The 144,179-nt window shown below is 38.5% G+C and overlaps 1 protein-coding gene and 1 non-coding gene across 2 annotated transcripts; both read left to right on the top strand.

Moving 5' to 3' along the window:
- Nucleotides 1–33,893: 33,893 nt before the first annotated feature.
- On the top strand, nucleotides 33,894–111,906 carry BCHE (butyrylcholinesterase). Its single transcript, XM_007523643.3, is given in 5 exon segments — nucleotides 33,894–34,024; nucleotides 38,255–39,558; nucleotides 39,560–39,774; nucleotides 95,382–95,548; nucleotides 111,517–111,906. Coding segments are annotated over 4 exon segments (1,803 nt in total). The 5' UTR covers nucleotides 33,894–34,024; nucleotides 38,255–38,262; the 3' UTR covers nucleotides 111,642–111,906.
- Nucleotides 79,755–79,910, top strand: LOC132532936 (5.8S ribosomal RNA). Its single transcript, XR_009544848.1, has one exon. It is a non-coding gene; the product is annotated as a 5.8S ribosomal RNA (ribosomal RNA).
- Nucleotides 111,907–144,179: the final 32,273 nt, after the last annotated feature.

The raw sequence follows: 144,179 nt of genomic DNA, 5'->3' as shown, positions 1-144,179 counted from the left end.
TTCTACTGAAGCACACAGGCCAAGTCATACATGTATTTCAGTACAAAAAAATTTATTACTATGTGGTATCAATCCTTACCCAGGGATTTTCATTAAGATAAATCATAGCATTTAATATTAAAACTGATGTTTACAGATATCACAATATTTGTATTCTTATGTTGTATACAAATCATTATTTTCTGAGAAATAGAAATGTAATCTCATTTTGATCAATACAAAGAAACTATGATGGTAATCTTCTCATCCTTAAGTGTAGGCTTCAAGTTATATATAGTTGTCTAAAGAACATTCTATAAGTGTAAAAGAAAACATGAAAATATCAGTTAAGTAGATGTGAAATAAATGAAAAAAATCCCTTTTGGTTTTCTTAATATTTTTTATCAATTCCCTTTTGAGTCATATTTAATTCTCCTGTGTTGTGGTATTATGTCTAGTTGTTATAAGATAACTATAAGAAATAACCACACTAAATTTTCAAAGCAATCTCTAGGGAGCTCTGGTTTTCTGTAAGTTCCTTTCTCTGAACTAAAACCTATCTTCATTACACTGAGACCTCATTTCCCTTATCTTCCTCCTGAACATGTACGTGTAAGTACAGTTTTCAGTAGACTACATGAGGTGGTATCACAACAGGTGGATGCTCAAACATACATAAAACTCCAACTCTTTTCAGTAAGGTATATATTGAAACAGACAGTCAGAGACTGAGAAGATGGGTTATCAATAGATACTTGCTAAGTAGATCTTTGGTTTGCTGTTCAATACTGCAAATTTCGGAGCAGTACTTTGACCTCTTTGTCTCTTTTTTTTTTTCTGTTTTTTTTTAATGATGTAAAAAATTAGTTACCCTTCTGACTAACTTGTTTTTTCTTTGAAAAATTGTGTTGTTTGGCTTAACATGTATTTAAATGGACATGCAGTTTGTTATTACCATTTAAAATGAATCATAAATGAATATTTTGAAATCATTTTTGCTTCATGTTCCAACACATTAAATATTAATACACATGACTCACCATAAATAAAAGTTACTTGAAAGCTTACTGATGTTTAAGTGTAAAAATAGGCCAATGTCCTAGAATTTTAAGGACTTCTGCCAAAAATAAATCCCGAATATCTGAGACTATTGTCATTTTTTATATGAATGTAAGATCTTTAGTAAACCAGAAACCTCCACATATATGGCATTCATTTCTTTTAATCTAGTAAATTAAGTTATATTAATACTTTTTAATGTTCAAATGTCTGTGCTAAATACAGTGGTTAGAATGTGCTTAAGGAAGCAGTGTCCAGGATTATCAAACCGGTGAAATGGTAGCACTCTCTTATATGCAACTTCACTGAATATGGCCTTTTGCATTTTACTATAAATTATTAGGGTTTAGTGAGTTTCAGCAACAAATCAAGATGAATACCGATCTCAGCTAAAATCATGGTCCATAATACTGCACAGCAGGGGAGAGAGAGAGAAAGAAAAGAAGAAGAAGAAGAAGAAGAAGAAGAAGAAGAAGAAGAAGAAGAAGAAGAAGAAGTAGTAGAAGAAGAAGAGGAAGAAGAAGAAGAAGAAGAAGAAGAAGAAGAAGAAGAAGAAGAAGAAGAAGAAGAAGAAGAAGAAGAGGAAAGAAGAAGAAGAAGAGAGAGGAAACTCCCCTTTTTGTATAGTATTTGAGAGATTTTTCTTTTCCAGTGAAAGTTTTTAAGTTATAAAAGTTAGAGTTTAACTTAGTAAACCTTAGACAATAGCCTACATTAGACAATAGCCTATTCTTGAAAAATGGATTAGCAAGATAGTCCACCTCAGGAAAGTCCTGCTTTGTCACTCAGGTAACCCAAGGTCCAAACCCTGTCCTCACCACATACAGGGAAGTTATGGTTCTAAGATATGTCTTCTTTATCTCCCTCTGCCTCCCTGTCCCTGTCTTACTCTATGTAAAAAAGTCAGCTTAGAGTGGTGAAACCTCTGCAACACACATACACACACACACACACACACACAGAGAGACACTGAAAAACAAAAGTGGTATACACTTAATGTAGCAGAATTAAAGCTTAATTAACAACACAACTGGATATCAGTTAGGGGGTTTTATATTTAGCCCCTGGGAGCTATAATTCATCTGGTCAAGAATGAACTTTAAGTTTAAAATTTCTTTTATTTGATTATCTATTTATTATGAGGAATAAATATGAACTAAGCATTGCTCAGTTCTGGCATAGTTGGTGCCAGGGATTGAGGAATGAATTCAGAAAGAAGTCTCTGATTTAAGAGCTGAAACTCATGTAGACCCAGTATGTCCCATACCAGGCTAGCAGATGTGTGCCACCATCATGATATGCGAGAAACCTGTCCGTGCTTGGAATGCTCACAGACTTCCACATGAGCACACATCTCACATTCACAGCACTGAGCAGCCACATGAGTTCTATTCATTATTGCCTGGCAAGGACCTTCAGCCATTTACTGTGGATTTCCCATGAGTCCCTCCACTGGAGATCATTCTCACTTCTGCAGCAATGTTAGTCCAAACTCCATTTCAAGATGCTCACTGCAGGTTCTCTAGTACTTAACTTCTGGTCCTCCTAGAAGCCTATTGATTCATACTAGAAAGTTCATTAAGATAAAATTATATTCAAGGGAAAGAGATTAGCAGGGCTGAAGGGACAGGTCACCAGGTAGAGCACATGACTTGCTATGTCCCAGATCCAAGTGGAGCCTTCATACCAGATAGAAGGCTCCATAACATTGGGAGAAGCTCTAGTGTGGTGATCTCTTCCTCTCTCTGTGATACTCTGTATCTTTCTCTTTCTCGGACTCTCTATCTGAATGAAAACGTTGCCCTGACAAGAGACTGGCTCACTTAATGATAGCTTTTTTGATCAATACCAGACCACACTATCATTTATGGTCCTTGGATTCCCACACAGATATGATTGGCCTAGACTTCTAATAGATCCCTCTATCCACCATCACTGGTGACTTCCATCAGGAATGTCATCATAAACCCTCTTGTGGGCTTCTTTAGGAAGTTATCCACTCCATAAAGTAGCAATGGTAAGAACTGCCACAATCCAAAAGGAGGTTGGGGTATCCTACTCTGTTTCTTGAAGAAGACTGGTCCTGAAACGAATGCAGCCTGCAATGTTTCCAGCTGTGGCCATGAATTGTGAGCTCTGACTAACAGGGATGCAGAAGTTACATAGGCTCCTATGCTAAATATGAATATATATGAGCCCTGGGCCAAGTTGATGGGGTAAATAGTTAATTTTATTCATAGATTTTCTTCAAGTTTGGGAGGAACTTTCTGCACTAATCCAGCTTTCTATTTCTATTCACAATTCTGACACCATCTTCCTAGAAAATACTTTTAGTCCATCTCCATGTTAGCTATCAAATTCAATCAAAGATTACTAGTCATGGGCCCATAGAAACACACAAAAGATAGACTTTCTACATTATTTCCATCATAAGATCCCTATTCTCATCTGCTCTATATCTACTTTTTAGTTTCTGCTCATTAGTCATTTTGTTCTGCTTTATATCCTACCACCTTTCAGTCACCAGGTTGAAGACTGTATCATGATTCCATCCTGACTTCCTTGGGTAGACAACTTCACCAATGTGTCCAGGATCCTCATCTCTCCAGAGCTCTACCGCACTAGGGAAAGATAGAAACAGGTTGTGAGTATGGATCTACTTGCCAAACTCATGTCCAACAGAAAAACAATTTTAGGAGCCAGAACTCATACCTTCTGCCACACATAAAAAAAAATGTGGTCCATACCCTCAGTGGGGTAGAAATATTAGGGAAAGATGATTAGAGGGCTCTGAACTCCATTTCCATCAGGTCCAGGAGAGAGGAGAGAAAAAAAGGACATTTGAAAGTAACAATAAGTGCAGATGTGACTTAGAAAGGAAGAGAAGGCAGAAGACTTTCTAACAAAGTCCCATAACCTAGATATACACCAGTTTCTGTGAGGGAGAGCTTATGTGCACACGTATCCATAAACTACTGCAAAATATATACCTGAAAGCAGGAATACACTAGAGTTTGCAGTGAGTATCTCCCTAACACTTCCTCTCCACTATTCCAAGCTTGGGATCCATGATTGCTCAACAAATTGTTTGGCTTCATATGTTAACTCTGTTTTCAATCACCAGGTTCCAGATGCCACCAGGATGCTGGCTAGGCTTCCCTGGATTGAAGACCCCACCAATGTGTCCTGGAGCTCAGCTTCCCCAGAGTCACACCCTACTAGGGAAAGAGAGAGGCAGACTGGGGGTATGGACCGACCAGTCAACGCCCATGTTCAGTGGGGAAGCAATTACAGAAGCCAGACCTTCTACCTTCTGCATCCCTCAACGACCCTGGGTCCATGCTCCCAGAGGGATAGAGAATGGGAAAGCTATCAGGGGAGGGGGTGGGTTATGGGGATTGGGTGTTGGGAATTGTGTGGAGTTGTACCCCTCCTACCTTATGCTTTTGTTCACTAATCCTTTCTTAAATAAAAAATTAAAAAAAAAAAAAAAAAAAAGAACAGGAAAGCTATCAGGGGAAGGGATACGAAGCTATGGTGGTGGTAATTGTACCCCTCTTATCCTATTGTCTTGTCAGTGTTTCCATTTTATAAATATAAATAAATAAATTTTAAAAAATAAAATAAACTATATATATATCAAGAAAAAAAAATTAAACCTGTAGAGCAATATCCCTGATGAGCATAGATGTTAAAATACTAAACAAAATCCTAGCAACCTGGCTACATAAGTGAATTAGATACATTTAATTTATTTTTTATATGATAAGAGAGCAATTTTGAGAGGGTGGTAGAAGGCAGAACTATATAGGAAAAGAAAGACTCCTGAAGATATTCTTCACCACTCCTGAAGCTTACCCCTACAAATTGGGATGGGGGCTTGGTAATAGGTGCACTCAACAGGGTATGTCGCTGCCTGGTCTCAATAAAATATATATTTTTAAAGCTTCTTTTTGAAACTATGAGTTTTTAAATTATGTACTTTTTCTTCTAGTAGAGAAGGCATAATTCTAGAATTCAAAATCTCTCTGTGCTAGGCCTACAGAACAGTTGGGGCATATAGAATTAGTGAGAAAACTTTGGCATCTATGTCCAGTTCAGAAAGAAATTACCCATTATTGATGTGACACTCTGCCTTTTGGATATTTGTTGGGGAGACAGATCTTGTTGGGATGGTGAGGTTATCCATCTCCCACTTAGATCAGATGGAAGTTGTGACTCATTGGTGGCTAATAATGTGCAGATGCTCAGAGAAAGATCTGGTCCCTTTGCAGACCACTATAACTGAGAAATCTGGGAGCAGTGTTGAGAAACCTGCATTAACAGGTCCTTCGGGCAGCAGAGAGGCACAATTAGTGTCAGAGTCACTATTATCAATGAATGTGGTATTCTCTACTCTTCAGATGGCAACAGAATTTGGCAAAAGGTAGAGAAATCAAGTGTGACAATAGTCAGCTTTCAACATTCAGGGAGAAATTACATTATAACATAGGTGAAAAAAAAACTTGGTGCCTTTATAGAGAAACAATATTTTAGAAGCCAGGAAGTGGTGCACCTGGTTAAGTGCAGATACTACAGTGTGCAAGGACCCAGATTCAAGCTCCTGGTCTCCATATGTAGGGTGAAAACTTCACAAATGTTGAAGCAGGGCCACAGGTGTCTTTCTGTCACTGTCCCTATCTCTAGTTCCCTCCCCTCTCAATTTCTCTCTGTCTCTATCCAATAAAAAATAAATAAACATTGATGGGGTTGTCTTTCCAGGGGAGTATGAATTGACCTGCCAATGTCCATGTTCAGCGGGGAAGCCAGACCTTCCACCTTCTGTATCCCACAATGACCTTGGGTCCATACTCCCAGAGGGTTAAAGAATAGGAAAGCTATACAGGGAGGGAAGGGGATACAGAGTTCTAGTGGTGGGAACTGTGTGGAGTTATACCCCTCTTATCCTATAGTTTTTTCAGTGTTCCCTTTTTATAAATAAAATAAAATACAACAAAAATAAAAAATAACAAATATAATAGTTAAAAAAGAGAGATGAAATGCTTAACTGGGGAAAAAAACTGAGATAATATTCTTGTTTGAATAAATCAATATGATTTGATGCCCTTTAAATTCAGATTCAAGTAATGGAATATAAATAGACACACTGACCCATGGAATAGAATTGAGAGCCCAGAAGTAAGGGCTCTCCATGGACATCTAATCTTTGACAAAGGTGTCCAGATGATTAAATGGGGGAAGTGAGTCTCTTCAGCAAATGGTGTTGGAAAAAATGGGTTGAAACATGCAGAAGAATGAAAACTGAACCACTATATTTCACTAAACACAAAAGTAAATTCCAAGTGGATCAAGGACTTGGATGTTAGACCACAAACTATCAGATACTTAGAGGAAAGTATTGGCAGAACTTTTTTCCATCTAAATTTTAACGGTATGTTCAATGATACCAATCCAATTACAAAGAAGACGAAAACAAAACAAACAAACAGACAAACCACAATGGAACTACATCAAACTAAAAAGCTTCTGCATAGCAAAAGAAATCACTATCCAATAAAAGGGAACTCCCAAAGAGCAGGAGACAAGACCTAGTAAGCAAAAATATAAGGAGCTTGCCAAACTCAACAAGAAAACATATGACCTTTTCCAAAAATGGGGAGAGGATAAGAACAGAATATTCACCATAGAAGAGATCCAAAAGGACAAAAAAACATATGAAAAAAAAAAATGCTCCAAGTCTGATTGTCAGAGAAATGCAAATTAAGATGACAATGAGCTAGACCTTCACTTCTGTGAGAATGTCATACATCAAAAAAGGTAGCTGGTGGGAATGTAAATTGGTCCAAGCCCTGTGGAGAGAAGTCTGGAGAACTCTCAGAGGGCTAGAAGTAGACCTATCCTATGACCCTGCAATTCCTCTCCTGGGGATATATCTTAAGGAGCCAAAGGTACCCATTCAAAAAGATTTGTGTATATCTATGTTCCTAGCAGCACAATTTGTAATAGCCAAAACCTGAAAGCAACTGAGATGTCCAGCAACAGATTAGTGGCTGAACAAGTTATGGTCTATATACACAATGGAATACTATTCAGCTATTAAAAATGGTGAATTCACTTTCTTTACTCCATATTGGATGGAGCTGGAAGAAATAATGCTAAGTGAGAAACATAAGGATGAATATGGGATGGTCACACTCATAGGCAGAATTTGAAAAGATCAGAGGGAAATCACTAAGCAGAACTTGGACTGGAGTTGATGTATTGTACCAAAGTGAAAGACTTTGGGGTGGGGGTGGGGGGGTATCAAGTCCTAGGACTTGATGGCAGAGGACCGAATGGGGGTTGTATTGTTATGTGGAAGTTCTATGCATGTACAAACTATTGTATTTACAGTCAGCTGTACACAATTAATCCCCCAATAAATAAATTTAAAAAATTCATTTTCACCACTTTTCATGTCCACTGAGATAATGGTGTGCATTATATCAACATTGCCTAAGTAAAACATGTATTAATCAAGTTTTCAAATTAGAAATTTTTAGGCTACCAAAGATAATTTGTTGTTATGATTCTCTTCAGTTTGGAAAGATCTTTTCAAATATCAAAATACATTGTAGAGGTTTAAATGTATCAAATATAGTAAAGTTAGAGTATATAAATGATTTAAGTTTTAGCCATTCAGGAGGTAGTAGGTAGATAAAGTGCATGTTCCAGTGTGAGGTTTTGTTCTCTTTCTCCATTTTCCTAGGTTTCTCAGTGATAAATAAAATCTTTTAAAAAAATGGTATCAGTTTCATTGTGACTTGACAGCTGGAACACCTCAACATATTATATTTAACAAACAATGCAAAGTATAGTACTCTGTATTTGTAGAAGAAGACATGATTGCTACAAGAGCTGAATAAGTAAATTTTAGATAACAGGTTATCTTTTCAAAGTCAAATTCTTTACTCCAATTCAGAGAATCCGAATTCAGGCATCTATTATTTTTTTAATTTATTTAAATCTTCCAGGTGTTCCCTAACAATAATTGAGATACTTTGGTGGAAACTCAGACAATCAAATTAATTTGTGTGCAAAGCTATACTGCATTTACAGTTAACTAAATTTGTATTCTTTATAAAGAATATGTTTGCAGGTAGTATGTACCATGTATAAAAATCACAATAAACTGTCTATCTTGGGAAATGGAAATTTTGTCAATCTATGCAAATCTCTTAAAATAAATTTTCAAAGAAGCTAGGGCAATTAAGACACTTCCCAGGAACAGTTTTGAAAAAATCAATATGACTTATTTAGTGAGCCAAAGATGAATAACCTGGCACTGGGTGTTTTTCAAATATTGTCATCAAGGCTAAGGACATCAAATATAGCTTATAGCCAAGATTGGAGTGCAAACAATTAAAGACATGCTACAGAAAGTGATGCCAACTGCATTAATAAATGTCTTCTATAAAACAAGACTTATTCGTAAAAGACATTCTTGTAGACAGATAACATGATGACAGCTTTGGAATTCTAGAATTATTTCAGGAAGCTATTCCACTGACCAGCCTTGGATCCTGCTTTATGTTAACTGAATATCCCTCTGGGGAAAAAAAAAAGAAAACAGTGATAAAGGCCCATTTCAAAAAAAAAAAAAAGATTGTGAATAATTTAAAATTTATAGTGGCAGGTAATAAAGAGTTCTACTGTGTATAGATGTTAGGCAAGTAGAGGGCTAGACATTAATAAAAATCCTAGTGAAGTATGCACGGACTTCTAATTAAGAGAGTAGCTTTATTCTTCAAATACATTTCTAAATACTTTGTCCAAATTCAGCTATACATCTATTTAAAGGATTTCTTCATTCAGGTCTGCAACCATAGCATTGTATTTGGCAATTTCTCTGTAGTCTATTCCTGTAGATGACACTGGTCCTGAGTCCTAACCAATTGATTTCTTTATGCCACCTGACATTTTATTGCTAAGCACAGCTGCAACATTGGATGGTGAAGGATAAGTGGCAAGAAGCAGGGTTCTTGTTCAGCATAATGTCACAACCCAGACTATGCAGTCAATATATTATTTACACGCTGAGCTGATTCCACCATAGCCATACATGCCTCTGCAATGTGTTAAAGAAAGTATGATGACAGCTAATTATGCTGTGGGATTTTGAAGAGCTTGTTTGGTTTATAGAGTAACCTAATAAGAAAAGTTTCTCTTTTTCAGATTGTATAAATACAAGTCACTTATAGTTTCATTATTAGATAAAAGATGTTGTGAATTATGAGTTTAAGGGGGTCGGGTTTTGGCACAATTCAAAGTTGTATGTTATCATATCAATAATATATTATTCATATATATATTATTCATATATATATCCACCTCTCTGGAGATGGTCTATGTAATTGTCTTTAAATTTCTAGAAGTAATAGGTAACAATATTAATAACTATGCATAGAAAAAGTAAATGCCAGACACATTCTAGACAAGTATACACGTCTGCTGTTTTAGAAAATGAAATACTGTAAAATTCAGTGCGACATTTAACCTTTCATTGAAATATTCTCAAAATATTAGTAGTACTTTGATTTCAAAACACAAAAACAGCTTACTTATTAATGAATTTTTGTTTGGTAAATTTGAACACAAATTTCTAAGAAAAATGTTCAGGTGATGGATTTGGCTATTAGTGCATAACATGGTATACTTACATATATTATGAAGTTTCTATTAATACTATTTGATAACTATACAAATCAACCTGTCAACACTCATGTTCAATGAAGAAACAATTACAGGAGCCAGAATTCCCACCTTCTGGACCCCAAAAATAATTTTAGTCCATACCCTTCAGGGGGAGAGGAGAAATGTTAGGAAAGATGACCAGAAGGCTCTGATTTCCAACTCCATCAGAACCTGGAGAGAGAAGAGAAACAAAGGAAAGACATTCAGAAGCAGTAACAGGTGGAGGCCCAGTGGCGCAATTGGTCAACGCAGAACTTATACAGAAGTAATAATAGGTGTACATGTTACTTAAAATGAAGAGAGACAGGACCATAGGAAAATTATATATCTGTGTGTGTGTGTGTGTGTGTGTGTGTGTAGAGAGAGAGAGAGAGAAAAAGAGAGAGAGATGATAGGTATTACACTGAATCGAGATATTGCTTTATGAAAATAGCAAATTTGACAACATCTATTTTTTCAATCTAAGAACTCTGGTTATCCATCCTTCTCTTTGTGTCTCATTTTTCCTTTTTCAGTGACCTGTCACTTTCGTTATAATGGTCATTCAACTTTATTTTTAAAATTGATTCCAAAACATTATATCATTTTTGTTGCAACTATAAATTTTCCTCTCCTATGACTCAACCTTTGTGCATAGAAATCCAGATTCATGTATACTGATTTTGTGTTTTGCTGCATTACTGGATTTATTGATTTTTAATCTCAAAGTATTTTGGTGGAGTCTCTAGGGTTTTCTACATATATTGCCAAATGCCTTTGTAAATGGTAATGGCTATCTTCCTTTCTAATTGGGGTTTATGCATATCTTCTTCTTATATATATTTTTTCCTTGTCTGTCTTGGTAAGGGCTTACAGGAAAGTCTTACACTGTAGTGAGTAGGGTATATAATCTTAGTTCCAGATGACAGAAATAAATTTTTCGATTTTTTACTACTGACTACTGTTAATTGTAGGTTTTTCATATATGACCATCACTTATTATGCTGAGAAGCTTTCTTACCTTCTACTACTTATTTATTAAGTTAGTTTTGTTTGTTTGCTTTTTGTTTTTGTCATTAGTGGAAAGTAAATTTTGTTTTCAGCATTTACTGATAAAATAATGAGTTGAAACATTTTATCATGTCTAAAATGAATCTCACTTGATCTTGATTGATTGGTCCATAATAAATTATTTATTTGATTTATTAAACTTTTGCTAAGGATTTTCTGCATCAACATTCATAGGTCTACATTTTTTTTTCTTCGTTGTAATGACATTTCTTGCTTGAGATTAGAGTGGCATTGGTGTTGTCTAATAGGTCTGGGAGTAATCCGCTGACCTGACTTCTTTTGAGTAGTTTTTCAATGTGATGGACATTAACTCCTTTTCAAAAATGTTATAGAATTCATTAATTAGGTCATCTGGACCTTAACTTTTGTTCTTAAAGAGAATATGAATACAGATTTATTTCTGTGCTGGAAATTGACCTGTTTAGTTTGTCTACTTCTCCCCGGGGCTATTAGGAAGTCTGTATGATGTGTCCAATACATCTATATTTTCATTTTATTTGCAGAGTAGTACTCAAAAAATTCTTCTGAGCCCCCTTGCATTTCTACACTGTCAGCTATAATTCTGTCTTTCTTCTCTTTCTTCCCTTCTTCCTTTCTTGTTTTCTTTCTATCTTTCTTTTCCTCTTACTTTCTATCTTTCTTACTTCCTCAACTCCATGAGGCTCATTGCCAGCACTATGAATCCACTATTCGTGGAGGAAATTTTTTCCATGTTACTGGGCAGGACAGAGAGAAATTGAAAGAGGAGGGGAAATAGGGAAAATGAAAGAGAGTGACACCTGCAGACCTGCATCAATGCTTGTAAAATGTCTCCCCTGCAGATGGGGAGCTGCAGATGGAGTCCTTGCACTCAGTGCTTAATATGTGTGCTTGACCAGGGGTGCACTTTATTTTAACTCAAGCACTGCTCAGCTATGGTTTATGATGGTGTGGGGAATTAAACCTGGGACCTGAGAACCTGAGACATAACTCAGGTATTAGAATCAGTTTCCTATGGTGACTTGGAAACCACAGCTGGTGTGAGCTCCAAAAAGCAGTTTATAATCTGGGATCCTCTGAATAGGGTAGGATACTGGGCCCTTAGTAGGAGAGTGAACAAGGGGTGGTAAGGATGACATCAAAGAGGAGTCCTATAATCCACTCTTGGGCTGGCAAATGGAGGCCAAAGGGACAAAGAAAGAAAAATCTTTGGTTTATTTCTGAACTCACCCTGACCCCCACCACCCCAGGACAAACAGGCCTTCTGCTGAGCTATTATCTTTTTTTTTAATTTATTTTTTTATTTAAGAAAGGATTAATTAACAAAACCATAGGGTAGGAGGGGTACAACTCCACACAATTCCCACCACCCAATCTCCATATCCAATCCCCTTCCCTAATAGCTTTCCCAATCTCTATCCCTCTGGGAACATGGACCCAGGGTCGTTGTGGGTTGCAGAGGGTGGAAGGTCTGACTTCTGTAATTGCTTCCCCGCTGAACATGGGCGTTGACTGGTCGGTCCATACTCCCAGTCTGCCTCTCTCTTTCCCTAGTAGGGTTAGTCTCTGGTGGAAGCTGAGCTCCAGGACACATTGGTGGGGTCTTCAATCCAGAGAAGCCTGGCCAGCATCCTGATGGCATCTGGAACCTGGTGGCTGAAAAGGGAGTCAACATACAAAGCCAAACAAATTGTTGAGCAATCATGGACCCAAAGATTGGAATAGTGGAGAGGAAGTGTTGGGGTTTACTTACTGCAAATTCTAGTGTACTTCTGCTTTCAAGTATATATTTTCCACTAGTTTATGGATATGTGTGAACATATGCTCTCTCTCACAGAACATGGTCTATATCTAGGTTTTGGGACTTTGTTAGAAAGTGAACCACCTGGAATGGAATTAGAGAATACTATGAAAGGAAAGGTCTCACCCAAGTAATGAAGCTGAAAGGTTGTCATTCCACATGTGAAGTCTCTGGACACAGTCTGAGCGGAAGCATGTTGAGGTGGCAATCGTCGTGTTGATTAGGTTGCTATCGGCAGATGCAATATTATTTGATATCGATTGGGAGAGGCATGCGGGAAAGTGGGCCCTATCATAAGGTTCCAGGACTGGGGCTCTATAGTGGAGATGTGAGGTTCCTGCTGTCTTGGGGTTCAAAAAGACAATCGATAGTTAATGTTATCATCACATTATTTGGTAATTGGGTTAACTTTGAAAAGTCCTTTTGTTAGAGTTTGCTGTATAGTACCCAGTATCTTGTATGTAGCTGTGCCATTGGTTGCTTCTGATCTACTTGGTCAAGGCTTTTGAGAGAGTCTGCATATCAAATACAGAGCCTATATATTAAAAAGACTCAGTCTGTGTTTTAAAAACTTGGAGACATACAATTAATTTTCCCCCTGTCATATTAATTAACTAGTGATTTATATGACTACACTTTACTAGGAGTGTACAAAAACACCATTCCCATCGCCAAAAGACTGTGTCCCATCCCACCCACCCACCCCCACCCCACACTGGCCCAGGAAGCTGCATATCTACCCCTTACTACAGGGTTTTTACTTTGGTGCCCTACTTTCAATTTAGTCAGATCCTGCTTTTAGTTTCCCTTTCAGATCTTCTTTCTCAACTTCTGTTGATGAGTGGGATCATCCCATACTCATCTTTATATTTCTGACTTAGCTCACTTAACATAATTCCTTCTAATTCATTGTTATTGATTGCTGTATAGTATTCCATTGTGTATATATAGCACAGCTTCTCAGCCACTCATCTGTTGTTGGGCACCTGGATTATTTCCAGGATTTAGCTATTATGAATTGTGCTGCTATGAACATAGGAGTACACACCTCTTTTTGGTTGGGTGTTATGGAGTCCTTAGAATATAACCCCAGGAGAGGAATTACTGGATCATATGGAAAGTCCACGTCTAGCCTTTTGAGAATTTTCCAGACTGCTCTCCACAGAGGCTGGACCAATTTACAATCCCACCAGCAATGCAAAAGGGTTTCTCTGTCCCCACATCCTCTCCAGCATTTGTTGCTGCTGTCCTTTTTGATGTATGCCATTCTTACAGGAGTGAGGTGATATCTAAATGTTGTCTAAATTTGCATTTCTCTGACAATCAGGGACCTAGAGCAGTTTTTCATATGTTTGTTAGCCTTTTGGATCTCCTCTGAGGTAAATGTTTTGTTCATATCCTCTGCCCATTTTTGAATTTGGTCATTTGCTTTTTTGGTGCTAAGTTTGCTGAGCTCTTTTAAATATTTTGGTGATTAATTTCTTGTCTGATGTATGGCATGTGAAGATATTCTCCCATTCTGTGAGGGGTCTCTCTGTTTGTTTAATAGTTTCTTTGGATGTGCAGAAGCTTTTCAATTTGATGTAGTCCCATTGGTTTGTTTCTTCTTTAGTCTTCCTTGCAATTGGGTTTGATTCATCAAAGATGTCCTTGAGGTGTAGGTGGGAAACTGTTTTACCAATGTTTTCCTCTAAGTATTTGATTGTTTCTGATCTAACATCCAGATCTTTGATCCATTTGGAGTTGATTTTTGTTTCTGGTGAGATAAAGTGGTTCAATTTCATTCTTCTGCATGTTACAGCCCAGTTTTTACAGCACCATTTATTGAAGAGAGCCTCCTTCTTCCTTTTAATGCTGTGGGCGCCCTTATCCAAGATTAGATGTCCATAGTTGTGGGGATTTATTTCTGGGCTTTCAATTCTGTTCCACTGGTCTGTGTGCCTATTTTTGTTCCAGTACCATGCTGTTTTGATGATGGTGGCTTTATAATATAGTTTGAGATCTGGAAGTATGATGCCTCCGTTTCTGTTTCTTTTCCTCAAGATGGTTTTGGCAATTCTATGTGTTTTCGGGTTCCAGATAAGTGATTGTAGTGTTTGTTCTATTCTCTTAAAGAAGCTTGGTGGAACTTTGATGGGTATTGCATTAAATTTGTATATGGCTCTGGGGAGAATATTCATTTTAATGATATTTATTCTTCCAATCTATGATCATGAGATATTTTTTCCATTTCTTGGTATCATTTTCTATTTCCTTGAGTAGCGACTCATAGTTTTCAGTATACAAATCTTTCACTTCTTTGGTCAACTTTATTCCTAGGTATTTTATTTATTTTCCTACAACAGTGAATGGGAGTGATTTCTGGATGTCTTCTTCAGATTTAGTGTTTGCATAAAGAAATGCCACTGATTTTTGTACATTGATTTTGTAGCCTGACACCTTGCTATATTGCCTAATAACTTCCAGTAGTTTTCTGCTGGATTCTTTAGGTTTTTCTATGTATACTATCATGTCATCTGCAAATAGTAAGAGCTTGAACTTCTTCCCTTCCAATCTGTATTCCTTTGATTTCTTTCTTTTTTTTTTTTTTTTTTTTTTTTGCCTGATTCCTGCTGCAAGAACTTTCAGTATTATGTTGAAGAGTAATGGTGACAGTGGACAGCCCTGTCCAGTCCCCGATCTGAGGGAGAATGCTTTCAACTTCTGTCTATTCAGTATGATGTTGGCTGTAGGTTTGATATATATAGATTCCACTATCTTGAGGAATTTCCCATCTATTCCCATTTTTTGTAGGGTTTTGAATATGAATGGATGTTGGATTTTGTCAAAGGCTTTCTCTGCATCTGTTGAGATAATCATGTGGTTTTTGGCTTTGCTTTTCTTGATGTGGTGAATGACATTGATTGACTTACCGATGTTGAACCAGCCTTGCATTCCTGGGATGAATCCCACTTGGTCGTAATGAACAATCTTCTTTATGTGCTGCTGTATCCGGTTGGCCAAGAACTTTTTTAATATTTTGGCATCTATGTTCATCAGAGATATTGGTACGGAAGAAGGGCAAATGCTAGAAGAAGAAGAAGAAGAGATATTGGTTTGTAGTTTTCCTTTTTTGTTGTGTCCCTATCAGCTTTTGGTATCAGGGTGATGTTGGCTTCATAGAAGGTGCAAGGGAGTATTCCTGTTTCTTCAATCTTATGGAAAAGCTTAAGAAGTATGGGTACTAACTGTTTCCTGGAAGTTTTGTAGAATTTGTTTGTGAAGCCACCTGGTCCAGGACTTCTGTTGTTGGGGAGATTCTTAATAATGGTTTCAATTTTTTTGTCTGTGATTGGTACATTTAGGTTTTGTAGTTCTTCTTGGTTCAGTTTTGGAAGGGCATATGTTTCTAGGAATTGTTTCATTTCTTCTAGATTCTCTAGCTTGGTGGCGTATAGTTCTTCATAGAAGTTTTGCAGGATTCTCTGGATTTCTGTTGTGTCAGTTGTGATATCTCCTCCATCATTTACAATTCTATTAATTTGAATCTTCTCTCTTTTTTGTTTGGTGAGTCTGGCTAGGGGTTTGTCAATTTTGTTTAATCTTTCAAAGAACCAACATTTTTCTTCATTGTTCTTTTGTATGATTCTCTTATTTTCAATGTTGTTTATTTCTGCTCTAATTTTAGTGATTTCTGTTCTTCTGGCTGCTTTAGGGTTCCTTTGTTCCTCTTCCTCTAAGTCCTTGAGGTGTGCAATAAGGTCATTCATTTGAGCTTTTTCTTGGTGTTTAATATGTGATTGTATGGCTATAAGTTTACCTCTCAATACTGCTTTAGCTGTATCCCAAATATTTTAATAGGTTATGTCTTCATTTTCATTTGTTTCCAGGAACATTTGAATTTCCTGCTTGAGTGAGTTATTTTCTTTACTTTTGGCTCACCAAGGCATTTTCTTTTTTCTTTTTCCTTCTCTCTCTCTCTTTTTAGGTGGCTGGAGCTCTATTTGAGTGAAAAAATATCTGACCAATCAGAGCCTCAGCCCTACCCTGGGAAGTCTACCTTGAGGTTTTTTTTTTTCTTTTGGATATTTCTTATAATTGGCTGTTTTTGCTCATGCTGCCTGCAGCCAATCTGGATTTGTCCAAGCAGCAGACTCTTAGGGTTTTTTCTCTATTTTATTACTGTTATTATATACAAGTGTCCCTTTTCTATCCTCTTTCTTCAGGTTAACCAAATTTAACTGTTTTTTTTTTTTCCATCGATAGGGGACTGAGTGTCCTATCCATTATAAGAGGAACTTGTTTATCTGTCCCTCTTCCCTCCCTTCACTCTCCTTTTTCTCTCCTCCTAGCTAATTAAAAAAAAAAAAAAAGCAAAAAAAAAAAAACCTTTCCTTTCACTGCTCTTTTTCTGTTTGTGTTTTTTTTCTTTTCTTTTCTTCCTTGTTTTTGCTTTCTGAATTCACAGATACTAGTTTGTGAATTATTTTAGGAAAGAAATCTGATTCGGAGTGGACTTTCTTTGTGTGTGTGTCTCTCTCTTGTCTAATTAGCCTCTTGCTATCCCTAGAATTTATAGTGGAGAGTTGATTTGTATAATTGTCTATCTTACTTTCCATTTTTCCTTTATCTTTCTTTTTCTTTTGGTTTTGGTTGCTATTTTATTTTTCCTGGGCTGCAGGTGTTGCTTGGCTAACTGGTATTAGTTGAACTGTATCAATTCTTTCTTCATTTGCTATTGTAATTTCTGAGGTTTGTGAATGCATTTGTGAAAGGTCTTTAGTATAGAGTGGCTTATACTTAAAACATGACAACTAAATAACTACAGAACAGATAAATAAAAACCATATCAATTTAAAAAAAGGTTAAATCGAGAGAAAATAAAACTGCTACTACAATGAATCAGGACAGGATTTCAGAAGAAACTCCAAATCAGTCGGAAGTAACCACAGATAAGAAAAGTATGCAAGCAATAATAAAGCTAATACGCACATAAATGAAGACAACTCTGGAGGAAAGGACTATCAGAATTAGGGAAACAACAGTGAGACTCTCAAGGAAAATACTAGCTGACTCAAGGTAATTAGAGACATGAAATATGAGATAGCTGAGCTAAAAGGCAAACTAGCAGAACAAGCTAATACTATAACTGAACTGAAGAAAGAAGCTGAGGAAAGGCAAAGCAGATTAACAGAAGCAGAAAACAGAATTGACCAGGAAGATTAGCTGTGCCAGATGAGTGACTGAAAAGCCTGTGGTATATATACACAATAGGATACTATGTAGCTAGTAAGAACAATGAACACAAATTCTCTGACCCATCTTGGATAGAGCTAGAAGGACTTATTTTAAGTGAGCTAAGTCAAAAAAATAAAGATGAGTATGGAATGATCCCACTCATAAACAGAAGTTGATAAAGAAGAACAGAAAGAGAAACTCTAAGCAGGATTAGACTGAATTTGAAGTAGGGAACCAAAGTAAAAAGCCTGGGTTATGGATGAGAGTGGATCTTCAGCTTCATGTCAGCATGCTTCACTTCAGTGTCCAGAGATATCAGGCATGGAATATCAACCCTTCACCCTCATTATGTGGGTGAGACCTTTCCTTTCATAGTATTCTCAAATTCCATTCCAGGAGATTCACTTCTTAACAAAGTCCCAAAACCTAGATATAGACCAGGTCCTGTAAGTTAGAGCATATATTCACATGTATCCATAAATTAAGGATATATGTATACCTGAAAGCAAAAATACACAATAGTCTGTAGTGAGTCTTTCAAAATTAAAGAGTGTCTACATAGACTTAGATACCCTCCTCATCTACTTTCTATTACACTCCAAAGCTAACCTCATCAATGCAATGACTTCAAAAGCTGAATAAGGGCAAGAGACTGGTATACTTTAATGATAACTCTTTAGTCACTATCAGGCCACCCCATCAGCTGGGGCCCTATTCAGGGAGTTCTGAGATTCCCAAACAGACATGATGAGCCTCGACCTCGACTAAATCCCCCTCTCCATCATTACCATTCATTCATAGCAGGAACAACACAATAGATTATCAGGAAATTGTGAGGATGTGGTTGAGCTCCTTGAGCTTGGCAGGGTTCACAAAGCACCCTGAATTCCTAATACTATGGCCTATCTACATAATTATTGTTTTGCCTGAAAGATCCCCACAGATTCCATTCTTTTGATCTAACTTCTTTGCCTGCAGGGTAGTATTAATCCTACCAGTTAAAACCTTTGCAACATTTGCTAAGGAAGTTCCTACCTTCCGAACCCCTTTTGCCTTTCTCTGCCCCTTTCCTAGCCATTTCCATTTCTTACTTGCCACTTCCTGGTCTTCCCTTTAAAAACATTGGCTCTCTGATCAATAAAGAATTGCATTGCTTCCCCGCCCCGAGCTTGGTTCATGATTCATCTCCCTCATGTCACTGAGTGAGTAGCAGCCCAGAATGGCTCCAGTCTCTTTCTCTCCAACCCAGAGAGTACACGACCGGGAAAAGGCACCCCCATGCTAGCCCAGCAATAGACCCCTTTTTAGGCCCCCATAGGACCTTGCCCTCAACTTGGATCAACAATGATAGAGAATGATCCATCCTCTGAAAAGAGGCTGATCAACATACTCTATGAAACACCTGAGGAAGATGGGTCCTGATACTGGGGCAGCCTGGAATGTTCTTACTTATGACCACAGAATGTGAGCTCAGATTTACAGGGATTCAGAGGTCACATAGGCTCCTAAGCTGAATATGGGCCCCAGATCACATCAAATCAGTGGTGTTTATAGTCAACAATATTTATACACCTTTCCCATATTTGGGTGCTACTCTTTTCCCTGATACAGCTTTTTGGTCCTTTTCCCATCCATGACATCATCTCCCCAGACAATAATTAGGATCCACCTGCATATCAGATTTCAGGCTCAGGGGAGAAAAAAATTAAAGTAAAAACGTAGTACAGCTATAAGCCTTTTGGAATATAACTAAAATATGCCTACTAGCTAACTACACAACAAAGACCACCCCAACTCTTCATCTGCACTACTCATCTTTTAGATTCATGATTAGTAAACAATGTGTTTTACTTTATGTGTTAACTTCCTTTTCAGCCACCAGGTTCCAGATGCTAGCATAATGCCAACCAGACTTCCCAAACCCACCAATGTGTCTCAGAGCTCCAAGTCCCCAGAACTCCACCCCACTAGGGAAAGAAAGAGGAAGACTGGGAGTATGGATTGACCTTTCTATGCCCATGTTCAGCAGGGGAGCAATTACAGAAGACAGACCTTCTACCTTCTGCATCCCACAATGACCTTGGGTCCATACTACCAGAGGGTTAAAAAATAAGAAAGCTCTCATGGGAGGGGATGGGATACAGATTTCTGATGGTGGGAATTATGTGGAGTTGTACCCTTCCTATTCTATGGTTCTGTCAGTGTTTCCTTTTTATAAATAGAATAAAAAAATAAAAATAAGACTCAGTTTACATAAATATTATGCTATCTTCTCCATCACTTCTAATTCTCTTTATTATTACTTCCTGCATTCATTTCCTGATGAGTCTATTGAAGGGTTTACTTATTTTTCATTAATGTTTTCATTAAATCAAATCTTGGTTTAGTTGATATATATATTTTTTCTATTATTTCACTTGTGCTCACTCTGTTTTTTATTATTTTTTTCAAACCAAGTGACAAGAGTAGGAAGTCATCAAAATCTAAGTGCTAAGATTAGGAAATCATCTTTTACATTAAATTTATATTATGCTTATGTTAACAATTACAATTAAATAACAAAATATCTTGATCATTTATATTCATAAAGTATTTGTCTTTATCTCATACGATAGTTTCAGAATTATAAGTAAGTTTATAAGATATATGCATATTTTCTATTGTTGACCATGTATTTTCTATGTTTCATGGTATTACAATATTAAATGCAGCCATTGTATTAATATTTTCTGTGTGGTGTGTACAGAAAAAATTGTGAAATCTACAAAAAAAGTCACCCACTTGATGTCAGTGTCCATGGAATTTTTACCATAAATTTTCATGTCATGTGATGTGGGACACTTAAAGGGAGTTAGAAACTGACATCAGAGGAAAGACAGTATAAAAAAAGACTAAATATCAACTGATATGCTAAAGAGAGAAATCAAAGATAGAGTCATTACTTGGTTGCAGTTATTTATCTACTTACAGTAACATATTTTCTCATGAACTGTAAAATAATATTCTATAAATTTTGAATACATGCTAACTAAATTTCTTTCATATGCTAAAATTATGCAGCAACTAAAAGTTATCAATTTGTAAAACAATATTGTGATGCAAGTTGTACTAGGTTTGATCCCAGCATCCTTCCCCAAAAGACAATACACAATTGCATTCTTGGCATGAATAATTATCAATTGACTAATTATATTTACTAACTACAGTAATGTTCTCAAATTTTAGTACCTAGTCAACCTTAGATTACTTCATATTTTTTGCAGTTCACTGACTTACAGAAGGTGAATCTCAGCAACACACAACTGTGCCTCATGGATTCTGACTTGTTGGATTTCCTATCATAAAATGTTATATGATGTAAAGTGGTTGCACATCCAGTAGAGGGTACACATTACCATACACAGGGATACAGGTTCAAGTCCCAATCTACAGGGGGAGAAATCTCATGAAGAGAGAAGCAGTAATGCAGGTGTCTCTTCCTCTCTGTATTTCTCTCCCTCCATTCTCTGTCTCTTACTGACTATAATGGACAGAAAGAATGTTAAGAAATGATCAATAATAGTGATGGAATGATGCTGGAATATAGCTCCAGAGATAACCCTGGTTGGAAAAAGGGAGAAAAATGAAGCAATAAAGGAAAGAAAGAAGAAAGAAAAAAGAAAGGAAGGAAGGAAAGAAGGAAGAGTAAAGAAATAAATCATTGAGCATGAGATGCAGGGGAAAATTTTTACTGGTAGTTTATTAAATTTGAATTCATACTCTGGAATGTACAAACAATAATTATAGGATCTATATATTTTGGCAGAGGAGATAGTGTAAAATTTAGGCAGAAAGATTTTCATGCCTGAGTATCTGAGATCCCAGGTTCAATCCGCAGCATCTCCATAAGCCAGAAATGAATAATGTTCTAGTAACTCTCTCAGTATTGCTCTCACATTAAAAAAAATAATGAAATATTTTAAAATATCTGTCTATTTGTATAGAGACAAATGGGAGTTGTATTAAAGTGAACAATTAAACAGTTTAATTAATACCACACCAATAAAAAAAAAATAAAGTTCAGACAATGAAAGTTAAGCTGAATATAAATGTTTAATACTACTAAATAAATGGAAGTATTCTTGTTTAATCTTTTTAAAATTTCTTTATTGGGGAATTAATCTTTTACATTCAACAGTAAATACAATAGTTTATACATGCATAACATTCATCAATTTTCCAAATAACAATACAGCCCTCACTCGGTCCTCTGTAATCCTTCTTGGACCTGTATTCTTCCTCCCACCCCCAACCACACCAGAGACTTTTACTTTGGTGCAATACAACAATTCAAGTTCAGGTTCTACTTGTTTTTTCTCTTCTGATCTTGTTTTTCAACTTCTGCCTGAGAGTGAGATCATCTCATATTGATCCTTCTGTTTCTGACTTATTTATTTCACTTAACATGAATTTTTCAAGGTCCATCCAAGATCGGCTGAAAAAGGTGAAATCACCATTTTTTATAGCTGAGTAGTATTCCATTGTGTATATATACCATAACTTTCTCAGCCATTCATCTGTTGTTGGACACCTGGGTTGCTTCCAGATTTTGAATATTACAAATTGTGCTGCTAAGGGCATATTTGTACACAGATCTTTTTGGATGGGTGAATTGGATTACTTAGGATATATCCCCAGGAGAGGAATTGCAAGATCAGAGGGTATAGGTCCATTTATAACCTTCTGTTAGTTCTCCAGACTGTTCTCCACAGAGGTTATACCACTTGGCATTCTCATCAGCAGTGCAGGAGGGTTCCTTTGACCCCACAACCTCTCCAGAATTTTCTGCTGTTACCTTTTCTGATGTATGACATTCTCATAGGAGTGAAGTGGTATCTCATTGTTGTCTTTATTTGCATTTCTCTGACAATCAAAGACTTGGAGCATTTTTTCATGTGTTTCTCGGCCTTTTGGATCTCTTCTGTGGTCAATATAATATCCATATCCTCTCCCCATTTTAAGATGGGGTTGTTTCTTGTTGTTGAGTTTGGAAAGCTCATACATATATTGGCTACTAGTCTCTTGTCTGATGTATGGCATGTAAAGATCTCCCATTCTGTGATGGGTCTCTTGGTGTAGGTAGTGGTTTCTTTTGCTGTGCAGAAGCTTTTAAATTTGATGTAGTCCCATAGGTTTATGCTTGCCTTAGTCTTCTTTGTAAATGGATTTGTTTCATTGAAAATGTCTTTAAAATTTATATGGAAAAGAGTTCTGCCAATATTTTCCTCTAAGTATTTGATAGGTTGTGGTCTAACATCCAAGTCCTTGATCCACTTGGAATTTACTTTTGTATTTGGTGAAATATAGTGGTTCAATTAGATTTTTCAGCATGTTTCAACCCATTTTTTCCGACATCATTTGTTGAAGAGACTCTGCTTTCTCCATTTAATAGTCTTGGCACCTTTGTCAAAGAATAGATGTTCATAGGTGTGGGGGCTTACTTCTGGGCTCTCAACACTCCACTGGTCAGTGTGTCTATTCATGTTCTAGTACCAAGAAGTTTTGATGACAACAGCCCTTTAATACAATTTGAGATATGGGAGTGTGATGCCTCCAGTTCTGTTCTTTCTTCTCAAGATTGTTTTGGCAATTCTAGGTCTTTTCTGGTCCCAGATTTGTAGCATTTGTCTGTTCACCTAAAAAATGTGGTTGGGATCTTCATGGAGATAGCATTAAATTTATATATGGTCCTGGGTAGTATATTCATTTTGATGATGTTAATTCTTGCAACCTATGAACATGGAATATTTTGCCACTTTCCACTTCTTTGTGTCTTTGTCAGTTTCCTTGAGTAGTGACTTGTATAATTTTCAGTATACAAGTTTTTCACTTTTTTAGTTAGTTTTATTCCTAGATATCTTATTGTTTTTGTTGCTATAGTAAAAGGAATTTATTTCTAGATTTCAACTTCTTCTAACTTAGTGTTTGCATAGAGGAATGCCACTGGCTTTGAATGTTAATTTTGTTGCCTGACACCTTACTGTATTGCCTGATGATTTCCAAAAGCTTCTTGCTGGATTCCCTAGGTTTTTCTATGTATACTATCATGTCATCTGCAAATAGAGTTTGACTTCTTCTCTTCCAATCTGTATCCCTTTAATTCCTTGCTCCTGCCTGATTGCTATGGCAAGAACTTCCAACACTATGATGAATAGTAATGGTGATAGTGGACAGCCCTGTCTGGTATCTGATCTGAGGGGAAATGCTTCCAGTTTTTCACCATTGAGTATTATGTTGACTGTAGGTTTGTTACAAATAGACTCCACTATCTTCAGGAATTTCCCATCTATTCCCATTTTTTATAGTGTTTTGATCATAAAGGGATGTTGTATTTTGTCAAAGGCTTTCTCAGCATCTATTGATGTGACCATGTGGTTTTTGGTCTTGCTTTTTTTGATGTAGTGGATCACGTTGATTGATTTTCTTATATTAAAACAACCTCACATACCTGGCATAACCCCCACTTGGTCATGATGAACAATATTTTTAATATACTAATGTATCTGGTTGGCTAGAATTTTGTTCAATATTTTAGCATCTATGTTCATCAGAGATAATTGGTCTCTAGTTTTCTCATTTGGTTGTGTCCCTGTCTGCTTTTGGTATCAAAGTGATGTTGGCTTCAGAGAAGCTAGAAGGGAGTATTCCAATGTCTTCAATCTTCTGGAAGACTTTTAAAATTAGAGGTATTTGTTCTTCTTTGAAGGTTTTGTAGAATACATTTGTAAAATCATCTGGCCCAGGACTTTTATTCTTGGGAAGTTTGTTGATAACTGTTTTAATTTGGTTAGCTGTGATGGGCCTGTTCATGTTATCTAGTTCCTCTTTACTTAATTTTGGAAGTTCATAGGTATCTAGGAAATTGTCCATTTATTCCAGGTTCTCTAGCTTGGTGCCATAGAGTTGTTCATAGAATCCTTGCATGATATGTTGAATTTCTGCAGTGTCTGTTGTGATATCTCCTCTTTATTTTTTTTAAAATTTATTTATTTTCCTTTTTGTTGCCCTTGTTGTTGTTGTCATTATTGGATAGGACAGAGAGAAATGGAGAGAGGAGGGAAGACAGAGAGGGGAAGAGAAAGACAGACACCTGCAGAACTGCCTCACCATTTGTGAAGTGACCCCCTGCAGGTGGGGAGCTGGGGGCTTGAACAGGGATTTTTATGCCAGTCCTTGTGCTTTGTGATGACTGCACTTAACTCACTGTGCTACTGCCCTGGTCCCGATATCTCCTTTTTCACTTATGATTAGATTTATTTGGGTCTTCTCCCTTTTTTGTTTTGTGAATCTGGCTAAAGGTTTGTTAATTTTGTTCACTCTTTCGAAGAACCAACATTTACTTTCGTTGATCTTTTGTATGGCTTTATTATTCTCAATGTTATTGATTTCTACCCTAACTTTAGTAATTTCTGTCCTTCTGGTTGCTTTAGGGTTCTTTTGTTCTTCTTCTTCTAGGACTTTAAGATGTGCAATCAGGCTGTTTATTTGTGCTTTTTCTTGTTTCCTAATATGTGCTTGTATGGCTATGAACTTCCATCTCAGTACTGCCTTATCTGTGTCCCAAATATTTTGATAGCTTGTGTCTTTATTTTCACTGAACTCTCGCAATATTTTGATTTCTGCCTTCATTTCCTCTTTGACCCAGTGGTTGGTAAGTAGTGTACTGCTGAGCTTCCACATTTTTGGACTATTACTAATCTGTTGTTGATTGTTATGTTTTAGTTTAATTCCACTGTGGTATGAGAAGATACTAGAGATGATTTCAATGCTCTTGAATTTGTTGATGCTGACTTTGTGGCCTAACATATGGTCTATCGATCCTTGAGAATGACCCATGTGGACCTGAGTAGAATGTGTATTCCAGTTTCTTGGAATGAATGACTCTGAAAATGTGCAATAGTTCTAGTTTATCTATGTCATCATTTAGCTCCCTCATGTCTTTATTGATTTTCTGCCTGGATGATCTGTCAAGTTGAGAGAGTAGGGTGTTGAAGTCCCCTACTATGACTGTGTTGCTGTTAATATATTTCTGTAGTTCTTTCAGTAGATGTTTGATGTATTTCGATGGCTTCTCATTGGGTGCATAGATGTTAATAATTGTTAAGTCCTCCTGATTGACTGATCTACTCAGCACTAAGTAGTGTCCATCCTTATCTTTTTAATTTTATTAATTTTGAAGTCTATCATGTCAGATATGAGAATAGCTATTCCTGCCCTTATATGATAATTTTCCATCCTTTCACTTTGAGTTTGTGTAGTCTTATTGAGTTAGGTGGGTTTCTTATGGACAGCATATTGTTAGGTGGTGTTTTCTGATCCGTCTTCCTACTCTGTACCTTTTAATAGGTGAATTTAGGCCTTTGACATTTATTGATATCAAAGATTGAAGATATTTTAACATCATTCTTGTAGAGATTTAGAGTGTTTAGATTTAGAGCATTCTGTCCTATTTATGGTGGTCTGCCTGTTTATAGGAGAACTTTCAGAACTAGTTTCAGGGTAGGCTTGGTGATAGTTGATTCTTTCAACTGTTGCTTGTCTGAGAAGGTTTTTATGCCTCTATCTAGTCTTAATGACAGTCTAGCAGGATACAATAGTTGTAAGACTTTCTCATTGAATACTCGATAGATACCTTGCCATTCTCTTCTGGCCTGTAGTGTATGTGTGGAGAAGTCTGCTGCTAATCTTAAGGGTTTTCCTCTGTAGGTGACTCTTTGTTTTTCTCTTGCAGCCTTCAGGATCCTTTATCCTTATTCCTTTCCATTCTAAATATGATGTGTATTGGTGTCTTTAAGTCTGGGTTAATTCTGTTTGGGACCCTCTGGGCTTCTTGAATCTTTATGTCTTTGATGTTGTCTAGACTAGAGAAGTTTTCAGCTATTATGGCCTGAAGAATGCTTTCTTCCTCTCCCTCTTTTTCTTCCTCTGGTAAGCCAATAATGCATATATTGTTTCTTTTGAAGTCATCCCATAGGTCTCTGTTGTTGTTTTCAGCATCTCTTAATCTCTTTTTGAGATCTCTTATTTCTGTTTTAGTTGTCTCTAATGCGTACTTGATCTTGCCATTTCTGTCTTCAGCCTCATTTATTCTATTTTCTCTCCCCTCTACTATTTTCTGGAGTTCATCTATTTTTCTTTACCCTATTGTGATACTGTTCTAGCTAATTCAGCTAGTTATGTTCTTAGCTCAGTTATTCCAGCTTTAAGATCTCTAATAACCCTTGAGATAATTAGTGTTTTCTGCCTGAGTCTAAGTTGTTGTTTCTGCATTTCTTATGACAATTCTTTCAAACTCTTTACTCACTCCTGTGATTATTTCCTTAGCTAGTGTTTGGATGTTGACCTCATTATTTTTTGCTTCATCCTTTGTGGGGCTTTTAGCTGGACTCTCGTCCTGGTTCATTTCTACAATATTTCTTCTTGTTGATTTAACCATTCTATATAGTATGTTATGAGGTCCCTCTCTCAGTTTTTTTCAAGTTACTGATCACTCTTGCCTGGATTGACTTGTGTTTAAGTAAGGTAATTAAAGGACTTTTAACCTATAAGTAGGCTTCTTAGCTGAAACATTGACCCCTGACCAAGAGATACAGCAGGGTGGGACAGAGATAATCCAGTGGTTTTGCAAAGAGACTTTCACAGCCCCACTGCTAGGCCACCGAGGTATACATCTTCTCCTGAGTTTCCTGTTTACCTCTCTGTCCCCTGGTGTCAGCACAGGCCCTCACTACTGCTGCTCCAGATTCTGAGGGCTGTAGCAATGGAGACTCACAGTTGCATTTGGTGAGTCTTAGGGGAGTCCTCTCCTCCCTTCAGCCATCATTTTGTTGGTAAAACAGACTGGAGGTATTGTCTCAACTGGTAACTTCCGGACTCTTACCAGCCACTTAATCTCTCCCTAGGCTCCTCGCTGTCCCTGAGGCACATGTGTTCGCAGTTACCGGTGATTTAGTAGGTTCCCGAAGTTGTTCTAGTCGTATCTTGTTTGTGGTCACAGGTGTTCTCCTTTAATGAAAGTATTCTAGAGTTAATAAAATAGGTCCCAGTATAGTGTGCCTTACTTTCCATGTGCACAATTCCAGGTTAGAGGTCTGTTCCCCAGCCCTCACTGGAGCAAAGTTAATTGTTGTGATGTCTTCTCTCTGTCTGTCTCAGTCTTTTCCTCTCAGTCTCTAAAAGTAGGCCCCAACCAGTGAAATAAACCTTTGTGATGGAATAAAAGGGGAAAAAATTGACTACAATAAAACATGGAATTAAAAAATGGACAGAAATAACTAGTAATCTGATATCTGCCTATAGTACAATAAATTCACCTCTAAAGTTTCCTGTCATTCTTCACCATATAGTTGACCCTTTTCTCCTGATTTACAATAGTTACTGGGTACATGAGCTGATTCTCAATATCATTAAGAGTCAGGAAATTGCAACTTGGACCCATAGCAAAATAACCTCATATTTGTTAAAATGGCTATGAACAAAAAGACAAGAGATAATAAGTATTGGCAAGAATGTGGAGGAACAGAAACTTCTATGTAATACTGGTAAAATGTAAATCAGGGGAGCTGGGTGGTGGTGCAGCCAGTTAAGTGCACACATCACCAAGTAAAAGGACCATGGTTCCAGCCTCTGATTTCCTCCTGCAGGGGGGACACTTCAAGAGCAGTGAAGCAGGTCTGTGGTTGTCTCTTTTTCTTTCCCTCCCCTCTCAATTTTTCTCTTTCTCGTGTCAAATAAAATAGAATTAAAAATTATGGTGATGTGGGGGACCAGGTGTTTTTGCACCTCGTTAAGCACTCACATTTGTGTGCACAAGGACCCAGGTTCAAGCCCCTGCTTGCCACATGCAGGGGGGAAGCTTCATAAGTGCTGACACAGTGTTATAGATCCCTCTCTCCCTCTCTCTCTCTCTCTCTCTCTATATATATATATATATATATATATCCCCCAACCCTCTCAATTTATCTCTGTCTCTATCCTATAATAAATAAAATCAATATTTAAAAGCTGGTGAAGTCACTGAACCCCAGCAACAACCTTGTTGATAAAAAATGTTAATTGGAAATCCATACAACCAGTATCAAAGCAATTTGGGAGTTGTTCAAAGAATATAGTAAGATAAAATTGGTACAACCATATGGTCCAGTCAGGCAAACAAGGGTTAACTCTTCAAGCTGAATACAGAGGCAACCTTACCCTGCCCCTCAGCATAGAAGGGACTTTCTGCAAAAAGTGATAGAGAATTTCAAAAATTTAGCCTCAGAAAATGTGCTTACAAAATGATTGTGATGTGTTTGCCTCAATACAGAACATAATAACTGAGAATAAAGAGTTAAGAATGTGAGAAAGACTGAGTATGTATCAAGATCTGAGGTAGCAGCAGGTGGTTAGTACAGTAGCAAGATGTCCTTCACTGGGTGTACAAGTGAAAGCAAAGTAGAGACAATGATGATCAGACATAACTTTACTAAGAAGGCACCAAATTAGAGCTAAGTGCCAAGAATGTAAGATGTTTGATAAAGAAAAGGCAAACGTATCAACCTGTATCTATAGTAACCAAGGTTACTGGCATATATTATCTTTAATTGCTTATTAAGTCAGCTTCCGTAATCCTGGCTAGCTTCTGCCCTCCTAAAAGGTACTCCCTTCCCCAGTGGAGTCTCTTATGCTGAGGTTAAATTTTCCCAGACACAACTATGCAGAGAAGATAACAGTAACCAAAACAGTAATAAGGTAACCAAATCCTGAGCAATGGGTACAATTCCCACTTCCTTATTCGCACAGCCTCTGCTTCTCCACTAACTTTTCCTGCTCTTAGCATGTACCTCCTATATAAGCCTGTACACTCCTTTGTTCATTGCCAGAGTTATCAGAATGATCTGAGCTCCTGGCCTGCACATAAATAAATTTATTTTCCCTTCACTCGCCTCAGCTTCAGTCATCTTGATTATTAATTAGATTCCCTTAACAAAAGTAATCAACTTGAACTGAACCTCCCTCCAGGGTTATCCTTGTGGCTTGGTACTGGCACTACAAATTCACTGTTCCTAGCAGCCATTTTTTCCATTTTTATTAGATAGGACAGACAGACATTGAAATCAAGAGAGGGGGGGTGATAGAGAGGGAGAGAGAAAGATAGACACCTGAAGTTCTGCTTCATTGCTAGTGAAGCATCCCCCTCTTGTAGGTGGGGAGCTGGAGCTCTAACCCAGATCCTTGTGTGGGTGGTTGTGCTTAGTACTAGATAAACTTAACCAGGTGTGCCACCATTGCCCCCTCTTTCTCTTTCTCTCTCTGTCTTTCCTTCTATCAAAAATAAAAAAATTCCACTCAGTAGTTTTGGAATATCACAGTCACTGACTGAGTCCTGTTTAGGAGTCCTGGAATAGAATAATCACTAAGTCCCAGCAGTAGCCTTGAAGGCAACAACAGTACCAGAACAAAACAGTGAAATAAAATACAAAATAGTATATTTGATACATTTCCTTCCTAATTCAAGTGAAAAGTATATTGTAAAGAAGTAAAAATGAAGAAAAGGTAGTCCTCACACAAGGTAAAATAACAACTTCCTAAGAAGCCGGGTACTAGAACTCTGCTTCTTAGTTCTCTTAACTTTACAAATCAACCCTATCTATGAGTTTAATATGAAAGAGCCCTAATCTAAAATCAAAACCCAAGTATATGACACAGGGATCTGGGTCGATAAGGAACACTGCATTGACCTTGCTACTTTCCTTTTCTTTTTTTTTTTTTTCTACAAATAATTATGCTTTCCTCCAAGACCAGTCAAAGGCATGCCAAGAAAGGCTCTAACAACTTCCATAAATTAGATTATAAGGCAAAGAAAGCTTTTTCCTTCCCTGCCTCTTTCACATTGTTTAAAAAAAAAAAAAAGCTGTACTTCTTTGCTCAAGTCCTATATAATCTAGTTCTGAAGTTCTTTTCCTAGGATCTTTGGAAGCATACATGTTATCATGAGTTGAGGACTGGAGTTCATGTCTCCTGTCCCTACCTGTGGAGGTTGAAGGGAAGATTCACTAGCAGCAGAGAAATACTACAGGTGTCTCTCTTTCTCTCCTTCTCTTCCTTTCTACCTATCTTACCCTCTAGCAAAAAAAAAATAAAGGAAATTTTTGCCAGGAAGGGTAAAAGGGTGAATTCCTTGTACCTAACCCCAGTGATATCCCTGAAGACAAATAAAAATGAAATGAAATAAAGTTCAACTACTTGTTTTGATATTCTTGCCTTTCCAACTGCCATCAATCCTGCATGATACCACATTCTTTCACTTGTTCAACACTGTGATTATTTCTAGATTTTAGTGATCATCATGAAGTTTAGTCACATTTTTGGTGTCTATAATGCTTTTCAGATCCTCTTTCCACAGACCACTTCATTTCCACTTAAATAGGAGCACAGGATTAACTGCAATCCCACATTGTTTACTTTCCTCGATCTATAACCTACTGATGCCACTTCAGAAGGGTACTCTATCTTTCTTTTTTTTCCATTGTCCATTATCTGAGCACAGTTAATGCCATGTCAAGTGTCTTGTGGTATTTTATCTGTGTCATAAGGCATACTTAGCATTTAACAGCACAATCATTAATCATCAAGGTTGTCAGGTTACAGAACAGCACAGAATGTGTGCTTTCTTCATATGGGTCATCACAAAGATTGATTGATTAATTGACTGAGTGACTGATAGCTCAGCTGTAGTTTATGGTGGTGCCAGGGATCGAATCTGGGACTTCTGGTGCCTCAAATTTGGGAGTCTGTTATAAGAACTGTTAGCATAGTTAGCCAGCCCCAGAATTAATACATTTTAAATAGAAACTTTACTTTATAAACCACTGTACAGTTATCAGCACTGTCTTTTAAAAGACCACTTCTTAGGATTGGAGGAGATAGATTACTAGGTCAAGTGTCATGTGTGCCCTCAGGGTTTGAGGCTAAACCTCAGGGTTTGAGGCATAACATAGGATTTCCAGACCACTGGGTATATCTCTGGTGTGGTCTGTCTCTGTCCCTGTCAATCAGATGGGAAGTGAATGGTGAAATCACACTTATTCTAGGCCCATTGCTGAAATAAACAAATAATCATTTCCTCTTTGAAAGTCAATGGAGTGCATTGTTTTATTTTCTTCTAAGTCACTTTATTTTCATTTGTGATTGACTGCAGTTTATGAGATTAAAATATTAAAAGGTACAATTTCACACTGCACCCAAAACAGACATGGTATCTCCCCATATCATTGATAACCACCATAGTTCTCAGGAAGTCTTAAGAGACAGTTTTTTCACTTTATTTTTTTTAATTGTATTTGTTCTGTTTGGTTTTGGTTTTGGCAGTTTCGTGTGTTTCAACTCTAGATTTCACATATGAGTGAAACTATAGAGTTGCTGTCTTTCAACTCTTAAACTTAATTTGCTAAATATATACACCTCCAGTCCCATCCATCCATTAGGTGGTTTAACCAGAACACTATTCAGTGCCTATGTGCAGTGTACCTAGGAGCCTCACACACTAAACTCTGGCCTAACAATTATTCTAGCTCCCTACCCAGATCCTAGAATTTTCTTGACTGTTGTGTAAGGAGGCTGTCCTTACACAAATTATATTCTGAATACCTTACTGATCATTGTAGTCCTAAACTCTGGTCTATTATTCTCATATGAACACCACATAAATTAAGTTTTTCTTATAAAAATATGATGTTAAAACACTGAACTTGACTGTTCTGAAAAAAAAAAAGAAATAATATCAAATAAACCTAGTTTAAAATTCTGCTTCCAACAGTTATATATAGTAAAATATGTGACAAATTTTTGGTATTTGTAAATTTTATATATTTGAAAAATATAGATATGTGTATATTTTCAACTAGAGAGAAAGTGAAACATCTGCAGCACTGCTCCACGGTTAGGAAGCTTACTGCCCTACCCTCTCATTCCCCTCCGCCCCCTGCCCACATATGGAAACTAGACTGGAACCCAGGTCCTTTCATAGTATTGTATACTATATAAGGTGAGCCACTAACTTGCCCCATGATTAATAATATTTAACTCACTTTATTTAATTATTTACTTTAACAAAGGTTGGGGGGAGATAGCAGAGCACTGCTAAGCTCTGGTTTATGGTGGTTCTAGGGATAGAACCTAGGGTGTCAGAGCCTCTGGTATGAAGACATCTCTTTTTCCATAACCATTAAGCTAACTCCTAAGGCCGATCTATGAAAATTTAAGGGAGTCAGGTGGTAGCACAGCAGGTTAAGCTCAGGTGGCGCAAAGCACAAGGACCAGTGTAAGGATCCAGGTTTGAGCCCCTGGCTCTCCACCTGGAGGAGAGTTGCTTCACAGGTGGTGAAGCAGTTCTGCAGGTGTCTATCTTTCTTCCTCTCCCCCGTCTGTCTTCCCCTCCTCTCTCCATTTCTCTCTGTCCTATGCAACAACAATGACATCAATAACAACAACAATAATAACTACAACAGTAAAAAAAGAGAAAAATTAACACATGATTAAAAGATAAGTATGGGAAACACTGGTATTTAAATATAAATTTTAAATTTAAGTGTTTCCCTGTGAAAATTTGTTTTGCATACACATCACAGGAGACTGAACTGTAAATTATTTGTGCATTTTTTTTCCTGTATTATCCTTCACATACCTTTATGTCCACATGTTTGGTATAGACTGAAGTTACTAAGAATTGCAATGAACTATCTTTAGAACAATGCTTATATTCTTCATAACTCAAAATGATCATAAGGGAATGTGTTCCAGCTAGAAACAAAGCAAAATAATTCTTCAAAGTTTTGAGAGTACTTTTAAGGTATTTTCTGTTCACTCAATAGGTTTCAATGTTTGTGTGTTTTTCTGAATTTGTGAGCACCTGCAGCTGTAAAGCATAAAACTGGGAGTCCTTTTGCAAGTAATTCACTCTTGCATTGCTGCCACTACCCTCAGAACAGATGTCAGAAAGTAAAAATTGGCTGCTTCTAGATCAAGTTGCTTCTGCCAACTCTCGCGAGCTTTGTCAGTAACAGTTGATTGTAATGTCAATGCAGTCCAATACACAGGCAGGAGCAGCAGCTGCACACTGCATTTCCCTGGAGTATTACACGCTTCCCATTTCTTGCAAACTTTAACATCTGTGCCACAGTGTGTCCGGTGAGTTGCTCTGAAATGCATGCCTTCTTGTAGAGGTATCACTCTCTATGGAGCTCCTTCTGTGACATTGTGATGCTTTCACGTGTTTGCTATGAAGCTCCCTTTTGGGTTCTGTGAGGGGAGGACGATCACTGCAGAAAGGACAGAGGCAGCCAGCGAGCAAGCACATGAGTCAGATTTTCTCATTATTCAGGAGACACAGACTAAGTCCTTTTAGCTGCTGGGGAAATAAGGGGTTTATGTTCAACTTTTCATAAAGGACCATAACACTTGTGGAATCCCAGAGATATCTTCAGGGCACTATCTGAGGGGAAAAAGAAAGGCATTTTATACAGTGCTTTAGCCATAAATGCACCACTTAGTGACTCTTCTTGAGAGCAAAAGAAGTGATCTTTGACCTAAATTTTTTGTCATTTGTGTCATAAAAATGAATGGTTTTGTGAGTGTCTAATTTGAGAGAAGATTTTTTTTTTCTTAATAGACATTTGTCTTCCAGAACTTTAAGAGTGCCCGCTGGCCAAGGAAGTTTAAATTCTTTATAGAACAAGAAACATGCTAGTTAATGTTTGCAATTTAATTTGCTATCATAGAAACCATAAGTAAACATAGACTTGGCTTATCTTACCTTTATTTTTTTCAGAACCAGTTTAATCAGGGGATTGTTCAATATGAATTGTATGAATGGAAAATAAACTGAAAAATGAAGCAAACTATTTCATTATTTATGATTTCTATTTATAACTTTTATTTCTGAATATGCTTTATGGAAATAAAGTGTAGTAGGAATTATTATATCATTAATTTATGAAATTCTCTTACATCATGTCATTATTTCACTTATGAGAAATACAGTCCTACTGTACCTATAGGGCTACTTTGAAAGAACATGATGGAAAATTTAACACACCCTTTGAATTTGGCCCAGCCTGGCCTTTGCCAGCTAAAGCTATTAGTTAGTTGAATTTGAATATTTCTGTTTTAGTGTCCTGAATTGAATGTTGTTAACCCCCTTCTTTAACTATAAGAAAATGGAATTTATTTCACATTTCAATTTCTGAATACAATCTAATAATATAATAATACAATCTAATAATAAGCAAGTCACTTAGTTCTAGATTTAATCCCTGCTTTCATACATTTATTGGTAGCGATTTAATAATTCATATATATGCATATATTGTCATCAGTGCTAACGCTTTCTTGCCAAAATAAGCTCATTCTTATTCAAATGAAGTACCCCAGATGTTAAGAATATGTGCACAGATTCAACTTGGAAAAACCCTATAGTTGGAACCTCAAATTATTCACACAATGAAGTTTCCTGATTCTCTTCCTGCCTGAAGATAAATGCAGATAGATCTGGGTGTTTTTCATACCTCACGGAGTGTGCACAACTTTTCAGTGCTTAATGGGTCTTAGAAGCAGTGCTAGAACACTGGTGGAATCTATTTATAAACAGACTTCCTTGATTCCCCACTTCATAGGATCTGAAAAAAAGCTTAGTTGATTAAAGTTGACCAGACACATTTTTGTATTATTTGATTATTCTTTTTTATTACTTAATACTTATACTAAATACTATCTACATGGCACCCCTTACCAATTTAAGGGACTTTGTTTTATACAGAAATATATTTGTATGCATATATGATTTTGTATTCATCAAGACATTATACTCAGAGAAAACTATTATAAGTAGTTACTGGACCATCCTTTAAGAAGTCTTTTGTTAGTAAACTACTCTGAAATTTAGTTGTTACTCAGTTCTTAGAGATATCACTCTGTAAATCAATAATTTTATTATTACCACCATATATATTTTCCGGTGTGTGTGTGTGTGTGTGTGTGTGTGTGTATGTATGTGCCCCAATCTCCCCACCTGCAGGGGAGTTGCTTTACAGGCAGTGAAGCAGGTCTGCAGGTGTCTTTCTTTCCTTCTCTCTGTCTTCCCCTCCTCTCTCCACTTCTCTCTGTCCTAACAATTACAACATCAGTAGCAACAACAATAATAACTACAACAACAATAAAAAACAAGAATGGCAACAAAAGGGAAAATAAATAAATGTATATAAAAAGAAACAAAAATAAATTGAGCTAGAGCCAATGCCAAAGAGAGACCAACCGGAGCACTGCTCCCCTCTCGCTAAAGGAGGTTAAAAGTTCGAACTTAGAACTGAAGACCTTCAGGAGTGAAGTTTTTTTTTTTTCATAACTATTTTACTTTCAAACTTGAATTAAATGTGTGTGAAGGATTTTCACTTTTTTTTTCAGAAAACTATACTTTTCAAGTTTCAATAGTTTCTAAAAAGTTTCAATAAATTTCTTCTTTTGCTTCTTATGTGTTTTATTCTGTGGATTTCATTAAACTGCTGATAGTCTTTACTAAATTTATTATATCACAGCTTCCTGACTGCAACCCACTGTTTGAAAATCACTCATTTATTTTTAAGATGCCAGAAAGATCTGTGTATACCTATGTTCATAGCAATATAATATTTAATACCCCAAACATAGAAGTAATCTGTGTAGAAAGTTGTCATATATACACAGTGGAATACTACTTAGCTATTAAAAATGGCGAGCTCCGCTTCCCCAAAGCCCTTCCCCACTAGGGAAAGAGAAAGGCTGGGAGTATGGATCGATCTTTCAACACCTATGTTCAGTAAGGAAGCAATTACAGAAGCCAGACCTTCCACCTTCTGAATCCCACAATGTCCTTGGATCCAGACTCCCAGAGGGTTAAAGAATAGGAAAGCTATCAGGGGAGGGGATGGGATACAGAGTTCTGGTGGTGGGAATTTTGTGAAATTATACCCCTCTTATCCTATGGTTTAGTCAATGTTTCCTTTTTATGATAAAAAAATAATTAAAAAATGATGAAGTCATTTTCTACATTACCTTTGATGGAGCTTGAAGGAATCATGTGAAGTGAGAGAATCCAGAAAGAGAAGGATGAATATGGGATTATCCCACTTATGGATAGATTTTAAGAAAAAAGAACAGAAAGAGGAAACACAAAGCAGAACTTGGACTGAATTTGATGTATTTCTTGAAAACAAAGGACTCTGGTGAGGGAGACAGGTGGAGAACTTTGGAGTCCTGGTGCTAGATGGTGAAAAAAAAAACCTAGGGATGAGCGCTTTTTAGTCAAATACCATGTCAAGATAAAAAAATTTCCCATGTGCCAACACCTGTACTATAAATAATTAATCCCCTAATATAATATATATATCCCTAATATAATCTTAACTGCTTAGTAACTGTCATATACGCTCATGCTTTTACCATTAATGTAAGTAATTTCATTTTCTTTCTGAAAAAATAAAATACCCACCAATCATTAAAAATATCCTTTAAGTTTATTAAGCTGCTTCAAAGCCCCATAAAGAAAGTAGCCAGTCATGATTAGAACTGTACATATTTCAGGAAATACTTAAGCTTCTAATCCCTTCTGTAATTAATGTAGAAAAATAAGTCTACTCTTATGTAACTTTCCTAAATGCCGCTCTGTGTGCAGATACACTGCCATAATGTATATATCTCAATCACTCTCACACATATGCTCCATTTTATTTAATTTATTTATTTTCCCTTTTGTTGCCCTTGTTTTTATTTATTGTTGTTGTAGTTATTATTGTTGTTGTTATTGATGTTGTCCTTGTTAGGACAGAGAGAAATGGAGAGAGGAAGGGAAAACAGAGAGGGGGAGAGAAAGACAGACACCTGCAGACCTGCTTCACTGCCTGTGAAGGGACTCCCCTGAAGGTGGGAAGCTGGGGGCTCGAACCCAGATCCTTACGCTGGTCTTTGCACTTTGCGCCACGTGCACTTAACCCTCTGCATTACCGCCCAACTCCCATATGCTTCATTTTAAAATACTTAATATTGGGTCACCAAGATAGGTCTCATGAACTATTTTACCTATTCCTAACTATTTTACCCTATTCCTTTCACTTTCTCTGTCTCTCTCTAACTGAAAAAAGCTAGTTAGGTGTGATGAAGATCCAGCAACAATACTAAATAAAAATAAAATAATCACAATAATTTGAATTTGACACTAAATCTTTTCAAAATGAAATGATTCCTGTTTTCCCATCACATGTATTTTTTAATATAATATTATAACATATCTAACCTTTTTGTGTGTCAGGATGATGCTTTTATTTGCTTTCTTCTCCCCCTCTTTCTCTCTGAAATAAATATTTTAATAAACAAATACCTCTCTTTCAGAAATCAATATGCTGAACAAAGGTGCTGTTGCAGGCATCCATTTTCTCTGGTTTCTCCTGCTTTGGATATTTTTTGAAAAGGCAAGCAGTGAAGAATCCATCATCTCAACCAAGAGTGGAAAAGTCAGAGGGGTAAACTTGCCGGTTCTTGGTGGCACGGTTACAGCCTTTCTGGGCATTCCCTATGCACACCCTCCTCTTGGCAGACTTCGATTTCAAAAACCACATCCTCTGACCAAGTGGATGGGTATCTGGAATGCCACCAAATATGCCAATTCTTGCTATCAGAATATAGATGAGAGTTTCCCAGGCTTTCCGGGTTCAGAGATGTGGAACCCCAACACTGAACTGAGTGAAGACTGTTTGTATCTGAATGTGTGGGTCCCAACACCTAAGCCCAAAAATGCTACTGTCATGGTGTGGGTTTATGGCGGTGGTTTCCAGACAGGGACATCATCACTGAGTGTGTATGATGGCAAATTTCTGGCTCGGGTTGAGAGAGTTGTGGTGGTCTCAATGAACTACAGAGTTGGTGCCTTGGGGTTCTTAGCTTTCTCAGGCAACACTGAGGCACCAGGGAACATGGGATTGTTTGACCAACAGTTGGCACTTGAGTGGGTCCAAAATAATATAGCCGCTTTTGGTGGAAACCCTAAAAGTGTAACTCTCTTTGGAGAGAGTGCAGGGGCAGCTTCAGTCAGTCTTCATTTACTATCTCCCAGAAGTCAGCCATTGTTTACTAGAGCCATTCTGCAAAGTGGGTCCTGCAATGCCCCTTGGGCAGTCATATCTTCTAATGAAGCAAAGAACAGAACCCTGGCCCTGGCTAAGTCTATCGGCTGCTCAAGTGAAAATGAGAATGAAACCATTAGATGTCTTAGAAACAAGGAGCCACAGAAAATAATCTTGAATGAACCATTTGCTGTCCCCTATGCTACTCTCTTATCAGTCAACTTTGGCCCAACTGTGGATGGAGATTTCCTCACAGAACTGCCAGACACACTCCTCCAACTGGGACAGTTTAAAAAAACCCAGATTTTGGTGGGTGTTAATAAAGATGAAGGTACCTCATTTTTAATATATGGTGCTCCTGGTTTCAGCAAAGACAATGACAGTATCATCACCAGAGAAGAATTTCAAGAAGGTTTGACTTTGGTTTTTCCAGGGCTGAGTGAATTTGGAAAAGAATCCATCCTTTTCCACTATGTAGATTGGGTAGATGACCAGAGATCTGAGAAGTACCGTGAGGCCTTGGATGATGTGGTGGGGGATTACAACATCATATGCCCTGCTCTGGATTTCACCACCAAAGTTCTCAGGACTAGGGAATGAGGCCTTTTTCTACTATTTTGAGCATCGATCCTCCAAACTACCTTGGCCAGAGTGGATGGGGGTGATGCATGGTTATGAAATTGAGTTTGTCTTCGGTTTACCTCTGGAAAGGAGAGTCAACTATACCAAAGCAGAGGAAATTTTAAGTCGATCCATAATGAGACACTGGGCAAACTTTGCAAAATATGGGTAAGTCCTGAATGAGCTTCTTTTAACTGTTCCTTTTGGTTTTATTTGTTGTTTAGCTTTGCTAGGTCTCTGGGATAGACTTCATAAAGAGAGGCAGAAAACTTTTAATTAATTACACTTGGTTTCTTGAACTGGTTTTACTTTTTTATTATGAAATATATTAAATTCTATACATCAGAGAGCTTAGAGAAAATTATTAAGGGATATTCATGAAAATATTTCTGGATTTATTTCCAATATAGTCTCACTTGGATATTTGGAACATATAGGATATATGTTCCAATCCATATAGGATATATGTTCCAATACAGGATATTTTCCCCACTGCATATATAACCCCCAAACAAATTTTAAACATTAGAATCATTTGGATAAATAAGAATGATACAGATAAAAATTTAGAGATCTATTTTTCAAGTTAATAGTTACAAAACTCACAAATTAGTCTATTAATCTAATCTCTTATATTGTCTCTATAGTTGAAAAGTTAACAAGGATATCATTATTTTCTCCTTTATTTCCACCTTTCTTTTCAAATGTGTATCTTTATACAAAGATATATGATATAATCTTTACAAAAAATTGATTCTTATTCACTGTGCATAAAGCTAAACTTCTCCCATCTGAAACTAGTCTTCCCCCAAAAAACTAACTTTTTAGTGTAGTCATTTCATAAATGCCAGAAATTACATACTTACCTGCCCTTGGCAGCTGTGTTGCTCTTTTATGCCATGTTTGGAACATCTGCCTACCCATCTCCTTTAAGGACATAGTCCTGCTGTTTTTAAGTTCCTAAGTGACTTTGAGTTATATTTAGCATTTCTTTACTATTAGAGCTACAATTACTCTCAATTCTGTTTTCAGTTACAGGACTTGCTTGCATAAGCTAATTGTCTTTCATTGTCTGCTAAGCTTCTTGGACTGGAGCTAATTTGTTTCTTTAAAAGCAAAGCTATGAGTAAACTGAGATAGCTTACCTAAAATGATACTTCAGTGTGGTACTCAAGTTCGAGTGCAGGGCACACCACACATAAGGGTCCTCAATCTCTCTCTTCCTCTCCTTCTCCCTCTCCCTCTCCCACTCTCTCCTTCTCCCTTTTCCTCTCTCTCTCTCTCTCTCTGTGTCTCTCTGTCTCTCCCTCTCCTCCCTTTCCCCCTTTCCTTTCTCCCGTCCCTCCCTCCATTTTTTCAGCCCATTTCTTATCTGTGGGGAAAAAATTGGCCCAGAGTGGTGGTAATCCCAGAGAGAGAGAGAGAGAGAACTCTTTATATTGAAGCAACATGTGGGTATATATCATAATTAGCAAATACCTGATTACTTATTGAATGAGATCACATAAAAGATGACACATTTAAAACATGATTTTATTTCACCTAGTTGAGGGCACACAAACCTGGGCTCAAGGACCCAGGTTCAAGCCTCCTGTCCCCACCTACAGAGGAGTTTTACCAGCAGTGAAGTATCTCTTTGTCCATTCCTCTCTATCTCCCCTTCCCTTTTGATTTCTCTCTCTCTCTCTCTCTCTCTCTCTCTCTCTCTCTCTCTGTCTCTATACAATACGCGAAAAAATAAGGGTGCCTGCTACCTGCTGCCTGCCTATAGTGGTGAATTCATCTTATAGGCACTAAACCTCAGTGATAATAAAACACAAATAGTATTTTTATTCATTTATTTATTCATTAGATAAAGATAGAGAGAAATTGAGAAGAGAGGAGGAGATAGGGAGAGAGATAGAGAGGCACTTACAGCACCTACTTCACTACTCATGAGCTATCTTACTGCAGATACAGACTAGGGGCTTAAACACAGGTCCTCGCACAGGCTAAGGGGTCCCCATAACAAGGTGCACCACCACCTAGCCCCCATGAATAGTACTTTAAAATGCAATAAGATGGTGTGTTTCCAAGCTATGTGGACTATTACATTACCTGAGCTATGTAATATCTATGCCTTCATAATATCACCCTAAAGTTCTGCTGAAAAACAGTCATTACATTTCAATAACTTCATTGTGATTGCCTGTATATCATTCATCTCCCTTCCTAATGCTAATATTGGCATTCAACCACTTGAGTATGTTTTAGAGATTGCAAATAACTGAAAGAAAGTATCTCTTTAAAATGTCTGATGTTAGGTGCTGGGTAGTAGTGCAGCTGGTTAAGCACACATGGCACAAAGCACAAGTACTGGCATAAGGATCCTGTCTGGAACCCCAGGTTCCCCACCTGCAAGGGGAGTCAATTTACTGGTGGTGAAGCAGGTGTGCAGGTGTCTTTCCCTCCCTCTCTCTGTCTTCACCTCCTCTCTTGATTTTTCTCTGTTCTATCCAACAACAATAGCAAGGGCAACAAAATGGGAAAAATGGTGGCCAGGAGGAGTGGATTCATAGTGCAGGCACTAAGCCTCAGCAATAATCCTGGACGCAAAAGGGAAAACAAAGTCTGATGTTTATATTTTTAATATTTATTTATTTTGAATAAAGACAGAGACAAATTGAGAGGGAAGAAGGAGGTAGGGAGAAAGAGACACCTGAAGCCCTGCTTCAATCCTCATGAAGCTTCCTCTCTGCAGATGGGACTAGGGGCATAAACCTGGGACCTTGTGCACTGTAATGTGTACACTGTAATGTGTGCACTTAACCAAGTACACCACTGCCTGGCTCCATGTTGATAGTTTTTAAAGATCTTCACTATTTCATGTTGAAATTAAGGGGTTTATTTTTCCCACATCACAAAGGGAGAACAGTGGCCACCAGCTGTGGTGAAGACCCTGTTTGGTACAGCCATAGCAATAGGTTATATGGGAGAAGGGTGTCCACTCTTAATAGCATAGAAGTTTAATTCTAGACTTCTTCAAAAAAAAAGACACTTTTTTATTATTTTGTTAAATTCATACATGTGAGATTATAGAGATTAAAGTAAATGTTTTAAAGACTTTTAGCCAAAACCAGAAGTCATTTTACTTAGTGAATTTATTTATGTACAGTTAAACATAAAAAAAATAAAAGTGTCTGTAAGATTACTGAGAATCTCTGTGAGTTGAGAGTGAACTTGATGGTAAACCTGGTGGTGAGAGAAAGAGAGATTAAAATATTTGTTGGTTCTGTATCTATTTTCCCTTTTTTGCATGTTTAGCATTTTTCAAATATTTACTACATTTTGTGGAATTCTCAGTAAGGAAGAAGAATGTCTGAAAATTAGAGAAGCTTTCTATTTTGTTAAAATCAGTTTTAATATTTTTTGTACACCCTCTGGCTTAACGACACTTAAACTCAAAATGATGCATCCAAGGAGCTACTGTTGCTATGAGTCTGCCACGAGGCCAAGCAAAGTAAGTAGCTCACTTGGAGAGATTGCTGCTTTGCCATGTGTTTGATCCAGATTTGAGCCTGACCCCCACTACACTGGAGGCAGCTGTGGTCTCTTTCATTCTCTTTCTCTCTCTCAAAAAAAAAAAAAAAGTCTGCTAATAAAAGACAGATTAGGTTTCACTGTACTCTTGGCTCCTAAGATGTCACTTTCAATTCAGTCAGGACCCTGAGTATTAATGAAATATAAACAAGTTGTTGACAAGAATACAATAGCTACTCACTCTCCAAATATCCCCATTTCTGTTCTCAGCCTTATGGCATTTTCCTTCTAGCCTGTTTCTTTTGCTTTTACCTCAGGTATATATACTCTAAGCCACCCTCAGTGATTTACAGAGAAACTTCACAGAAGATTCGATTATCAGGGGAGGGTCTTATTATTTTTTTTCCCCACAGATTCTAGCTTCTTCAGTATCCCACAACTCTTATTCTGTCTGCTTGTCTAAGCAGAATGCTTCTCCTCTGCTGAAAAGCCATCAAGTCCTTGCACCTTGGGCAAGAAAAGATTATCTTTAAATTAGTAAGCACAATAAAGATGGGATTACTTGGAGTTTCCCTTCTCAAAATTCATAAACTTAGGTTGCTTATTGGCTGGTTCCTGATCCTCTTTGCTATTTGTTTCTCTTGTCTGCTATTAATGTTGGGTTTTGGTGGCAAAGATACTTCAACTTTAAAAAAAACCTTTGTGAATGAAGATAAATGACTACTCATTCTCCCATCTGTAGTTCAGTGAATTTAATCCCTTACACTTATCATTTAGTCATATAAAACTTATTTTTCAAATTACTTTAAAATTATAAATTTCTGTGATATATAAATCCTTTACCAATATGATTTCTTTTGGGGAAAAAGTAAATGTTATTATACAATCATGCTAAAGCTTATTTGTAATTTTATCTCTATTGCAATATTTGAGATTCCTTATTATAAAATATGTCAATTGAATAATTTACTATTGTACCATAAGATACACCCAGGATCAAGCCCAGTCTCCTCTGCATTAAAGAATGTTTCAGGTGTGTGGTCTCTTTCACTCTTTTTCTGTCTATCTCTATTTTCAGAAAAAGACAAGAAAAGAAAATTTAAAAAGAAAGGAACACCTGTGTGTATTTAACTCGCTTGTAATTTTCCCTCAAACCTATCTCTAAAATGGAAATTAATGTTTTGGCTATCATAGTACACCTGTTCAAAATCCCATACTAATCTTACTAAGATACCAGTGTATCACATGAATTTATTAAACATTTTGCCAGTAGTAACTTGATAAGCAACAAATTACATTAACTGCCGCTTAATGTCCTTGTCAGCACTACACTCATATTACAGAAAATTAATGAAACTTGATTTATCTGAGAAAGCAGAACAAGAAATGAAGGCAACTAAAATTAGCATCCTACAGTAGGAGAGAGGAAGGCCAGGACCTCCCAGTTGTCTCTTACTGTTGCAGAACATCTTTGTAATACACTGCCTGGGTGCTATGTGAGGACTTCCCCAAGGAGAAACTCTCAGTTCCAGTCTTCATGGATGTGCTAAGGTTAAACCTGAGACTTTGGAATCTTAGTCAAGAAAGTAATTTGACTAGGATATTTTACCTCACTCCCTAAAACCCTCAGATTAAGCTTTTTGTATATCCTTTGCATATATAACCTCAGGAAAGTTACTAAAAATTCTCTATGGTATGAATAAAATATTTATCAGGGCTAGACAGTGACACACCTGGTTAAGTGTGCATAGTACTAAGCACAAGGACCAGCACAAGGATCTAGGTTTGAGCACCTGGCTCCTCATCTGTAGTGGGGAAGCTTCACAAGTGGTGAAGCCTGTTTGTGGGTATCTATCTCCTCCCTCTTTACCTCTCCCTCCTCACTCAACTTCTCTCTGTCCTATCTAATAAAATTGGAAAAAAAAAAAAAAAAGGCTTCTAGGAGCAGTGGATTCATAGTGTCAGCACCAGACCCCAGCAATAACCTTGAAGGAAAATAATAATAATAGTAACAGAATGATTTTTTCCTACAAGTCCTCACCAGCATTCACAATCTTCTATTTTACTTTATTTATTTATTTAGAGTTCTGTTAGACTGTTGATGGGAATGCAAACTTCTGCGGCTCTTATGGGAAACAGTATTGAGAATCCTTAAACAAATTAAAAAATAGGAATATTTTATGATACAGTAATAAATAAAACACTCCTAAGCATTTTTCAAAGGACATAGAAACAATCTGAAAGATTATATACATCCCCCCAAATAATAAAATATTCATCAATACAAAGGAAATGTATATTTTTCCTGTATTGACATATTGAAATATACTTTATATTGAGAGGGAAAGTGTTATCTCTTCCTTTTTTTTCTCTAATAGATATAAGCTACTCACATTTATTCTTTTAAACAGTATTTTATTTATTTCTACTGAGAGAAAGAGAGAGAGAGAGAGAAGTAAAGACAAAGAAAGAAACCAGAGTACTGCTCAGCTCTGACTTACGGTGGTACTGGGGACTGAACCTGTAACCTCAGAGCTTCAAGCATGAAAGTCATTTACATAACCATTATGCTGTCTCCCCAGACTAAATTGTTTATTCCAATGTTAAATTTAAGGTGGTATTTTCCCCAAAAAAATATGCACAATCATTTAGCTTCCTGACCCCAACTTAGCTACTTCACTTTTTTTTTTTTTCAAACAGGTAAAGTTGAAATGTAAAATGGAGTCAATTTACTGACTTCTATCTTGGCAAATGCTGTGATGGGTATAGAACATGAGACCAAAAGCATAGACGCCCTGTACTGTAGTACTAACCTATTTTCCCAGCCCTCCTATCATGAATATATGTATACATTCATTTATGTATTTATGTATTTTTTATCCCCTTACCTTCAAAGAAAGTATATCACAGAAACATAATTGAATGGGAGAAAAATACATAAAAATTTTAGTATAAATTATATACTTACACACTATTTAACATTTTTATTATTATAATTGATGTTTTAATAATAAAAATTCCAAGATTCAGAGGAATATACTATACTCAGGCCAAAAGTCATCTTATCTTTGGGCTATTACAAATGATGGTAAAGAACCTACTTTGGGGGAAATAATATCCTAAAGGCATTTATTAAGGAAAGATAAGAATTTATACCCATCCATGTGCCAACAATTGTATTTTAAACAATTAACCCCCATAAAGTGAGAAAATTTGTTCCAAGATTCACTGATCTATGTAAATAAATACCAGTTGTTTTTGACTTGTGTACTGATAAGTAGGGAAAGTGAATAGGAGTTCATAGTTCTTGAAACTTTACATCAGGCTCAACCTGACGCTGTTGACTGGCTACGGAAGAAGGGCAAATGCTAGAAGAAGAAGAAGAACAAAGATTCTTCAAGACTATTAACTTTCATTTCCTTGAACTACCCAAGCCTATCCCTCATGGATTATTGAAAGCAATCTTCAGATATGCTTAAGAGATGTACTTGATAACAAATTTATAACAGGTTAACTTGTTGATACTTGCCAAGTTAAGGTTGGGGAAGAGACTTCTTCTAGCGTTTGCCAGGGAAGAGACTAGTTTAAAATTAGACATCATGAGACATATAGACAAGTCTAAATTTGTGAATAATTGCCATGTGGTCATCTAATCCAATTATTATCATGCTTGTAATTAGATCTTCTGACAGACAGTAGTTCATATGGTTTCTAGAGTGAGGAAAAACCCTTACCCTCTAATTCTATAATTAGGTGAAGTGCATTATAGTAATTAGCCTAACTTAAGCATTTTGATGACTTTGCAAAAGGGTCAAGGTTCAGATCTCCTGGGATTTACTTTATTGCTATCATTACAACATCAGCTTTCTATTACTTTAACTTGTCTTTTTTCCTTCCTCCAAATTAGGTAATGAATGAATTACTTAGTTAGAAATGGAACAAAAAAGTGATGAGCATTCTTGTAAAGTACCATACTTTGAACAGAGTATAAATGAAGGTGGGAAAAACATATCCTTATAACTTCCTTTGAAAAGGAGGAACCACACCACAGGGCAATTGAAAGTCTAAGTAGGGACATTTTAAATGCATGTCAAAAGGCAGAAATATTTTTACTACCTGTGAAAGTAGAACAGGAATGAAATGGAAAAATTCTCCAAGGGGCTATATCTATGCTGATAGCTACAAAATTAAAATATTTTTGACTAAATGGCTTGGGATGGATGCTCTCTCATGGTGAAGTAGGGGAAGACTAGTGCTTCTGTACTATTGAGAGGAAATCATTAAAACAGAAGAAATCACTATGCTTAGATCAGTTTACTTGAAAATAGTAACTTCATTTGATTGATATTTAGGTCTTGCCTAAATATCAATATTATGGCCTGAATTTTGAAAAATGATAACATTCAGTTCACTAATAAACCTCAAGGTCAGTCAGAAATTAAAATTAACCAATTATTTTTAATAAGTCAGTCACTTTAGAAACATGCATATAAAATCAGTAATTTGTCAGAAATAAACAAACAAACAAAAGCTTCAAATTTCAAAAGTAAAACAAAATACTAACTGAAATGTGCATGTAAATTGTTTTGCTGTGCAAAACACTCTTTTCTGACAACTCCACACTTAGCTGTAACTATAATGTATTTCAACAGACTGGAGCGTTTCTAGAAATTATTTTGGATCCAATTTTCCATCCCACTTAATAACACTCAATAGCATAGTACTTACTCCAGGGTTGGCAAGATGGCTTTTCTGGACAGTGTACCTGCTTTGCCGTGTACAAGTCCCAGGTTCCAGCCTTGCCACTACTGCACATATAAAGCTTCAGTTTTGTGGTGCCTTTTCTCTGGGCTTCTGCATTTTGATGTGATAGCTACTAACCTTATGAAATGATACATCGATTTCATATAAATCAATGATGAATGTTAACTTGTTCATAGACCTCAGTTAAACAAAAGCTTGTGATTTTTTTAACTTTTAATTTTTATTAGGGTAATTAATGATTTACAGTAAATAGAGTTGTTGATACATGTGTAAAATGTCTCAGTTTTCTGCAAAATACTCTCACCCCCAGCCAAGGTGCCTCTCCACCCACCATCATGCACCAGTGCCTGAAGTCCCCCTATTCCTACCCCATGCCACTGAAGCCTTGACTTTGGTGCAATATACCAAATCCAGTCCAAGTTCTACCTTGTGATCCCCCTTTCTGTTCTTATTTCTCAGCTTCTGTCCACAAATGAGATCGTTTCATACTCATCCTTCTCTTTCTGGCTTATTTCATTTAATACTATTCCTTTAAGCTTTCTATCAAATACAAATCCAAGTGAATTATGCTTGGTATATTTATCTCAAATGATTGCAATCAAAGTAGTCTTTGTTGAATTATTAGTACTGGAAAAATGTAAAATTATATATTTGACATAGTATATTATTATGAGCCAAAATAACAACCTAATGGGTGCACAAATATTGGAATTCCAGGTTTTGTTTACAAGTCATGTCAATGATGATATGATGGTGATGGTGATGGTAATGATGGTTTTGTGGAGATGGGACCTTATGCATGTGTGATTTCACTGCTGACTTTGCTGGAAGGGCATAGACAAAGCAAAGTAAAGAGGGTGATGTTAGTGAAGTACAGAGATTAAAGAGAAACCATATTTAAAGTTTACATTCTTTTTTTGGAAGTGAGTCATTGAACATTCAAGGAAGTTATGTGGCACCACTTAAATCAAACTTGAAGTCTAATATATTCACCTAAGCCATGAAAATAACAAAGGTATCATTTTCTGATGGAGTGACCACTGTGTGAAAAGATATTTAGGATAACTGGAAGAACATACTGACAGTCAAATGACAGCTGTATGAAACCACGTTGCATATAAAGGCCTCTGGATTCAGAGTTTGGAAACAGTTGGTGGCAATGCTGTGATACTGTAACTAAAGCCTTAAAGAGTATTCAAGAGAGACTTGAAAGAGATGAATTAGATTACTACTTAAGTAAATTATTTAAAATACATTTACTTTGATGTAGAGCAGACAAGTCCTAGCAGGGGACTTTTAGAGGACAAAGGAGCTGGGTGATTATGTGCATATAGTACCAAGCACAAGGACTAGCTCAAGGATTCTGACTGCTCACCTCCATTCACAAGTGATAAAGCAGGGAAGCAGGTCTTCAGGTGTCTCTCTTTCTCTCTCCCTGTTTATCTCTCCCTCCTCTCTTAATTTCTCTTTCCTATCAAAAAATGTTAAAAAATTAGAAAGGAAAAAATGGTCACTAGGAGCAGTGGATTCATAGTGCTGGCACAGAACCCTAGCAACTGAAAACAAAACAAAACAAACAAAAAAAGAAACAGAAGACAGTTCTTTTTATTTTTTTAATAGTTTTTAAAAATATTTTATTGGTGACAGGATTAAATAACATAATGATTATGCAAAGAGATAGTCATACCTGAGACTCGGAAGTCCCAGGTTCAAAACCGCACACTACAATAATCTAAAACTAAACAATGCTCTGGTTTAAATATATATTGGACTGGGAAGACAGCATGGTTGTTATGTAAATGCTTTTTCATACCTGAGGCTCTGAGATCCCAAGTTCAGTCCCTAGAACCAGCATAAACCAGAGATGCACAGTGCTCTGGTTTCATCTGCCTCTGCCATTAAGCTAAAGTAAACTATTACAACATATATTTTATTTAATAAGATAAATAAATAGAGGAGAGAGAAAGTGAGAGAACCCCAGAGACAGAGCACTGCTCAGATCTGGCTTATGGTAGTGCCGGGGATTGAACCTAGGACCTGGAAACCTGAGGCAATAGTCTTTTGCAGAACCATTACACTACCTCTGCAGTCATGGTTTTACTTTTTATGGGAGATATTACAGTGTGCTTGTGTGCTGATTGATGGGAGTAGTTAATGTGACTCATTTAGTTTTGTGACAGCATCATAATCATCTACCTAGTTTTATGCGTTCATTTCTTTTTTTTTTTTAGAAAACAAGTAACTTGTATTAGAAGAAAACATGTTTCTTGTAACCTCAATTTTGTAGAGAACAAACTATAGTAACCAAAAGATGTGAAGCAAAAGGAAAATAGACAAAAAAAAAATCACCATATATGTATTATGAACATCAAAAATAAGTATCAGGAAATAGTCCATTGATAATCATTTCACAAAAAAAATGGCATTTCATAAATTAAAACACATTAATTTGCAGTCTGATCTATTTTTTTAAAGGGAGAGTTTTGCTGTGTTTTTTGTTCTCCTCAAATCATCTTATTGGAGGAAATAATGGCTTCCAAGACTGTTACTGAAACACATGTACAGTTTTTATCCATGTTAGGTGTCTGCACATCATTCCAGCTGCCAACACAAGTCTCTCTTTACAGCTCCATCCTATTTGCCTAGTGCCCTCTCCTCCCCACCCCTTCTCATGCCTACTCCCCCAGCTCCCCATAGAAAAAGGCTTCTGCTTTGCTGCAATACACCTCAGGCAGTCCAACTTTTAGCCTGTGGTTGCTTTTTCTTGTAATTTTGTTTTGCTATATGCCTTTTTTTTCTATTTGTGGCTACTTATGGTTTGTAACTTTTTTCACTATTAGTAATTTAATAATAATAATTAACAAGATTCTAAGGTAACAGGGGTACAGTTTCATAAAGTTCCACCACCAAAGTTTCATGTTGCATTCCTCCACCAGAAAAGCTGCTGCTGCTGTTTCTTCTTTTCCTTCTCCTCTTCCTTTTTCTTCCTTCTTCCCCCTCTTCCTCTTCTTCCTCTTGCTCTTATTATTTTCTCCCCTTCTCCTCCTCCTCCTTCTTATCTTTTTTAATTTGACCAGAGCATTTATCTTTTTTAAAAATTATATGTATTTATTTATTGCATAGAGACAACCAGAGATGGGGGGATAGTAGAGAAGGGGAGAGACAGAAAGACACTTGCAGCACTGCTTCACCACTTGCAAAGCTTTCCCCCTGCAGGTGGGGAGCAGGGGCTCAAAGCCAGGCTCTTGTGCTTTATAAGATATGCGCTCAACTAAGTGTGCCACCATCCAGCCCCTGGAAAAGATTATTTATCCCTCTGGGAGAATGGGCCAACAATCTTTATGGGGTGCAGAAGGTGGGAAGTTTGGCTTCTGTAACCGCTTATCCACTGGACATGGGTGTTGGCATTTCAATTCATACCCCATCCTGTTTCTATATTATTTTAAGACTAAATAAAGGACATAGACTCCCACAGGGCAACTACCACCAAACGTCTCTGCCCCCACTCTCCTAATAATAACCACTATATTTCTCTTCAAGGGACTTCTGTCTTACTGATTTTTTTTCTTTCTTATTCCCTCCTTCCTTCCTTTCTTTTATTTCCATTTATTTTGTTTTTGCAAGTTCATATGTTTCAAGTCTCTAGATTCTCCATATGAATGAAATCACCTGGAAATAGTCATTGACCTCTCTACATCGTATACTAAGCATGATTACCACCTTCAGTCCCATCCATTTTATCCCAAAGGACACACTATCACCTTTTGTTGATTCTAGAGTAGCATGTTGTGGTATATCTAGCTCCTCATTTAATTTTAGGAACATGTACATTCTATCAGATGTACCTAGCCCACCAATTTTATTTTATTTTATTTTATTTTAATTTTTTATTTAAGAAAGGATTAGTGAACAAAAGCGTAAGGTAGGAGGAGTACAACTCCACACAATTCCCAACACCCAATCCCCATAACCCACCCCCTCCCCTGATAGCTTTCCCATTCTCTATCCCTCTGGGAGCATGGACCCAGGGTCGTTGAGGGTTGCAGAAGGTAGAAGGTCTGGCTTCTGTAATTGCTTCCTCGCTGAACATGGGCGTTGACTGGTCGGTCCATACCCCCAGTCTGCCTCTCTCTTTCCCTAGTAGGGTGTGACTCTGAGGAAGCTGAGCTCCAGGACATATTGGTGGGGTCTTCAATCCAGGGAAGCCTAGCCAGCATCCTGGTGGCATCTGGAACCTGGTGATTGAAAAGAGAGTTAACATATGAAGCCAAACAATTTGTTGAGCAATCATGGATCCCAAGCTTGGAATAGTGGAGAGGAAATGTTAGGGAGGTACTCACTGCAAACTCTAGTGTAGTCCTGCTTTCAGGTATATATTTTGCAGTAGTTTATGGATACGTGTGCACATAAGCTCTCTCTCACAGAAACTGGTGTATATCTAGGTTATGGGACTTTGTTAGAAAGTGAACTACCTGAGATGAAATTAGAGTGTACTATTAAAGGAAAGGTCTCACCCGAGTAATGAAGCTGAAGGGTTGTCATTCCACACGTGAAGTCTCTGGATACATTCTGAGGTGAAGCGTGTTGAGGTAGCAATCGTTGCTTTGGTTAGATTGTGATCGGCAGATGCAATGTTATTTGGTTTGGATTGGGAGATGCATACGGGAAAGTGGGCCCTATCCAAGGGTTCCAGGTCTGGGGGAAGTAGGGGCTCTATAGTGAAGATGTGAGGTTCCTGCTGTCTTAGGGTTCAAAAAGACACTCAATAGTTAATATTATCATCACATTATTTGTTAATTGGGTTAACTTTGAAAAGTCCCTTTGTTATGGTTTGCTGGACGGTACCCAGTATCTTGTATATAGCTGTGCTATTGGAAGCTTCTAATCTACTTGGTCTAGGCTTTTGAGAGAGTCCGCATAACAAATATATAGCCTATATATTAAAAAGATTCAGTTTGTCTTTTGAGAAACTTTGAGACATACAATTGATTTCCCCCTCTCATATTAATTAGCTACTGATTTATATGTCTACATTTTGCTAGGAGTGTACATAAACACCATTCCCACCACCAAAGGACTGTGACCCATCCCTCCCACCCACTCCCACCCCCCACTGGCCCAGGAAGCTACATGCCTACCCCTCACCACTGGGTTTTTACTTTGGTGCCTTACTTACAATTTGATCAGGTCCTACTTTTAGTTTCCCTTTCAGATCTTCTTAGTCAGCTTCTGTTGATGAGTGGGATCATCCCATACTCATCTTTATCTTTCTGACTTAGTTCACTTAACATAATTCCTTCTAGCTCTGTCCAAGATGGGTCAGAGAAGGTGGGTTCATTGTTCTTGATAGTTGCATAGTATTCCATTGTGTATATATACCACAGCTTTCTCAGCCAGTCATCTGTTGTTGGGCACCTGGGTTGCTTCCAGGTTTTAGCTATTATGAATTGTGCTGCTATGAACATAGGAGTACACATCTCTTTTTGGTTGGGTGTTATGGAGTCCTTGGGGTATAACCCCAGGAGAGGAATTATTGGGTCATATGGAAGGTCCATGTCTAGCCTTCTGAGAGTTTTCCAGACTGCTCTCCACAGAGGCTGTACCAATTTACATTCCCACCAGCAATGTAAAAGGGTTCCTCTGTCCCCACATCCTCTCCAGCATTTGTTGCTGCTGTCCTTTTTGATGTATGCCATTCTTACAGGAGTGAGGTGGTATCTTAGTGTTGTCTTGATTTGCAAATCTCTGATAATCAGTGACCTAGAGCAGTTTTTCATATGTTTGTTAGCCTTTTGGATCTCCTCTATGGTGAATGTTTTGTTCATTTCCTCTGCCCATTTTTGGATGGGGTCATTTGCTTTTTTGCGGCTAAGTTTGCCGAGCTCTTTATATATTTTGGTGATTAGTTTCTTGTCTGATGTCTGGCATGTGAAGATCTTCTCCCATTCTGTGAGGGGTCTCTCTGTTTGTTTAATAGTTTCTTTGGATGTGCAGAAGCTTTTCAATTTGATGTTGTCCCATTGGTTTGTTTCTGCTTTGGTCTTCCTTGCAATTGGGTTTGATTCATCAAAGATGTCCTTGAGGTGTATGTGGGAAAGTGTTTTACCAATGTTTTCCTCTAAGTATTTGATTGTTTCTGGTCTGACATCTAGGTCTTTGATCCATTTGGAGTTGATTTTTGTTTCCGGTGAGATAAAGTGGTTCAATTTCATTCTTCTGCATGTTTCAACCCAGTTTTCCCAGCACCATTTATTGAAGAGAGCCTCCTTTTTCCATTTAATACTTTGGGCCCCCTTATCAAAGATTAGATGCCCATAGGTGTTGGGATTTACTTCTGGGCTTTCAATTCTGTTCCACTGGTCTGTATGCCTATTTTTGTTCCAGTACCATGCTGTTTTGATGATGATGGCTTTATAATATAGTTTAAGGTCTGGGAGTGTGATGCCTCCATTTCTGTTTCTTTTCCTCAATATGGTTTTGGCAATTCTAGGTGTTTTCAGGTTCCAGATAAATGATTGTAGTGTTTGTTCTATTCTCTTAAAGAAGCCTGGTGGAACTTTGATGGGTATTGCATTAAATTTGTATATGGCTCTGGGGAGAATATTCATTTTGATGCTATTTATTCTTCCAATCCATGAGCATGGGATATCTTTCCATTTCTTGGTATCAGTTTCTATCTCCTTGAGTAGCGACTCATAGTTTTCAGTATACAAGTCTTTCACTTCTTTGGTCAACTTTATTCCTAGGTATTTGATTGATTTTGCTGAAACAGTAAATGGGAGTGATTTCTGGATGTCTTCTTCTTCAGATTTAGTGTTTGCATAAAGAAATGCCCCTGATTTGTGTACATTGATTTTGTAGCCTGATACCTTGCTATATTGCCTAACAACTTCCAGTAATTTTCTACTGGATTCTTTAGGTCTTTCTATGTATACTATCATATCATCTGCAAATAGTGAGAGCTTGACTTCTTCCCTTCCAATCTGTATCCCTTTGATTTCTTTCTCTTGCCTGATTGCTATGGCAAGAACTTCCAATACTATGTTGAAGAGTAACGGTGACAGTGGACAGCCCTGTCTAGTCCCCGATCTGAGGGGGAATGCTTTCAGCTTCTCTCCATTGAGTATGATGTTGGCTGTAGGTTTGCTATATATAGATTCCACTATCTTGAGGAATTTCCCATCTATTCCCATTTTCTGTAGAGTTTTGAGCATGAATGGGTGTTGGATTTTGTCAAAGGCTTTCTCTGCATCTATTGAGATAATCATGTGGTTTTTGGCTTTGCTTTTATTGATGTGATGAATGACATTGATTGATTTACGGATGTTGAACCAGCCTTGCATTCCTGGGATGAATCCCACTTGGTCATAATGAACAATCTTTTTGATGTGTTGCTGTATCCGGTTGGCCAAGATCTTGTTTAATATTTTGGCATCTATGTTCATCAGAGATATTGGTCTGTAGTTTTCCTTTTTTGTTCTGTCCCTATCAGCTTTTGGTATCAGGGTGATGTTGGCTTCATAAAAGGTGGAAGGGAGTATTCCTGTTTCTTCAATCTTATGGAAAAGCTTAAGAAGTATGGGTATTAACTGTTTCCTGAAAGTTTTGTAGAATTCATTTGTGAAGCCATCTGGTCCAGGACTTTTGTTGTTGGGGAGATTCTTAATAACGGTTTCAATTTCTTTGTCTGTGATTGGTGCATTTAGATTTTGTAGTTCTTCTTGGTTCAGTTTTGGAAGTGCATAGGTTTCTAGGAATTGTTCCATTTCTTCCAGATTCTCTAGCTTGGTGGCATATAGTTCTTTATAGAAGTTTCGCAGAATTCTCTGGATTTCTGTGGTGTCAGTTGTGATATCTCCTGCATCGTTTACAATTCTATTAATTTGAGTCTTCTCTCTTTTTTGTTTGGTGAGTCTGGCTAGGGGTTTGTCAATTTTGTTTAATCTTTCAAAGAACCAACATTTGGCTTCATTGATCTTTTGTATGGTTCTTTTATTTTCGATGTTGTTTATTTCTGCTCTAACTTTAGTGATTTCTGTCCTTCTGGTTGCTTTAGGGTTCCTTTGTTCCTCTTCCTCTAAGTCCTTGAGGTGTGTAGTAAGGTCGTTCATTTGGGCTTCTTCTTGGTGTTTAATATGTGATTGTATGGCTATAAGTTTCCCTCTCAGTACTGCTTTCGCTGTGTCCCAAATATTTTGATAGGTTGTGTCTTCATTTTCATTAGTTTCCAGGAACATTTGAATTTCCTGTTTGAGTGAGTCTCTGACCCAGTGGTTCTTAAGGAGCATGTTGTTTAGTTTCCAAATTCTATGTCTTTTAATAATTTTCCGTTTGTTGTTAAAAGTTAGTTTTACTCCACTGTGGTCTGAGAAGATACTTGGGATGATTTCAATGCTCTTGAATTTATTGATGCTGTCTTTGTGGCCTAACATGTGGTCTATCCTTGAGTATGTGTTATGTGGATTTGAAAAGAAGGTGTATTCCAGTTTTTTGGGGTGGAGGAGTCTGAAAATGTCCAAGAGGTCTAGTCTGTCAATCTCTTCATTCAATTCTCTTGTATCTTTATTGGTTCTCTGCTTTGTTGATCTTTCTAAGTGTGAGAGTGGGGTATTGAAGTCTCCCACTATTATTGTATTACTATTGATGTATTTTTGAAATTCTTTCAGTAGGTGTTTAATGTATTTAGATGGTCCCTCGTTGGGTGCATAGATGTTAATAATTGTTAAGTCTTCTTGGCTGATTGATCCTCTAATCATTATGTAATGTCCTTGCCTATCTTTTATTACTTTATTTAATTTAAAATCTATCGTGTCTGAGATGAGAATGGCTGTTCCTGCCCTTTTTTGTGGACCGTTAGCCTGTATGATAGTTTTCCATCCTTTCACTTTAAGTCTGTGTTTATCTTGTTGTGACAGATGGGATTCTTGCAAGCAGCATATGGTTGGGTTATGTTTTCTGATCCATCCCCCCACCCTGTGCCTTTTGATGGGTGAGTTTAAGCCATTGACATTTATTGATATTATGGATTTAATGTATTGTAGTGCCATTGTTCTAAAAAACGATTTGTTTACTCTAATATATTACAAGTATTATAGTGATGTTCTTGTTTATAAGAGGTCTTTTAGTACCTCTTTCAGGGCCGGCTTGGTGATAGTTGCCTCCTTTAACTGTTGTTTGTCTAAGAAGGTTTTGATCCCTCCATCTAGCTTGAATGAAAGTCTAGCAGGATATATTATCCTTGGTTGAAACCCTTTTTCATTCAGGGCTCAATAGATATCTTGCCACTCCCTTCTGGCTTTTAGAGTTTGAGTGGAGAAATCTGCAGAAAGTCTTATGGGTTTTCCCCTGTATGTGACTTTTTGTTTCTCTCTTGCAGCCTTTAGGATCCTTTCTTTATCCTTACTTCTTCTCATTGTGACTATGATGTGTCTTGGTGTTTTCAGGTCTGGGTTGATTCTGTTTGGTACTCTCTGGGCCTCTTGCACCTTGATATCCTTTCTGTTATTCAGGTCTGGGAAATTTTCTTGTATTATTACCTCTAGAATGTTTGCTTCCCCTTCCTCTCTTTCTTCCTCTGGCAGGCCAATTATACGAATGTTACTTCTTTTGAGATCATCCCATATGTCTCTGTTGTTGTTTTCAGTGTCTCTCAATCTCTTTTTAGCTCTTTTACCTCTTTCTTAGTTTTCTCTAACTCATCCTCTGTCTGACTAATTCTGTTTTCTGCTTCTGTTAGTCTGCTTTCCCTTGCCTCAGCTTCTTTCTTCATTACAGCTATTTCAGCTTTCAGTTCTCTAATTGTCTCAAGATAATCAGTATTTTCCTTGGGGGTCTCAACTGTTGTTTCCCTAATACTGCCATTCCTTTCCTCCAATGTTGTTTTCATTTCTGTGATTAATAAGTTTACTATTGCTTGCATACTTTTCTTATCTATGGTTTCTTCTGATTGATTTATGGTTTCTTCTGGGCTCTTGTCTTCATTCATTGGGGTAGCAGTTTTATTTGTTTTTAATCTACCCATTTTTTTTTATTTATGTGTTTCTCTCTCTTTTTTTTTTTTTAATGCTCTGTTGTTCCTCAGTTGTTGTGTTTTGAGCACAAGTAGCACTGTACTAAATACCTTTATGACAATTGCACTCACCAACCTTCGGAATTACAGTAGCAACTGAAGTAAGTATTGAAGGAGTTTAATCGTTACCAGTTAGCCAAAAAATTTCTCCAGTCCGTGAAAACATAGTAACCAAACCCCAGTGAAGAAAGAGAAAAGAAAGAGAGGATAGCAAGAATAGACAGTTATGCAAATATACTATCCAGTGTATATTCTAGGGGTAACAAGAGTGTAAAGGGAACTAGAGCAGAGATACACACATAGAAAGTCCACTCTGGGTCAGATTTCTTCCCCAAAGTAATTCACAAATTCAGAAAGGCAAAGAAGAAAGAAGTGTATGACAAGATAAAAAACAAAATAATAATAAAAAATAAAAAAAAGAGATAGAGAGAGATAAGAGAGAGAAAAGGGAGAATATAAGAAGAAGGGTTGTAATTAAAGAGCAGTGCGAGGAACTTCCCAAATGTGTATCAGTGAGTTTAAAAAAAAAACAAAACAAAACAAAAAAAAAAACAACCCTGTTTGGTGGTATGGGGTATCCTGCTAGTAGCTGGTCCCAGGCACTGCTTATGGTGGGGGGGGGGGCGGCGGGAAGGATGTATGCTTGAAAATTAAAAGGAAGAAAAAAGAATTTTTTTCCCCTACTCTAATTCTTAACCCAAATTAAGTTATAGACACCTCCTTGGTATGACCGCTGTGGCCCCTTATTGGCTGGCCTGCTAAAGGCAGAAAATCCTATTGTTTACACGAGATGTGTCCGGAGCTCAAAGGCTAGCCGCTTCTCCGTAGTCCGCCATCTTCCGGGAAACCCCCCCCCTCCAGACTTTTTTAAAGGATTTCTCAAAAATGAAAACTAGCTCCAAATCCTTTGATCCAATGAGAGCTATACTCAAGAAGTCTTTGGATCTGCTCTCAGGGCCGCGGTGAACCCTGGATTCTCCCAAGAGGAAGCCCCTGAGCTAAAGTGCTCACTCTGGGTCCTCTGCCCGCCGCGCTCTGCAACAGGTGGAGGAGCCGCCTTCCTGGGCGGGCGGAGGACAATGCCGGGCGCACTCTCCTTGCCCGGCGCCCTGGGGAATTCTGGAGCCCCGCTAGTCCGTGTCACCTTTACTCTAATTCTTAACCCAAATTAAATTGTACCCACTTTTTGGTGTCACCCCTTATTAACTGGCCTGCTAAAGGCAGAAAATCCTACCGTTGCCGACGATGCGGTCAGAGCGCTCGCTGTCAGCAACTTCTCAGGACCGCCATCTTCGCCCACCAATTTTAAAAGAACCATTCCTTCATTGTTAAGGATGAAACATAATTTAAAAGAATCAATTTCTAGGAGCTAAGTGAGGGGACAAACAGCTTCAGAACAGCAGTGAGATTGCCAGCAAGACAGTAAGGGGACAGGGTGCAAGAATGACCTGGGAGCCAGGTTCAGTTATTCAGTTGTTCTTTCTGTGTGTCCTTTCATAGCAAGGATGGTATGTGCTCATTTAGAATATTAATCTGCTAAAACAAAATCAATCCTACCATAATAACTATAATAGAACCCTGAATTAATATACTATAAATGATAATGATTTTTCCTATCATGTGATTAACATATTCTTAGGGACCAAAATATAGCTCACTCAGTAGCTGAACAGGTTTAGTCACATGTGCTGTCCAGGCTTGCACCCCATGAAAATTCCACATTACCAGGGGAAGCTTTGGTTCTGCAGTGTCTTGTCTTTTCTTTGCCTTTCTTGCTGAATGAAGAAGCAGCCCAGAAGTTCCTGAAAAGAAAGAAAGAAAGGGAGAAAAGGAAGGAAGAAAGGAAGGAAGGAAGGAAGGAAGGAAGGAAGGAAGGAAGAAGGGAGGAAGGAAAGACCGAAGGAAGGAAAGAATGTAGGAAGGAGAAAAGGAAACCGCCTGGGACCGAAACAAGACAGGACTAGAAAGATTTCAGGAACCCACCAAATTACCGGTGAGTACAGACACGTGTGGCTGGTGAACAGAGAGGAGCCTAGGGAGAAATTAAGTGGCTGGTAACAGTCTGGCAGTTTATCGGAGACACCACCTCCAGGTTTTTACACCAACAAGGGGACGGCTGAAGGGAGGAGAGGACTCCCCGGAGACTAGCCAAGTGCAACTCTTAGTCTCCATTGCTACTGCCCTCAGAATCTGGAGCAGTGGCAGGGACACCAAGGGACAGAGATCTAACCAGAAAACTCAGGAGAAGACCTATACCTCTGTGGCATAGCGTGGGGCTATGAAAATCTCTTTGCTAACCACTGGATTATCTCTGCCACATTCTGCTTTATCTCTTAGTCAGGAGTCAGTGATTAAGCTAAGAAGCCTACTTATAGTTTATAAGAATGTAGGAAGGAGGAAGGAGCATGAAGGATGCTAAATGACATAGTGGGGGTTGTACTCTTAAATGGGAAACTGGGGAATGTTATGCATGTACAAACTATTGTATTTACTGTTGAATGTAAAACATTAATTCCCCAATAAAGAAATAATTTAAAAAAAAAAAGAATGTAGGAAGGAAGGAAGGAAGGAAGGAAGGAAAGGGGGAGGGGGAAGCAAAGGAAGGGCACTGGTTAAGCTTACATAGTACTAATCACAAAGACCTACACAGGATCCATATTCAAGCCCCAGATCCCCACCTGCAGGGGGGTGGGGGGAGCACTTCACAGTGGTGAAGCAGGTCTGCAGGCATCTATTTTTCTCTCACCCTTGCTTATCTTCCCCACCTCTCTCATTTTCTGTCTTATCCAATAAAATGAAAAAAAAAAAAAAAAGGCTGCTAGGAGCAAGGACTTCATAGTGCTAGTTCTGAGCCCCAGTGATAGCCAGGCAGGCAAAAAAAAGGGAAAAAAAAAAGAAAAGAAAACACAAAAAAAGAAAGCAAGAAAGAGGGAGGGATGGAGAAATGAAGGAAGAAAGGAAGGAATGAAGGAAGGAAGGAAGGAAAGAAGGAAAAGAAGGATATTTCAGAATGTACTTACTGGCCAAAAGTTATAATATGATAACTTTATAATCAAAATGTAGAGCCTAGTATGAATTGTTATTGTAATAAGAATGATATAGTTGAAACCTATTAATTGCTGACATGTGTTAACTCTCTGCTCAGGGCTTCACTTTGCTTCTGACAGGTCTCCAAGGCAGGTTGATCATGACCAGCAGGTGGTAAGCAGGATACCCAAGTGCCTAAGCTTGTCTGAATTCCACAGGACTTAGTGAAAACCAGAGCTCTGATTTCAAGTCCACATGTAGCCCAGTGGTGCTACTCAACACAGCTTCCCTGTTTTTCCTTCCCATTCTACTAGAATTTTAGTGCCCCCAATGGGATAGAGAAAGCAAAGATTTGTTTCCCTTTTGACCTCTATTCCTTTGTATCTTTATTTTTAAAAGTGTAAACAGGGAGAAAGAGAGGGGAAGTGAGAGGTGGAGAGGGAGAAGGGGGGTAATAAGAGGAGATTTAGGAGAGAGAGAGCAAAACACCTAATTTTCCTTCAGTGTGGTAGGGGCTGAGCTTGAATGTGGGTTGTACACAACAAAGCAGCCCACTATCCAAGTGAACTATTTCACTGGTCTGGTCCTTTGTTTCTTTAGCTTTAATATAGAATTGCTAATAGCCAGAGCTTAAGTTGCAGGTATTAAAACAAAACAAACAACAAAAACAACAATGAAACCTCTATGTAAAAATACCTGAGTTATTTCCAGAAATAGAGTTGCCATAGAAAATGCAGACACTTTAGTAAAATCAGAATGTCAACTAAACAACAGACAAAAAAAATTATTTTAAATATGACCCACAGGTCTGCAAGGGGCATACTTAACACTAAAAATAAAATAAACACTACTTGTTTAACGGACATTGACATTGAATTGTGTGTTCTATTTTGGTATGTTTTTTGCTAATCATGGCAATCCTAACTGAATAGCAGAGCACTGGAGACCCTCAAAGAATACTCTGATTTTTGTTGCTATTGTGAATATGTTTTTTGTTTGTTTCTTTGTTTTTTAGCAAGGCCATCACTGAGGCTTGTTGGTGCATGATCTACCATGCCTACTGGCCAGTGTTTTCCATTTTATTTGATGAGACAAAGAGACATTAAGAAGGGAATTGGAGACAGTGAAAGAGAGAGAGAGAGAGTGAGAGAAGAAGAAGAAGAAGAAGAAGAAGAAGAAGAAGAAGAAGAAGAAGAAGAAGAAGAAGAAGAAGAAGAAGAAGAAGAAGAAGAAGAATGGGAGGAGGAGGAGGAGGAAGATGAGGAGAGAGAGAGAGAGAGAGAGAGAGAGGGAAGGGAAGAGAGAGAACTACATCCCTGCATCACACACCCCCACCTACCAGCAGGTGGCGACCAGAGGCTTGAGCCCAGGTGCTTGTGCATTGGAAGGTGTGTGCTCAGTTGCATGCTCCACTACCAGCTCCAATTCTTTGCATTTGTAATGTCCTGACAACTGTCCTCAGAATTGGCTCAGGGGTGAGACAGGGCTCAGTTGGCAACTTCCAGACATACACTGATCTTGTTTATTTCACTAGATTTTTCAATCTCACCTGCATTTTCAAATGATTAATTGTGAAGCACATCTATTTACAATACTCTATTTGCTTACCAATTTTAGTTATTAGAAAATTAATCATGCAGACCTCTTAAAATAAAGGGTCTTCTGGAGTAAAATTTGGCCAAGTCTGAGAAATCTAGCAATTTTATATTTTTTTCTTAAAGGCAAAGTTGTAGAAATTCTGATTCTGTTTTCTCTGTCAACTTTGAGTTGATATACCTAGTTATTTACTCTGCCTTTTTTTCTTTTTTCATTGTTGTAGCTACTGATGTCATTGTTATTGGCTAGGACAGAGACAAATGGAGAAAGGAGGGGAAGACAGAGAGGGGAAGAGGAAGATAGACACCTGCAGACCTGCTTCACTGCCTGTGAAGCAACTCCCCTGCAGGTGGGGAGCCAGGGCTCTAACTGAGATCCTTACACTTGTCCTTGCACTTTGCGCCATGTGTGCTTAACCTGCTGCACTACCGCCTGACTCCCTTTATTTACTCTGCCTTTTAAACAGACTGTGTACAAGTTAAAATACACTTTTTAATTGTTCATATGTTTTGTGTTATTTTTATTTGCTTAATATGCTTTTTAATCTCTAGCTAGATTGTGCTATAGTACTACATTGGTTGTTTTAGACATTTCCTTATTTAATTGTGTTATTTTTCTACTGAGTTCCCCAAATCATGGAGTAGCAGAATTAAAAAAAAAAATGACTGTTTGCTTTGGGCTCTGTTGTCAAAAATTAATTGCCCATATTAATTATGGGCAATTAATTATGGGAGCTTATATTTGGGCCTTTGATTTTATTTCATTGGTCTGTGTTTCTATTATGGTTCCAATGCTCTGTGTCCTCATCCCTTCCACTGGAAATTACTGTAGTTCTCCCAAGGTCACAGACAAGAGCTGACTCTATAACTATCTATGTCTATATATAAGTATGTATTTTCCCCATTTTTACATTTTTTGTTTTTTTTAATTATTTGTTTATTATCCCTTTGTTGCCCTTGTTATTTTATTGTTGTAGTTATTATTGTTGTCTGTCTTTGTTGTTGGATAGGAATGAGATAAATGGAGAGAGAATGAGATAAATGGAGAGGAATGAGATAAATGGAGAGATCAGCTTTACTGCCTGGCCTGTGAAGCGACTCCCCTGCAGGTGGGGAGCCAGGGCTCAAACCCGGATCCTTATATCGGTCCTTGCGTTTCACGCCACGTGCGCTTAACCCACTGTGCTACCACCCGACTCTCCCCTTTTTTATTTTTAAACTTTATTAATTGGATAGAGACAGCCAGAAATTGAGAGGGAAGGGGGAGATAGGGAGGGAGAAAGACAGAGAGAGACCTGCAGCCTTACTTCACCACTCACAAGCTTTCCCCCTGCAGGTGGGGACCAGGGGCTCAAACCCAGGTCCTTGTGCATTATAACATGTACCCTCAACCAGGTGTGCCACCACCCAGCCCCTCCCCATTTTGTTCCAAGGGTCCTGCATTCACTTCCTTTCTAGTTCAGTCTTACACCTATTACTACTTCTGATTTTCTTCCCCTATAATTTAATTTACCCCTCCAAGACCTCCTGATATTTGTTATTGAAAAACCTACTAAAACCTTTGCATCTATGTTTGCAAAATGTGTTATTTGTCTACAAGGTGCATTCTTTTGACTAATAATAAACCATGAGGCCTGTATTTCAGCCTCTGATTACTTCTGTTAACACAAAATCCCGCTCTAAGGTGAAGTTAGGAGATTTTGGAGATTCTTGCTCACAGGCAGTAGAGGGTTGCATTGCCACAGCTATCACCCATAAGTCTGAATGTCTGGGTGCTGCACTAAGGGTCTGGAGATTGTGCATGAGATAACTGGAATAAACTCACTATCTTATGGCATCAAAGTAATGTATCTGACATAATAATGGCATTTGGATAATGACAATTATTTGTTTATTTATTCCCCTTAGTTGCTCTTGTTTTTTATTGTTATAGTTATTATTGATGTCATTGTTTTTGGATAGGACATAGAGAAATGGAGAGAGGAGGGGAAGACAGAGAGGGGGAGAGAAAGACAGACACCTGCAGACCTGCTTCACCGCTTGTGAAGCGACTCCCCTGCAGGTGGGGAGCTGGGGGGCTCAAACCAGGATACTCACACCGGACCTTGCGCTTTGCGCCACCTGCGCTTAACCCGCTGCGCTACCGCCCGACTCCTTGGATAATGACAATTTTAAGCACCCTTACTTACCCAGGTGTTTTCTCCCTTAGAAATGTCTTCTGATCTTTGTCTATGTAATATATAACCACTTGTTTGTTTGTTGTTGTTTTTTTTTTGTCTGAACAATGTTATGAAACGCATAAGCTTTTAAAATGAATACTCCTTGACACTTGGTATGGGGTGAGGGGGGGCACACTTGACACTGTCCCAGCTAGGGATATCATATGTGTATATTCCCAACTGACTTAGAAAAATCACCTTAAAAAACATTTTATCATGAGATATTGCAGCATTCTTTTAAAAAGAAGTTTGTATGGTATAACAAAGGTAGGTAAATACAATTCAACTACAATTTATGTTAAGGACTTTTATCTAGAATAATAAATATACCAGGTATGGAAAATGTTAATATACTGTTGTGAAGAACACAATGAAATATTTCTGCTGTTCTATCCTTACTTAAAAATTAAAGTTAGGCACTATTTATTCTTTTAATCTACTACCCCATTCAAAAATGGTAATGATCTATTAAAGAAAATATAATAATTATTTTAAAGTAAAGTTCTGATTTTCTTTACCCTGTCTTCCAAAATACAAAACCTCATTATTTAGAGTTGTTTCTGTAATATCACAGTGTTCTGCTCAAGCTATTTTCTCTCTCTCTAATTTAATAACTGAACATTGCATAGACAATCAGCACAGCCATGGGGGAAAAAAAACTAATTTGATCATTCAAACAATCAGAGCAATATTACAGCCATTTTGACTCTTATTCAGGCAGACTGAAATAAACTACATAATTGGTATTATGAAGATGTGATTATATCATTACTGGAGTTTCTGGTTCTAGTTCTTTTATTGTTTTATTAAACATTATGGACATAAATGATTATGGGAAATCAAGTGTTTTAGGCTACATTTTGCTTCATGGCTATATAAAATTCTATAGATTTCTTCAAATATCATACACTTATTGATTTCTCATTATGTAGCAGGCATTATGCTAATTTTATTTTTTAATTTAATTTAGCTTTCTCTTTTTTTGGATTGGGAATTTATTGTATACAGTATGGATGGTGACGTATGTTTTATTTTTCAGTTTTTTTATTTTTTATTTAAGAAAGGATTAATTAACAAAACCATAAGGTAGGAGGGGTACAAGTCAACACAATTCCCAACAACCAGTCTCCATTTCCCACCCCCTCCCCTGATAGCTTTCCCATTCTCTATCCCTCTGGGAGCATGGACCCAGGGTCATTGTGGGTTGCAGAAGGTAGAAGGTCTTGGCTTCTGTAATTGCTTCCCCGCTGAACATGGGCGTTGACTGGTCGGTCCATACTCCCAGTCTGCCTCTCTCTTTCCCTAGTAGGGTGGGTCTCTGGGGAAGCGGAGCTGCAGGACACATTGGTGGGGTCTTCAGTCTAGGGAAGACTGGCCGGCATCCTGATGACATCTGGAACCTGGTGACTGAAAAGACAGTTAACATACGAAGCCAAACAAATTGTTGAGCAATCATGGACCCAAAGCTTGGAATAGAGGAGAGGAAGTATTAGGGGGGTACTCACTGCAAACTAGTGCACTTCTGCTTTCAGGCATATATTTTGCAGTAGTTTACGGATACGTAAACATATGGATATGCAGTAGTTTACGGATACGTGTGAACATATGCTCTCTCTCACAGAAACTGGTCTATATCTAGGTTTTGGGACTTTGTTAGAAAGTGAACCACCTGAGATGAAATTAGAGTATACTATGAAAAGAAAGGTCTCACCCGAATAATGAAGTTGAAGGGTTGTCATTCCACACGTGAAGTCTCTGGACACAGTCTGAAGTGAAGCATGTTGAGGTGGCAATCGTTGTGTTCGTTAGGTTGTGATCAGCAGATGCAATATTATTTGATATGGATTGGGAGAGGCATACGGGAAAGTGGGCCCTATCCAATGGTTCCAGGACTGGGGGAAGTAGAGGCTCCATAGTGGAGATGTGAGGTTCTTGTTGTCTTAGGGTTCAAAAAGACAATCGATAGTTAATGTTATCATCACATTATTTGGTAATTGGGTTAACTTTGAAAAGTCCTTTTGTTAGGGTTTGCTGTGCAGTACCCAGTATCTTGTATATAGCTGTGTTATTGGTTGCTTCTGGTCTACTTGGTCTAGGCTTTTGAAAGAGTCTGCATATCAATTACACAGCCTATATATTGAAAAGATTCAGTTTGTGTTTTGAAAAACTTCGAGACATACAATTAATTTTTCCCCTGTCGTATTAATTAACTAGTGATTTATATGACTACATTTTACTAGGAGTGTACATAAACACCATTCCCACCACCAAAGGACTGTGACCCATCTCTCCCACCCACTCCCACCTCCCACTGTCCCAGGAAGCTGCATGTCTACTCCTCACCACAGGGTTTTTACTTTGGTGCCCTACTTACAATTTGGTCAGGTCCTGCTTTTAGTTTCCCTTTCAGATCTTCTTACTCAACTTCTGTTGATGAGTGGGATCATCCCATACTCATCTTTATCTTTCTGACTTAGCTCACTTAACATAATTCTTTCTAGCTCTGTCCAAGATGGGTCAGCGAAGGTGGGTTCATTGTTCTTGATAGCTGCATAGTATTCCATTGTGTATATATACCACAGCTTTCTCAGCTACTCATCTGTTATGTTAACTTCAATACCTTATGAACCTTTTCACAAACTCCCAGCCACTCCCTCCCCAGACTTTTTGGCTTTTCTGCAGTATACTTTGTGTTTTTCCTTTTATAAATTATTATTAGTGATTAAATAATAATCATCAAGATTGTGGGGTAAGAGGTATGCAATTCCATAAAATTCACACCACCAGAGTTCCTTTGGATGCTTCCCTATTCTTTATCCCTCTGGGAGTATGAACCAAAGATCTTTATGGGGTGCAGTAGGTGGAAGGTCTGGCTTATAGAATTGCTTATCCACTGGACATGGGTATCGACATGTTGATTCAGACTCCCAGCCTGTTTATATATTTCCCTAGTGGATTAGGGCTCTGAGAAGGTGGAGTTCCAGGACACACTGGTGAGGTCCTCTGCGCAGGAAGTCAGGTTGGCCTCATGATAGCATCTGCAACTTAGTGGCTGAAATGCAGAACAAATTGTTTAATAATCAGCAACCTAAAGGCAAGATATAGCAGATGAGAGTTGGGGTCTTAATGTTGGAAGAAGCTAGAAAGTCTATTTTAAATATATTCCAAGGGGCCCATAGCTTTACTAATTTTTGCCTGAGCTCCACCACTAGCATGCAAAGGGGCTAAAAGTATTGTCTGGGAAGATAGTGTCAGAGTTGGGAATAGAACTAGAAACCTGGATTAGGATAAAGGGCAGTTCCCAAATATGGAAATAGCATATAAATACTGTTAACTGTAAACCCCATCAATATGACCTAGGGCCCATGTAACCTCTGCATCCCGTTTTTGCTTTGTTTCTTAAATTCCATTTACAAGTGAGATCATCTATCATTTGTCCTCTTTTAGACTTACATAACACCTTCAAGATCCATCCAAGATGAAACAAAAAAAGATGACTTCATCACTGTTGATTCTTAAGTATCAATCCACTGTGTATATATAACATAGCATTCTTAGCTACTTATCTGTCATTGGACATATGTATTGTTTCCAAGATTGGGCTATTAGAAGATGTGCTTCTATTAACATAATCATCCACAGATCTCTATGAATGAGTGTCTTTGCTTCATTTGGTCATATTCCCAAGAGAGGACTTGCAGGGTCACAGTGTAGACCCATTTCTAGCCTTCTCAAAGTTTTCCAGACTGCTCTCCATAGGGTTTAGAACAATTTACATATCCACCAGCAGTTCAGTAGGGGTTTTTTTGCCCCCCAAACTTCTACAGAATGTGTTGTTGTTATTATTTTCTGATGTATGACATTCTCATTGTTGTAAAGTAATATCCCATTATTGTCTTTATTGGCATTTCTCTGACAATCAATGATTTGAAACATTTTTTCATATGTCTGTTGGCCTTTTGAATCTTTTGTTTAGTGAATATTCTGTCCATTTTGGGGGTGAGGTTGTTTTTTGTTCTTGTTGTTGTTATGAGTTCTTTATAGATGTTTCTTATTAGCCCTTTTTTGATATGTAGAGATCTTCTTATACTCTGTAGGGAGTCTCTCTACTTTGATCATGGCTCCTTTTGCTGTGCAGAAGCCTTTCAGCTTGGTGTACTCTTATCACTGTATTTTTGCCACTGTTTTTGCTACAATTGATTCTAAGTCACCTAAGATATTTTGAAAGTTTACATTGAAAGGAGATATGCCAGTGTTTTCCTCTATCTATTTTATTGTTTCTGGGATAATATCCAAATATTTGATCCATTAGAAGTTGACATTTGTGTACAGTGAGATGTAGTGGTGCTTAATAGTGAGAGTATGAAAGTTTTCTTTTTTCAATCAAGTATAAGGTAGGGATTTTCACTATTACCCTTAACTATTTAACATAGTCTTGGAAGTCTTAGCCATATCATTGATATGTAACAGTGTTACTATTTGAAGATGATATGATAATACATATAAAATATCCAACAAAGAACTCCTGGAAACTAGTAACCAATATAGTAAAATGGCAGTTTGCAATCAATATACAAAATATTAAAAATAAGGCAATATACAAAAGTTAGTGACATTTATCTATGCAAACACTAAATCAGAAGAAATCAAGAAAGCAGTTCCACTTATCATAGCAGCTAGAATAGTCAAAGATTAAGGAATAAAACTAAAAAAGGAAATGAAAGTCTTATATGCTAAAAACCACAAGTCAGTTTTCAAGGAAATAGGAAAAGGGGGAGTTGGGCAGGCTAAGCACAGGTGACGCAAAGCGCAAGGACCAGAGTAAGGATACCAGTTTGAGTCCCTGGCTCTTCACCAGCAGGGGAGTCACTTCACAGGTGGTGAAGTATGTCTGCAGGTGTCTATCTTTCTCTGTGCCTCTCTGTCTTCCCCTCCTCTCTCCATTTCTCTCTGTTCTATCCAAAAACAACAGCAGCAATAAAGACAATAATTACAACAACAACAATAAATAACAAGGGCAACAAAAAGGAAAATAAATATCTTTAAAAAGCGGGAAAAGGCATAAAGAGTAATCAGGTGGTGGTGAACCTAGTTAAGTCACACATTTTAGTGCACAGAGACCCAGTTTCAAGCCTCTGGTCCCCACTTTCAGGGGGGAAGCTTTATGAGTAGTAAACCAGTGCTGTAGGTGTATTTCTATCTCTTTCCCTCTTTATATCCACATCTCCTCTCAGTTTTCCCTATCTCTATCTAATAATAAATTTTAAAAAGGTAAAAAAAAAAAGAGAGAAAGAAAGAACGATAAAAAAGAAAAAGAAAAAATGCACAAAGAAATAAAAATATACACCATGTTCATGGATTGGAAGAATTAACATTATCGGGAGTCGGGCTGTAGCACAGCAGGTTAAGCGCAGGTGGCACAAAGCACAAGAACCAGTGTAAGGATCCTGGTTCGAGCCCTGGCACCCCACCTGCAGGGGACTCTCTTCACAAGTGGTGAAGCAGGTCTGCAGGTGTCTGTCTTCCCCTCCTCTCTCCATTTCTCTCTGTTCTAGCCAACAATGATGACAACAATAATAATAATAACTACAACAATAAAAAACAAGGCAACAAAGGGGAATAAATAAAAATTAAAAAAAATAAAATAAAATAGAAAAATTAAAATAATTAACATTATCATAATGATCATTCTACCCAGAGCCATATATGGATTGAATTTCATCTCCATCAAGATTCCAACCATTTTTTTTAAAGAATAGAAAAAAGCATAAAAGTTTATCTGGAATAAGATAATACCTAGATTCACCAAAACAATCTTGAGAAGTGAAGGTCGTAACTGGAGACATCACACTTCCAGATCTCAAACTCTATTATAGGGACATTTTTTTAAATTTATTTAAGAAAGGAGACATTAACAAAATCATAGGATGGGGGGTACAACTCCACACAATTCCCACCACCCATTCTCCATATCCCATCCCCTCCCCAATCGCTTTCCCATTCTCTATCCCTCTGGGAGCATGGACCCAGGGTCGTTGTGGGTTGCAGAAGGTGGGAGGTCTGGCTTCTGTAATTGCTTCCCCGCTAGACATGGTCGATCCATACTCCCAGTCTGCCTCTCTCTTTTAATCAAACTGCTGGGTATTGGAACAAAAAGTAGAAACACTGACAAATAGAATAGAAATGAGGGACTAGATATAATCATCTACACTTATGGACACCTAGTTTTTTGACAAATGGAGTCAAAGGATTAAATGGAGCTAAGGGATGTCTCTTCAATAAATGGTGTTAGGAAAATTGGATTGAAACATGCAGAACTATTAACATATAACTGTTTTGTTTTGTTTTTCTACCAGGATTGTAAGTCATATAACTCTATTGCTCCTGGCATGTGAGACAGAGAGAGTGAGAGAGAGAAAGAGAAATAAAAAGAGGAGAAAGAGAGATAAAATTGCAGCACTGCTCGTGAGGCTCTCCCCTTGCAGATGAGAGTCAGGGGACTACACCTATGTTTTCATGCAGGATAGATAGCATGCACTTTAAATGGTGAGCTACCATTCATCCCCAGGCACTGTATACCATCCTCCAACTAAGGAAGTGCTACTTTCTGCTGTAAGAAAACAGTTGAGTAAACAATTTTCCTTGCATAGGGCTTAAGACTATAACTTGGTATCTCCAGACTTTTGTGAATTAAAACATAGAAAAACATCAATTCAGTTATAGAATTGTCTTAAACTTTTTTTTTCTCAAACAGAGCTTTGAGAATAAAGAACACCATTTGTCAGTGCATTTGACACTAAGTTGACAAAGGAGGGGGGACTCAAACAGCGATAAAGAGGCATATCTCTGGAGAGTTATATAAATGTGACTAATCAGTTAATCAATTTATAACATGTGCTAGATTGAGATTATATCCTACACGTGAGTGCATAAATACTTTGTGTTACTTGTTTAGGTTAAATGAGTATGTTATTATTTTGTGAAATCATTCTTTCTCTTGAGGAGAAGAATGGTCAATAAGGGGACAAGAAAGGTGACAGGGTCTAAATAAATAGATCTCAATTTATTTAGAGATCTGTCCCAGTGATGCAGGTATGCAGCAGGAATGGAACTATTTAAGAAGCTATCAAGTTGGTAATAAAAATAACAAAATCATTATAGATCTGAGATATTCAGTATAAGACCATTGGACTTAGTGATCATTTGATATATATGAAGAGTGTATGAGATGGAAAGTGAATCAATGAACAGTAATCGGGTTCCTGAATTGATTAGTTAGGAGCATTACTGAATTAGATACATCTTGATGACATGGGTCAAACAGGGAGTTCAATCTTTCAGATTCTGAATTAGTGTCTAAAAGATATTCATGGGATTAGACTGAGTAGCTACGCAGGTAATTGGCCATTTCATGAATCAAATTTGGTATGACAATTAAGACCATTTATGTGAAATGAGAAGCCTAACTGGCTTAGGAGACCTATTAATATACATTGTTGGAAAGAAAGAAATGGAAAGAAAAAAAAAAAGGTGCTGACAATTCAGGAGAAAGAGTGGCTAGAAAAATGGGAGAAAACAGGAAATGTGAGATTTCTGAAAACAATGGCAATACATTTGTTTTAAGAAAGGAAAAGAAGGCCCAGACATTGACAAATCCAGTAGCATGTGCAAAGACAGTACGCAAGTACCTAGGTTTATGTATCTGGTCCTGACCTGTAGAAAGGAAACTTCATAAGTGGTGAAGCAGTGTTATAGGTCTCTGTATGTCTGTCTTTCTGTCTCTCTCTCTCATCTATCTCCTTCCCCTTTCAATTTCTTTCGGGAGTTCCATTTGCATCTTGGGGTTGAGAAAACTTCATGACACCATTGGCAGTAAGAGAAAATAGGTTTTATGGAGTGGGGGGACTCATAGCATACATCACACAGTATGGTTCTGCCAAATGTCTCTCATTGGTCACCATGAGGTTCTGTCAAAATGTTCCCATCGTGTTTGTCCCCTAAATCTTTTCTTGCATCTGCCTGCCTAAACTTTTGCACACATCTGCCTAATCCTACTTTGTCGTATGCTTTACATTGGTTTGTTCTCCCGCCAAGAGAATTGGATCAGTTCAGTCAATTTCGTGGGCCCGCTTGGCCCCACCCCAAGGAACCCCGAGAGAGGGTTCCTGAGTTCGAGAGTGCCAGAGTTGCAGAGTTCCTGAGTTCCTGAGTTCGAGAGTAAGAGAGAGTGCTTGCACCGCCGCAAAGAGACAGCAGAGTTCTGTTTGGTGATTAGTTTGGTTTAGTTTATGAATCGTTGTTCCTGAATAAAGAAATACAGCTTCCCTGCCCAGCCGTTGTCTCCGCGTCTCTGTTACCTGCCCGTGAAGCCAGCTAGCCCGGCTAGAGCTTTCAAAATTTTAACAACACTACTTCATACTCACTGTCCTATTAGTTGGGTATGTGTGCATATAGCTATATCAAGTATTCACATCTTATGGATATACATAAACACAAAAATTGTAAGGGTATACACAATTGATTCTATGTTTACTCTGCAGATCCTGACCTTATCCCAAGGGACATCACACAAGGCAGGCTTCTTGTTAGCCCGAAGGCCTATTGATCTCTATCTCCGTTTACCACAATAGGGCCAAAATACCACCCCTGGGGACTGAAGGCAAAACTACAGAGATACCAAAGAATTTCTGACATGTCTGTTAGTAATTATGAAAAATAGTTCATCAGAAAAACAACAGACATTGTAATTCAGGGACCTGGGGGCCGGGAGTTATTGCAGCAGGTTAAGCACACATGGCAAAGCACAAGGACTGGAGTATGGAGGCCAGTTCAAGCCCCTGGTTCCCCACATACAGGGGGGTTGCTTTACAAGCAGCGAAGCAGGATTTCAGGTATCTATCTTTCCCTACCTCTTTTTGTTTTCCCTTCCTTTCTTGATTTCTCTCATTCCTATCCAACAACAATAATAACAAAACCAATGATAAACAACAAGGGCAACAAAAGGGGAAAAATAGCCTCCAGAAATAGTGGGTTTGTAGTGCAGGCACTGAGCCCCAGCAATAACCCTGAAGGCAAAATCATCATCATCATCATCATCATCATCAAAGGGTCTATCAAGAAATCAGTGGTTCTTCAACAAAATGTTTTAATCAAATGATCACTTTGTCTAAATTTCCAAATCTTTTCAATTGTTCCTTTTGGGATTCAACCCTGGAAACAAAATTCATTGCAGTTTCAACTTCTGAATAGTTCCTTTACTCTTTGACTTTAATATCTGACTGATGTTGAAGTTTGTATTTAATCTTTAGCCTGTTCAAGTGATAGCTGTCTTTATTCCTATATTTATGTACAGCAAAGTATATATTTTTCTTGCTGGAGACACAGTAACTTTTCCAAAATAGCATCTCTCCCTTCCTCCTCAGAGTAATTTAATTCACTTGAATCAGATTTTATTACACTATGAACATCTCAGTTATTCACTTCTTATTCTTACTAGTCAATTAGTTAAGTACTAGAGAATCCTACTCATTCATTGGAGAAATTAGCTCAATTTTCTTTTCACTAGCATTCTCATGTTAGTTGATTTAATTAATATTTAGTTATTTAGTGCAGGGTACTAGTAATGAGCCATATTTTTTTATTTTGCTTTATTTTTTTTACCATTGGGTTTATAGCAGGAGTTCTATGCCTACATGACAAAAATATCATTCCAATTATATAAAAATAATTATGAAAGGACAGACAGCAACTAGGGACAACAGAGGGAGAAGAGAAGGCTAGAGACACCTGCAGCATTACTGCACTTCTTGTGAACCACCCCAAACACACACACACACACACACACACACACACACACACACACAGGTTGGGAATGGGGACATGAACCGGGGTTCTCGTGCACTGGTAACATAATGTGCTTCACTAGGCATGCCAATACCTAGCCCCTGGATCCAATGTTTTGATATATTTCTCACACCTTCAGGAATAATGTCCTTACTTATACTTATAACCATGTCTAAAAAGTATAAACACACACATACAGAGAGAGATCTTAAAATAAAAAGGATATTTAATGTTGCCTAGTTAATTAATTTATTCAGATTTTCTAAGATAATATATATGTGTATATGTGCATATATACATAAGCATATGTCTATATAAATATATTCTTATATGAGAATCTTTAAAGAAGTTCTCAAATCACATTTTCTGTACAATCAGCCTATAATCCATCAAGATTCATACCTAATTTATTTTATCTCCTCAATAGGTGAAAACTTTACAACTAGTTGTCTTCCTTCCCTCATTTTCTTCTCTATTAAGCAAACACCATTAATTTAATAACACAATAAGATTCTAATCTTAAAAACTACCTTACAGTCAAGAGGCGGGGCTACGGAGCAGCAGCAGCTGTGTTTCTCTCCTCTCCTCTATCAGGTCAACTAGGAATACCAAAGGAGATCATCTGGGACCACAATAAGGCAGGACTAGAACAACTTCAGGAACCCACCAAATCACCAGTGAGTACAAATATGTGTGGCTCGTGGACAGAGAGGAGCCTAAGGAAAGATTAAGTGGCTGGTAACAGTCTGGCAGTTTACCAGTTGAGGCACTACCTCCAGTCTGTTTTACCAACAAAAAGACAGCTGAAGGGAGGAGAGGACTCCCCTAAGACTCACCAAATGCAACTCCATTGCTACTGCCCTCAGAGGCTGGAGCATCAGGAGGGAGGCACTATGCTGACACCAGGAGACAGAGAACTAACCAGGAAACCCAGGAAAGGATCTACACCTTGGTGTCCTACTTGTGGGGCTGTGTGGTGGGAGCCTCTCCATGTTGTTCTCCTGATGAGAACACAGTGAATAGTTGTCTCAGAACCTACAGACTATAAATGGAACTTGTTTAGAAAATCAGAGGGCCCGGCAGTGCTGCCTGGCTAGGCAGAAAAACTGAACTGAACCTGGAGCTTTGGGTCCTAGGGGTGTGAGAGTCTCTTTGCATAACCACTGGATTATCTCTCCCCCACCCTGATTTATCTCTTGGTCAGTAGTCAGTGATTAAGCTAAGAAGCCTACTTATAGTTTAAAAGCCTTCTGGTTCCCATAGCCTACAGGGAAGAAAAATAATAAAAGAGACTGCTGGAAATCTGTTCCTGCTACCCTTGCCTGCTCTCCTTCTGCCCAGGGTCCATCATGCTGCTTCCCCCAGACCTGAAGATGTGTAGCCAAGCACTGGTAACTAGCTTAAAGACTCCCAGCTCCCTGTCATCATGACTAGCTGATCTGGGCTATGCCTATTTTGTTGTACTTAAATAAGCACAATGGAAAGAATCTCCCATTTTTCAAAACTCAGATAAAGCTGTGTGAAGTTTGTTGCTGATTTTTAATTTCTATACATGTTCAAGCAGTTTGGGAAATTAGAGTTTGATTTCAAAGCCATGATTCCTACCCATGTGTCATGTATCTCCTCAGGCTGTTATGTGATACCAGAGATGGGCAGAGAACATTAACTGAATTGAGTAACAGGAGATACATTTAATCTTCTGCAGAGTGTGGGATCATAAAGGTGAAATATTATGTAACACCAGAGCAAAAAGAGAAAACAGAATACTAAATATAGGAACATGTATAATGGCTGGAATTTCAGGGCCAGAGTCTGGTCAGGTGATGTGATGAAAGAACACGAAAATACATGTATGAATTTATGGCACAGTTAAAACTGAAAATGGATACACTTTAATGACATTATTGTAGAATTTTAGAGTGTTCTGACATATGGCTATTTTTGTGTGTGTGTGATCTGATTGTCTATAGGAAACCTTTCAGAACTTCTTACAGGACAGGCTTGGTGATAGTTGATTCCTTCAACAGTTGCTTATCTGAAAAGGCTATTATACCTCCACCTAGTCTGAATGACAGTCTAGCAGGATACAGTACTCTTGGTTGAAAGCCTTTCTCATTGAGCACAACTTAAAAAATTCACAATTGTGGAAATTAACAGTGGGTTCAGTGTTATCTAAATCCCTGATTTGAAGCATGGTGAATGTTAAAATCTCATTTTTTTCTCTGTAGGCTATGATAGCTTGAGGGCTTTTAAACTATAAATAGGTTGTTTTTAGCTTATTTACTCCCTCTTGAACAACAGATAAAGTGTGGGGGGGGGGGAGATAGTGCAATGGTTATGAAGAGTTTCCCACACCAAAAATATTCAAAGCCCAGGGCTCAAATCACCTGCTCCACCAGCACCTAGAACCAAGCAGGGCATCACTACTTAGCCTTATAAGTTCCTGAACAAGACTCATTTGTAGTCTTTAGGTTCTGAGGCAATTATTCACTGTGTTCTCATCAGGAGAACAGTGGGGAAAGGCTCCCACTATACAGCTCCCCTCTAGACCACTGAGATTTAGATTCTCTCCTGAGTTTCTGGTCAGTTCTCTGCCCCCCCCCCATGTCAGCACAAGGCCTCCCCCCACTGCTGCTCCAGCTTTTGAGGGGCAGTAGCAATGGAGACTCACAGTTGCTTTTATGAGCCTTAGGAGAGTTCTTTCTTCACTTCAACAGTCTTTTTGTTGGTAAAACAGCCTGGAGGTGGTGCCTCAACTGGCACACTGTCAGATTGTCCCATCTGCTTGGGAGTAGATATAGGCTTTAGTCCCAGGAATCTCTCCTTAGGCTCCTATCTGTCCATGAACCACGTGTGTTTGCAGTCACTGAGTCACTGGTAACTTGGTGCATTCCCAAAGGAGTCCTAGTCTCATCTTGTTACAGTCTTAGGTGATCTTTGATATTCCTACTTGACTAGGGAGAGGAGAGAAACTCTGCTGCTGCTACTCTGTAGCCTTGCTTCTGGAAGTGTCCTCAGGCTTTTCCTTCTTATGCGTAACCTCTGTTGTTGTTGAGGTGGTCTGGTGTCGGGCTGCACCGCGGAGAAGAGAGCGGACGTCCAGAGCAAAGGGGTACACAGATCTTTATTATAGGATGGGGGGGGAGGTTTGGTTCAGACCACGTGGAGCCAGCCAGCAATGGCCGACCACGGGGGGAGAGCAGGGAGCGAGACCACAGAGAGGGAGAGCCGAGAGCCCAGAGAGAGCGAGGGGAGGGGTGAGGGGGCTTTTTATTGGGCGACAACCAGGGGTGACGTGTAGGGCCAGGATTGGTTGAAAGGGGGCACTCTAGGATTTAGCGAGGCATAGGAAAACCTGGGGGTGGAGACTGCATCAGAATAAGTCCTCAGCAACATCTCCTCCTATCCCTTTATATCTAAATGGACACAGTAAAGAAAAATGGAGCATGCTTAAATGTTTTGGAGGAATGCCATGCTCAGGTGGGAAGATGTAGGACTTTCTGTGGAGGAGGGAAGGCTTAAATGGCTGCCAACCTTGTGAGATTTAAATGTCCTCCTGTGCTCAACCCCTCTTCAGAGAGAGAGACTTACCTGGAGAGACTCATCTCATAGGTTTAAGCGCAGCCTGCTCAACCATCTCTTCACAGTATCTCTACATCTTTTCTATCTTTCTATCTAGTAATTGCATAAGATGTACAAAGTCTATAAAAGACTATCATGGGGCAGAAACCTTTTGGACATAAGCCTAAATGACATAACAAAATAGGAAGGGACACGAAGGGGAGAAGTAAAAGTCAGTGGGGTGTGAAGGGAAGGATTGGTGTGTAAAGGAACATTCCCTGCTTGAGTGGGGAAAAGGGCAAGGGTACATAATGAGGGGGCGGCAGGAGGCATGACCCACCAAACAGAGGGGCTATTTGGCATTGTATAGTCCTCAAGGCAACAGTCTGTAAAGTCTATGAATTACTCAGGATTAGTCTATGAAAAACCAGCAGCGTGAAGGGAAATAAGCTGCTTCAAAATTGTGTAAAATGTATATAGGGTATGTCAGAAAGTCCGATACAAGTCTCAGTCCGAAGTAGATGGCTAGGGGAGGAATTGGCAGGGGATGCAACGCTGCATGAGGGAGGTCAGCCGCTGGAATGTTGCTCTTTTGTAGATAGCTAGCTGGAACTGCCAACACGTAACAAGCAGGTCAGAAGCAGGAACGGTAACCAGGCATGAAGAAAGTTCTGTCCTTGGAATTCGTGTATCAGGTTCTTCAGATCACGTTGAGTGACATCTAGGGTTTCGGGGGGTGTGCCACGGTAGTCGTGCCATCTAGTGAGTGACGTCAGGGTGTGCAGGGGTTCAGATGGTTTTTCTGGGATTCCTGTGAAAGAAACACAAACAATCTGCTTCTCGTGGTTAATTTGAACTGGTAACAAGTTATAGGTTTGTTATAGTTGATACCTCGATGATTATAATTGGTTTAGAATCTCTTTATGATTTATTAAAAGGTCATCTAATGTGACCTCCTGTAGCAGCCTCTACCGCAGGATCTTGAGACCAATTTTAGCTAAAATATGTATTTTAAACAGACTCAAATTGCTTAGAGAGTTAACGCATATTCGTGACAATGATTTTAACGTTTACAGTGCCAGATTGATGCCAGATCTGTTGTGGATTAATTTCCACAAGATAGTTTACAGGGCACCTTTGGGGACCCTTCAAAGGTGTCCTGTATATAAAATTTATATAGTTTAGTTTTGGGAATGAATAGTCACGTTGAACATTTAGACTTTTACCTAAATAGTAAGTTACCTTAACTATTAATATTTACCTTGTCTGGTAAAAGTGTAGCTGTAGGGTTACACTTCTGACCGTTAAGTTAGTGTTACCAAACTTGAGACATACCCATAAACATTTAGTTATAACAAACTGGAGGAAAAAGAACTTTTGTTATAAAAACACATTATTTAAAAACAATTTTAAATCTGTCATTAGTCACACAGTTTAAGACTAAACACGTACATATATACCAATACTATATATAAAATTCAAAAGAGGGAGAAAGAAAAAAAATTTTTTGGAATGTTTCTGGACGTCTCCAGAAACTTTGGCTGCGTCCAGCATTTTTATATAAGGCCAATCACTCGGCTCGTGCGTCGATGAAGAATGCAGCTAGCTGCAAGAATTAATGTGAATTGCAGGACACATTGATCATCGACACTTCGAACGCACTTGCGGTCCCGGGTTCCTCCCGGGGCTACGCCTGTCTGAGCGTCGCTTTTCTTTAATGCAGGAATGAGAAAATCACGTAAGGCATAGAGATCTGTATCTGATTTTCCCCATATTAAAATATCATCTGTATAATGAAAAATATTAAGGCCCTTATGAATATATGGGACAAGGGCAGATTTAACAGCCTCCTGACAAATTGTAGGACTATTGGCCATACCCTGGGGCAGCACCACCCATTCAAATCTGTCAGCGGGGCTGGCATTATTAATAGACGGAACAGAGAAGGCAAAACGTTTACAATCTCGCGGATGCAAGGGGATAGAGAAAAAACAATCTTGTATATCAATAGCTATGATTGGAATTCCCGTGGGAATTGCAGAAGCAAGAGGCAAACCCCTTTGGGGGGAGCCCCAGACCTGCATGGTTTTATTTACTGCACGGAGATCTTGAAGGAGGCGCCATTTTCCCGAGCGCTTTTTAATCACAAAGACAGGAGTATTCCATGGGCTTCGAGAATGACGAATGTGTCCCAAGGACAACTGCTCTCGGACGAGCTCTTTTAAAATTTTTAGCTTATCCCTAGGTAAAGGCCACTGTTCCACCCAGACAGGCTCATTAGAAAGCCAGCTTAAGCGGGGTGTTTGGCTACGAACAGTGGCATTTAGTATTGGGGGTGCTGAATAGACCTGGTATCGCGGGAATGAGTTTTACGCTCTGCAGAGGCGTCTGTGGATATCCTAACATTAAGACATTCCAGAAGATCCCTGCCCAGTAAGTTGGTGCTAATATTAGCTACCAAAGGGCGGAAGTGTCCAGTAGAACCTTCTGGGTCTTCCCACATAAGCGAGTCTCGTGTGCAAAATGCTCTTGTCATCCCTCCTATTCCATGTAAACTGGGTCCAGGGATGAGTTCCCAATCTTGGGGAACCTCTTCTTGCCTTAAAATCGTCTTTGCTGCCCCCGTGTCAATCAAAAATTTAAAAGGAATATTGCCAATCTTTACTGTCATAGAAGGGTGACCTTGTTCTAAAACAGGAGTGGTCCACAAAATCTCAGGCCCCAAATTTGTACCATTCAGGGGCGAACCATCTTTATGAAATTGGGACCAACAATCTCTCTTCCAATGAAACCCCTTACGACATTTTGGACAAACAGTATGTGGTCTCTGGCTCCCTGACTGAAAGCAGGGTTGCTCTGGCTGGAGGCGTGGTTTCCCTGACTGGAGGCGTGGTCGCAACTTATCAGGACATTGGTTACGCCAATGTCCTTGGCGACCGCACTGAAAGCAGGCCCCGTTTTGCTTACGTGGGGCAACTGCATAGACCTGCGTCATAGCGGGTGTCCCATAATTGCCTGATGTAAGTTCCTGTGTCGCTAGAATCCAATTATCTGGGTGTAGGTGTTTAAGATTAAGGCATACCTGACGGAATTGTGGTGTCATGCCTTCCCAGACAATAGAGCGCAGGAGTAGTGTGCGGACGTCAGGATTATAAACCTTTCTCTCTAAGCTTCTCTTCACCCTTGAGATGAAGCTCGCCAATGACTCATCAGAGCCTTGGTGAAAAGAGTTAATGGGAGCTGATGGATCTACATCAGGTGTGGTCACCCTTTCCCATGCTTGTGTTGCACAGATGCGTACCTGTTCAAAATAACCAGTTGGAAACCTGGCTTCTGCCTGCTGAGCTCCAGATTCATAAGCTCCTGCTCCAAACAAAGCATCAGAATTCCATTCTATCTGTTTGTTACTATTTTCCTGCGATTTCCTAGAGCACTCATCGCGGAAACATGCCTGCCACTGAAGATAGAGAGGGTCTGGGAGTGCAGCACGAGCCAGTTCTTTCCAGTCTTGTGGTGTATTTAAATGTTGGTAAAAGCTTCTCAAAACGGACTTGGTCCATGGAGAGTGCATACCGTCCTCCCTGACTGCTTGCCTGAGCGTTCCAAGTTCTTTAGAGGAATATGGCTGCCACGGCTGAGGGTTTTGTTTAGAAGGGGCCAAGTTTACCGGGAATGTGTGGATTTGGTCCGGTGGCGCGGGAGAGGGAGCTGCAGAAGTGGAAAGTTCAGTAGAAACTGCTGTAGTGGCTGCAGGGGAGACTAAACGCATATCTACGGGGACGGAGCTCCCGGGGTGGACTGCACATGGTTTAAAATCCTTAAATGCTGAAAAAATATCCTTTAGCTCTCGTATCTCAGCCACTAGATCTCTTAATGGTGATGTATCAGCAGGGGGCGGGGTCAGGGACGAGGAAGCCTCAGGCGGAGCTGAAACCGTGGCAGCAGGGGCCGGGGGCGGGGTCAGGAAAATGGAAGCTGCAGGCGGAGCTGAAACTGGGACAGCAGGGGCAGGGGCGGGGTTCAGGAACGCAGAAGCTGCAGGCAGAGTTGAAACCGCGGAGGCAGGGGCCGTGGGCGAAGCTGAAACCGGGACGGAAGGGGCAGGGTTCAGGAACGCAGGCGGAGCTGAAACCGGGATGGAAGGGGCGGGGTTCAGGAACGCAGGCGCCTCAGGCGGAGCTGAAACGGAAGCTGAAACCGGGACGGAAGGGGCAGGGTTCAGGAACGCAGGCGGAGCTGAAACCGGGACGGAAGGGGCGGGGTTCAGGAACGCAGGCGCCTCAGGCGGAGCTGAAACGGAAGCTGAAACCGGGACCGAAGGGGCAGGGTTCAGGAACGCAGGCTGAGCTGAAACCTGAAAGGCGGAAGGGGGTGGGGTCAGAGGAGGAGCTTCCGAACACGTGTGCGTGTCTGTGGGAACGGAATTCTTGGGTTTAGCCGCTGATCGCTTAGGATGTCTAAGTCTTAAGCACATGTGATTTAACTCTCGTACCTCAGCCTAAAGGTCACTTATCCTTATGGCATACCACGTTTTACATATCTTGAAAGTGGTGACCACAGTTAAAAAAATCCAAGGGGTAGCGAAAATTAAACCTTTTATGACAGCGGGAATCTGTCCCAGGTCAAGAAATAATGACTGGGACACCTCCTCATAAAACGAGAAATTTCCCATAGTGGAGGGAAACGCGGGGCCACAGAAGTGGGCGGATGCCACTTACCTGTGTCTGGGCGGTTTCGGAGACCTCAGGCCGGGCGTGGTGTGGGTATGGAACACGATGGGCACCAGATGTTGTTGAGGTGGTCTGGTGTTGGGCTGCACTGCGGAGAAGAGAGTGGACGTCCAGAGCAAAGGGGTACACAGATCTTTATTATAGGATGGGGGGGGGAGGTTTGGTTCAGACCACGTGGAGCCAGCCAGCAATGGCCGACCACGGGGGGAGAGCAGGGAGCGAGACCTCAGAGAGGGAGAGCCGAGAGCCCAGAGAGAGCGAGGGGAGGGGTGAGGGGGCTTTTTATTGGGCGACAACCAGGGGTGACGTGTAGGGCCAGGATTGGTTGAAAGGGGGCACTCTAGGATTTAGCGAGGCATAGGAAAACCTGGGGGCGGAGACTGCATCAGAATAAGTCCTCAGCAACACTCTGTGCCCAAAAGAAAGTAACACCTTTCTCTCATTTAAAAGTTAACTGTAAGGGCTGGAGATATAGCTCACTGGGTAGGGTGCATACATTGCCATGTTTAAGGCCCATATGTGATTCCTGGGACCATGTAGGAAGGTCTTGTGCTCTTCTCTCTCTCAATTTCTTTTAGTCTCTATCACAAGATTTTAAAAAGCAAAAAAAAAAAAAAAATGACTGTCAGGAGCAGTGAATTCATTACACAGGCACCAAGCTCCAGCAATTATGTTGGTAGCAAAATAAACAAGTACAAGAAAAATTATTGTGACAATCAAATGAGTTACTCGTGCATCAACTGTGCTTAGATCAATTCCTAATATGTAAGACTTCCATTAACCATTTGCTAAGCATATTGTTTTCATTCAGCCATGTATCACTTCAATAGATCACAAGTTGTCATTGCCAGCATCCTTACCAGTTGTTTAGAGAAAAGAAAGTAATAATAAAAATTTTCTTTTATTTAGAAAGACACATTGTATTAATAATCTTCTGCAATGTGAGTTCAGTCATTGTTATTGCTAGCTAGCTTCAGTACCATCAGTCTACCGAAGAGCTATCCATGGAACAGCAATCTTCTGAAGTAAGGGGTAGAATAACAGACATATTCTCCACTCCTATGGAGGTCAACAGTCTAGTGGAAGGCATCAGTCAAATGTAAAGACTGATGGTGATGAATGGTAGAAAGAAAACAACTTGATTTCTGAAGAGATAATTCTTCTTCTTCTAGCGTTTTCCTGGAGAGATAATAAGACTATGCAAAATGACTTTCACACCTGAGGCTCTGAGGTCCTATGTTCAATCCTCAGCACCACCATAATCCAGAAGTGAACAGTGTTTTAGTGTGTATGCATGTCTATTTGTCTGTCTGTCTGTCTCTTTATCCCTCCCTACCTCCATCCCTCTCCCTTTCTTTTTCTCTCTTTTTTTTATCGAGTTAAAATAAATAAGGTATAAAAAAAGAAAAAGATCACTTTTAATTCAGGAAGTCTTATTTGATACACTCAAATAAGAAAAAAATAAAGAAAAATATAATAATCAATAGTTTGGTTTGCATACTTTTCTTAGAGCATTGATTTCCCAAGTCCCTTCTAATTTTCAAGTGTTCCCTTAAACAACAAGCTATTTTAAGATGTGCACATGTTCCTCCAAACTAAGTTTCCAGGACTTTCATTTCTTGGCATTTTGGTCGCTTGTTCCTGAAATTGTGGACTTGCTGCCAGCAGCTTTATAGCACAGATTCCGACTAGCACAAACTGACATGAACAAAAGGAAAACAAAGATAATTCGAGACTTAAAAGACAAACTGATTTCTTTCAAGTTTGTGATTCCTCTCCATAATTCATTTTAAGCTTTTGCCAGTATTAAAATAAAGACTGAGAGCCATGTGTATAAGTGAACTTAAATATTCTATACCACTTGGCTACAGCTCCTCTGGGATTTCTATGCCTGCTTCCAAATGAGAATAGTTGCTCTATGGTCACAAAACAAAGCAAAACAAAACAAAAGGACAAGTATAATGAATTTCATACTTAGAAATATGACAAACTAAGGTTAATAAAATAGCTCATTTGGATAGTGTGCCACTTTGCCATGTGGACAACCCAGACTCTAGCCCGGCCCCCACCACACTGAAGGAAGCTTCACTGATGTATTGTCCCTCTCCATCTCCTTCTATCCTCACCCTCCCACTCTCTCTATTCTCCTTCTCCCTCTTTCTTCCCTCTCCCTCACACTCTATCCTACCTTTCCCTCTCTGGAAAAAAAAAATCAGGCAAACTATTTGGAAGTATTTTCTAAGGTAATGTAAAAGAAGAAAACAGAGGTGTAAAGAGATAAAGAAAGGAAAAGGAGGGAAGGAAAAAAACAGAAGAAAAGAAGAGAGGATGGGAGGCAGGTTTCTGTTAGTCTAAGTCTATCTAGCATTCAACCCTGTTTATTTTCTGGAGGTCTGGGGAAAGCTAAACATTGTCTGGTGTTCCTCTTTAACTCTCCAACTAATTAAGCAAGTATTTCTGTCCAATGAATGCAAAGGAAAGAAAAGGCATAATATTCAGATCATGGAAGTTTCATTCATTAATCTTACCAACAGTGTAACAATGATCCAGGGGATCTTCTGTCTGGCAACCATTCGCCTTTTCAGCTGATGAACAACTGAAGATACACAACATAATCTATTTCTTCAATGAGAGTGTTTACTGAAAATCAGTTCATTTACCTTACTCTTATTATTTTAGTGACATGTGAGTTAGTCACAAAAAAAAAAAAAAAATCTTTCAACATCACCTAAAACTTACCAGCTTTAACAATATATATGAACATCCTTATTGAATAGAGATAGAAATCGACAAGCAAGAGGGAGATAGAGAGGGAGAAAGATCCATAGTAGAGTATAGTACTCTGGGCAGAGATAGAGAGACAGCTGCAACCATGCTTTACCACAGGCAAAGCTTTCCCCCTGCAGGTGGGGACCAGAGGCTTGAACCCAGGTCCTTGCACACATGACCTCTACAGAGTGTACAACTTCCTGGGCCCCACATTTAATATATTCTAAATATTATATCTAAATAATATATATATCACAGAAAAGACCAAGTGGTGATGCACCTGGTTGAGTGCACATATTATCATGCACAAGGACAGAGGTTCAAGCCCCTTGTCCACACCTGAAAGAGGGAAGCCTCACAAGCAGTGAAGCAGGGCTACAGGTCTCTCTCTCTGACTCGTGCTCTCTCTATCTCTTCCTCCTTTCTCAATTTCTCCCTGTCTTTACCTAGAAAATAAGTAAACACAATATATTTTTAAATATATAAGCATATCTTTACACAAAACTTTATGACACACTCCATTATGATTACATTGAGAAAACAAACTGTCTTAAAATTTCTTCTTAACAAACTACATTAACTCTAGATGAGAGAAAAACATAAAGGAATCCTGGAAAAGATTTGGGTTTGGACTTGTAAACAAGCTACAGAAAACCTTAACTGGGCATCAACTAACACATTATTCTATGTTGGTTTGATGTCTTCTTCTTTTTTTTCAGTCTTTGAAAAAAATAATATTTATAGAACTTGCTTATAGTGAGTGCTAAAGGAACCCAAAATAAATGTAGTGTTCTCAAGGTCACTATCATTTTAACAAATCTGTAATGAGCACATCCTCTCTACCCAGATTTATATCTACTGAACATCCAGAGATTAAGTAAGGCATCATTTCAAATGAAACATAAAATACAGTGTATTAATCCCATTTGTGAGCAGAGGTATTCTATGTAAGTAGAATAGGCATCCCTGGGAAAGTATAATTGTACATATATAAGACCCTTTCTACACACACACACACACACACACACACACACACTTAATGAAATGAAATTTATTCATTCTTATGAATGAAATATCCCAAGGAGTTTTCTGTGTGCACAACTCATTAGGGAATAGAAGCCAAATATGATCCATCTTTTGCTATCTAATAACTGTTTTTACCTATGGTTTTACCTATGGTCATATTTTTTTTAACAGACTATATCATGAATGCACATTTGTCATCATAGCCTTAATTATCAAAGCTGATTTGTTTGTCATCTATATATATATAAGGTACAGATAATAAAAGCAGATTGTGAAATGTTTCATTCAAATACCATTTACTAATCCTATTACTGATACATATATATGTTTTTTTTTCAGTTTTATCAGCTGATTCCCCTTTTGTCCAAAGGGTGCTAAATTTTCAAGTTTCATTTCTGCTTTTTAAATGTAAATCCTTATGCACAGGTCACATGCTATGCTATCAATTATATTTTATTCTTTTTTTCCTATTTTTTATTAATACTGACTTGTAAGATTATAGGCCATAGTTCCACAAAGCATATACCACCAAATTTCTGTGCTCCACCCTGATTCTTCTAAAAGATAAGTACCTCAGTTCCTACAATGTCTTAGACATTGTATGTTTCTATTAGACATTTGTATGTTTCTATTGTGTATGTGCGTGTGTGTGTGTGTGTGTGTTATTTTGTTTTGCAAGTTCATGTGTGCCATTTCTTTTGATTCTACATATGAGTGAAATTATATGGTAGTTGGCTTTCATCTCTTTACTTATTCACTAAGCATAATTATCTCCATTTCCATCCATTTTGTCCCAAAGGCCAAAATACTGACTTTTTGATTACAGAGTACTATCCCTTGGAATATATATATATATATCATAATTTCTTTAAATCTGTCAATGGTCATTTAGGCTGCTTCTAATGTTTGGCTATTGTGAATAATGTAACTATAACATAGGGGTGCCTATGCCCCTATGTCTGCATGCCCTTTGGATAAATGCCTAAGTGTAGTATTGCTGGATCATAAGATAATTCTATTTTTATTTGTTTAAAGACTCTCTATATATTCTTCCAAAGGGGCTGTGCCAGCATTTGCATTCTCACCAGCAGTATAGCAGGGAATCTTTTTCTTTACAACCTGGCCAGCACCTGTTATTTCCTGTTTTATTGATATAGTCTATATTCACACAAAGGTTATCCTATCATGGTCAAAATAATTCCATATAAGACATAAGTTCACATTGTCCCATAGTGTTTTGTTACCATAGTTTTATTACCATGGGGAGTATTTAAAACAAAATTCCACACAGCTTTGCTCAGAATAAAGATTATTCTGAAATTAAAGAAGTGATACTCCATGGCATACAGTTTTCTTCTTTGTAGTGCTAGATTTCACTGTTCTGGATCGCTTCTTCAAAGGGCTGGGGGAGGGGGTGTTGGGGGGTTAGGCAGGTGATGAACCAGAGCTTTCTCTGGTATCTCAAAACTGTCTCAAAGCCATGGCAAGTCAAAGAAGTTACCTAGAGAACTGTCTCTACTGCTTTCAGGTGGTAATTTTTCAATATGAGCATTAACTGTAGTTCAGTGAAATTGAGAAAAAACATCAATTGTCAGGTTTCTTATTCTATACACAGTTTTTGCTTAAATTCTGTGATTCAGGCCCAGTATCAGGCTGTAAACTGGATGGGCAAACAAGAGTTTGCTTGGAGCTTATCTCCTCCTTTAAAATGTTTAGTTCCCCCTAGCAAAATACAATAACAAAAGAAGTTCTAAACAGCAGAATTATACTGTTTACAGTTCTGGGTTCTGGCAGTCTAAAATTAGCACAGGAACATGACTTTGAAATAATTTCCGAACTCTTAACCTGGGATTTCTCTCTGTGTCCATCTATGGTAGAAGGGAGAAGTGATCCATCTGGAACCTCTTCTATACCACATTAATCCCACTCCATAGGGATCTGCCTTTCTAATTTAAGCCCTATCCCTGAGTCATAACATTGCTTGGTTAGAGATTTTAGGGGACATACGCAGACCATAGCATGAAGCTCTAGCTAGAAAAGATGGAAAAGGAGAAGTTAAAGAAATATACCTATATATGTATATATCTATACCTGTATCTGTATCTATATAAATAATAATATAAAGACAGACTACTTTTGTTATCTTTACTGGGATTTACCACTGCAAGCAGGCATTTAAAAACAAAAAGAAAGAAGCAGAAACAGAAACAGAAGGAGAGAGGAAAAGAAATGACAGCATTAAAGCTTCTCCTGGTGCAGTAGAGGCCAAGTTTAAACCTGCTTTGCATTCGTGACAAAGCAGACACACTATACAGTTGAGCTATCTTGCTGCTCTAGAGAGGTGTTGTTGTTGTTTTGTTTTGTTTTGTTTTGTTCTTCCCTGAGCACTGCTCAGCTCTGGTTTACAGTGGTGCTGAGAACTGAACTTGAGCTAAGCCTCAGGCATGAAATTCCTCTTCTATTACCATTTTATTATACCTTCACACTCCACCCCCACCCCAAGCTCCAGAACTATTTTAATTGAGTTATCAAGGAAAATTTGTCTGAAGCACAGTCAAGAAATTATGAAATGAAGGAGGAACAGTTATTATGTAACTTATATACTTATATACTTATATACTCTGAGCGGGTTACTGGATCATATATACTTTATATATAGCTTATTGCAATAAGGGATATTTTAAATATGAGCCTGGCATCAGCATTTATAAATCAAGTTATATTGTAGTGCTTCTGAAGTGGGCAGGCACTACACAGACTAGCTAGTGATCCATTTGTATTTTTGATTCTCTTAACAAAATAAAGATTAGCCTCTAAATGAGGGTACATATGTACTGTTTGCAATTGAATCACAAACTCAATTTGTGGACAAAGGTCAATCAAGTGTAATGCTCACCACCTACATTTACAGATACTACTTCCTATCATGCCCTATCTTCTATTGTCATTAGCAATTATTACTGTCTAACAACAGGGTGATGTTTTTCTTGTTTACCATTGTGACTGACTAAGTCTTCCTCATAAAATGAGAACTGCAAATGGAATCTCTGTCCTTTCTCTTCGTTTAATCTTCTATAATAAACTAAGCCTATTAAAGTACAAATTTAATAAATATTTGTTGAATTAATTCATTAATGTGCTATTTAAGTTCATATTTTCTTATAGTCCTTCTGCTACTGAATTAAAAAAAAAAAACTTTTATCTAAGCATGCAACCCCAAGGAATGCCCAAGAATATTCTTGCATTTAAAAAATTATCTTCACATCAGGAACAAAATAATGGACTCTTTTATGGGCCTTTATAGGACCTTGCCCTCAATATGGATCAACAATGCTAGGGAATGTTCCATTCTCCAAAGGGATGTTGGACAAAATACTCTAACTACTACCTGAAGAAGATGGGTCCTGAAATTAGTGCAGCCTGGTATGTTCCTGTCAGTGAGCACAGAATGTGAATTCAGACCTACAGGGATGTAGAGGTTACATAGGCTGAGCTGAATACAGGCCCCAGATCAAATAGACAGGGTTTACAGTTAACAATATTTATATACCTTATCCATATTTGGGAGCTACTCTCTTGCCTGATCCAGCTTTCTAGTGCTTTTTCTAATTATGACACCATCTCCCCAGACAATAACCTGGGCCCACCAGCATATGAGTTGTCAGACTCAGGCAAAAAAAAAAAAAAGTAAAGTCATGGACCCCTTGGAATATACCTAAAATAGAACTATGAGCTTTTTCCAAATCAGAGCACCAAATCTTGATCTGCAATATTCCAGCCTTTAGGTTCATGATTAGTCAACAATTCGTTCTGCTTTATATCTTAACGCTTTTTAAGCTATCAGGTTCTAGATGATATCATGATGCCAGCCTGCCTTCCCTGGGCAGACAATCCTATCATGTGTCCTGGAGTCCTGCCCCCTCAGATCCATGCCCCACTATGGAAAGAGAGATACAGGCTGGGTGTATGGATCGAACAGCCAGTGCCCATGTTCAGTGGGGAAGCAATTACAGAAGCCAGACCTTCAACCTTCTGTACCACACAATGATCCTGGTCCATACCCCCAGAGGGATAAAGAATAGGGAAGCTATCAAGGGACGGGATTAGATATGGAGTTCTGGGAATGGGAATTGTGTGGAAATATACCCCTCTTATCCTATAGTCTTGTCAATATTTCCATTTTATAAATAAAATTAAAAAAGAAATTATCTTCAAATTTATCTTCTATTAACATTTTTCTTATAATTATTTTATGTTAGTTGAAGATAGTCTTTTTAACTGGAGGAGCAGTTCTATGGTTTCTTCTTTTCTAGTCTCTCTCTCCCTCTCTATCTTTCATTGTTCATCTTAAATAAATAAATAAATAGTCACAAGGAACAGTAGAGTCATGAAGACACTGAGCTCCAGAGATATCCCCAACATTGGATTTTTTTTTCAAACTTACATTATAAGAAAAGAACAGCAATGATAGCATAATGATTATGCAAAAGACTTCCATGCAGGATACCAACATAGGCCAGAGTTTAGTAGTATTGTGGTAACAACAACAATAGTTGATCTTTAGTCAACTTTTCAATATCTAAAGCAAAGAAGAATGTTTGTGTAAAAATAACAGAGAGTCCTGTACTGTAAGGAAACTTTTAGGTTTTAACACTTTGAAATAATTATTTTATGAAAAGAGGAACAGTGAAATTGTGATACTTAAGTTGATCTTATATTTTGTAGATTGAAACCACATTGCCCTTGTTTCCCACCTACTGGGGTAACTTCATGAGCAATAAAACAGTGTTGTGGGAGTATGTCTCCCTGTTCCTCTCTGTCACCCATTTCCTTTTCAACTTCTCTCTGTGTCTATCCAAATTAAATACATTAATAAATATAATATAATAAAATGAACCCACCTTTCAATTAAAAATTGTATATGTGAGAGATATGTGAGTTTTCACAAGTTGTTTGTTTACCAAAGCAGTGCTCAGCTCTGGCTGATGGCAGTGCAGGGGATTGAACCTGGGACTCTGGAGCCTCAGGCATTTTCAAGCTTTTAAATTGTCCCAGATAGGAAGATCATAATATTGCTACACAAGTTGTTAAGTGTTTGTGGAGATTTCTTTAAATTGGAGAGTAACATGACTTCAGTAGCTAGTTCAGCAATGTTTTTGAAAACCATTTCTGCATCTATAGGCAGAAGAATGTTATTATCTCTGAATGGCAATTCAGAATGCCATGAGTTATCTCATTGGAGAAAGTTTGTTAAATGTGCACTGGCAGTGCCATTAGTGTTTTACTCTTGAACTCAACTACAAGTCAGCTCTGTATAAGTAACCATTTCAGGAGTCAGAAATGAATATGCAGTTAAAATGGTGCCATAAGTTAATTAGAGTGAAATTAGAAGGAAAGTGGGCCATTTAGTTGCATGAGAATTGCTGTACCGAATCAGACTCATGATTCTTTCAGTTTAATATACAGCCTGCAGCAGCTGTATTGTTAGTTTCTAAAGTGTTAAAAGAAAAGAAAAAAGGCTTTATAATTCACCTAGACAAGTGTGCCATCTGTGATCTGAAGACAGTTTCTTCATGACCTCTTTCAAATAATACCCTGAAGCTGGAAGTTTCAGTCCTGCTACAATGTTGGTTTAGCTTGAGTAGCTCTGGTTATTAATACTGTGTCTTGAATCACCCAGTGCCTACATAAAGCCAACTAGTCCATCAGGAAACAATGTCTAAAGTTTCTGAATTCATGTTTGAATAGGTCTGCTTCTAATGAGAAAATATGAATGTAGCTGGTTCAACACAAACACTTGAGGGAAAATTTTCCCTCTAGATAACCATGCTAGATGAATGCTTGCTTTTCTGCCCACTGGGTTCACAGGATGAAAAAACATTTTGTATATGCTGTGAGTGTCCCCCATTTTCTATCCATTATTTATCCATAAGCCCTATGCGAATGATGAAGAACTCTGTATGTGAACTTTTAGAAGAGTTCAACAGTAGCTTTTCTTACATAATTTGGCTGAAGGAAAATGACTGTCATGTCAGAGAGGGGAGTGAATTACTTATGCACCTTCCCCCCCCCCGCCTTTCTTTTTACTGGTGATAAAGACAAATAAGAAGACAAGAAACAAAGACACCTGCAGTACTGCTCTACCATTCAAGAAGCTTACCTCAGCAGGTGGGGAACAGAGTTAGATCCTGGGTTCATACACATGTTAATGTGTGCGCACTACTAGGTGCACCAATACTCAACTCCTGTTTATTTGTTAGTTTTTCATTTATACTAAAGTACCGATGATGATTATAGGTTTATTGACTATTACAGATATCATACTACTACTACTACCTTGTTATTTCTGAAATGCTAAGCTTACAATTAGCCATTTAGAAAAAAATACTTTCTCTAGAAAAGAAATGTTAAGTTAAAGTCTCAATTATTTTCTTAGGCTGTCATATATTAATGCAGTAACCCCAGTGCCTTGAACTTATAACTTTGGTGCTTATGATGATGATGATGATGATGATTATACCTCCAATCTTATCGCTGGGGCTTGGTGCTAGCACTACAAAACCACTGCTCCTGGCAGCCATTTAAAAATATATATATTGGATTGGACAGAGAGAAATTGAGAGGGAAGGGGGAGATAGAGAGGTGGAGAGACACCAGCAGACCTGATTCATCGATTGTGAAGTGGCCCCACTGCAGGTGGAGATCCTTAAGCAGGTCCTTGTGCTTCTGACTATATGTGCATAATCTGGTGTGCCACTGCCTGGCCCCTGAATTATAACTCTATATAGGATATCTCCTACTCTAGAAGGCCAGAATGAAAATGTTATCATTATTTTCTTGAGCTAAGTTCAACATTCATTATTTTTTCAATTTATTTTTTAATTTTTAAATTTATATTTATTTATTTATTGGATAGAGACAGTCAGAAGTCAAGAGGGGAAGGGGATATAAATAGACAGAGGGACACCTGCAGCACTACTTCACTACTCACGAAGCTTTCCTCCTGCAGGTGAGGACTAGGGGCTCAGACTTGGGTCTTTCTACATTGTAACATGTGTACTCAACCGGGTGTGCGGACACCAGCCCCAAAATTCATTATTGATGCCTACATTAATTCTGCTTACTTTCTTTAGTTATTTCAACTGTTCTTTCCAGTTCTCTCTCATTTGTATATTCCCTTTTCCAATTAGTACCTCATGTCTTCAAAGGTACATGTCATTTTGAGATTTAGCACTTATTCACTCTTCTAAGATTAGTGAGTCTTTTTTGTTCTCTTTAAACCACCATATATTGTTGGTTCATTGATTTTGTCCAAAAATATCTTCACTGAACTATGTTTCCATATAAGTCTGTATTTATAGAACATAGAGTAATGTTTGACATAATAGTAGCAGAACATAAGAATGTATTCAAGGATATTTGTAGAATTGACAATAGCACCTTGGAGTTACTTCCAAACTATTTGTTGTGCTTGTCTCTATGGACAAGATATCAGTGAATACCACAAGGTTCTAAATGAGCAAATATTATACTTTCTAAACCATAGTCAAATGTTATTGGTCTTTAAATCACAAGAAAATGAAAATAATAGCACAAAAATATGCAGCTTGTGAATTGACATAGAACCTTGATGTTAGGGAATGAAGGAATTCCAAGCTCCAGTAACAGCTTGAACAAAAGTAAGAAAGTGAGATCAGAAAATCTCAGAGGAAGAGATCAGGCAGTGGCCCACATGGATAAGTGCATATACTACAGTGCACAAGAACCCTAGTTCAAGACACTCATTGCCACCTGCAGAGGAAATGCTTCAGGAGTGGTGAAGTAGGGCTGCAGGTGTCACTCTGTCTCTCTTTTCTCATTATCTCCCACCTCTCAATTACTATCTGTCTCTAATAAATAAACATATTTTTAAAATATTGAAGATAAGCTACCCATTAAAAGAAGAAGAAGAAGAAGGAGGAGGAGGAGGAGGAGGAGGAGGAGGAGGAGGAGGAGGAGGAGAAAAATACAGAGGAAGTGTCCCTAATTCCTACTGGTAGACTTGTGAAGTAACTACATGAGATAAATGTAGATGTGCTCACACCATGTTTACTCATGTGTATCTTGACATACTGGGCAGATGTGGAGAATTATTTATCAATGAATAAACTCTCATGAACATAGAATCAACTTCACATTGATACTAAAAATAGCTTCCTAGAGTCATGTAGCTATTAAATTATAAAAAATACATGTAAGTCATCCCAAACCAAGGCAGCGATGATAAGAACAATTAAACCAAAATAGGCATAAGAGAACCTACACAGCTAATATCAATGTTCTTTGTGAAGTGATTGCTTGTAGAAGAAAGAAGATAAAACAAAAGGAAACTGTTCCCCTTGACCTTAAGTCTGAAGAAGATATGAGCATCAATAAAAGGAAAATGTTTTTGCCTGCATAACAAGCAGTGATGCATGTAAAATTCCTGAAATTTTTAATTTCAACAATTTACTCAACCCTTATTCATTTATGTTCAATTTAATTAAAGCAAATTTGTGGGGTTTTTTTCTGATTTTTAAGTTCTTTTTAATAATATTTAAAAATGTTCCTATTTTAGTAGAACTGTTATTGAAGTATAGGTATACTATTTCTATCTTGCTTTTTTTTTTTTAAGGAACCCAGATGGGAACCAAAACAACAGTATGAGATGGCCTGTCTTCACAAGCACTGAACAAAAATACTTAACATTGTCTACAGAGTCACCAAAAGTATATGCTAAACTCCGTGCTCAACAGTGCCGATTTTGGAAGTTCTTTTTCCCCAAAATACTGGAAGTGACAGGTGTGTGATTTTTTTATATTTGGTTAATCAGTCAACCCTGAGCTATATAAAAAGAGAAGGTAGACACAGCAATGGTACACATATATTTAACAGTGACCATACAGTTATGTGACACCAATGAAGGCATTCTCCAACAACTTTCTTCCAAGTTTACATTGTTAGGTTAGCAAATCTATGGAAGCACCAAGAGACTGGGATGATGTAAGAAACAAAGAGCCTTTATTGAAAGGAGCTTAAGCCTGGGCTACATGCACTTCCCAATAGTGGCATGTGAGCCCTGAAATAATGCAAACAGGTTCTTTTTATACACATTAGGAAGGTGGGGAAGTTTTGGTCTGTTACAGAGTTCACTTAAAGTTCAAATCAGGGAGTCGGGCTGTAGCGCAGCGGGTTAAGCGCAGGGGGCGCAAAGCACAAGGACCCGCATAAGGATGCTGGTTCGAACCCCGGCTCCCCACCTGCAGGGGAGTCGCTTCACAGGCGGTGAAGCAGGTCTGCAGGTGTCTATCTTTCTCTCCTCCTCTCTGTCTTCCCCTCCTCTCTCCATTTCTCTCTGTCCTATCCAACAACGACAACAATAATAACTACAACAACAAAACAACAAGGGCAACAAAAGGGAATAAATAAATAAAATAAATATATATATATAAAAAGTTCAAATCAATTTGTCAGGGAGGTCTGTGACCACAGTCTTTGTCAAGGGGGTCTGTGACACAGTCCTTGTCATACTTAATCTTTTGCTGGTTAAACATATTTTGGGTACTGAGGTTATGTCCTCAGTTTGCAGAATAACTGCTGACTATAGTGTTGTTTGTTCAAGGATATGGTACAACTGTACTACATCTGCAACTACTAAGTTTAATATAGAAGAGAGTCCAAAGACAATATAGAGTAATAGTGGCCCTCACAACATATGTTTTAGGACTTTTTATATGAGCAGCATCTTAGTAGTTTAATAGAGGAACTGAAAGGTGGGCTGGTGAAATAGTTCACTTGGATAGTGGACATTTTTATCATGTGCAGGAACCAGGTTCAAAACTGACTCCCATCACCTGAAGGAAGATTTTGTGCTATGGTCTCTGCCACTCTCTCTGTCTATGAATTCATCTAAAAAATGAGAGAGAAAGTGAAACGAAGAAGTAAGAATGGAAGGAAGAAAGGAAGGAAGGAGGGAAGGAAGGAAGGAAGGAAGGAAGGAAGGAAGGAAGGAAGGAAGGAAGGGAGGAAGTGGACTGAAATAGAAAGTATGGTTGGACGACCATAGAAGTTTTGTAGTGGAATAAAAATGGGTGTCCATTCATAGTCAAGAAATCTTTGTGAAAATAATTAATAGATAAATTAATGAATAAATAATATAAATGTATTATATTGAATCAATAAGATAAGAACTAGGAGAGCTGGGCATTGGTGTACCCAGCTGAGTGCACATGAAACTAAGCAAGCAAGAAAAGCAAGACTTAGGTTCAAGTCTCCAGTACCCAAATGCAGGTGCTGGGGGGGAGCTTTGTGAGCAGTGTAGCAGTGTTATAGGTGTCTCTCTTTCTCTCTCCACATCTCTTCATTCCCTCTTGCTTTCTCTGTCCCTATCCAAAATATAACAAGAAAACTATAAAAGGGATAGAACTAGATATCAATTATAGTCAAGAACTACAAGCACACGTATTTATAAATAACAGAAGCCTTGATTTCTAAGAGGAAATTATCAAATAATTTAAAATATATTTTATTAATTTATTTATTCATTAAACAGAGACAGCTGAATTAAAGATGGAAGAATATATAGAGGGAGAGAAAGAATGAGAAACATCTGCAGAACTGCTCCACCATTAGTGAATCTTCCCCTGAAGGTGGGAGCTAGGGACTTGAACCCAGGTCCTTGTACACTGTAACATGTGGGCTCTACTGGGTCTGCCACCATCTAACCATGGAAATATCTATATTTATATCTATTATTAGATATAGAGAGATATAAATATATTGATATATACTTATACATACACATACTTTTATATACATACGTATATATATATTACATAATGAATAGACAGTATATTAGCTAACTCATCTTTTAGAAAAGACTGCTTGAATGTTTATAAGGAAATATAAGGAAAGTAGTCCATGTTACCATATTGCAAAATTATTAGTAAGTAAGTAATTAATGTGAATGATCACATCTCTCATGAGAAAAAAAATGATACACATATTTGATTTCTCTCCTAATTTTATAGTGTCCAGCTGTTTGAAATCCACGTAGCCACTAAAGTCTGTGGGGTGTGTGTGTGTGTGTGTGTGTGTGTGTGTGTGTGTGTGTGTGTGTGGATGGGCACACTTAAATAGTCCTGAGTCAAGTTTATTTTCTATCTAAGTTAAATATAAAAGTGATTCAATCTGATGTGTGTGATGTCAGTTCCTTTAGACTTCACCAAAGCATTCATTATAACAGTTGAGTCTGAAGGCTATATATAAGGATCACAGTATAGCAAGTTTTTTTTATTAACCAGGATTCACTATTTCAGACTGAATTTTTTATAATAACACACACACACACACACACACACAGAGACAGAGACAGAGATGAAGAGAGACTACAGCTTACTCCAGTGTGGTACATGGCTGACTAAAATGTACATCATAACAAAACCGGCATTTTCTCAGATGAGCTCTTTTGCCAGCCCAAACCTACTGCCTTGTTTAGAGAGGTTAGGTGATTACATGAGCAAAGCAGAACTGAATTTGATCGCTTAATAGGCCTTTCGATTGTCAGGCATTACTCACCAAAATTGCAATTATGTACTCCATCTGTTTGGGAGAGGCTTCTGGTATACCAGCGCTCTGTGTATCACCAAATGTTCTGTGACATAATATATATCCAGAGATGGGTTCTGCCTCCCTTGGCAGAATTACACTGCTGCCCTTGTGTCCTCTGGGTGTGAAGAACAATGAGGTAACCCATTTAGTCTTCCAAGAGACCAGGAGAGGCACCATTTCACACAGCGCACACTAACACATTTGTATCTGTACTTAAAATATGTTTAAAGACACAGTCATAATGGAAGGAACATGGAGGTGGAGTGGGGTGGACGAAAGGTTTATGGAGGGATTTTAAATGACTAGTTTATTATAAGCCAGACTGAACATTGCTGGCTCAAGCACATGCATTTATTGCTACTTATTTGCTGGTAAAATTTGAGTATGAGTAGTTTTTGAAGATGTCTTTCTAAATCTGTATCTCTAAATAGCTCATGGCTATAAATCAAGCTGAATAAGCAAACTCCTAAATTGGTGATTGTGGCTGCTCCTTTATATGCAATGATGAATAAATTTCTAGTTTTAAACAACCCTGAGTTCTTTGGAAATACTAAGCCTTGTTCTGGATCATTCCATTCTCTAAGATAATCCCTGAGACCTTGACAGCATAGTGTTTTCGCTTTAGCACTATTGTTCATATTTATTTTTAGCAGCATGCTTTCACTTTAATATGCGCAAATGCACTCAGTAATTAAATTCTATATATAAGCAAATCCATTTTTTAACACAGAGACAACAGAAAGAGATGGAGGAAAAGGCCACAGTACCAAAGTTTCCATCAGTTCAGTGAGGCCAGGCACACACACCTGAGTCTCATAATGACAAAGCATCTCATTATTCAAATGAACTATGTTGACATCCTCCAAGACAAATTTAAAACACTTGCTTTTAGAGTTTCTAATAATGTGAGACAATGAAAAAGATTATTATATCTTCTCACTAGAACTGATCTTTTCAAATTCTAACCATTTCAGTATTTAAAATTTTGAAAAATGGGGGCTGGGTGGTGGCACACCTGGTTGAATATACATGTTCCAATGCAAAGGACCCAGGTACTGGCCCCAGGTCCTTTCCTGTACGGGGGAAGCTTCACAAGTGGTTAAGTAGGGCTGCAGGTGTCTCTTTTTTTCATTCCCTCTCTATCACCCCTTCTCTCCAATTTCTGGCTGTCTCTATCCAATAAATAATTTTTTTATTTAAAAATGGGTTTTATAAGGTGGCCTGAGCTGAATATTTTATACAGAAAACTCTACAGGGAAAGGAAGATTAAAAAATAATAATAGGGGAGTCGGGCTGTAGCACAGCGGGTTAAGTGCAGGTGGCGCAAAGCACAAGGACCCGCGTAAGGATCCCGGTTCGAACCCCGGCTCCCCACCTGCAGGGGAGTCGCTTCACAGGCAGTGAAGCAGGTCTGCAGGTGTCTATCTTTCTCTCCTCCTCTTTGTCTTCCCCTCCTCTCTCCATTTCTCTCTATCCTATCCAACAATGACAACAACAATAATAACTACAACAATAAAACAACAAGGGCAACAAAAAGGGAATAAATAAATATAATAAATATTTTAAAAAATTTTAAAAATATATAATAATAATAATAACCCACCTGCAGGGGAAGCTTCACACGAGATGAAGCAGGGCTGCAGGTGTCTCTCTCTCTCACTGCCTCTCTCTCCCCTCTCAGTTTCTCTCTGTCTCTATGCAATAATAAGCAAATAAAAATATTTAAAAGTCAATAATAATAATTAATAATAATAATAACCTCTGACTGGATTTCATAAAAGGAAAAATATTTACCTCACTTAAGATGAAAGTTCTATCATTTGAGCAATAAACAAAATGATTCTCAAATCTTGTTTAAAGACAGCACTCCAGCAGTTTTCAGAGTATACTCCAGCACATAACTGTGTTGGCAATGTATGAACTTGCAAGAAACTGCAGTGTTTATCCTGTTAGAAACTGGAGCTTTTCACACTCTGACCTCACAACATCTTATGATCATTTGGAAATTAACTGTAGAAATTTCCAGCTTAATACCAATGGGGAATCAGTAAATCTCACTGAAGATGAAAGTGTAAATGTACTTAAAGGGAAATAAAGAATTAATTCTTCAAGTCAGCTGAATAAAAACAATAATATACTTATTATTATATTATATTATATTATATTATATTATATTATATTATATTATATTATATTATATTATATTATATTATATTATATTATATATTATAAGGTGGTTGTTCCTTTGGCATTTAATAAGTTGTGACACACTGGTGTCTCCAGCTCTGAAGACCATATAAATGATGGCCTGAGATACTACTTGGATTTATCATTTTTCTAATCAGTTTGCAGGACAACCAAAACTCAGAAACTCAGAAAAGCAGTTTGGAGGGGAAATAATAATAATCAGTTATTTTATTGATTGTATGGACTTCCCACTCATTAATTATAGCAAAGCAATTTTAAGACATAAATTTTTGTGTAATCTGATAATCAAACAAACTAATCAGTTTGTTTCACTTTATTTTTTTGTATTTATTTATTTTCCCTTTTGTTGCCCTTGTCGTTATTGTTGTTGTAGTTATTATTGTTGTTGTTATTGATGTCATTGTTGTTGGATAGGACAGAGAGAAATGGAGAGAGGAGGGGAACACAGTGAGGGGGAGAGAAAGATAGACACCTGCAGACCTATTTCACTGCCTGTGAAGCGACTCCCCTGAATGTGGAGAGCTGGGGGCTTGAACCAGCATCTTAAGCTGGACATTGCGCTTTGCACCACGTGCGCTTATCCCGCTGCCCTACCGCCAGAATCTCCTTGTTTGTTTCACTTTAGAAGTACCGGTATTCTTCACACAATCTAGTCTGCCTTTGTAGTTGTGTTTATTTTGTTATTCACTACAGGCCTTTCAGGAAATATTGCATAGAGAATCACACATTTCTTTTTTTTTTAAGAATTTATTTATTTATTCATGAGAAGGATAGGAGGAGAGAAAGAACCAGCCATCACTCTGGTACATGTGCTGCCAGGATCGAACTCAGGACCTCATGCTTGAGAGAGTCTAGTGCCTTAGCCACTGCGCCACCTCCCGGGCCACATGAGAATCACACATTTCTGCAATATGAAATAAATCCAGTAATGGGGGAAGAAGGTATTTTCAAAACAATAGTGTGAATTATGGCATAATTTAACTTAAGGTGCTGAGCACCATTACATTTGAATTGACACATCTCCCATGCTCTCTTCTAGCTCCTCAGACTTGACTAAATAACTCTGGTGAGAAACCACTCTTTTTTTTTTTAATTAGCAATCTTAAATTTATTATTATTATCATTATTATTATTATTATCTGTAAGGAATACATTATCTTTTTTTCCAAATGAGAGCAAAATGTAGGCAGAGGAAAGATCACAACTTAAGAAAAGTATCCATATGTTTATGGACTACTGGTATTGATCTCAATATACATGAAGTCAATAGAAAGCAAAGCCAGAAATAAATTATTGTAACAAGGGCAGTAAATTCATCATTGGGGCTCCTAATAGACACACAGAGCTTTGATTTTATAATGAAAAACACAATTTCATTTGTCTTCCCCAGAAATACTGTAAAATTGCAATCACTAAGCCAATTCATAGCTAGAAAATTAATTTTTTAAGTGTGGAGTTATTTTTCTTTGTCACTAATATGGTAAATGGCTGAGCTAGAATTTTGACCCACATCATTTCAAAGCTTACCCTACTATTTTTTTTTTTCATCTTGAAGTGCCTTGTTAACTATAAAACAATCAGATCTGCATGTCAAAAGCAGTACATGTACAACAAACTAAGTGGCATTCTAGTTTTGGAGAAAGACAGAATAAATGACATATACTGGGTTTTCTAAATTTAAATTATCCCACAGGATAGTGGATATTTTTTTTTAATATTTATTTTTTTCATTATTTTTTAATGAATGAGAGATACAGAAAGATCAGAGCACTGCTCAGCTCTGGCTGATGGTGGTACTGTGGGTTGAACCTGAAACCTAACAGCCTCAGGCATCAAAGAATCTTTATGCTATCTCCCCAGACCCATAGTGGTCATTTTTCAGGGTGGCTTAGGGACATAAGACCAATGCATTCTGAGTCATCGAAACAAGTACTCAAACAAAGCTGTGCCGAGTTGTGACAAGAGGCTCTCAAAACATGAAGTCCCATGGCTGCACAGAGAGTATACTGTAGGTCATGCCTCAGTCTCACTCTGGGAGGCAGAATTAATTCCTGCTTTCATCAGCAGCTTTAGGATTGTAGGTAGGTGTGCGGTAGTTTTTGGGGGCCTGGGATGGTGGTTGTGTTGTGGGGTTCCTGTCCTCTTGGGCGGGGTCCCAACCCCCTCTTCCTCCTCATCCTTTTCTTAGCCTACCTTCCTTTCCAGGGGTGCATCACACTTCATGGTCAGGTCAGCCGTGTGCACTCAGTCCTGGGCCCTACCAACCCGCCAAGCAGAGAGGCGCATGCACCCTCTCCTGCGCTCCAGGCTCAGTAGTAAAGAGACCAGATGTGGCAGCACAAGAACCTTGGTTCAAGCCCCCAATCCCCACTGCAGGGATGGTGCTTGGGAGCGGTGAAATAGGTCTGCAGGTGTCTGTCTCTCTTCCTTTATATCTCCCCTATTCACTCTACCTTATCAAATAAAACAGAAAAAAAAAAAAATCGGCTTCCGGAGTTGGACAGTAGTGCAGCAGGTTAAGTGCACGAGGTGCAAAGCGCAAGGACCAGAAGTAAGGATCCCGGTTCAAGCCCCCGGCTCCCCACATGCAGGGGAGTCGCTTCACAGGTGTCTTTCTCTCCCCATTTATGTCTTCCCTCCTCTCTTCATTTCTCTCTGTCCTATCTAACAATGGCAACATCATCAACAACAACAATAAAACAACAAGGACAACAAAAGGGAATATATATATATATATATATATATATATATATATATATATTTTTTTTTTTTTTAAGAAAGTAAAAAGCAGCTTCTGGGAACAGTGGGTTTATAGCGCTGGCACCAAGCCCCAGTGATAACCCTAGTAACAATAAAATAAATATATAAACAAATACAAAAAATAAATAAATAAATAAATAAATAAATAAATAAATGTTTTTCTATGGGGATAATTAGTTCTTTTGTGCCACATTTCTAAAATATAATGAGACACACACCACCCCCCAGCACCTCTTCACATACTTTGGAAGAACTGGAAAATCTGAATTAATTCCCAGTCATTTTAACCCCATATACTCAATGAGAAGCAAAACTGTAGGGCAAAGTTTTTTTTTTTTTTGCCCCCTTTCCTTGACATTTATTTATTTATTTATGAGAGGGAACATGAGCATCACTCTGGCCCATGTGTTACCAGAGCTTGAACCTAGGTCCTCCTGCTTGAGAGTCCAGCACATTATCCACTGCACCACCTCCTGGGTTTCAGTGGGGAGAAGATACTGGCATACAAGCAGTAGGAAAAAGGAGCCCTACATTATGGTGACTGTAGACTGGTATTGTGCATAACCATTGTACTGTCTCCTCCACTTGAGTCTTTTTTATTATTATTATTTTTTTATAATGGAAAGCCACTCAACTACACAAAACCTCCAGTAGTATGTCATCTATCTTGGTATACTGAGCTTTTACTCAGAGATAGGTAGTATTGTGATGGTGGACCATAATATTGCTGTATCTTTCCTGCTCCTTCTATTTCTCCAGCCCCTTTTCCCCCCACTCTCTCCCTCCCTCCTTAAATTGACCCGATATAATTAGAATTGCAGAAGAATAAAGCCTCAATGCTCATTCAAAAAATCACACACACACACTGAACATATATAAATATCACAAGAGAAAGACAGACAAAATGTAAATATATACAGCATAAATATGGTATCTAAAATACACAGTATTTACAAACTGAAATAACATGATATTACTTAATATCACTTACTCTCATGAAAATACAAAGCAAGTGAAGAAAAGCTACAATCTAAGCAAAATTATTATTATTATTATTATTATTATTATTATTATTATTATCACCATTATTATTATTATTCGCCTCCAGGATTATCACTAGGGCTTGGTGCCTGCACTATGAATCCACTGCTCCTGGTGGCCATTTTTTTTTTTTTGTTTCACTGGATAGGACAGAGAAGGGTTGAGAGAGGAAGGGGAGACAGAGAGGGAGAAAGAAAGAGAGACACCTGCAGATCTGCTTCTCCAAGCTGAAGACTTGAACTTGGATAGTTCACCTGGTAAGACGTGTACATTGTCATGTACATGGCCCAGATTTCAAGTCTCTATACTATATGGGAATTTGACATGGCACCCAGTGCAAGCTCTAATGTGGTGGTGCCACTTCCTTCTGTCTATAAATCCATCATCTGAGTGAAATAACATTCCAGGGTGGCCAGACAGTGGCTCAATTGACTGACTGCACACATCAGCTTACACAAGAATCTGGGTTCAAACTACTGTTCCCCAACTGCAGTTGGTAAGCTTCACAATCAGTAGAGCAAAGCCACAGGTGTCTCTTTATTTCCCTCTCTACTTCCTCTGGATTTCTTTGTCTCGCTTAAAAAAAAAAAAAAAGAAAGAAAGGAAGAAAAAGAACAGAGAACAGAAAAAAAAAAAAAAGTCTGCCATGCAGGCCCTGAGACCTGGTGATAACCCTGGTAGAAATAAAATAATAATAATAATGTAAAAATAAACTATCCAGAAGTAATGCAGTCATACAGTTCCAACATATGAAAAGAATAACAGTATGAGGAATAAATATATATTCAAAGTTACATTTTTTAGTATCAGCAATATTTTTTTTTACTCTAAAACCTGCCTCTGAATACAAATGTGGAAACACCCCTCATTAATGCATATATCTTTTCTCCCTCTTGATTTACTCTATTTTCTAAAATTGAACATTTATTTTACCCTGTGACATAGAAATTTTTTTGGGGGGTGGATTTTTATTACCTGGTTTCCCATAGACATGTTATAAATTTTTCTTTTCTTTTAAGTTTTTTATTATCTTTATTTGTTTATTGGATAGGGACAGATAGGGAAGGGAATGACAGAGAGTAAGAGAGTCAGAGAGACACTTGCAATTCTGCTTCACCAATTGTGAAACTTTCCCCCTGCAGGTTGGGACTGAGGGCTCAAACCTGGGTCCTTGTACACTGTAACATGTACTTAACCAGTTGCGCCACCATTCAGTCCCATAAATTTTCAAATGTTTAGAATTTTAAAATCTTACACAACTATGTTCATTTGACCATCTGGAAATATCATATAAAAGTTTTTTTTTCCTAAAAATAGATTATACACATTTATCTTACAAGTTTAAATGTAATGAGTTTTGGAGGAGAAAATGTTAATAAAGGAAAATGTTAGAAATGTTTTATCAGGCCAATAAATACATATCTTTAAAGTTAAATTATTTTTTTTTCTTTACAAAGTCTGAGTCTCCACCCCCCGTAAGGTTATCAGTTGGGTTTGGTGGTCCAACTGCCTGCATAGCCACTATGTTTGGTGGTCAGCTGGACTGATTTATTTGTTTATTTGCTTATCTATTTATTTATATATCAGAGAGAGAGAGAGAGAGAGAGAGAGAGAGAGAGGCGGGGGAGAAAGTGTGGAAAAAGAGGGGAGAGGGAGAGAGAGAGAGAGAAAGAAAGAGAAACCTGCAACACTGCTCCACTGCTCCTGAAGATTCCCCCCACCCACCCCCTGCAGGTAATAACCAGAACTTGACCTTGGATGCTCCTGTGTGGTACCTTGTCGACTCAGCCAGGTGTACCACCACCTTCCCTTCTAAGCCTGAATCTTGCATGTGTGTGAGATTTCACCAGTCTGCTTTTTAAATTCATAGACACCACAACACCTCAGCTTTCTCGAATGCCAAGGAGCTTCCCAACTGGTGCTCTTCTGCCAACCTAGAACATATGCCTTGACACCTGCAGCACCGGAGCAGCCAGCTCTCAACTTCCAATTGACTAAATCCTTTCTAACTGCATGCCATGTGGAGGTCCCTGGTATCTTTATTTCTTCGTAATCTATTTTTTGCTGGGGATGACAAAGTGAACTGAGATCATCAAAATGTTTGAAGTATCTGCATATTATTTTACTATATAAGATTGATGAATTTAATTATCTTATAGTAGACAGAGTTGAGTAAAAGAGAAACCAGAGCACAACTCCTCTACATGAACCATACCCAATTTCTCAGGTATGCTAGATAAGCTACATTAACTAGATAAGCTACATTCTCAGATATATACCAAAATCATCTGCTGTTCACATGGCATCATTCTTTTTAATTTATTTATATTTGAACTTCATATTTACTGTTGTTCATTTGCTATGCTTGATTCTGGAAATAATAAGACTTTGTTTACCAGACAATTGTCAAATGGATACAAGTTCACATCCTTCCATAATACACTCCTTAACATTTATTTTATTTGTTGGAGAGAGAAAGACAGAGACAGAAAAAGATATAGAGACCAGATCATCTCCCTGGAAGTTGGAATGTTTGGGCTCATACTTGAAAGTCCAAGTTGCACAACCTTCCCAGGTTCCTTACTTTTGCTCTTTTACATATTTTCTCTAGTAATTTATTTTACAAATAGTGTTTTTTTTTCTAAATTTATTTATTTTGCCTCTAGGGTTGTCGCTGGGGCTTGGTGCTAACACTATAAATCCACTGCTCCTAGCAGTCAATTTTTTTCCCCATTTCACTGAATAGGACAGAGAGAAATTGGGAGAGGAGGGAGAGTGGTAGAGAGAGAAAGAGAGAGAGAGTGAGGGAGGGAGAGAGAGTTTAGAACACTGCTGGATTATGGTGGTGCTGTGGATTGAATTTGGAGCCTCAGGGCCTCAGATATGAAAGTATTTTTGCATAACCATTATGCTGTCTCCTTAGTCCATTTTGTTTTTCTAATTGTAGTAACACTGACTTATCAGGAGTATATTTAATCAAGGAGTAAACTATCATACCTTTTCTTTTTTATGTGTCTTTATTAATGATAAAAATTGGAGAAAAGAGAGAAAGAGAACCAGAACATCACTCTGGTACATGTACTGTGGGGGATTGAACTCAGGACTTCATACTTGAGAGTCCAAAACTATCTACTGTGCCACCTCCCAGACCAATATGCATTTTTAAGTTCAGTATAATTAAATATTTTAAAGGAGGCTATTTGTCAAACAGCATGTATTCTGCTGGTAATAGAACAAATGTAAAGAAAGATCAATCAGTACTTACTGTTATGTCATCACATTGATAAATACATCATGTAATGTGATTATCTTTCATTTTGTTTTGTCCAAAACCACAAAGCATGACAACTGAAGAATTTATGAGGTGAATAGAAATATTTATGGTTTAAAAATTGTTTATAAATAAGCTAACGTTTTTTTCTTCTAAACCAAATTAGCAGAGGGCATTAAGTATTAAACTACTTGAAGGAGGCACCCTTCTAATACTTGATGAGACTGATCAGTATTTGATATGTGATGCTTGACAATTTTCCACCTTCATCTTCTCTTTTGCATACCTATTTTGTTTTCTCAGTCACTCAGAATGCTTTTTCTTCTCACAAGGAGTATTTGTGCATGGAGAACGATGGGTATTGTTGGTAGCCTCAGTACTTGTGGAGGATACCTTATTCCCACTGAATATTTGAAGAGACATTTTATTTTATTTGCTATATTATTGTTTCATATTTATATGTTTTATTTGATAAAAGAGGGAATGTGAGAGAGGAAGGAAAAATAGAGAAGGAGAGAGAAACACCTGAAGGGGGGCCAGGTGGTGCACCTGGAAGAGCACACATGTTATGAAGACCTGGATTTTAACCCCCTAGTCCCCACCTGCAGGGAGGGAAGCTTTGCAAGTAGTGAAGCAATGTTGCAGGTGTCTTCCCATCTCTCTCCATCTCTGTAACCCCCTTCCCTCTTGATTTATGGCTGTCTCTATCCAATAAATAAAGATTAATCAACAAACAAACAAACACCAGAAGCACTGCTTCACTTCATGAAAGTGAAGGCCAGGTGCTTGCATCTGGTAATGTATGTGCTCTACTGAGTGTGTCATCTCTCAGCCCCCATGAAGAAAAATTTATAATAAGATTATTCTTCTTCAGTGACTTTTAATTCATGCAGAATATGTGTTGAAGTTCTTAACAATTAGTAATTCCATTAACAATGTGCATCTTGTGGCTAGGTGGTGGCACACTTGGTTGAGTGCATGTGTTATAATGCACAAGGACCTGAGTTCGAGCCCCTGACACCAACCTGCAGGGGGGATGTTTCATGAGCAGTGAAGCAGTGCTGTGGATATCTCTTTCTAAACCTCTTTTTATGTCTTTCTTCCCCCTAGATATCTTTCTGTCTCTATCCAATAAATTAGTGAATAAATTAATTACATTTAAAAATAAAATATACATTAAATATATTTAAGTACTGTGATTCTATTTCAGGAAGTAAGCATTTTTAACTTATTTTGAAGGAAGTACATTGTTTACTACAGTTGCCTTTTCACCCTCAAATTTTAAACAAGTTAAATTTGCTTAATAAATTGAAGCCTCTTTATTTTTATTTGTGATTTTCAGCACAATAAGTCACATGGTTTCATCACTAATATTGCTAATACTAATAATAATTTTAAAAAAATGGTTGTGAGTAGATTTATGACATGTGAAGAGATAGAATGATGGAAGGAAGGAAAAGCTTCTAATTTAGGTTTTGACCAATGCCATAGGACTAAGAATATTTATTATCTTTATGACCTATTTGTTTCTAATGTATCTTATTAGAAAATAATAGTTGGCATAAAACTAATAGTCTTAGTCAGTGTTCAGTAGTTCCAGAAAAAAAATGGCACTCTGTTCTCCAGAACATTTACACAGTAAAAAGTAAAATATTTCACTAGCTTGTAGAAGATCCTCACACACATTTAGGTATATGTGTTATGATTCTTATGATGATTATTTGAATTACCAGATATGTTATTCTATGAACAAGAATAGACTTCTCTGAGTAATACAATTCATGGTCTGGTTCTTTATTTTTTAAATATAGTATATTTATTGTTGGATAGAGACTGAGAGAAATTGAGAGAGGAGGGGGATATAGGAAGACAGAAAGATATCTGCAGACCTGTTTCACCTCCAGTGAAGCTTTCCTCCTGCAAGTCGGGACGAGGGGCTTGAACCTGGGCCCTGTGCGTTGTAATGTGTGTGCTTAACCAGGTGTGCAGCTGCCTGGCCCCTCATGGTCTGACTGTTTAAACTCAAGGCACTTGTTATTTCTTCACTGTTCAGTTATTAATTTGTGTGAAGTAACATTTTAGACTATCATGAAGAGATTATATGACTAGATTATGTGGTGTGCTATTTAATATCTTCTACACATATTTTTTTGACTCTAGCAGAATTCTGTTATTCACAAAAGTTGTATTTTTTTGGTATTTTGAAAGATGTTTGTTTATAAAAATGGAACATTTTTTGTATAAACCCTCAAGTACTTGGCTAGTATTCAAATAGTATAGTATTCAAACATTATAAGCATTCTCATTCTAGGCCCAAATATACCCTTAAATTACTAATAAACTGTGGAGAACATTTTAATGACTGTACAGATTTTAAATTAATTTGCCGCCATGGTTACCACTGGGGCTCTGCACTATGAATCCACTGCTCTTGATGGCCATTTTTTTTCTTTCTTCTTTTTTTTCTTTCTATTTTTTTTTTAATTGGATAGGACAGGGGAAAATTGGGAAGGGGACCAGGTAGAGAGGGAGAGAAAAGAGAGAGAGAGAGAGAGACCTGCAGACCTGTTTCATCACTTGTGAAGTTTTCTCTCTGCAGGTAGGGAACCAGGACTTGAGCCCAGGTACTTATGCATGATCAGTCCAGTGCTGATCCCAGTCTGTCACCACCTGGTCCCCATGCCTGCACAGATATTTTAAACACTGATTTTCCTATAAACTAAAAATAAGTCACCAAATATTTCTCACTGTTAATAGTACAAATAAAACATATGAAAAGATGGGATTTTCCCATATGTATTAAGCACAGTGTGAAATCACGTGAATAATCTCCAAATCAATGTTTCAAAATAACAGCTAATTTGAAACACCCCTAATTGAAAAAATATGTATGAAAAATATGCCAGTCCATATTTTCAGGATAGTTGAGATAACTTCAACATGTGTTTTCCACTGAATGAGTATAGCTCTACATCTAAAACTTTTAAAATCTAAGAGTACTTCAAATGTATTCCAGTGATAGACGTAAACCATTTATATTATCTGCTAGCCTTTCCGTGCCCAATATAAATATAAAATTAAAAGGTTGTGACTTCAGAGCCTTATTGATTCCAAACTTCACTGTAGGTCCTTTAACACTCCTTCAAATAAATCAGACTTTCACGGCTCTCAAAGTACAAAATTCCTTTTTTTGTTTGTTTATTATCTCACATTATTTCTGATATAAAGACTTCTCACTGTAAGATGTGCCTGCCCTTTGCAGAGTACTGAAAAACAAAAATTGCTATAGGCATCCTTATAACTTGCAAATCAACTGACAAACTACCTTTACATAATCATCATCATAATAACCTATTTTCACTGATTAGGTATTTTTGCAATTAAAATGTATTTGTATATTTTGAGTGTAAGATATTTTTTAGAATACCAAATATAAGTCTGCATTTGTGCATTAATAAATATGCACATATAAACATTTTTTATCAGAAATAACACTATGATTGTAATTATATGCAAATAAGTGTTATGGAGTTTTTCTCTTTGGGGATACAGAAAGTAGTACTTACATTACATATCTTTAAAAATGTAATGCAATATAATTTGATCATACAATATTTAAATTCAATTTTAATTTGATTTCTTCAGTTTTCTCCATTTGCTATACTACCTGCACATATTGTTTGAATTTTTGTATAACATCTAGAATTATGTTAAAAGTTTTTTTTTTTTTGGTAACTAGAGATGTTGACAGTAAATAATTAAGAATAGAAATTGCTCTGTGATTTACTTGAAGATAATGGCATCTGAAAACAAAATTATTTTTCAATTACTGTAAGCAGATTTAAATTTAGATTAATACAACTTATTTCATGTTTCATAGGAAATATCAATGAAGCAGAACAAGAGTGGAAAGCCGGATTCCATCTCTGGAACAATTACATGATGGATTGGAAAAATCAATTGAACTATTACACTAGTAGGAAAGAAAGCTGTGTGGGTCTCTAATTAATAGATTTACCCTTTATAGAATGTTCATTTTCTGTAGGTCAGTACAAAAATATCAGTAGATCTCTTACATGCCTATAAAGAAAGCTATTATATAGCTGAAACAAAAATGTCAGAAGGAATAATATCAATTTCTCACATCTTTCACTTAGCATTCTATCTAGCATTTCAAAGCCTACGTGGCTAGAAGACGTTTAATTAAATTTCACAGTTAAAATAAATGGCAATTAATTATATGCACATTAAAACATTTTGTAGTTCCAAACTGTCTCCTTTCTGAATCACTTTCAGATTTCCCACTCCCACCCCAGGAATTGCCTGTCTTTTAAAATTTACCTTTGTGTATGTATTTGCATTAACAGTACCTTTTAAAAAATGAATTTGGTTTTGAACTACTATAGGCTATTAGTCCATAATGTCATTTCTTCTAATTGATTCATGAATTGGAAGCTAATATAAGTTCTATTCATACAGCCATAGACATTATTGGACCCTCATTGCATTCTGAAGTTTTTTTGTTTGTTTAATGCAGTGCTGGGGGATGAAGCTAGGGCTTTATCCATACATATCATCGCTGAAATCCCTGCTAGTAGAAAATATATGGTTTTAGAGAGAGAGAAGAGACTCTCACCAGAGCTGGCTCCACCACAGCTGCAGTTCATTTGCTTTATTCATGGTGTTCCTGTGTGGTGCCTGTGATCAAACCGAGGCCTTGACACATAGTAAGGCATGTGGTAGTTCTGTCTGGGGGATCATCTCCCAAGTTTAAGAGGGAATCAGGGGCTGAGTGACATTGCACTTGGTAGAATTCACATATTATCGTGCATAAGGATTCAGGTTCAAGACCTTAATTCTCACCTGCTGGGGGGGGGGGCACAAATAATGGGGCAGGCTTTCTTCTCTCTTTATGTCTCTCATCCAAGATCAAACAAAAAGAAAAAAAAAATGGAGGCCCTGCGGTGGTTCATGGGGTTTAGCGCACACAGTATGAAAGGCAAGGGCCCTCACAAGGATCCCGGTTTGAATCCCTGCTTCCCCCTCTCCGGCCCACAAGTGGTGAAGGTGGTCTGCTGGTGTCTTTCTCTCCCTCTCTCTAGTTCCCTCCCTTCTCAATTTGTCTCTGTCCTATCAAATGAAAGAAATAAAAGTAAAAATGACTTCAGGAGCCTGTAATCTTGCAGGTATGTAGCCTCAACAATTACCCTGGAAAGGAAAGGAAAGGAAAGGAAAGGAAAGGAAAGGAAAGGAAAGGAAAGGAAAGGAAAGGAAAGGAAAGGAAAGGAAAGGAAAGGAAAGGAAGTTTAAAATAAAAGGCTGAGGAACTTGTAAGTTGTAAGACCGCTATAATAGCTTCAACATAATATAATAATATAATATAATATAATATAATATAATATAATATAATATAATATAATATAATATAATATAATATAATATAATATACCAGGAGGGAAAATATGGCTAATAGAATTGCTTCTGTTTTGTAGTATTTTTTTAAAAGTGATTTATGCTTAAAGTACTCCAGGTACATCCCTCATTCTTTTAATTCCTTCCTTTTCTTCCATTCAACTAAAGATTCTTCCAAAACATTTACATATACAAATTAATATACCTATAACTAAAGTAAAAAACCTAGATGGGGGGAGTTGGTGGTGGTGCACCTGATTAAGTGCACGTGTTATAGTGCACAAGGACCCGGGTTCAAACCCCTGGTCCCCACCTGCAAGGGAGAAGCCTCACAAGTGGTGAAGCAGTGTTGCAGGTGTCTATCTCTCTCTCCCTCTCTGTCACCCCCTTCCCTCTCAACTTCTGGCTGTCTCTATCTAATAAATAAATAAAGATAAAAATAAATAAATAAATAACCTAGATGCCTAGAAGTCTGAAGTTCATTTCATTTGATTAAGAGAAACCTTGGTTGGAATGTTAGTATCAGTTTCCCTATTAAGGGAAACTGATATCAAGAGAGAATTTGCTATACTTTCTACAGACAAGTATTATTTTACAATGTGAATATTGCAAAGCTGCATTTACTAACTTGCATGGTAAAGGAATATGTCCAATCAGGAATTGCCAATGATTCAACACAGTGAGGTTCTCTCTCAATTCTTTGCATGGAAATTCTTGCATGACTTGTATGATACTGCTGTAGTATGGATGGTGCTCGTGGACTGACTAAGCGAATGAGCAGATAAGTTACTGTTTAACTGAATTCCTCTATGTAGGAGAAATATTGCATTGTGAATCTTTGGGTAAGCAGAAGAGAGAATGAAAATACAAAGGAGAAAAAGAAGGGGAAGGAGAAAGAGGAGAAGGAGAACAAAATGGAGTGGGGTGAGGAAAAAAGAGTGGGGAGTAGCTTGGATTTGACATCCTGGTGCATGATGGTGGGAAAGAATCTAAGTTGGGGGAGAGAGTATTCTGCAGACACCTACCACAGGGAGATGAAAGAAGGTACCCATGTGTCAATAACTACTATAAACCATTAACCCCTTAATAAAATGATAAAAGGGAAAAAAAAACTTGATTTACTACTAGGGGCATTCAAATCAAAGCCAAAAGAAGCCATCATTTTACATCTGCATGAATGATATCTGTCTAAGAGTGGAGATAGCACGTGTTATGAGGTCAGGGATAAAGGAACACGATCTTGTACAATATTAGTGAAAGAGTAACGAAAAACAGCAACCATAGAAAGTGGTAGATGTTTTCCTATATGCCGGGAGCCAAAACCTTAGCTAAGTCTCTCACATAACCTGTGAACGGACATTCCGATCATTGTAACTGTGATTACCATCTAACTGTTTGGAAAGTTGCTCACCCACCTCCCTCCCCCCACTACCTTAGCAGAACTTCCTCATGGTGTGTGCTTAAAATGTGGCTGCAAAATAAAATTTTCAGAGCTTGATCAGAAACCTGTCTTGCTCTCGTTCTTCGTGTCTCTCGCCCCCTACCCTAGGTTTCCGTCGATAACCCCGCAGGCCAGGGCACCTGGCGCCCGACATGGGACCTTTTTGTGTCTGGGGTCCCAGAGAACGTCGCTCCCTGATGGTCGACCAAGAGCATAGGACCACCACTTCAGAGAAGGAGTGAGTGAAGGTTCGCATAGGATCGCCGCTTTAGCCCAGAGTGAGTGAAGATCCGTGTGGTGATCACCGCAGATTTACCCGTCTGTGAGATTGATCCGTTTTAAGGTAAGAAAGAGCGACAAAATTATGGGACAAACATTGAGCAAGCATGATTTATTTCTTAGGGGCCTCAAAGAGTCCCTCAAGACATGAGGAACAAGGGTTAAGAAAAAGGATCTCAAAAAGTTTTTCGATTTTGTGAATGATGTTTGTCCATAGTTTCCCTTAGAAGGGACTACTGATGAAAAAAGATGGGCCAGAGTAGGAAACTGTTTAAGAGATAACCTTCTGTTTGTGAGTCTGTCTCTATTCCCATGCCTGATTCAGGAGACCCTATCCCTGAGGCTCCTGCTAAGTCTCCTCCTCTTAAGATTTACCCCTCTTTGACAACCTTAAGACCCCCCGCCAAAGATGGGCCTGATGATAGTTTTTCTCCTGAAGAGGCCTTATCCCTTGATGAAGAGATGGCCAAATATCATAGTCCTGACTGGCCACCCCTTTGCTCTTCTTTGTCCAGACCGCCTCCCTATGCCACCACCCCTCCGTTTTGTGCTGTGGTCCTCGACTTGGCCGACACCACCAAGGCTAAAACTCAACTAGCACAAAAAACAGCTTCCCTTAGAAAAATAGTAGAAGAAGAACGAGACCATTTACAATTAGTTAAAGAACTGTGGGCTCTTGATTTGGCATTATCTTAAAACTAGCCAGCAAAAAAAAAAAAAAAAATCCAGGTTTTCCCTCTGGCTACCACCAGAGCTCTAACTTAAAAACTATTAATCAGAGAACCAGTACACACTTTTGATAGAAATTTAATGATTTGTTTCTTTAAAACTCTAAAAATGTACCTTAGCCCAGAAAAAAGAATTTCAAAGATTTTTCTCTGCGCGGTAAACTAAGCCCACCTGTTCTGTCCGTGCAGCCAATCATGGCACAGAGCTACTGCTCCACAGATTGGCAAAAAATTCAGTCAATCATTCCCCTAAGCCACAAAGGCCCCTCCTGGTGGGGGGGGGTATAGAGGATGGAGTTAAGAATCCAAAATACAAAGCGGTTTTTCAAAGGGAAATATTTCTTTTCACCAAGAATGTCTGTTGTAAGTCTGTGTGCTAGTCTTATTTCCATTAATGTGTGTTAACCCCTAAGTAACTAAAGGTTGTTTTAAGTTTTAAATAAGATTCAGTTAAGCTAAATGTGGTGTTAAAGATCCTGACTCATAAAGTTGGCACACCTTTACCAGAGTAAAATATAGGACAGTTTCGTCCTTCTGATAGCTAATATCAGCATCAGTTCATTAGTTAAAAGATTTTCTGAGATATCTAGGCATGGTAAAATACCTCTGCAGTCTCTCTCCCTCTTGTGATAATTGTAAATATTACCAGCACCCCAATACCCACTGCCACTGTTTGTTAATTTGTTAATTCCATGCTTGAAATGGCTTTCTAGTGGCCCAGTCAGTGTAGAGCAGTGGCCTTGCCAGGAAAAAAGGGTTTAATGTGGTATTCCTGGCCTGATAAAAATTTTTCATTTGGAAAATGTGATTCAACAAAATTATTTAGAGTAAAATGGTCATCTAAAAGAAATGTTAACAGTAAAAATTTATTTTGAACATTTCAGCTATGAGGTTTATCTTAGCTTTTTAAGTTACCCATCCAAATCAAAGTGAAAGATCAATTAAGTTGTGTACCCACCCTTGTTCATAGCTGCCCTAAGGGTGTGATAGCTTTGTGATAGCAAAGATCCTAACAAACAAAGTTTAACATTTTACTTAAAATTGTTTAAGTGATTTCAAAAAAAAAAAAAGTTTTTAAAATACTTTCTCAACTAAACAGGCAAAACTGGCTTGGGTTAGTAAAAGATAACACAATGGTTATGTTAATTATCTAACGCCAGAGGCTTTTGCTCTGATAAATGAGGTTTAATTTAAATAAGATATGTAAACAAAAATAAATTAAAAAAAATTTTTTTCCAAATAAAACATCAAATAAATATGGGGTGGCCTAATGTAGAGCTGTATAGATGTTTTAGCTAACCTTTTTACATTTTATTCAAGAAGTATGCCCCTGGTTTCCCTGAAAAAGAACTCTAGATATTAAAACATGAGAGACTAGGTAAAAAGTTAAGAGAGTTTTATGTCTGATATAGACAAAAATGTTCCGGTTAAAACTTTTATTTTAAAAATTGTTAAGAGATTTTTAAATCTTACTCATGAGTTAGTTACTTTTGCTTTTACAGTGACTTACTCCTTCTAATAAAGTTGTTACTGAGATAACTCCCCTATTTAGAAAAACTACAAAAATTATCAAATAATTGGCTTTTGAGAGTACATATTCTACATGTCAAACTTTAATCAGTTCTTTTAGAGAGCAAAAAATTATCTGGCTTGTTTTAAGACACTGTCAGAGGTTTATTCTTGATAAATTAAGGTAATACATGGTGCTTCTGTCTGACAGATTTGTTCTGGCAAATCCTGATTTAACAAAATTAGTACTTTGAACAATTAAGCTATGAGGTTTTATTTTAGCCTTTTAAGTTGCCATATTAGAGTTCTAAAGAGCAAAATCTATTAAGAGTTTTGTATCTATGCTTACTCATGATAGCCTTGTGATGAGTAAAGATCTTAGTAAACTAAGTTATAATAGTGTGCTTAAACTGTCTAATCAGTTTAAAATAATGCTAAAAAATGGTAAACATTTTATCATGTCAACACATTAGGTATTGACTTTCTATAACATACTGGTATATTTTAATAAAGATCCTTCTAAAATCATATAAAAGAACGTAAGCCAATTCTAACCATTAGATCATCAATTAACTTGGTACAAGTTCTCTCCCTAAGTAAATAATTATAGGTACATCTGCACATGAAGAACTACTGCTCATATGGTAAGATTTAAAACTAAACATTTTTCATTTTTTATTTATGGGTGTGTGATGACTCCTAAAGTCACTCATATCCTAAATTTTTTTTTTTACAAGCCTCTTAAAATTTTAACGCTTGACCTGCCATAGTGAGGGCACTTTACTGGCTCCTGCATTGTTTAATTAAGATCCTGCTATTCAGACATTTAAGATTAATACCCATTGATAAAAGCCAATGCTCTCTGGCAGATTGATGTAATTCACCTGCCCATGTTTAGTAAACAAAAACATTTTTTTTTCTCAATTGGTACTTTTTCTAAATTTATGTGGGATAGAGCTCAAACAAGAAAAAGCTCAAAAACCTTAGGAGTCATATGCTCTGTTTTGCTTCAATAGACATCCAATCCATGTATTTTTGTTTCCTTTAGAACATTAAAAGCTCAAAAAATAAATAAAGAAGGGGAATGTACCCCCCAATATTCAGTTGGCTAAAGAGTCAATGAAGTAATTATACTAAACCTTTTTAATATTTACAAAAATTTGAATTGTCTATTTATTATATCTCATTGACAAAGCCACCCACTCTCCCAGCCATAGAGACATATTTCTTCTTTTTCTTTTTTTCAAAACTGATGTCCATGTTTGTTTTCCTTTTATTATGGTGGATGACATTATTGATCTTGCAAAATCCACAGTCCCTGTTGGCAAGTCCTTACCACAAAGGATGCCATGGCAACATATACTCCACCTAAGCTCACCAGCCTATCCAAGTCTTCTCTTTCTGCTGACCTACCACTGCTGACTTCATCCTTACATGTTTATTGACTGCTCACTTTTCTCCCAATATTCCTCATGTTCAAGGAACCTCACCTTGACTTCTAATGTGTATGCACCTCCTCTGTGTTTTGGTACAACACCACCCTATATTTTCATATCAATTCTTCTCTACCTGGTCCTTGCCTCCTAGTTTTTCTTGTTCCACAGCTGACCCTTTATGAAGAAGAAAAACTTCATCAGTTGGTGCCGACGACGACCAGAGGACCAGACGTGCTGTTTCTTCCCCTGGACACCACATCCACTGACTGCTTCCCTTAGACTTGCTGGTGCCATGCTAGGACACTTTGATGCCCCTTATGAGACCCCTGATTAGTCTTTTGTTAATGATTACCTTGGGACACTTTATTTTTAATAAGATTATTGGCTTTATAAAACAACAAATTGACTCCTTGGCATCGAAACCCTTACAAATATATTACCACAGACTTGATTTGGCTGACAGAGGCTTGGCTGAACCTGAGGGTGACACACCTCTTTTAGGAGCTGCATAAAACTCAGACTTATGCACGCCAGCCTTGGCGTGGCATGGGCACCGGTAAGGGGTGCAAGGCAAAGCACTGCAGGGGGAGGACCCTATAGTCCGCCTCTGAGTCCCCCGTGAAGCAAACCTGATTTGCATGGAGGTTGGTGTCAGTCATTAGAACTCTTCGCCGTGAGTTTTCCTCACCTTAGAAATAGTGGCTCTTCCTCCCCTCCCGAAAAAGACACCAAGAGCCGTGTAAGATGCGGGAAGATCAGTTTGATATTTACCCCGTGGGAGAAATCAGGTCAATACTTCCCCCCTCTGGTTAATGCCTGCTTATCTCTTGATAAGATTCCTAGATTTACCCTCAATTGCCGCCTCACTTAAATTGTAAAAAGGGAGGACATGCTGGGAGCCAAAACCTTAGCTAAGTCTCTCACATAACCTGTGAACGGACATTCTGATCATTGTAACTGCGATTGCCATCTAACTGTTTGGAAAGTTGCTCACCCACCTCCCTCCCCCCACTACCTTAGCAGAACTTCCTCATGGTGTGTGCTTAAAATGTGGCTGCAAAATAAAATTTTCAGAGCTTGATCAGAAACCTGTCTTGCTCTCGTTCTTCGTGTCTCTTGTCCCCTCCATTCTCTCGCCCCCTACCCTAGGTTTCCGTCGATAACCCCACAGGCCGGGGCACCTATAAACTGAAAAATAGAAATACCATATGACCCAGATTACTATTGACATCCATCAGAAAAAAAAATGGAAATACTAATTTGAGAAGTTATATGCAATCCCTATCTTGACAGAATCTTTTTGTTTATAATTTCACATAAACATTTGTATGCCTTTAACTAATACCTGGATAAACAAGTCTATGACTTAGAAATAGAGATACACAGAGATGCATGTAGAGATATACAGAGGTTTTCAGTGGAATACATAGATAATAAAAGGAATAAAGTCTTGTACTTAGCTATAAATGGAACCTGAAGTGATGAAGAAGAATAATTCAAAAATGAAACTAATGTTTGTAAGGAGAAAGTAATAAACACTGAAATATAATGTAAGAAAGAAGAATTGTTTTTTTCTTCTTTTAATATTTATTTGTATTGACATTGACAAGAGCATACGATAAGAGGGGTACAATTCCACACAATTCTCACCACAAGAACCCCATCCTCTCCCTTGAAAGCTTTCCTATTCTTTAATTTTTTTATATTTATATATTTTCACTTTTGTTGCCCTTGTTTTTTATTGTTGTTGTAATTATTGTTGTTGTTATTGATGTTGTCATTGTTAGATAGGACAGAGAGAAATGGAGAGAGGAGGGGAAGATAGAGAAGGGGAGGAAAAGACACCTGCAGTTGTGCTTCACTGCCTGTGAAGTGACTCCCCTTTAGATGGGGAGCAGTGGGCTCGAACTGGGATCCTTATACTGGTCCCTGTGTTTCATGCTATGTGCGCTTAACCTGCTGTGCTACCACCCGACTCCCAGCTTTCCTAGTCATTGTCCCTTTGGGAGTGTGGACCCAGGGTCATTATGGGGTGCAGAAGGTGCAATGTCTGGCTTCTGTAGTTGCTCCTCTGAAAATGGACATTGGCAGCTCTATCCACACAGCCTGTCTCTGTCTTTCCCTAGTGGGACAGGACTTTGGGGAGATGGGGCTCCAGGACACACTAGTGGGGCTTTCTGCCCAGGGAAGTCAGGTTGGCATCATGGTAGCATCTGAAGCCTGGTGGCTGAAGAAGAGTTAAGATATAAAGCAGAACAAATTGTTGATTAATCTGGAACATAAAGGCAAGAATATTATAGATGTGATTTGGGGTTTCCATTTTGGAAAAACAAACAAACAAACAAACAAAAAAACTAGTAGGTCTATTTTAAGTATATCCCAAGTGGCCTGTGACTTTACTAGTTTTTGCCTGAGCCTGAGAGCTGCAGGTATACCTAAGTTATTATCTGGGGAGATGGTATCATAATTGGAAAAAGGACTAGAAAGCTGGATTAAGCAAGAGAGTAGCTCCAAAACATGTGAAAAGTATATAAGTAAACACTATTGATTTAATCTGGGATCCCTCTGCATTCCTGTAGGTCTGAGCTCACATTTTGTGGTCATGGCTAGGAACATTCTAGGCTGCACTAATTTTAGGAACCATCATCCTTGAGTGGTAGAGTATGTTGCCCAATCTCCCTTCAGAGAATATAACCATCCATACCATTATTGATCCACATTAAGGGCAAAGTCCAATAGGGGTCAACAAAGGGGTCCATTGTGTTGTTCCTGATGGAGATGACCAATGACAGTAGAGAGAGGGATCTATTAGAGGTCTAGGCCCATCATATCTATATGGGAATCCCAGGACTCCTTATCTAGGGCCCCAGATGATGGGGTGGCCTGGTAGTGACTTAGGAGTAATCATTAAAGAATGCAAATCTCTTACCCTTATTCAGATTTTGTAGTCCTTACTTTGTCTGAAAAGGTTAGCTTTGGAGTGACTGAGGAAAGTGAAATAAGTAGGTGAGGAGTGTATCTAGGTCTAAGTAGAAACTATCTGATTAGTATTTTATGGTTTCTTTTTTAGGTCGTTCTAGTTCCTTTCTGAACTTATTAACTCAGTGTAAACTAGCATGCACTTTTACTTTATAGTATATATTTTCCCCTAATTTATGGATAAATGTGTACATATGCTCTGTCTCATAGTCTATATTTAGGTTTTGAGGCTTAGTTAGGAAGTATACCACCTGAAATGAAATTAAGGAGTCCTATGAGCTAGGAAAAGTCTCACCAGAGTAATGAACCTCAAGGGTTGACATTTAATGTCTGACATCTTTGGTCATAGACTGAAGTGAAACATGAGGAGGTAGTATTAGTTGCATTGATTAGGCTGAGATCAGCAGATTCAGTAACATTTGGTATTGAGAGAATCATGCAGGAAAGTGAGCCCCACCCCAGAGGTTCCAGGACTGGGAGAAATATGGGTTTTGTAGAGAATAGGGAGGGTTCTTGTTGTCTTTGGACTTAAGAAGGCAATAGGTAGTTATTGCTATAAACCAATTATTTGGCAATTGATTAACTTTGAAAATCCAATTGTTAGGATTTGCTGTGTCATGCAAGATGTCATCATAATTTATGTCCTTTAATGCTTTTTACATATAGCTACAGTTTATAAAGTAATGTAATCACTTGCTTCTGTTCTCCCTAGTTTAAGCTTATAGGTGATTTAATATTTCAAAGAACAAGTCAGTATTAGAAATGTATTAACAATTTGAGCCCACTATTAGTGTTGCTGAGGACTTATTCTGATGCAGTCTCCACCCCCAGGTTTTTCTATGCCTCGCTAAATCCTAGAGTGCCCCCTTTCAACCAATCCTGGCCCTACATGTCACCCCTGGTTGTCGCCCAATAAAAAGCCCCCTCACCCCTCCCCTCGCTCTCTCTGGGCTCTCGGCTCTCCCTCTCTGAGGTCTCGCTCCCTGCTCTCCCCCCGTGGTCGGCCATTGCTGACTGGCTCCACGTGGTCTGAACCAAACCTCCCCCCCCCATCCTATAATAACGATCTGTGTACCCCTTTGCTCTGGACGTCCGCTCTCTTCTCCGCGGTGCAGCCCGACACCAGACCACCTCAACAACATCTGGTGCCCATCGTGTTCCGTACCCACACCACGCCCGGCCTGAGGTCTCCGAAACCACCCAGACACAGGTAAGTGGCATCCGCCCACTTCTGTGGCCCCGCATTTCCCTCCACCATGGGAAATTTCTCGTTTTATGAGGAGGTGTCCCAGTCATTATCTCTTGACCTGGGACAGATTCCCGTTGTCATAAAAGGTTTAATTTTCGCTACTCCTTGGATTTTTTTAACTGTGGTAGCCACTTTCAAGATATGTAAAACATGGTATGCCATAAGGATAAGTGACCTTGAGGCTGAGGTACGAGAGTTAAATCACATGTGCTAAAGACTTAGACATCCTAAGCGATCAGCGGCTAAACCCAAGAATTCCGTTCCCACAGACACGCACACGTGTTCGGACGCTCCTCCTCTGACCCCATCCCCTTCCGCCGTTCCGGTTTCAGCTCAGCCTGGGTTCCTGAACCCCGCCCCTTCCATTCCGGTTTCAGGTCCGCCTGCGTTCCTGAACCCCGCCCCTTCCGTCCCGGTTTCAGCTTCCGTTTCAGCTCCGCCTGAGGCTTCTGCGTTCCTGAACCCTGCCCCTGCCCCTGCCATCCCGGTTTCAGCTCCGACTGCAGCTTCCGTTTTCCTGACCCCGCCCCCGGCCCCTGCTGCCACGGTTTCAGATCCGCCTGAGGCTTCTTCGTCTCTGACCCCGCCCCCTGCTGATACATCACTATTAAGGGACCTAGTGGCTGAGATATGAGAGCTAAAGGATATTTTTTCAGCATTTAAGGATTTTAAACCATGTGCAGTCCACCCCGGGAGCTCCGTCCCCGTAGATATGCGTTTAGTCTCCCCTGCAGCCACTACAGCAGTTTCTACTGAACTTTCCACTTCTGTAGCTCCCTCTCCCGTACCACCGGACCAAATCCACACATTCCCGGTAAACTTGGCCCCTTCTAAACAAAACCCTCAGCCGTGGCAGCCATATTCCTCTAAAGAACTTGGAACGCTCAGGCAAGCAGTCAGGGAGGACGGTATGCACTCTCCATGGACCAAGTCCGTTTTGAGAAGCTTTTACCAGCATTTAAATACACCACAAGACTGGAAAGAACTGGCTCGTGCTGCACTCCCAGACCCTCTCTATCTTCAGTGGCAGGCATGTTTCCACGATGAGTGCTCTAGGCAATCACAGGAAAATAGTAACAAACAGATAGAATGGAATTCTGATGCTTTGTTTGGAGCAGGAGCTTATGAATCTGGAGCTCAGCAGGCAGAAGCCAGGTTTCCAACTGGTTATTTTGAACATGTACGCATCTGTGCAACACAAGCATGGGAAAGGGTGACCACACCTGATGTAGATCCATCAGCTCCCATTAACTCTTTTCACCAAGGCTCTGATGAGTCATTGGCGAGCTTCATCTCAAGGGTGAAGAGAAGCTTAGAGAGAAAGGTTTATAATCCTGACGTCCGCACACTACTCCTGCGCTCTATTGTCTGGGAAGGCATGACACAACAATTCCGTCAGGTATGCCTTAATCTTAAACACCTACACTCAGATAATTGGATTCTAGCGACACAGGAACTTACATCAGGCAATTATGGGACACCCGCTATGACGCAGGTCTATGCAGTTGCCCCACGTAAGCAAAACGGGGCCTGCTTTCAGTGTGGTCACCAAGGACATTGGCGTAACCAATGTCCTGATAAGTTGCGACCACGCCTCCAGTCAGGGAAACCACGCCTCCAGCCAGAGCAACCCCGCTTTCAGTCAGGGAGCCAGAGACCACGTACTGTTTGTCCAAAATGTCGTAAGGGGTTTCATTGGAAGAGAGATTGTTGGTCCCAATTTCATAAAGATGGTTCGCCCCTGAATGGTACAAATTCGGGGCCTGAGATTTTGTGGACCACTCCTGTTTTAGAACAAGGTCACCCTTCTATGACAGTAAAGATTGGCAATATTCCTTTTAAATTTTTGATTGACACGGGGGCAGCAAAGACGATTTTAAGGCAAGAAGAGGTTCCCCAAGATTGGGAACTCATCCCTGGACCCAGTTTACATGGAATAGGAGGGATGACAAGAGCATTTTGCACACGAGACTTGCTTATGTGGGAAGACCCAGAAGGTTCTACCGGACACTTCCGCCCTTTGGTAGCTAATATTAGCACCAACTTACTGGGCAGGGATCTTCTGGAATGTCTTAATGTTAGGATATCCACAGACGCCTCTGCAGAGCGTAAAACTCATTCCCGCGATACCAGGTCTATTCAGCACCCCCAATACTAAATGCCACTGTTCGTAGCCAAACACCCCGCTTAAGCTGGCTTTCTAATGAGCCTGTCTGGGTGGAACAGTGGCCTTTACCTAGGGATAAGCTAAAAATTTTAAAAGAGCTCGTCCGAGAGCAGTTGTCCTTGGGACACATTCGTTATTCTCGAAGCCCATGGAATACTCCTGTCTTTGTGATTAAAAAGCGCTCAGGAAAATGGCGCCTCCTTCAAGATCTCCGTGCAGTAAATAAAACCATGCAGGTCTGGGGCTCCCCCCAAAGGGGTTTGCCTCTTGCTTCTGCAATTCCCACGGGAATTCCAATCATAGCTATTGATATACAAGATTGCTTTTTCTCTATCCCCTTGCATCCGCGAGATTGTAAACGTTTTGCCTTCTCTGTTCCGTCTATTAATAATGCCAGCCCCGCTGATAGATTTGAATGGGTGGTGCTGCCCCAGGGTATGGTCAATAGTCCTACAATTTGTCAGGAGGCTGTTAAATCTGCCCTTGTCCCATATATTCATAAGGGCCTTAATATTTTTCATTATACAGATGATATTTTAATATGGGGAAAATCAGATACAGATCTCTATGCCTTACGTGATTTTCTCATTCCTGCATTAAAGAAAAGCGGCCTTAATGTAGCCCCTGAGAAGATACAGCTAATCCCTCCAATATCCTTCCTAGGTTCAGAGATTTCTCTAACGCAAATTCGTCCCTTAAAACCTAATGTTACCTTCCCTTCTAACCTTACTCTTGCTTCTTTACAAAGTTTTCTAGGAAATTTAAATTGGCTTAGGCAATATCTCTATCTGCCCACAAGCTGCCTCCAACCACTGTTTGACCTGTTGAAAGGAAACAAACAGCCCTCTTCAAAACGTAAGTTAACTCCTGAGGCCTCCTTGGCACTGGAAAGGGTTAAACAGGCCCTCCAGGACATGCACCTTGTTCGATTCTGCCCCTCCTCTCCGATAAACCTTCTAATCTTCAACTCCACCCCCACAGTAGTAGGGGCACTGTGGCAAGACCATGGGGTTCTCGAATGGCTTCACACGCCAGTAGGAGGAGCTCCAAGACTCCTCACTGAGATAGATGCGTTAGCATTCATGGTTCGCCAAGGGAGAAATAGGTCTGTGCAGGTCTTAGGGAAAGAACCAGATTTAATCATTCTGCCCTTTTCTCTCACAGATACAGAGTGGCTTATACACCATCATTCCCACTTTGCCATAAGCTTTGTGGGGTTTCCAGGACAAATAGATAACCATTTTCCTTCTAATAAATTGATAGCTTCTTTACCTCTTCTGCCTCTACTAGCACCTAAACTTTTCTCTCGGGATCCCATTCCCTCTGCTCCTACAATCTTTACTGATGTCGGAAAAAGGGGAGCTGCTGCCCTTATATATTACCCAGACAAACAATCTCCTAAACCTCTCTTTACTGAGCTTCCTGATAATTCCCCTCAGTACAAAGAACTTTATGCTGTTTTTCTTGCACTAAAAGCTGTACCAGAATCCTTCAACCTTTTTTCTGACAGTGTGTATACTGTTAACTTACTTCCATGGCTTGCTCGTTCGTATGTGAAAATTGATGACAACCCACTTTCCCCTCTCTTGATTCAAATCGCCTCTATGCTCTGTTCTCGAACCCAACCACTGTATATTCAACACCTTCGTTCCCACAGCCCTCTTCCTGGTTCCCTGTCCGAAGGGAATGCCGAAGTTGACTGCCTTGCCTCCACAGGAACTTTCCCAGTCTCTGTCTCTGATCCTGCTAATTTTCACTCTCTAACCCATGTTAATCTTAAAGGCCTTCAAGATCGATTCCCTGATGTTCCTGTACCACAGTTAAAACATATCCTTGCTACATGCTCTTCTTGTGCAAATCTCATAAAGACACCTGCTATCCAGACTCTTGGGGTTAACCCCCGAGTTTTAAAAGCTAATGCTATTTGGCAAATTGATGTCACCCACATACCAAACTTTGGCAAACACAAATATGTGTTTGTCTCAATTGATACCTTTTCTAAATTTATGTGGGCTACAGCTCAGACAGGAGAAAGTGCTAAAAAGCTTGTAAGCCGTATGCTCTCCTGTTTTGCCGTTATGGGGGTCCCATTACTTTTGAAAACAGACAATGCACCTATGTTTTCAAGCAAACAATTTAAAGATTTTTGTTCCCTCTGGAATATTACTCATACTACGGGCATTCCCTACAATCAACAGGGACAAGGCATTGTCGAAAGGGCCCATAAAACACTGAAGGCTCAACTAAATAAAGATAAAGGAGGAACATATCCCCCCAATATCCAGCTAGCAAAAGCCTTAACTACGTTAAATCTCTTTAATATTTACAATAACTCAGCCTTGCCCCCTATTATTCTTCACTGGCAAACACCATCTACCCTCCCATCTATTAAGGTGAAATGGAGAGACCCACTCAATAAAGTTTGGAAAGGGCCTGACCCATTATTGACCATGGGAAGGGGTTTCACATGCATTTTCCCTCAAAATTTCTCTAAACCTGTCTGGGTTCCTGCCCGCCATGTCCGACAATACCCGCAGGATGGCGCTGTTATTCCTGAAGAACAAGAAATACTACAAGAAGACCAGATGCAGGATACATCCCAGGACCCGTAATACGACATGGCAGAACCTGCAAGGTCTGGCTCACAGAGACCTTTCTCCTACCCTTTCCCTGTATGTCTTATGTTATAACTGGCCAGTTGTTTTTGTGAGTGAGTGTGTTAAATGACAAAATTTTTTTTTCTTTTTTTTGCGTGACCCATCTGCTTGGAGTACTCTAAAAGGTTATTGGCCTTATATAAAAATGCTGGACGCAGCCAAAGTTTCTGGAGACGTCCAGAAACATTCCAAATTTTTTTTTCTTTCTCCCTCTTTTGAATTTTATATATAGTTTTGGTATATATGTACGTGTTTAGTCTTAAACTGTGTGACTAATGACAGATTTAAAATTGTTTTTAAATAATGTGTTTTTATAACAAAAGTTCTTTTTCCTCCAGTTTGTTATAACTAAATGTTTATGGGTATGTCTCAAGTTTGGTAGCACTAACTTAACGGTCAGAAGTGTAACCCTACAGCTACACTTTTACCAGACAAGGTAAAAATTAATTGTTAAGGTAACTTACTATTTAGGTAAAAGTCTAAATGTTCAACGTGACTATTCATTCCCAAAACTAAACTATATAAATTTTATATACAGGACACCTTTGAAGGGCCCCCAAAGGTGCCCTGTAAACTGTCTTGTGGAAATTAATCCACAACAGATCTGGCATCAATCTGGCACTGTAAACGTTAAAATCATTGTCACGAATATGCGTTAACTCTCTAAGCAATTTGAGTCTGTTTAAAATACATATTTTAGCTAAAATTGGTCTCAAGATCCTGCGGTAGAGGCTGCTACAGGAGGTAACATTAGATGACCTTTTAATAAATCATAAAGAGATTCTAAACCAATTATAATCATCGAGGTATCAACTATAACAAACCTATAACTTGTTACCAGTTCAAATTAACCACGAGAAGCAGATTGTTTGTGTTTCTTTCACAGGAATCCCGGAAAAACCATCTGAACCCCTGCACACCCTGACGTCACTCACTAGATGACACGACTACCGTGGCACACCCCCCGAAACCCTAGATGTCACTCAACGTGATCTGAAGAACCTGATACACGAATTCCAAGGACAGAACTTTCTTCATGCCTGGTTACCGTTCCTGCTTCTGACCTGCTTGTTACGTGTTGGCAGTTCCAGCTAGCTATCTACAAAAGAGCAACATTCCAGCGGCTGACCTCCCTCATGCAGTGTTGCATCCCCTGCCAATTCCTCCCCTAGCCATCTACTTCGGACTGAGACTTGTATCGGACTTTCTGACATACCCTATATACATTTTACACAATTTTGAAGCAGCTTATTTCCCTTCACGCTGCTGGGTTTTCATAGACTGATCCTGAGTAATTCATAGACTTTACAGACTGTTGCCTTGAGGACTATACAATGCCAAATAGCCCCTCTGTTTGGTGGGTCATGCCTCCCGCCTCCCCCTCATTATGTACCCTTGCCCTTTTCCCCACCCAAACAGGGAATGTTCCTTTACACACCAATCCTTCCCTTCACACCACACTGACTTTTACTTCTCCCCTTCGTGTCCCTTCCTATTTTGTTATGTCATTTAGGCTTATGCCCAAAAGGTTTCTGCCCCATGATAGTCTTTTATAGACTTTGTACATCTTATGCAATTACTAGATAGAAAGATAGAAAAGATGTAGAGATACTGTGAAGAGATGGTTGAGCAGGCTGCGCTTAAACCTATGAGATGAGTCTCTCCAGGTAAGTCTCTCTCTCTAAAGAGGGGTTGAGCACAGGAGGACATTTAAATCTCACAAGGTTGGCAGCCATTTAAGCCTTCCCTCCTCCACAGAAAGTCCTACATCTTCCCACCTGAGCATGGCATTCCTCTAAAACATTTAAGCATGCTCCATTTTTCTTTACTGTATCCATTTAGATATAAAGGGATAGGAGGAGATGTTGCTGAGGACTTATTCTGATGCAGTCTCCGCCCCCAGGTTTTTCTTTTTTACTTTTTTTTTTATATTTATTTTCCATTTTTGTTGCTCTTATTGTTTAACATTGTTGTGGTTATTGATGTCATCATTGTTGTTGGCTAGGACAGAGAGAAATGGAGAGAGGAGGGGAAGACAGAGAGGGGGAGAGAAAGATAGACACCTGCAGACCTGCTTCACCGCCTGTGAAGGGACTCCCTTGCAGGTGGGGAGCCGGGGGCTTGAACCAGGATCCTTGAGCCAGTCCTTGCGTTTTGCGCCACGTGCGCTTAACCCGCTGCGCTACCGCCCAACTCCCCCCCCCAGGTTTTTCTATGTCCCGCTAAATCCTAGAGTGCCCCCTTTCAACCAATCCTGGCTCCGCCCCCAGGTTTTTCTATGCCTCGCTAAATCCTAGAGTGCCCCCTTTCAACCAATCCTGGCCCTACACGTCACCCCTGGTTGTCACCCAATAAAAAGCCCCCTCACCCCTCCCCTCTCTCTCTCTGGGCTCTTGGCTCTCCCTCTCTGAGGTCTCACTCCCTGCTCTCCCCCCGTGGTCGGCCATTGCTGGCTGGCTCCACGTGGTCTGAACCAAACCTCCCCCCCATCCTATAATAAAGATCTGTGTACCCCTTTGCTCTGGACGTCCGCTCTCTTCTCCGCGGTGCAGCCCGACACCAGACCACCTCAACAACATATTAGAATTGAATCTGACTACCAATTTGAAGTTTTAAGTGCTTAGACTGAAGGAATATATGCTCAGAGCTATGGTCTATGCATCAAAAGTTTTGAGACATTCAATCCATTTTCCCCTCTCATATTAATTAAATAGTGATTTGTTAGACTATAAATTAATAGGAGTGTGTATTAATACCATTCCCACCACTGAAGTTCTGTGCCTGTCCTCACCCCCAGTTAAGCTGAACATCTACTGTCAGCATTCCCCCAGAGATTTTTATCATAATCCAAACTTTGGAGCCCTACTCCAAACTCAGTCAGATTCTCTTCTTCTTTCTCAACTTTTGTTTAAGAGTGGAATCATCCCATACTCATCTTTATCCTTCTGACTTATCTCACTTAACATAATTCCTTCTAGCTCAATCCCAGATGGGTCAGAGAAGGTGGGTTCATTATTCTTAAAAGTTGTGTAGTATGCCATTGCATATGATATATATATAATGGCTTATTCCTGATATGTTAAAAGCTAATGTCTTCTCTGAATAGGGAACTGTGACACATAAGTTAATTATCCAGAGCATGTTTCAGGTAGGGCATATTGATGACCTTATGAGTTCACAGAAATACAAGTAATCATTCTTGTCAGGCTCCTAAAGAGCTATTGTTAGCATTAATTACTTAGTGATTATTAAGCTAGGGAGGCGAGCACTAAAAGTTGTTTTTCATCTCAAGAGAACCAGAAAAAAAGTATTTTGCTTAAGGCAAGCAGTCTATTACCTTGTTTTTCTTATTAGACCTTCCATTCTCTTTTAATTGTTTTCCATTTCCTTCAACAGTTCTAGGAGAAAATAAAACTTATCAAAGTGGTATCTGGAGGACAAACTATAAAATGTATTTAACAGTATTAACTATTTTAAATACTTTGAAATGAAGATGCCAAGAAAACTATCTATCTGTAGTGTAGAGGCTCAGAACTATCCAAGAGCTCATTTCTCAGGCCAACTTTCTTTGTTATGCAGATGACTCTGAGCTGAGAACAATAAAAACCCTGCTGACTTTAAGTAAGCCACTCCCCCACCCCCACCCTCTACCACCAAGCCCTTATCAAAGTAAACACAGCTTCTTCAGTCCAATCTTCTTTGGAAGAAAAAATGAAATAATTGGAGCCCAGTTTTTGCTTCACTGAAGTAAGCTTGGGTGCTGTAATGATTTTCCCTTTCTCTCCCTCTCTCTTTATATCTGCAAAAATAATCTTTGGTGGAACTTAAAGAAGTCATATTAAGTGATATAAGCCAAAATGATAATAATAGTAATAATAATAATAAATGATTTCACTTAATAGGTGGAACTTAAGAAACAGGGACAAAAAGGCAAAACACAAAAGGAGAAGTGGAATAATGTTTGTGTACTACACCAAAAAAAAGTACTTCAGGAAGGAGGGAGAGGGTGGAGAGAATGTTGGTGTCCTGGTGTCTCATAGTAGAAGAGGACATAAGTAGGGGTGAGGTGTTCTGCAGGCATCCTTCATGGGGAGATGAGAAATTGTACCCATGTGTCAACAACTGTCCTATAAACCACTACCAATAAAGTGATGCAGAAAACAAACAAATAAATAAACAACAACAAACCAGCCCTGAGCAGCATAGCCTCAGACTTGTTTATTTATTTAACTTCTGAAAAGTCCCACAGAGACAATTGATTTCATTATAGACAGAGATATATCAACAAAAGTTGCTTCCAATTCCAGAGAAGGAATTTAAAGGAAGAAAGAAAAGGAGGAGAAAAAGGAAAAGAAGGAGGAGAAAGAGGAGGAGGAGAAGGAAGAGAAGAAGGAGGAGGAGGAGGAGGAGAAGTAGAAGAAGATGACGATGATGAAGAAGAAACTGTACTAAAATATTAAATGCAACTTGGAATATAAATAAATATGCCTTGACCAACATAGCCTTAACATTCCCCTCAGCTTGACAAAAGTTTATATCAACTTTGACTTCTTGAATACCTACCTCTGATCTCCTATTTCTCAGAACATTGACATCAGAAACCGCTCATCTATAAATTCTTTCTGCATCCTTTTGAAATGTATGTGGACTCCCAGTCTCTTGTGAGTTTCACTCAAGGACCCGAGAACTATTATTGTGAAATTCAATATTGAAAGAGACAGTGTTTCCATCCCCCTCTCTGAGAAAGGAGGACACTAACTACAATGAGAGGCAATTATGAGACACTAGAGGTTTAATCACAGACTCAAATGTAGCTCAATGTGTACAGTACATCTCATCCTTCAAGCCTTTCCAAATGCCTCCCTTTGTTTTGCCTTCAGCTCACTTTAGCACACGAGTGAGGCCTGGATTTAAAGACTCCTTCTCCTCACATGGGGAAGGTAAGAGGAAGCTTTAAAAGGGGTAAAGCAGTACTGGGGTGCTTTTTCCTGCTCCCCCCTTTCCTGTCTCTCTTTCCTTTTACCTGAGGAGAAGAAAGAGAATTAAAAGGAGGAGAAGGAGGAAAAGAATTGTCAAAGAGAAGAGTGAAATCAAACCATACAGGATGAAGACATGGAACCCCAACAATAACCCTTAAAACAAAAAATAATAAATAGATAAATAAATAATATTTATCTTACATCTTCATTGAAACCACCATTCAAACTTTTACATTTACAATCTTACTTTTGGAGAGGAAAAAAAAATTGAAATAGGTTGTTTTTACCAAATCAATTTAAATAAACTTTTTATAGCCCTAGGCAAAATAAAACATTATTTATTTTTTAGTCCATGAGGACTTTAGCCCCTCCACATATTTTGAAGATACTTCCCAGTTTTCTTTAGTTGAAATGTAATATCTTTGTTTTACAATATTGTAATATGCTAATTTTGAGTTACTATCTTTGTGCATGGTAATGAGTGAGAAACTCAAATGCTAACAGCTGCTGTGGCATTTTCAATTTTCAACCAAATGTGTGTACAATATTCTCTTTGGTAAGTGAATTAACATTTTCATATAACCATGAAAGATAAAATTTTAATAATCTCCCTTGGAGTTGTCTCTTTGAAGTCAGGTGCAAAATATTAAGTGAGAATTCTAAGGGAGCCTTTCTATCTTTGAAGACCCTGGGGGAACTTTCAAAGACACAGAATGTGACTCCTCTCAGTTCACCTGGCATGGCAGTCAGCTAGACAATGAGTGTATTTGTTATCTTAGAGTGAATTGAAAACTTGAAGGCTTAGAACCTAAGTTTTATGACCACTGGTTGATGTTGCTATAAGTGCAGGGAGGTTGTAATGATGTGGTGGAGTCTGGCAGGGTTTGACCTGAGAGGTGATTTCATCCTGGTAAGTCTCTCTCTCTAAGGAGGGGCTGAGCAAAAAGGGGGACACAGAAAACTAAAAGGGTTCGCAGCCATGTAAGTCTTCCCTCCCCACAAAAGCATCCTTCATCTTCCTGCTGGAGCCAGACATTCCTTAAAAGACATTAAGCCTGCTCCACTCTATATTCCCTGATACTATGGCCCATCTGTTTATTATCTACATATCAATCTTCTGCTTTGTGTTACAAATGACTAAAGGTCTCCTTCCTAATACCCCATAGGATATTGCTAATCATGCCAGTTGAACCCCTAGCAACAGTTGCTGTGGAGGTCCATACCATTCCCACCCCCTTTGCCTTTCTGCACCATGTATGGTATTGTCAAGACACTTCCGTTTCTGTCTTGTCTCTTCCATCCCAACCTCGGGGAGGGCAGGGGTGCAGACCAAGAGGCTGAAGCTGGCCATTGTGGTTTGTGCCACCTGGCTTAACCAGGTTTGCTAGCACCTGACTCTGGGGTGCTCGAATGAATAAAGATTTGTATTGCTTTGCTGCCAAGAGCTTAGTTCCTGGGTCATCTCTCCTAACACTAGCCCAACATATATTTACCTTTTTTTGTTTGTTTGTTTTTTCCCCAATGCCTTAAATATATCACAAAGGGCTAAGGAAATGCCCTGGTGTTTCTGCAAAATGGTTTTCATACCTTCTGCTACCAAGTTCCAGGTTGATTCCCAGCACCACCATAAGAGAGGTTAATAGTACTTTGGTAAACAAAAGAAAAGAAAAATAATATCATCTTCTAGAATGCTTCAAATGTTTTTCAATAATGTATGCAAACTCATTTTTTTATTGTCACTAGGTTTTGGAAGTATGCAATTTTTTTAACTATTACATGCTAGGGAGCTAATGAAAAATGGTTTATGACATTACTATTATCAACCCTAGGCACTTGGTGTCAGTTGTAATAGACTGACTCTGGCTTGAACTTATCAGAAAAAAATTATCGGGCAAATGTAGGAGGGCCAGGCATGGCACACTGCTTAAGTGCCCACATTACAGTATGCAAGGTCCCCAGTTCAAGCTCATAGTCCCCACCTAAAGGGAAAAAGCTTCATTAGTAGTGAAGCAAGGCTGCAGATGTCTCTCTGTCTCTCTCCTTTCTATCTCCCTCTCTCTTTTCAATTTCTCTCTATATGGAATAATAAATAAATTTAAAATTTAAAAACAAATATTATTTTTAATAAATTTTCTATTTAAGTTATATCTATTAAGCAGATTTCCAGACAGCTTGACAGAAGAACTTCTTGCATCAAATGAAAGGGCACATGTCTGAGGTCCTCTATCTTCAAAATATTGTGAAAATTTTGTCCATATTCCAATTGATTATCTTCTCTTTACTCAGAAGATGTAGTTCTCCAATACTGAGTGAGCCTTAGTCTGATGTTTAACTGCTTTTAAACTATGAGACTAATCATCAAACCCTGATAAAATAACTCCCTTTTTAACTTTGGTCCATTTCTCCCATTCATCTATGTTTCATTTTGTTGTTGTTGTTTAATTTTTTTTAATTTAAGAAAGGATTAATTAACAAAACCATAAGGTAGGAGGGGTACAATTCCACACATTTCCCACCACCCAATCTCCATATCCCACCCACTCCCCTGATAGCATTCACACTCTCTATCCCTCTGGGAGCATGGACCCAGGGTCATTATGGGTTGTAGAAGTTGGAAGGTCTGGCTTCTGTAATTGCTTCCCCTCTGAACATGGGCATTGATTGGTCCATCCATACTCCCAGTCTGCCTCTCTCTTTCCCTAGTAGGGTGGGTCTCTGGGGAAGCGGAGCTCCAGGCCACATTGGTGGGGTCTTCAGTTCAGGGAAGCCTGGCCGGTATCCTGATGACATCTGGAACTGAAAAGAGAGTTAACATACCAAACAAATTGTTGAGCAATCATGGACCCAAAGCTTGGAATAGTGGAGAGAAAGTGTTAGGGGGGTACTCACTGCAAACTCTAGTGTACTTCTGCTTTAAGGTATATATTTTGCAGTAGTTTATGGATACGTGTGAACATATGCTCTCTCTCACAGAAACTGGTGTATATCTAGGTTTTGGGACTTTGTTAGAAAGTGAATCACCTGAGACGGAATTAGAGTATACTATGAAAGGAAAGTTCTCACCCGAGTAATGAAGCTGAAGGGTTATCATTCCACACTTGAACTCTCTGGACACAGTCTGAAGTGAAGCATGTTGAGGTGGCCATCATTGCATTGATTAGGTTGCAATATTATTTTATATGGATTGGGAGAGGCATACGGGAAAGTGGGCCTTATCCAAGGGTTCCAGGACTGTGGGAAGTAGGGGCTCTATAGTGGAGATGTGAGGTTCCTGCTGTCTTAGGGTTCAAAAAGACAATGGATAGTTAATGTTATCATCAAATTATTTGGTAATTGGGTTAACTTTGAAAAGTCCTTTTGTTATGGTTTGCAAGGAAGACTAAAGCAGAAACAAACCAATGGGACTACATCAAATTGAGAAGCTTCTACACAGCCAAAAAAACTATTAAACAAAGAGACCCCTCAGAGAATGGGAGATCTTCACATGCCATATATCAGACAAGAAACTAATCACCAAAATATATAAAGAGCTCAGCAAACTTAGCACCAAAAAAGAAAATGACCCCATCCAAAAATGGGCAGAGGATATGAACAAAACATTCACCTCAGAGGAGATCCAAAAGCTAACAAACATATGAAAAACTGCTCTAGGTCACTGATTGTCAGAGAAATGCAAATTAAGACAACACTAAGATACCACCTCATTCCTGTAAGAATGACATACATCAAAAAGGACAGCAGCAACAAATGCTGGAGAGGTTGTGGGGACAGAGGAACCCTTTTACATTGCTGGTGGGAATGTAAATTGGTACAGCCTCTGTGGAGAGCAGTCTGGAAAACTCTCAGAAGGCTAAACATGGACCTTCCATATGATCCAGTAATTCCTCTCCTGGGGTTATACCCCAAGGACTCCATAAGACCCAACCAAAAAGAGGTGTGTACTCCTATGTTCATAGCAGCACAATTCATAATAGCTAAAACCTGGAAGCAACCCAGGTGCTCAACAACAGATGAGTGACTGAGAAAACTGTGGTATATATACACAATGGAATACTATGCAGCTATCAAGAACAATGAATCCACCTTCTCTGATCCATCTGGACAGAGCTAGAAGGAATTATGTTAAGTGAACTAAGTCAGAAAGATAAAGATGAGTATGGGATCCCACTTATCAACAGAAGTTGAGGAAGAAGATCTGAAAAGGAAACTAAAAGCAGGACCTGATCAAATTGTAAGTAGGGCACCAAAGAAAAAGCCCTGTGGTGAGGGGTAGACATGCAGCTTCCTGGGACAGTGGGGGGTGGGAGTGTGTGGGAGGGATGGGTCACAGTCTTTTGGTGGTGGGAATGGTGTTTATGTACACTCCTAATAAAATGTAGTCATGTAAATCACTAGTTAATTAATATGAGAGGGGGAAAATTAATTGTATGTCTCATAGTTTTTTAAAACACAGACTGAATCTTTTTTGATATTATAGTCTCTCAACCCTCTTTACTCTCTTGATAGATTCTCCATGAATTAAGCAACTATTCTTCAAGCATAAGTCCTTACTTGTGATGTATATGTAGACATTTTTATTTAAAATTTCTAATTTAAAATGTGTCCCTTCATTTATCATATTTATTCAACTAGGAACTGTTAACTAACTTCATAATATATTGTAAACCAATGTCTACTTTCAGAAATGTTAGCAATGTGTGTGTGTGTGTGTGTGTGTGTGTGTGCAAATATTCACTTACTTCTTCTCTCTCTTCCCTGTGAAGAATGTATATATACTTCCCAAATGGGTAACAACTCATATTATTCAATTTTTCATAACTGAATATTTAGAAGGAAAATTCTATCTTGCCTCACTCAATATCAGATTATAATGATATAACTTAGGTTGCAAAACTTAATAAAAATGGGTATGAATATCTGCTTAAAGCCTGTGTTATCATAAAGTAGCTAAAATCATTGGTTTCATAAGCATACACAGACAAAATTCTGCTGACATTTATGTTATGTATATACATGTCTCCATATCTTTCTATTTGTTTATTTTTATTTGTTTAATAATGTTCAACAATACCATAAGATAAGAGGTGTAATCTTTCCTGTTTATAAGATATGAGAAGAAATTAGAAAAGGGCACAAACTCAGAAGAAGATGCCTGGACAGGTAAGTGGCTTTGCATTCTGATCTAAACTATGCTTTTTCTTTGTGAATATTTCACCAAAATTTCTGCATAAGACAAATAGAACTCTTAAATATATATAACTAATAATTTGTCATAAAATAAAATACTCTCAATAAAGAAAGTTGTACATTGTTTTGTTAGAGAGATATTAATGGAGACACAGACTTCAGATGTTGAGATTTGCATAAATAGGCTCATGTGGGCTGGCTCAGATCTACATCCACCACTAAGGGGAAGCACTAACCTATTCATGTGGCAAGTTCTGCTTTGTGTTTTCTTATTTCTCAACTTTTTTCAGTTTGTGACTTAATAATGGTTGACAAGAGTGTGGGATAGTGAGTACAATTCCAACTAGAGTTCTATAGTCCATACTTTCCATTAGAAGGTTCCCTATTATTTATCCTTCTGAAAGTATGGATAAAAGAACTCTATGGAGGGCCGAAGGTGGGAAGTCTGGCTTCTGTAATTGCTTCTCTGCTGGAGATGGGCATGGACAGGTCCATTCATACCCCTAGCCTGTCTCTGCATTTCCCTAGTGGGGTAAGGCTCTGGGAAGATTGGGTTCCAGGATATATTGGTGAGGTCATCTGCCCAGGGTAGTCAGGTTGGCATCATGGTTATATTTTTCAACATCTATCTATGAGTGAGATCATCCCAGATTCTTCTTTCTCTTTCTGATGGGTCTCACTTAACATGATTCCTTCATACTCCATCCAAGATGAGGTGAAGAAAAGTGAGGAAATCTCCTTCTGAGAGGTGGAAGGAATGTACTACCTCTTAACTAAATTCACCATTGAAAAAGAGATATATAGATAAAGATGAGAGAGAGAGAGGAGAAAGAGAGAGAGAGAGAGAAACACCTGCAGCACTGGCTCACCATTCCTGAAGCTTACCCTTCTGCACTCTATCAGTTGTGCCAACTCCTAACCCACACTACATTCTATATTCTTTTCTAATAACATCTTTTAACATATTAATGGATCCTGTGTCTACTGACCATTTTGAAGTTTGCTTATATTGTTCACAACATGAAAATAACCTGGAAATCCACAAAAAAAATTTAAATTACCTTACACATTTTTGTTGACTCAAGCTTCTTCTCTCATTTGCAACAACACAACTACTCAGAATTTTAAATTTTTTTTATAATTTGTAAAAATAAAACATTGAATAAACCATAGGGTAAGAGTGGTACAACTTCACACAATTCCCACCACCAGAACTCTGTATTCTATCCCCTCCCTTGATAGCTTTCCTATTCTTTAACCCTCTCAGAGTATGGACCCAAAGTCATTGTGGGATGCAGAAGGTGGAAGGTCTGGCTTCTGTAATTGCTTCCTGGTTGAATATAGGCATTGACATGTTGATCCATACTCCCAGCTGTATTTCTCTTTTTCTAGTGGGGAGAGGCTCTGGGGAAGCGGGGCTCCAGGATACAAGGTAGGATTGTCTGTCCAGGGAAGTCTGGTCAGCATCATGTTAGCATCTGGAACCTGGTCGCTGAAAAGAGAGTTAACATACAAAGCCAAACAAATAGTTGACCAACCATGGACCTAAAGGCTGAAATAGTGTAGATGAAGAGTGGGGGGGTCCTCCATTTTGTAGATATCTAGTAGGCATTTTTTAGTTATATTCCAAAGGGTTTGTAGCTATACTCGTTTTTTTTTTTTTTTTTTTTTTTTTTTTTTTTTTTTTTTTTTTGGTATGTGTGTGTGTGGTTTCCCTGAGCCTGAAATCTGATATGTCAGTGAATCCAAGTTATTGTTTTGGAATATGATGTCATGGGTGGAAAAAAGGACCAGAAAGCTGTATCAGGGAAGAGGGTAGCTCCCTAATATGGGAAAGAGGTATAAATATTATTGACTGTATACCCCATCAATTTGATGAGATCTGGGGCCCATAATCAGCTTATAAGCCTATATGACTTCTGCATCCCTCTAGATCTGAGCTCACATTCTGTGGTCATGAGTCTAGTCACTATCAGGCCAGCCCATCAGCTGGGTCCCTAATCAGGGGGTCCTGAGATTTCCAAACAGACATGTTGGGCCTAGACTTCAAATAAGTCCCTCTCTCCATTGTTACCAGTCATTTCTATCAGGAACAACAAAAAAGACCCCTTTGTGGGCCCCCATAGGACCTTGCACTCAACTTGGATCAACATGTTAGAGAATGTTCATCCTCCGAGGGGAGGATGGACAACATACTCTATGTTACACCTGAGGAAGATGGGTTGATATTGGTGCAGTCTGGAATGTTCCTACTCATGACAATAGAATTTTTTTAATTGTAATTGATCATGGTTTGTAGATTGTTTTAGAATTGGGGTGACTTTAAATAATTCTCCAAATCCAGTTGATGATATCTAATGCTGAGATGAAAATAGCCAGAATGAAATTGTGGAGCATGTATCAGAAAAAGAAAATAGATAGATAGATAGATAGATGTTAGATGATAAATAGGTAGATAGATAGAGGAATTTAGTAATTCCCAAGGCAAAAATGAGCTTCTTTTTTGTTTCTGGAACTATATACAACTGGAAAATAATAAAGCAAGCTATAGGCGATGATGCTGGCTGTGTGGAGTCTTAAATGGGTATTAGAACTTAATATTTCATTATAAACCCAATGGCATGCTAAACACTCCATAGGAAAGAAATGCTCTGAATGGAAGAAAGTTGTATAAGCAGAAATAGAAAGACAGTAAGAAGGATGTTAACATAAATAATGTATAATTGAGACTTAAATAAGATTGCATGACTTGGAACAAAAATGAAGAGACTTGAATATGATTATTCTAAGTGAATTAATGAAATAAGTGAAGGTTTCACTCATACATAGAATACAGACAAATTAACTTTGAAAAAAATCATAACCAAGCCATCTCTTGGATTTCAAGAGAAGTACTTTTGTTAAGATGGGTAAGGGAAAAGTCTAATGCTTTAGTGGCTTTGGTTATGTGCATGTACCATGTATAAGTGTAGAAATATATATATACCTCTGGAATTTTAAAATTTTGTAAAATATTGTTAAAACAACTAATGAAATAGAAAAAATAATTTAAAAGTGAATAGTAACTGTGAATAGTAGTTGTGAAAATTAACATAAGATAGCATAAGTTTTGAAGAAAAATTAATAAAGCTTTCTTGCTGATTAAATATGTTATAAAGAAAAAGAGAAGTGTTGGGCTGTGCTGCAGAGAAGAGAGAGAGGAGATCCGGAGCGAAGAGGGAACACAAATATTTATTCTCATTGACACCTCAGAGTTGGGTGAGAGTGCAGTGGTCTGGGCCACAAGGAGGTAGCAAAAATGGCCGACTCCTGGACCACCCTCCCTTGCATCTAATCTCCAATGTGAAAAGCGGGCACGAGAGACAAGGGGCAGAAGAAGAAGGGCTTTAAAGGGTAACAAACAGGAGTGACATGTCGGGACAGGATTGGTTGAAAAAGGCACTGTGAGAATATTGTGGGAAGTGGCAAAACTTGAGGGGACAGCTTGGCAGATGTGACTGCATCTGAATAATTCCCCATAATCTCCCACTTTTCTTTTATATCTAATGGACACAGTATAGGAAATATAGAGTGGAGCAGGCTTAAATGTTTTTAAGGAATGCCGTGCTTAGGTGGGAAGATGTAGGACATTTTTATGGGGAAGGGAAGACAACTTACATGGCCACTAACCTTGTGAGATTTATGTTTCCCCTCCTGTGCTCAACCCCTCTTTAGAGAGAGAAACTTACCTGGAGGGACTCATCTCATAGGTTAAGCTCTGCCAGGCTTCACCATCTCTTCACAATTTTTTTTTACATCTTTTGTTATCTTTTTATCTAGTCATTGCAGTAAGATGGGTCAATTTCTGTAAAAGACTCCATTTGTGACAGATGAATAGTAGTATAGGGGTGAGCAAAAACCTTTTGGGCATAAACCTGAATGCTATAACAAAACATGAAGGGACAAGTAGGGGAGCAGTAAGAACCAGTGTGATGCCAAGGGGAGGCTTGGTTTGTAAAGGGGCATTTCTTGTCTCTGGGGGTGTCTCCTGCCTCTGGAGTAGGGCTTATTAATGAGGTGGGGGGTTTTGCCTCTGGGGGCATCTTCTGCCCCTGGGGGAGGGGCAAGGCTTTGTAATTTCGTGTCTCAAAGGACAGGAACTGTAGGCGGGAGGGCATGGCCTGCCCAGCAGCAGGGCTATTTGGCATTGTGTAGCTCTCAGGGCAACAGGCTGCAAAGTTTAAGAACTACTGTGGGTCAGTCTTTGAAAAAACAGCAGTGTGAAGGGAAGGAAGATGTTTTAGAATTGTGTAAAGTGTCCAAAGGGTGTACCACCAAGTCCAATAGAAGTCTCAGTCTAATGCAGATGACCAGGAGAAATGCCAGGGGATGAAATGCTGCATGTCTATCTCCATGAGGAAGGTCAGCCACCAGAATTTTCCTTTACTGTAGAGAGTGGGCTGGAACCACCAAAACATGACAGAAAAAGCAGAAGCAGGAAGGGCAGACAGGCAGTAAGAAAGTTCTGTCCTTGGAGTCTGTGAATCAGGTACTTCAGATCGTGTCAGGTGACATCTTGGGTTTCTGGGGGTGTGCCACTGTAGTCATGCCATCTAGTGGGTGATGTCAGAGTGTGCAGGTTCCAGATGTTTTTTCCCAGGATTCCTGTGAAAGAAACACAATCTGCTTCCTGTGGTTAACAGGGCATCTGATTTGAATTTTTTATAGAAAAAGAGATTTGGTGCCTTAGCCAACTGAATATTGGGGGATGTATCTTTCTTTCTTTCTTTACTTAATTGGGCCTAGGTGTTTAGCGGGCCTTCTCAACAACCATTTGTCTTTGGGGGGTAGTAAGGGATGTCTGTGGCATGGGTGATGTTATAAAGGAAACATCTTTAAATTGTTGGCTGACAAAGGCAGGCCTACAGTGGCAAGACAAGATACACCAGTTAAGTGTAAAAGAATATGTGAAGTTTGTTAATTCACATAGGTTGTGTATAGAGGAACTTCTTATAGTTTAATACCTTAACATATGAGCAGATGCTTCTTCATGTGAAGGCTTTGACATAGTTGTACTCAATTACTTGTGAAAAAAAACCATTTAACAAGTTAAAAGTTTAATATAATTGTTGATTTAATGATTATAATTGGTTTAAGTATCTTTATAATTTTGTCAAAAGGTCATATAATGTGACATCATGTAGCAGTCTCTACAGCAGGGTCTTTAGACAAATTTTAGTTAAATCCTCTAAGCAAAATGGGTCATACAAAAATTTTTGATCATTTATCACACTCACTCACAAAACACAACTGACCAGTCATAGCATAAGATATTCAGAGAAGGGGTAGGATAAAGGGCTCTGTGAGCCAGATTTTTCATATTCTGCCATGTTATATTATGGATCCTGGGGTGAATACTGCATCTGGTCCTCTTGCAGTATTTCTTGTTCTTCATGGATAGCAGTGCCATCATGCGGGTATTGTCAGACATGGCGGGCAGGAACCCAGACAGGTTTGGAAAAACTCTGTGGGAATACGCATGCAAAACCTTTCCCCATGGTCAATAGGGGGTTAGGCCCTTTCCAAATTTTATCGAGTGGGTCTTTCCATTTGACCTTAATAGCTGGGAGGGTGGATGGTGTTTGCCAATGAACAACAATAGGAGGTAGGTCCGAGTTTTTGTAAATATTAAAGAGATTCAATGTAGTTAAGGCTTTTGCTAGCTGGATATTGGGGGGTACAATCCTCCTTTATCTTTATTTAATTGAGCCTTAAGGATTTGATAGGCCCTCTCGACAATGCCTTGTCCCTGTGGATTATAGGGAATGCCTCTGGTATGAGAATGTTCCAGAGGGAACAAAAATCTTTAAATTTTTTGCTGATAAATATAGTCCCATTGTCAGTTTTCACTTGAAGAGGTAAGACTATTACAGCAAAACAGTAGAGCATATGGCTTATAAGATTTTTTGAGCTTTATCCCATCTGAGCTGTCACCCACATAAATTTAGAAAAGGTATCAATTGAGACAAACACATATTTTTGTTTGCCAAAGTTTGGTATGTGGGTGACATCGATTTGCCAAAGAGCTTTGGCTTTTAAGCCTCACGGATTAACCCCAAGAGTTTGAATAGCAGGTGTTTTTATGAGACCTGCACAGGAAGAACATGTAGCAAGAATATGTTTCAACTATGGTAAATAAACATCAGGAAATCTAGCCTGAAGGCCTTTAAGATTAACATGGTTTAGGGAATGAAAGTCAGCAGGATTAGAGAAAGAGGTTAGGAGAATTCCTGTGGAAGCTAGGCAGTCAACTGCAGCATTTCCTGCGGACAGGGAACCAGTAAGAGGACTGTGGGAATGGAGGTGTTTAACATACAGTAGTTGGGCTTGAGATCAGAGCATAGAGGCTATTTGAATTAAGAGAGGGGAAAGTGGGTTGGCATCAGTTCTCACATTAGAATGAGCAAGCCATGGAAGTAAGTTAACAGTATACAACTGTCAGAAAAAAGGTTGAAGGATTCTGGTACAGCTTTTAATACAA

This window comes from Erinaceus europaeus, chromosome 14 (genome assembly GCF_950295315.1).
Source record: "Erinaceus europaeus chromosome 14, mEriEur2.1, whole genome shotgun sequence".
Taxonomy (NCBI): domain Eukaryota; kingdom Metazoa; phylum Chordata; class Mammalia; order Eulipotyphla; family Erinaceidae; genus Erinaceus; species Erinaceus europaeus.
The sequence above is the reverse complement of the archived record's forward strand: the minus strand, read 5'-3'. Positions and strand labels throughout refer to the sequence as shown.